General features: G+C 42.2%; 2 protein-coding genes across 4 annotated transcripts; one reads left to right on the forward strand and one right to left on the reverse strand.

Annotated features, from left to right (window-relative positions):
* Positions 1–873: 873 nt before the first annotated feature.
* Positions 874–1,782, forward strand: TSSK6 (testis specific serine kinase 6; the record flags this gene model as incomplete). The annotated part of the gene is made up of 1 exon (XM_084209064.1): positions 874–1,782. One exon carries the CDS (start codon positions 874–876, stop codon positions 1,780–1,782), a length of 909 nt encoding a protein of 302 aa, XP_084065190.1.
* Positions 1,783–17,095: 15,313 nt separating this feature from the next.
* MYO1B (myosin IB) lies at positions 17,096–118,984 on the reverse strand. Of its 3 annotated transcripts, XM_084208911.1 has the most exons (31): positions 118,885–118,984; positions 104,396–104,536; positions 91,200–91,315; positions 73,427–73,521; positions 70,372–70,476; positions 67,394–67,440; positions 65,517–65,580; positions 59,147–59,245; positions 58,651–58,754; positions 57,612–57,759; positions 56,830–56,948; positions 56,087–56,173; positions 55,703–55,768; positions 45,976–46,080; positions 44,442–44,504; positions 43,491–43,691; positions 41,013–41,239; positions 40,278–40,478; positions 39,150–39,243; positions 38,579–38,728; positions 36,441–36,509; positions 34,772–34,858; positions 34,377–34,463; positions 31,645–31,731; positions 28,430–28,504; positions 27,898–28,032; positions 26,945–27,051; positions 24,298–24,430; positions 22,665–22,817; positions 21,654–21,781; positions 17,096–19,164 (listed from the first exon to the last, which is right to left on the reverse strand). In XM_084208911.1, exons 2-31 carry the CDS (start codon positions 104,528–104,530, stop codon positions 19,041–19,043), a joined length of 3,411 nt encoding a protein of 1,136 aa, XP_084065037.1. In that variant the 5' UTR covers positions 104,531–104,536; positions 118,885–118,984; the 3' UTR covers positions 17,096–19,040. The 3 variants fall into 3 exon arrangements, with proteins under 3 accessions (XP_084065037.1, XP_084065038.1, XP_084065039.1); XM_084208912.1 differs by lacking the exon at positions 34,377–34,463; XM_084208913.1 differs by lacking the exons at positions 31,645–31,731; positions 34,377–34,463.
* Positions 118,985–144,179: the final 25,195 nt, after the last annotated feature.

Here is a 144,179-nt window from a genome sequence, read left to right on the forward strand (position 1 = left end):
GACAGGATACTCAAGCAGCTTAAAAAACCCAGCACAAACCAGAAACAACTGCTTGTGAAAGCCAAGGATGCAGCACCTGGAAGAAGGAGCTGACACTGGCCTGAGAGACAGAGTGTGATGGGAGGGATGCCTTGTGCTGGAGTGGGTGTTCTGGCCCAGCCCAGCTGCCCTCTGCTCAATTTGACGGCCACATTATGGCAACTTAAACTGATTAAAACCTTTTAAAATCCAAGTTAGAGAAGGTCCGAGGTCTCCCTTCTCTGTAAGTCTCCAAAATATCATTTTGATAAAAACAGATAAAGAGCAATTCCAAGCTCAAGAAACCAAGAAGCTGGGTTTTCTGATTTCAGATGCATTTAAAGTTCCCCCTCCACCCCACAAAAGGTCAGAAAGCCTCCCTAATAATGTAAGAGCTCTGTGCATCATCACCAAAGTCAATATTTATAGCCAGCCAAGGTAGTTCACAGTTAGTGCCAGTAGAAGTCACTCCTTTGTACCAATCGGTGTAGTTTGGATTTTAATGCAAGTAATACCCTGTACAAAACTGGTGCAGGTCCCCAAATGGGTCCCTGACCCCAGAAAGCTGACATTTGAGCTTTCATCCACACAGCCCTGTGCTCAGAACTCAAATGAAGAGGCTGAAAGGGTGAAAGCTCTAAAGTATCCAGCCCCAGCGGAGTTGTCCCTTGTGTCCTCCATGCAGACATGCCAGGGGCAACCATGAGCAGAGGGGACCCACCAGATGCCCACGTCACCTCCCAAAGCTCCTGTGACGTACAGCGTTCCACCCATCACAATAGCCGGGTGGGGCATGGAAGCGAGCGTTGTCATACCCGTTGTTGCAAAGGTGAGCAGCAACGGTGAGCAGCGGCCATGCAGCAGACAATACAGCCTCCCGATGCTGGGGAAGAACAGCAGCCCCAAGAAAGCCCACCGGCACCAGAGACCACGTCAAAGTCTGATGGAGGAGAGAGGATACTCAATGAGCTAGGTTACAAGCTGGGTCAGACAATAGGGGAGGGCAGCTTCTCCAAGGTGAAGGCGGCCACCTCCAGCAAACACAAGGGGCCCCTGGCCGTCAAGGTGGTGGACCGGCAGCGAGCATCCCGAGCTGTCGTGTTCAAGTTTCTGCCCCGGGAGCTCTCCATCGTGCGTAGGATCCAGCACCCCAACATCGTGCGTGTCTACGAGCTCATCGAGGTCTGTAACAGGAAGCTCTACATCGTGATGGAGGCCATGGACACTACCCTGCTGCAGATGTTGGAGAATCTGGGAAAGCTGCCCTGCTCCCCCAACGCCCGCGACATCTTTGTGCAGGTGGTGAGGGCCGTGCGCTACCTGCATGACCGCAACCTGGTGCACCGGGACCTCAAGTGCGAGAACGTGCTGCTCTCCGCCGACGGCCGCCGCGCCAAGATCAGCGACTTCGGCTTCAGCAAGGAGCTCAAAGGGTACCCGGACCTGAGCACCACCTTCTGCGGGACGGCGGCCTTCGCCTCCCCAGAGGTGCTCATGGGCATCCCCTACGACGCCAAGAAATACGACATATGGAGCCTGGGAGTGATGCTCTACATGATGGTGGTCGGCAACGTTCCCTTTGATGATACCAACGTCCAGAGCATGCCCCAGCTGCAGAAGAAGGGGGTGATGTACCCAGAGGGGGTGCCCCCGCTGCCAGAGCCCTGCCAAGCCCTCATCACCCAGCTGCTGCAGTACACCCCATCGTCCCGGCCCGGCGCGGGGCAGATAGCCAAGAACCGCTGGCTCAACGGGGACATCTGAAGGAGACAGCCCTTCCTGAAGATTCTGGAAGAGCACTTTGGTGCAATAAATGAAAGAGCATTTCTGTGGTTTGTCGACTGTTTTGAGGCCCAGGGGTGCCTGTGCATGGAGCTGATGGAACTTCAGGTAGCAGCAAGGCCGTGTGCTCTCAGGAGGTAGTCAGATCCCAAAATAGCAGTGGCAGCCTGCTGCAGGCTGGGTTTTGAGACACAGCAGCCATGCAGAGCTGCCAGGGCAGGGTGGTGAGGTGCTGCAGGCACAGCCCATCATGGGGCCTGCTCCCTAGAACACCTGGCACAGCCCCCCCAGTCTGCTCTTCCCCACCCTCTGCTGCTGAATGAATAGGGACTATGGGAGAAGAGCTGCTCTCACAGGGGTCTTGGCTTCTTCTCAGCCTTGTTCACCACCAAACTGCATTAGAGCAGGTAGGAGGGGAGAATCAGTGGTCCCACAAATCACTGCTGCAGAGAAAATGTCGCATTTTTATGTGCCACTATTTCAAGCCCACAGTGACACTCACAGCCCAAATTCACACTAGGATTTTTGCAGGCAGCTGGACAGCATTACCCAGCCAAAAGTTTTGGTGTGGCTTTGAGATTCACACCTTACATGGAACATCTTTCAAGATATTTATTCCCAGCAATATTTGAAATGCCTGCCAAAAGATAATTGATGAGAAATGCCACTGGCCATGGAGAAGTTGAAAGGGAAAACTGATAAAAGTATGAAGGAGAACCACTTGTTAACTCCTGCTGTCCAACTTCAGTGTGATAAATTACCAATTACTCTTAATGCAACCCCTGAAATCTATGGATCCTTATGGGCAAGTCCCATTTTCAAGGGTTAATTAAAGGTAGAAGCTGGCATTTGAATGAGACATTTCAACCCACTCTAAACAATCTCCAGCTTCCACTGGACTGAAGTCTGAGAGGAAATGTCGAGTTGGCTGATTTGATAGTGATGGTGCCTCGTGAGCTGACCCAGCACAGGCCTGGCAGCACGGCCTGCGGCCAGGCCATGTCTGACATGAGCAAACCAGTGCACATGGCTCTGCTGGAGGAGGTGGAAACACCTTTCCCAAAGCAAACATTTTGGGTCTATTAAAAGCAGCAGTTTAAGTAGAACAAGATGTGGCAGCAGAGCCAGCCCAAGGCTTTTCAGCATGCAGGCTACAGGGAATTTCGCCACCCCCGGAATGAAGATTTATTTTGTTGCTCTTGCAACTGCAAAATAGAACTTGCAGTAGCCAAGTCTAAAGGAGACAGAGTAATGGGATACAAAGGGTGTCTTGTGGCCATCCAGGGCTGTGGAAGCAGGCTTGGGAAGGATCAGGAAGGGGGTAGAAAAGAAGGGGAGGTGTCAAAAGGACGTGGGAAACAAGGAGGTGGACTTCAGGGTAGTGAAATTTTCAGCAAGGCTCAATTCTTCTTTTTCTACTCTCCTTCCCTGTCAGTCTCATCCCAATCCATGCCCCAGGACCTCCAAATACCCATCCACATCCATCTACTGCCTCCCTCCAGCCTTGCTTGCATGCAGGTACCTCCCCACAACCTGGGAAGCACAAACCTGGCACTGCTGCATTGCCTCTCCTTTTGCTCCATCTCAATCTTCTTTCCTTAAAGACAAAGCTAACACAGTGGGAGTCACTCTAAAATCCAGACCCTATTAATCTCCCCCAGCACCACATTCTCCTAAACGGTTGCATCTGTTGAGGACACCAGCTGGGACAGATGACTAATGTTTTGTGAGGCTGCACCCCCTTGGGTGGCTTGGGAAAGCAGCTGGGGTTCAAGTGGGGAGAGGTTTGAACGAGCCACAGGAGGCTCCCGGCTGCCCGCAGCCCTCGCCCTCTGCAGACAGATGGTGATCTCCCAGGGCCAGCACTAACGACCTGAGAGCAGTCCCCAGGCTGCAAAAATAGTCCATTACACGTCTAATTATGCAAATTAAAAATAAAAATCACAATTAAAGACCCTGAGTCAATTCTTATCTAATTTGCACCAATGGGATATCAGTTGTGAAGGGAGGCAGGAGCAGAAGCTTTGAGCAGCATGAGGCAGAGGTGCACAGCTCTGCCAGCACCCCTCCCCTCCAGAGGCCTCTGCATGTACTCAGCCTGATGCTTCCCTAAGCTTATATCCTCCTCAGGAGGGTAGAAATTTTTAACCTTTACCATACTTAACCTTCCAGGGAGGTGCACAGTTGATGGAAGTGCCCCTTCCTGACTGCTGGCAGATGAGCCCTGCTATCCTGGCCATGAAGCACAGAGCCCTCTGTTTCTGGGACAGCCCTTGGACTCACAACAAGCAATGGAGGACCTGACCACCAAGCAATCTAACACAAATAACTGTGTGCTATTTAATCCTTCTCCAAGGTTAAGGAGGTAAATGTTCAGGGCCTGTATGAGGCAGCTGTGTGCTGTGCCAGCACCTGGCTCCTTACATGGTGTGAGCATTACCCCATCCACAGCCCTCCTGCTGGCTGTCATGGTGCCCTGTGCCACTGACAAGCTCACTGGAAGATCTTTCAGACTTTTAGACATGTGTCTTGAAATCAATTAGAGGGACTCTTAAAAGGACATTCAGTAGAATAGAGTGTTTAGTGTTTTCTTGAGATCACCTTGAAGCAATTTTAACCCATTTAATCTTAAAAGAGCATTATAAATTTCAAAGACATGTTCCAGACCTTTAGTATAACTCTCCTCCCACTGCTCTTTTGTCTATATTCTGCATCACTTTGCCTGAAATACAGCCTTTATTTCAGGCAAATGAAAGGAAGGGAGGTAATTCCCTGCACACTGACATTAAAGCTCTCTTTTCAGCTAAGCAAAATTTGCTTTCAAGATTTTAGGCCATGGCTGATGTGTCTGATAAGCTTCAGGACTCAGCTACTTGAAAGTCTACACATTACCCAACTCTGGAGATAAGTACATTCATGAATTGTGGGAAAACACTGCCGGGTAATCAAACACCTCACGTACTCCTGCCCCAGCTCAGGGCTGGCTCTCCCAGGGCTCTCCATCTGTGCCTGCAGCCAAGCCAGGCTCCCAGTGACCTGCTCCAATTACCCCAGCCCAGGCAGCAGTGGCAGGTCAGGCAGGAGCTGTACCTGCATGGCCCAGCCTCCCTGCAGGGGCAAAGCTTCCAACAGGCAATTGAGCCAGCTCAGCCCAGCTTGAATACATTAACCTTTCCATAATTGCAGCCCTCAGTGCCAGCAGCCTTTTCTCCAGTGACCTGGAATCCTCCTGGCCCTGTTCTAGACCCTGCTGCACCAAGTTATGGGTCTCCATGACTTTGTGTCAACCTTTCTTCAGCTGAAAATCTCCTCATCCTCTTTTTTCATCTCTGCAGGTCTCTACACTTAGTTGTCTGCCAGAAGAGATATGGAGGGAGAATTTCCTGTCTTGAGCCTTTTGGTTATATCAAGCATAATTAAAAAAAGCTAACAAGAGGTTCTCACCGAAGAACAGGATCCAGGGTGCGTTTGCACACATAACTTTCCTTGCAAACAAGAAACTTTCTATTAATAATAATTTCATTTTCACAGCACCTAGCAAACATTAATCCTTGCTGTTGCACCAAGTGGTAAATATTATTCTCCTTGTGTTACAGTGCACAGGCTAAGGGGCTTACCTCAGGCCAAAGGGATTTCATTTCACATTACAGTTCAAAACTTCCCTCTGGCCAGATCATGACTCTGTCTTCAAGCAGTAATAAATTCAACAATACTTGATGGTCTGGAAAGACACATGATTTTCCTCTCCAAAACTGCTTCCAGATCAACTTCATTTTATATTGTAAATGAATGAAAGGAAATAAGACTACAAACACAGATGGGTGGAGCTTCTTTTCCATGTTCTGAATAAGGGATCCAAATTTCCTGCTGCATTTAACAGCCCTTTTGAAGAGACAAGGAGGCACTCACACCACAGGATGTAACACAGGCACGGGTGGCCCTCAGCTGGGGCATCTCAGTCCTTGGAGGTTTCCAAGGGCCAACTGGGCAAAGTTCCTGTCTGGTCTCAGAGTTGGCCCTGCCTTGAGCAGCAGTTGGGCTGGAGATCTCCAGCCTGCCCTCCTGCAGGAATTACCCTGTGAGCCCACAAACACACAATTTTTTGTGCTGCAAGGTAACAACTATATTTTGTTTCAGAGAGACACAGACCTCTCCATGAGTTTGACTGCAAGGGTGATAAATAACTGTGTTTTCTAGACCCATTAAAAAGTGGGACAGCAAGCAGTGCCTCCATGTGCTCATTACATTTTGGATGTTACTGCTCTTACAGGGGGCAACATGACATAGGGACCTGAGTGTGGCTGTTAGGTGGTTTTCTGTGAAGTTAAAGAGCCATGCAAGGGTGGGTGGGGTGTCTGTGCTCCTTCATTCCTTCTCACATTATTATCAGACACAGCAGCAACCAGCAGATTCCCTGAAAGACATTTGTGGTGTTATTTTTTCCTCTCAGCTGGCAGATGTTCATTATATTCAGGTAGCACCTAAATACCACAGGAGCCCTATGGTGTTGGGTATCATTGGGACAGATCCTGCATACAGCTGTCATATTTTTATTGATCATGTCCTCCTCAGAAGATGTCACGTCATAAATGAGAGGCACCTTGGTCACAGGAGAGAACCTTCTCTTGGACTGTGCAATCTGTAGGTGTTCTCACAGGGAGCAGAGAGTGAGATACCACAGGAATCTTTGCCTCATGCATTACCGAGAATCTCAGAAGCATTTCTGAGCAGCACAGCTCAGTGTGCTTTACAATACAAGTGATTCTTGAGGGGAAAATGGAAAAAAAAAAAGGAAATTAATTAAATGCCTCTTAGCAGACCCATTTAACACCAACAATGTGACAAGGTCAATGGCCACAGTGTCAGCAGAGTCACCTGGCCAGCGACAGGGTCACAGAACACCTTGTACCCTCACTGGAGTATATTTACAGAGAAGCTGGATCTCACCAAATGCTGAGAGCTCCCAAGTCCCTCTAAACTATTTTAAAGTAGATAGAAGCTGAGGGAACTGAGCCCCTCCAGACAAGCCCTTCAGAAATCCCTGACCATTCCTCCTCCATGTGGTCATTTTGCTTATTCTCCATGTACTGCTGGAATTCTAACTGGCAGCATAGTTTCATTAGAATACTCTGCACAGCACTGTCCTGTCATTACATTCTCTGGAGAAACATGGCATTTCCATTAACACCTTCATTAAAAATACTTATGGATCCTTCACTGCAGCTGGCTTGGCTTTGGTGCTACCTCAGACCTCGGCATGCCAGCCTGAAGGCTGGTAAAATGTTGGAGTTCCTCCACAAGTACATGGCAGGATTTGGTGGGTGGAGGCAAACTGGAGTTTGCCAAGAGGAGAGGCAGGATTTGTGCAGCACATTGGCTGCTATCTCCTCCTGGCTGAGCAGCAACCAGCCATGGGGACACCAGCAGACCAGACAACACTCTCATTAATTACAATAAAAAAAAACCCAAAATACACATTATTGTCTCAAAAATAATGATAATCCTTGGCTTCTCGTTTGCATGTTCATTAGCATGTTAATAGGATATCTGTTATGGAAGAGCTAAACCATGCAGTCATGCACATATGCACCCAGTCATTTATTACAAAAAACAGCTTCCCTTCTATTCGACATATTTCTCCCTGTCCAGAAAATGGTTCAAGCTGCACCATCTGGGGCAAGCTGTAATTGATTAATACATCTTGAGGAAAGCAGTTTTGCTTTCTGTGCATTACACAGCCAATTATCTTTTCCAATATCAAGAGCTCTATTTACTTACTGTTGATGGAGCCAGGGAATTGCTGGAAGAAGGACCCATGGGAGGGTTGCACCTACTAGCAAGCTTCACATAAAAACACACCAGTCTTCAAATAAACACACAAGTTCAGATAAACAGGGGGAGAACTGTCAAAAGTGAGTTCCCAACAAACAACAGATCCAAACCACTATGTCCATGTGGAAGAAAACTACTGCTGGTGAAGGAAGCACCCAGGGTGGCCCAGAGCCAGGCAGGGACAGAGCTCCTAAGCCCAAGAAGGGAGGATGGGGGATGATGGGCAGCCTGTGGGACAGCAGTGGTGGCACAGGGCTCAGCCAGCCTGGGGGAGCAGCACAGTCACTTAGGTACTTCATGAGATGATCACACAGCAATTTCTGACTCAGCAGCATGGCTAACTATGAAGATGTGAGTGCAAGACTTTACTCATGGCAGGTAACTCTCCAGGAGAAAACTACAATGGAGACTGTAGCCTTTCCTGCAGCCATCATCTTCTGCATTTCATCTTCGTGGCAGAAAAAGCACAGCCAGTTTTCTGTCTTTTGTTAGACTATTTCAGGCAGTGCCTGGTAGGAGACAGTCATGGAGAGAACTGTGCTGGTGGTTTTGGGACAGAGCACCAGTCTGTCAGCAGATTAAATCTTTTGCAAATGCTATTCTCAACACATCATGCAGGAAATACACTTCAGACCAACAGCTCAGCACAAACTTAATTTCATTGCGAAACTGGAGCCTTTCATATTTTGGCTATAACACTCCTAAAACATTTGTGTTTTTCATTGCACCCTGCTCCATTTCTTTGGTTTTACTCTACCCCTGAATTTTCTGCACGCCTCAGATTTTTATGTGGGGGAGGAATAGTTGCACTGCAGATGCTTCACTTACTAAGCTCCACAGCCCCACAGCACTCAGGGAGGACACAAAAATGGGCTTCAGCTGGTGACCTGCCTGACAGCAGGGGAGCAGCAGAGGTCTGGGTGAGCAGGCTGGTGGGTGAGTGGAATATTCCATTGAACAAAAATCATCAGAGAAGACTTTGGCACATAGGGTCAGGACTTTAACTGAGTCCACGTGTTAAAATGCTTATGAGCTCTGCTGGAAGTCCAAACATTGCCAGTCTGCAGAATGAATGGTCAGATAAAACAAATTACTATGTTGAGCTACGGTCAAAATCATCACCCACAAAAAGATCATCACAATGCCTAACTTGGGTGAGCCCATATTTGCAAGACCTTCCCCTAAATCTATTGGCATGAAAATTTTAACTATATGTCTCTGCAGATTTACAATTCATGCCAGAACAGGACAGGATCTATAGCTAATTCCAGTATCAGAGGAATAGATAAATCAGCACACAGAAGGGTAGTTTTGGTGACATTTTTCCAGTAGTAGACAGACTCGAGTCACTTGTATGTATTTATTATCCATCAAATGATAAGGACTGTTGTTGGCTAGCAGAGCACACACAGTCTCACTCTGGGCACTCCATATATTTCCACATCTTGTCACTACCCATGGCTTTTATCACCTCTGCCACCAGAAGTGGAATTCACTACTGCAGCATAAGCAGCCTGTAGCAAATCTCCTCTCACCACCAAAAACCCCACTTCCACTAGTTAAACTACAAAGTTCTCAAGAGGGACCTGCCCTCACCAAGCACTCCTGGGGCACTCACTGGCCTCAAGCCTCCTGCTTCAGGGAGAATACACAGAGCACCAAACCCTGGCATGGTGGCTGTCCCTGGTTGTCCATACACTGAGGATGGGAGGTCAGGATTGTGCCTTGAGGTGCCACAAGTGGACTAATGGGAAAGGAATCAACAATGGCATAGGCCAGGAGAGTACTGCTGCTGGCCAGGATGGGCTGTTGTGGTGAAGATTTCAGCAATAGGTGTCCTGTGAGCCAGCTTTCCCAGCAGTTTAAGAAAAATGTCCTACAAAGACAAACCTGCCACAACCCACGACACCGGGGAGCAAACGATTCATGGAGGTTCATGGAGTGCAGGAGGCTGCTCTTCAGGGTGGAGGCTGGTGATCAGTTCAGCTGCTCCTGGGGAGGCTGGAAGCGTGGCTGCCTGGAGCTCAAAAGAAGAGGAAGGGTCATAAGGAAAAAGCCCAAAGACCCATGGAAAGTTGAAGAACATACACACACAGAAAAAGAGCACATTGTGTCCAAAGAAAGTTCAACAACTTTCCCAGCTTATTGGATTGTGGGAACTTTGCTTTTCCAGGGAATAACTATGCTATTTTCAGCATTTTTATTATTCAATTTGTCACAGGCTGTCTCAGGAGACTATCAACAATCAGTTTCAAGCAGCATCTGACCACAAACACTTCTCCACATGTGATTTAGAACATCTGGAACGAAGGAGACAGCTTTCAAAGAGTGCCAGCACTCTGCTGCCTCCCCACATTTCTTCTCCTTCCTTCCATCTTCACACCATTGTCAGCCTGTGCATAGAAAGCTGGCTGGAGAAGCCAAGTGTGGAGCCTGACAGTGCAGCACTGCTCGCATTTGCCACGAGCACATGGGGAGAGCGGGCACCGCCTGCTTTGAAGAAGGGCACAGTCAGGGACTGCTGGTGGCACATTCCCCGCATCGCTGAGCTGCTTTGATTTAAACTTCACGTTCCCTGGGGACAGGAGATGTGATCCTTGGCCTGGAGGCGGGCCAGCCTGAGGGCTCGTGCCAGAGTTTGCACACTGGATATTGCATGCACAGAGCCGAAAAGGAGGCGCGTGCTTTGCTCCGTGCCAGCCGTACGCACCAGCTCTCTGCTTAGCACAGTAATTTCCTCCGAAAGCCAGAGCAACCTTTCCACCAGAGCTATCTGGCAGGTAAATTGTAAATTAGCAAAGCAGCTCTTCAGCAAGCCTGAGGAGGGAATGGGAACATATGAAAAAGGAATCCAGGCAAATAGCAGAGGAAATGACATTATGATCCCAGCTGGAAGCTCTGCAATGAGCTGCTCGGTGTCCGCTCAGCAAACCTACATGAGAACGGGGAGAGGTTCTGGCCCCCACAAAGCTGATGAGAATTTTGCCATCATCTGGGAGGGGGAAGGTTTCATACAGCCATTAATTCTGAGTTCATCCCTAACTTCCCTGAGTGACCCACGCGGATGTGGTGCAATGACACAGTGGGCTGCATTCACACCGCCTGCTGCCTTGCACGTCTGGCCTCCCTGCGTGGCTGCCAAGTGCTGGGCTCATTAGCACATGTACCCTGCTGCTGGCAGCACTCCCCAGCCAGTGCTGTACAAACCCGGGTCTGGTTTGCAACAAAGTCAGCACCAGGGCACAGAGAGACTTTGAACCATGCTTTGAGATGGTGACACTGCAGCAGGATCTGTATCTACCTCTTCCTCTCCTTTCTATGTTTTCAAAGAATGGCTGGAAGAATTCTAGGATTGTGTGTCTGTCTTAAGTCAGAAAATCTGGGATTTTGACACACAGTATCTTCTAAGAGAGTTTATGAAGTCCCTGGCATCTGCCATGGCTGCAGAAAGCACAACTGCTATCCCAGTGCGTGGCTCTGCATCACGCCCAGCCAGAGTCACAGATCCCACATCCTCTCCCCTGTCCCCCCCTATGGGGCTGCACAGGGACCTGTGTTCCCAGGGAGCTCCTGTCACAGGGTCACTCCTCAACCCTTGCAGCCCGCAGTCCTGGCTCACTGAAGAGTCCAGGAAGGGCCAAACCATGGTGCTGTAGTGGCAGGGAATGTGGTGGTTCAGCTCTTGCTGAAATATGAAATCACAGCCTCAGTCTTACTTTTCCAGCCATTTCTAGGCAAGAAATAGCTATAAATACAAGTCTTACTTCTTGTTGCTAGGATCCTTTTTTTTTCATTTTTTTCCCAAGACTGAGAATGGTTTTCATTAGTAGCCAGTTCACTCAAAAAAGAAACAAAAATGCGTAAACTTACCTTTTCTTCACAAGAAAAAAGATGCATCCTTAAAGCCACAGTGACCTTTATGCCATGTTGCAAACACAACAATCCAAGACATGAAGAACGAAGACTTGAACTATGGTTTCCACAAGAGCACAATCTTCAAGGAACAACATGACAACATCCCTTAGATGGTGAGTAGTGGCATCCAGTGGATGTGCCAGGTGGAAGATGTCTGCCCCCCCATTTTCATTTCTTTGAAGCATGTATGTTCACACACACCAGCTAAGGACACCAAAAGCAGTTTCCCAGGAACTGCAGGGACAGCGTTTCCTCAGTGCTGCGCTGCCACCAAACAGATTTCCCACTGATTCAGCTTGCTGTTGGCATTGAACTGAGCAGTGACACACTCCAAAAGATCCTGCCTGACCTCACGAGCTCCCTGTGAAGCACCAGTCCTGATATGTGGGTTTTGGAGCCCAGCTCTTCAAGACTGAAGAGCCAAAGCAGCTAAACCCTGGTGGCTGCAGTTCAGCAGTCACTAAAAGCTCCTGATGCCTGGCACTCATGCACCTTTTCCAAGTGCCTCTTACCCCATATACCCTGGCTTTGGATTTGCTTTTCTTTCTGAGAGAATTTCATGCCCCTCCTTACATCAAATTCTAGGAAATTCCATGCAAGTACAACCAAGACCCTGGAGAAACAGGCAGACCTCTTGAGCAGGTCACACTGGGGCAATGTGAGGGAAGGGAATATCTGGGGGTGCAAAACATGAGGAGAAAGCCACAAGGCAAGGGGGGCCTCCAAATAACAGCATGGATCAGGACTAGCACAGTAACCAAAAATAGATCAAATCAGTTTTGCTCCACCCTGGCTGGATGTAGCACTCCAGGGTCTGACAGTTGGAAAAGATGCTCTCCTCTCTTTGAAAAGGTTTTCCTCACCCTCTTTGAACAGAAAAACCTGAAGATGGACAGGGCTCTGAGCAATTTAATGTAGTTCAAGTCCTGCTCATCAAAGCAGGGATTGGACTAGAGATCTTTAATGGTCCTTCCAACTCAGACTGTTCCATGATTCTGCAGGACTGAAACTTGAAGCATGGAATGGCTCACAGTCCCCATTTTCCTTTTCTAGTTTGTTCTCTTGTTGTTTTGTTTGTTTTACCCTGAGAAATCCTGCCTCCTCACCAGTAGAAGAAAACCACACAGGTAGGATCAAACCCCACATCCCTGGAGCCAATCACTTGCTGGACAACAGGTCATATCAACACAACATTTCTAAATAGTGTTCAAATGAAGGGTCAAGGAGAATCATCTCTGTGCCAGTAATGGGCTGACTACAAGCTGGAAACATTCCTACACTTGTGTTGATGTAGGTTTGCTCTTTGTTTAGAACAAATGTCCTTTTTCTTTGTCAGAAATATTTTTTTTTAATCATCCCCAGAGCAGTTCATGAAAATTCAGGAACCTCCCATCACAAGGCCACAATCCCCATATGATATTAAGAAGTTTGTGATATAATGAAAATTTAGGATATTCTGCTGCAAGCTCGGCCACAACTTTTGGACTTTTAAAAAATTTTTAATAATGATCAATAGCTTATAGGGAAATCAATCAGACAGAATTGCTTTGAACACCTCCAATTTGAGTCTCCATGTTTAAACTTCTGCCAAGATCCCTTCCCATAGCTATACAGCATACTAGCAACTAAAGAGATACCTGAGTGTATTCACAGCTATTTAACGCTCCTTTGCATCAGTTAAAAATGAGTTCCCTCCTTTTGGCATCACAGTTTGAAACTGCCTGTTTGATATTCTGATGGATTCATTTTTTCCAGCTAGGAGAAGCACACACAGCAACCTCGAAGGCTTCATGCAGTGAATTAAACCAGCAGAGACTCATCACAACATCACTTGGAGGAAATCTCTAACAGGAAGAGACAGAGCACATAGCAACAGCAGCTTTTCATGTTTCAGGCTTCAGGTTTGCTTTTTGTCAGTTTTGGGAAATACTGGTGATACCATACAGCTAACAAGGTAACTTGAGAGGGAACAAAGCATCTCTCATTAAAAACAGCTTTTGGAAGGGAAATAAAACATTTCCTGTATGCTCAGCTGCAACCAAGGTGCCAAGATGCAGTGGTAGATAATGGAATAACCTAAAAGAATACATTGTTGCTGTATCCTGGAGATATTTGCCTCCCTTTATCACTGCAGGGAATGTCAAAGGCAGGAGGAAATCAGAATGTGATGTGAACCAGAGCAGGAAACATCATCCAGCATCTTGAAGACCACCTAGTATCAAGATGCTGGTGGGGAAAGAATTCATAATGTGCAGAAGGGACATTGCCAGGCCAGTAAAAATCCCCATTCCTTGTGGCAAAACCCACCCTGTCCCACTTTCAGAGAACAGCTTAAAGGCATTCAGTGTTTCAGAGGGTGAAGGTGAAAGTGGGCAGTGAAGTCCCAGGCTCCTCCAGAAGGATTCCCTGCAGATCCCAAGCACTTTGCCATGTTTCCAGGGAAGAACGTTTCATGGCTACAAGAATATTTAGTTGTTTGGGTGGGTTTTTTTTGTTTTTATGGTTTTTTTTTTGTTTTGTATTTTAATTTTTTGGTTTTTGCTTTCTTAATAATTGGATACCCTAAACAATAAAATGTGACACAGCAAAGATATCATTACCTTGGGCTGGGTGCAGGGAGCAGCCTTGGAAATCAGCTTTCACATATAAAGCCTTTTGTGCCTCATACTTCATAATTTTGCCTAATCACACCACAGCCAGATGTCAGTGGTTTAAAGGTTTAGAATGAAGGAGAGAGCCAATCTGTCTCTTAACAGTTTTAGGACTCAGTTTCATCAATTGTTTATAAGCAAAGTTAACTCCATGGTCTCGGACTGTCCTCACTCTCATTTTGAGTTTAAGTCTGAGTATTCATCCATGAGTGGAAGGGAACAGGGGCAGAACTGGTTCTAGCTGATGATGAGATTAAGTTGATATCAGAATCCCAATTCTTTAAATAGCACTAGTTTACTGTAGACAAACACAGGCAAACATAAAATAGCAATGTGTTTACTTAAAACCAACAAATTCATAGGAGTACTTTTTTCCTCTTTGCATTCCAACTAATTTTTCGAGACTGCCCAAAGCAAATCTCCCCCAACCTACATGAAAACAAACTTCCACAACAATTACTGACAGCAGCTGTAAATTCACCACAATCCTCTCTTCACTCTGCTTCAGAAGCCCAGGGAAATCTGGTGCTGCAGAGGGAGTTCTGTGGGCAGAGTTACCCTGTGAGACAGAACGTGGCAGTTCGGGCCACGTCTGAACAGTCTGTGCTTAAAACAGCCACTGTTCACACCTACTGCTCAATATTTCAGCAGAAGCAAGTTCTGCTCTGCCAATTAACTTTTTTTTTCCATGCACTAAACCTCCCTTTACCTTCAAGTCCAGGAGGAAACACTCCAGCAAGTCAGAACATGGAAAGCCTCACTGTCAGTGGGACTGACATGTGAATGTTATTGTCCTTGAGGAGAATGCCACTGCCTCAATTAAGTCTCCTGAAACTCCTGAGCAGATCACACAACTGCAGACAGACAGGTCTGAAGTGCAAACCCCCAAACCCTGGGCTGGAATGGCTGCAAGATCAAGCTACATGACGCCAACCTTTAGCTACATTTCATCTGGAAGGTCGTGGGACAGTGACATACCAAAGCAGTGTCCAGAAAATCTGGATCACTTTAAGGAGTTTTACAAAAATTGGCAAACAATTGTCCCTCCCACTTACATTTGTGTTTGTGTAAGCTAAAAAACACTACAGTTAGAAGGGAAGTTAAACAGGAGTCAGAACTCATTTGTCAGTCTTGTTACAAATTCCCTCAAATTCACACTGCTCTGCATTGGTGTAAATTCTCAGCATCCCCAGAGTCCTGCCCAGTTCTGCTTTTAAAACATTTGTTGGGAAGTTCTAATGCCCAAAGCAGCACAGGTGTGTGCATCTCCCATCACCATCACACTACAGAGCAATCCTTTAAAAATAACCACAACCATTTCCTACAGAATATGGAATTCCTACAGAATATGGAAAATATGTTGTGTTCTTCAAGATTAAGGATCTGAAAGCTTAAGAATTAACAGTGACATTTACTGAGGGAAAATTTTCTCCTTTCACATAAAAATTTTGAATTCAGTCCTCCTTTTCCCCCCCAGAAATGTATAGAAAAAGGCTTTCATTTTGGCAAAGAAAAGAAACACAAATTAAAACTGAATATACTTATCCTGATTTTACATTTTAGTTTCTTCCATAATTTGTATGGTGAACAAAAATCTTAAAAAACGATCAGGATAGAATTGTTCAGCACAAAAGGAGAGGAAACAGATCACAAGACATAACACATGGAATATGATAGGTTTGGGGCACAAAGTCATTTTTAAAAATCAGGTTTAACTGGCTCAGGTTTTACTGTTCTCAGGCAACTGGTCTAAAACCTAATGTTAGAAAAGTTGAGTTGGTAGAATTTTCTTTAAAAATTATAATGAGGAAAGGACTGAAAAATGTTACTGTGAATCCCTGAGGCTGCCTCTTAAGGAATCACATACAAAATAATTTCTTCTTTTTTGAAGTCACACACCAGTGTTGTGTATAATTAATCTAAAACCCAGTGACCTGCTCTTTTCACAGTAAGAAAGATGCAGATATAGAGAAAATATAGGTCTAAGAACAGAATTTTATTTGGTTCTAGAAAGCATCATGCATCAAATTTTTTTCTTAATGATCCTTGCCCAGCTTTGAGATGAAAGAATAGCATTTACAAAGTAGAGGATGCAAAAGTAAGGTTAGCACCATAGGAGGAATACTCTTCTCTTTACAACTCCATCTGACAGACAGTGAAAAAAGAAAACAGAAGAAAGGGACAAAGAAAAAAAAAAAGCTAGGTAGTTAGGTGACCTTGCATTTTTATTTCCAACATCCAAGATACTTAATCTAAACATCAAGATACCATGGGTCTCTGAGCAATATCTAATTCATGTTCAGCAAAACTTGCTCTGTACATTGAGAAGTATTCAAGAGTCAAAAGATAATTGTCACAAAGTACCAGCTAATGTGCAAGATAGAAATTGTTGGAGTCCAGAAAAAGAAAGGAAACAAGAGAAACCAAGGTGAGGAGTTTGTCTCTCTTCCAGTCTTTTGTAGGCATGGCTATTATGACTTGCTGCAAAGGTCAAAAAAATAGAAGGGATGTGTACTGGGGCTGGCTGGGATGGGACAAATATCCTAATATTATCCTGTAATACCCTAGTTTCATGGGCCAAATATCCAGATGTTCTTAATCCACTCTCCCATTTCTTACCTGCAAGTAACTACAGAATTACCTCAGATTTCAAATGGTTTTTTCCCTTATTTTTTTATTAATTTTTATAATTTTCTTCATGCGGTTCTTACTGCAAGGTTTCCAAGAGAGTGAACAGTTTTACCAAATCTCCAATCTTCCCCAAGTAGAAATTCTAATACAGGATTTAGGAGTTTTAAATGCCACATTGTCATCATTATGTGCTGTCTTCTTAAGGCAATGGACTAATTCCTTTCAAGTACCATAATTTTGCATCACAAATCAATTCTAAAATCTCCTTCGCAAGCATCTGTAATTGCAATACATGTAAAATTATTTAAATTTTATTAAACTATTAATCTGACTCATTTATTAGAAGAAGGGTTTGAACTACAATTATGAGGAAGAGGCAGCTTTTTGCCAGTTTGGGAAATACATCTTTTGATTATTTCCACCTTTAAGGTCACATGTATCGACTTTTAGCAGCAACATTGAAGCATCCTGTTAAAACAACTGCTTTATATCCAAATCATAGGAAAACCATTTAATCCCAAAGCAGAGGGTGGTGTAACCCAAACCAGTTGTATTTTTCAGACTAATAACCATTAGCACTTGAACACCCATTGCAGTAAACACTGTTTTAACCTTGAACTACCCAGAGGAGCCTTCATCACATCACCACCGTGAGTGCTACATCACGTCCCCACCGGGAGAGGAAGGACACTCTGAACTTTTCTTTCTCTTTCTTTTATTTATGCTTGGACTTCCAGCACTGCACATCAGATAGCCAGGGTCTTGCTCTGTCCTATATCAGCCTGCAAAAATATAAGGCGCTTTCTCCACGAATCACAGAGTCACATCCCACAAACCCTTCACGTGAGCAGTTCCTTCCCTCTGGAAAAGCATCTCTCCTCTCAAGGATTTCAGCTAATGCTTCTGGCTTATAAAAGATTAAGTGCAATCAGTTACACTGAAGGTTTATAATGCGGCCCTTGATTGTATTTTCTGTGCACGCATTTACATCAGGCACACGAGTTATATAAAATAGTTTGGAGTACAAAAATATGGTTATAACATAGGAGTACCAAACAGCACAGAATTAGAACAGTTTTATTACCATAATACCAATTTATATACAGACCCCCAAATTAAGGATTTTTTTTTCTTTTTTTAATTCTAAGTATTCTTCCCAAATTGACAACTGTAGTGTACACTCTATAAACTGCAAATTAACAACACAGATCTATTTTAACCCCTACATTGTCTATGCAGTCTGCACCAATCCGCTCTCTTCCACACAAAAGTGTATTATAAATAATCTCACAAAATGTCACGTATGTTTTATTGCACATTGTACATGCCAATATTTAAAAGAAAGGCTCAAACCTTTCACTTGATAACTAACTGTTTAAATAACTAGCATTTACTTGTGTTATGAATACTATTGCGTTTTTCAGGCTCTAATCTTAACTCATAATTTAAAAGAAGAATAGCAGAACAGAAAATATGCTTTGAACTTTATAGCTTTTGTGAAAAAAAGAAAAAGCTTCTTTAATTCTGCTGATCTCTACTTTACAAAGTCATTAAAAACATCTGACCTAATTAAAAATGCTGTTTTGAAATTTCTGCATGTTTTACTATAAAATTATGCATGTAGCTTCTTGTGCAATCATCTATTCCTTCTATTTTGCAGAATTAGATGTCTCTGTGCTGCACTGACCAGGAGGTTGAGTTACACAGGTCCTAGTGTGAGCTACAGGAGTTGTTTCATCAGCCTCTGCTCAGCTGCTCTGCACAGGGGCAGGACATGAGGAGCCTGACAGACACCTGGACAGCTTGGGATAAAAGGACACCAGGCACAAATGGCCACCCAGCATCAAGGCCATGTATAATTCCTGTTAAGCAGATCTCTAGACTAAGGAATACAAGTAAGTTACCATTAATATGTGGGTTTATGATATGCACTAAAATATGGCTGCTAAACAAAGAGAATGATTGGTTGTATGACAGATATGTGCCAGCTGGTAAAAATGCCTCACTGGATAAAAATCTGCATTTTGAGGGTTAAAACTCTGGCATGAACAAAAAGATTTCAAAGTCGATCGATCAAATGTTTTGCCAAGGGTTTCTAAAGCTATTAGCCATCAACAGCTCCAGAAAAGGATAAAAATAGCAAAACCAAACCACTAAAATTGCACTATTACAAAGAAACAAGTCCATGAAAGGGAGAGTCACCAGCTGCAGTTAAGGGACAGCCACTTCGAGAAGCCGATTGTTTTTTCTCTTGCAAGTTGGGATGTTGCCATTTTTCTGGCTGCCTTGTATGAACTTCACACACACTTTGTCTTGTTTGAACTGGACCAGGAACCTAAGAGAGGGAATGGTAAAAACTTTAGTTAAGTGTGGAGAGAAAAAAAAAAGACACACAAGGAATAGAAGCCTTTTCCTGCTGTTTCTAAGCATCACTCCAAAAGATGTCATTTTCAGTTCTGTATTAATAATAAAGAGTTAGGGAATAAATAAAGCAGCCATAGGTTATGGTAGGGCTAGAATCTCCTTCAGGTTGTACCTTTTAATGATTGCTTTTTGCCTATAACTGTGGACATATTACAAGTCAGTTTGCTATTCCTTTAGAAAAAAAGCAGTTTGAAACAGAATTTCTCATGTACCAGAAATGCAGCAAAGACTATTTCCAACTGTTGGCCAAGGGGACTTCTCTGTTTTCATGGAAGCTCAACACTTCTGTAGCAACATCGGGAGTTCTCTTCTACTGATTTATGCTTAATTTATTACATCTGGTATTTCAGCAGCTCTCATATGTCTAATCTTTAGTCAGCTTTTATAGCCCCCTGCTCGGCAACTGGGAAAATTCACTTCCTGCCCAGCAATTTCCAAATTTAGACATTTTCTACAGTTCAGGGTAAATTAATCTGGATTTGACTCTTCACTTTTTACTGGAAGGGAAATTTCACTGAATGGGGAGAACTGCTTTAAAAAAAAAACACCACAGAAAACCAACGTGCTCCTGTGGAGCTTCAAACCTCTCACAGATCTGGATTGATTAAAAGCAATAAGCAAGGCGGTGCTGCCTCTTGGCTCACATGCAGGGCTTGCTGACCTAAAAAGTCCTTTGTAATACAGCCGATTTTCCCTTCTAGCATCCTTAAAAAGTCCTCCAGCAGAGGCCAAAAACTTCAAAGAATTTGCTCTGCAGCCGGAAACCACAAATCAAGCTGACGGCAGAGCTCAGGGGAGGAAGTGGCCTCTGCTGAGCCGAGCTGCCCTTGGGTCCTGCTTTCCTGCTGCACAGCCCAGGCACTCAGAGCTTGCTCAGCACTGCATTTCTGGGGTGCAGCACTAAGAGCTGCACCCCAAAAATGTGTGCAGCTCCTACAGCCATTGTCTCGTCACCAACGCTGCATTTTCCTACAGCCACTGCTCCGATAGTATGCATGGGAATGGTGTGTCTCCTCCTAAACATAGCCCTGCATCAACAGCACTTTTACATCAGCTCTCTTCCCAAAAAGCAGAGTAGTCAAAATAAGGCCACATTTTTTCCTCAGTCCCTAGCTTGTGTCTAAACTCTAGCAGGGAGAAGACTCCTGCTTCAGCATCAACACAGATGGGACTGCGAACAGCTTAAAATGATTTAGTCTGGATAAACTTAATAGCAGTACACACATGAGTGTTTTTAATCTGCAAGAGAAGAAACAAAAACCACATCCCAAAAAGCAAGACTCCCTGAAAGCAGGCTGTTTTCCAGACCTAAGGCAAGTAGGCTGTCCAGTCTAGTGCAATGCATGCTTAAACTTAGCTTTAGTAGTTTATGCCTTTGTAGCCCCCCTTAAACTAGAAGGGTATAGCCACACTCTTTTAGAGACTAAAAACCACATACTCTTGAGGAAATTAAATGACATCTGGTAACAGAACAAAGGAAAATGGCAGATTTTCTTTTCAAGGAAAGAGCAAAATTAGTCTTTAATAAATCCTCAAATCTGAACAGATACAAACTGTATCCACTACCATGACTCTAGAACACACCTAGTATGCTGCAGCCAGATAAAATGGTTCAGGTTTTTGCCTTACTTCACCACTGTTAAAGGGTTCCAATTTTTCTTCTTTATTCAAAGTGAATAAATCCACCTAATCAACATTACTGAAAAGAGAACTTCACAGAACAAAAGTGGCACATGGCAATGGTGGCTTAAGTGGGAGACTCTTCCTCAGCAAACTTCAGGAGTTCACACACAAACACCTTTATTCCATAGCTAAAAACACCACAAGGGCAGTCTTTATTTAACACCAAAATATGAAACTGTACCAATCGGAAATAAATATTATTTTGAGATGCAGACTTTTCATCAAACAAAGTTTTTTAATGACCGAAAACCAATAGGTTGTTACAGCTTCACAAGAGAGATAGAGCTTCATAAACCTACATTGGATTGGGGACAGGCTTTCTATTCTTTTGGGGTTGTTTTCAGAAGAACCTGGCACCTAGTGCCCACTCTATAAATATCTGATAGTAACCTGTGAACTTTTCAGTCACATGCAAAATTGTTCTCTCAAATGTAGTAATTCTTGATTATTTCTACAGCAGCAATTCTGATTCACAGCCCTATTTGAAACTACCTTAACAAAAGCCCATTTTCTGTAATGACTTTCAGGGACGTAAAAGCCAAAATGAATACTATAAATGAGCACACGCTGAAAACTGGATCCTTCTTTACAAGTATTCTGTCCAGAGAAAAGAAGTATTAGCTACACAACAGTGTTTTGTTATTCTGACACCAGATCCTTGACTTTTTAGCATGCAGCACTGAAGCAAATGTACTCTTAAGCAAACAAGAAACATACTCATCGGATATCTCAATGTTGAGCTTCTGTTTGGTTTGGCTGAGGGTGGTGCGGTAAAGTTTAGTGGCCATTTCAATAAGGTGATCGCTGCTGAGCAGGAAATCTCCTTTACTGGCAGCTTCTGAACCCTGAAACAGGAAGGAAAACAGTTAGGACTACCAAAACCTTGAGTATGATTAAATGGCAGCCAAGCAGGAGGGTTTACAAGGAGTCTTCTCTTCCCAGTTTAAGGAAACAACAATCTTTTGTCTTGTAAATTGAATAGGGATTGCAGTGCAGTGTACAGGATCAAAATAGCATTTGCACCCAAATAATCTACAAATCAGGTGAGAAAGGTGAAAAAAAAAAAAATCTCTTCTGGCCCTAAAGGAGGGTCATCTTCATTTTCCTACAAAAAGTGTTTCTGTATCCCTTGTCTGGATACACCACAGCAAGCTTCCAATACTTGTGGAAAGGAACAAAAGCAAATTACCAATACCAGGATTAGGATGATGGCAGTGAGTATGAAAAGACACTGTATATAGGTCTTCAAATTCATTTAGGCTAGAATACAGATGCCAGCTTAATGATTTTAGCAGAGCAATGGTTACAGTGCAATGAGTCAAATATAGCACTAAGTTCCTTAGAACTGAGTAACAAATTAACTGTGCCTCAACGTCGACTTCTTGGCATCCCATAAAGAAAAGAGAAATATTCTACCAATATATGTAAGGAAAGCACTGGCACAAGGCACCTGAACCATATTACAAGTGGAAAACTCTGATCCTGAAGAGACTGCAGTGAAACAAGTCTGATTTTCACAGTTAAATGATCGCTCATAATGTAATAAACTGTTCTCATTTGGCTTCAGTAGCTTTAAATCAAAGGGTTTTTTTCAGCTATGGCAAAGTTCAATAAATTTCTAAGCCTACAAGCTAAACCTCTATGATTTAATGCTACAAGATAATTAAGAAATAGGTTTCACATCACTGCACACAAAACATATTATTTTGTGATGGGGTGATAACCAACCTCCTTGAGGTGCACTGCAAAGAATCCATCATTTTGGGAGCTCATGGACACTTTGGTAACATCTCCCAGTGGAACCTCTGACTTGATAGTCCCAGATTTTTGATCCGCGAGAAGAACGTTGTTTTTGGTTAACAAGAAAATCCTGGATGCAGCCTGCGAAAATGCAAAAATGCAGGTCATTGTCCACATGAGGAGAGAGCTGGTTTTCATCAAGCACCTACTACGATTCCAAGGAGTTCACAGAGTTAAAAAGCTTGGCCCACATTAGCAAATGGGAACATTTGATGTTCGGTAAAAGCTGCAGATCAGTTAAAATCAGGTCAAATTTATTTATGTGTCTAATTATAGACTGAGAAGCTTAGCTCATTTTGGCACATATGCTTAGGTATAAACTGTTCCTTTAATTACTGGCTTACAGCTGTAAAATTCAGAAAGTCAAACTCTGAAACTATGCAAATCAGGATAACCTCATTTCTCATGCTCTTTAAATCTCCAGGAAAATCATCACACACTAAGTCTCTATATTGAGCAGTATTCACCAAAACTGTGATGCAGAGCAACACAAATCACGTAAGTACTTTTCAGAGTTATGTTCTCCTCCCTTTATCTCTTGGAATTACCCTTTAGGAGGATAAGCATTCACATTTTCAAAAGACAAATATTTTTAAAGCATGAAATGTGTGTTCTTAAATTTGTCTTAGAAAATAGTAAGAAAGAGAAATGAGAACTTAATCCACATACACATTTTTCTCCTGTAAACTTTTAAAGAATAAAATCTTTATTAAAATTAAGAAGTAGCTGCCTTAAGCACATAGAATCATAGTTCATTAATTTTTTTTTTTTATCTTGAGAGCTGTAGCCTCTGAAAATACAGGAAAGATATTGTCTTCATTTAATTAGTTTCTTCTAAACCAGAAAATTAACTTGGCATCAACAATGGGCAACCTAATTTCACTCCTACAAATGCATAAATGACATCTACATCTGAGAAGTTGAGATCTACTACTTCTAATACTTAGACAGATACGGTGAAAGCAATTAAGTTTACTAAGGCAGAATAATACTTCCTGTTTTAATAAGTATAATTTAAATGCAAAATGTGTTCTATGCTGGCAGAATAAAAAGGTAACCACCATATTTAACAACTTCATTCAAACAATACAAGAAACTTGGCTCTTCCTTCCAAAGAGCTTTGGAAGGCAGGTAAAGCTAGCAGAGTATGCCACTCATCATTTAAAAAGATAATAAAATGTGATAATCAGAAGCTTGACTGACAGCACGGACTTGGAAAAGTTAAGTTTTCTAAATACTTGAGTAAGATATTCTTTAAATGTTTATTTTCTTTAATTGGCGAATAGAATATCTTAGCTGAGTACAGAGACTACATTTAGTTGTGACACGATATAGTCTGTTACCAGTTGATGAGATACCTTTTCTGTTTGGAAAAGTTGCTGGAAACCACAAAGCAAGATTTTAGTAATCTTTATGTAAATTTACAAGAGGTGTTTAAAATCACCAAGTTAAATAAAAGCAACATTATTTTAAAAATCCTCAGATTACTATGAGTCTCACTTTCAATGTATTTATAACAAATATGATTACCCTTCTGGATAAATCAAATCCATGTGATTACCTTCCCGTTGGCTCGGTTGATCTTATTGACAACTTCTGCAATAATGATCTTCTCATCCACGGCATCTTTGAGCTTTTTGTACTTGGGGTTCTCGCTGATCTCCAGGTAAGCCCCTTGGAAGGGCTGCCCAACGCTGCAAAGGAAACACGAGGTAAACATGAAGCCCAGGCAAGGAGCAAACCTGACACCAGCACAGGCTCCATGAGGAGATGCACCCAACACCATTTTCAATGATGGTGAATGAAGAGAAAGCTATCACCAAAGACAGAATAGGATGGGGGTTTTCCTTGCATTTTCCAATTAAACGGGCCCAGTTGCTTTGGATATCAGGCACATGAACATCCTTGCATAAGCAGTCAACTGCAATCTGAAATCACCCAGTGAGAGTCTCTGTGAAAGCAGAAAATAAACCCCCAGTAGGACTGACACCCTATTGATGCTGACAGGCAGGACTTCAGTGACAGACAAGAACTTGCCTTCCAGACCTGCTGTTGTTTGTGAAACATGCAGCAGCTCCTTGTCAACATCTGCTGCTCCTGCAAACTCCCCCATCTTTACACACCTCAGGGTGTTAAAACAAGGGCTTCACTACAGACCAAGAATTGATGAATTGTCACTGCTTGCTTTGTTTGGAAGTCACTTGAAAAATGGTGATTTAACTTCAGTCAAAGCACTAATGCAAAGCTTTGCCAAGATTGGAGCCCAGGAGGAGCCAATGCATGATGTGGAACAGCAGTGCCTTGGCCATTGCATCTCTGGCACACAGAGAAATGGGAAAGAAGAGGAAGGATACTGGAATTTTAGTACCCACAAGCCCCTCTTTCTCCTTAAATAATTATACTACAGACAGAAAATTAGCCACATCCTATGAACCATTATCATACTAATTCATCAGAAACTTTATACAGTAATTTTCTCTACCCTTAGGCCGATTAAAAAAACCCAAAACAACAAAACAACAGTAGGAGCTAATCAGCTCTGAATACCAGACAAAAAGAGATGGAAATGTTTCTAAATGAATGCAGGGCAGGGAAATCATTCCAACTTTCCACCATGTTGGAGCTTTGGGGTTTTTTGGTTTTTATTAATTAGCGGTATGAAATCATAGTCAGCAAAAGAGCAGATTCCCTGTGGACTTCCTCCCTGATCAAATGATGACAAGTCACAGCTAAAACTGAAATGAATCAACAGTTCCTCTATCACATATACCACTTAAGAATGTCTTGGATAAAAATGACTCTCATATATATACATACATACATACATACATATATATATAATTTTTTTTTTAAAGATATATGTGTGTGCGTATATTTTGCTATAGGTTATTGCATTGTTCAGCCTTGGTGTAAAAAGTACCAAACCAGGGATACAAATAGAATTCCTTCCTTTCCAAGGAGCTCTATGCTGAGGAGATGCATGCTGACTAAAAACTAAAAAAACCTGCTTGCTCATAGGAAAATCCAAAAGCGCCATCTTTCTCTTTTCCCAGCATAAAAAGACATCCCAAAGCAAATAAGGAACAAACCACAAGCTAGCATATATTGATATTAAGTAAGTGATCTACTGAAGGGGAAAAAAAGAGAAATGTACATGGAGCCCATTACAGGAAAACAGGAAATGTTTCAATAAAAAAATTGCACAAAACCAAGGAAACACACAAACAACAAGCAGAGCTTGTCCATGCATGGACCTGTTCCCACAAACTCTTGCAGATTCCTGTTCCTCCCTCTGCTGAACCTTGCTTCTCATTCTATTTGCTCCTGCTCTGCTCAAACTGCAGCTTCTAAGAGAAAACTCTCTGGAGATGGACAAGATGGTTGTTTTCAAGACAAAACACAATTTATAAGCTCATATTTACTCAAAAAGTGTAAGCCAGCTTATATCAAGGACATCATATCTCTCTTTTGTCAGCTTTACTGCATACCAAAAGAAGTGTATTCCTTAAATAAAATTAGGTACTACTGCACTTTCTTGAATAATGCTGGCTCTGTAGATAGCAATGACAAGAATCTGTCAGTTTTAAAGAACTCAATAATCTGAGAAACCAAAAGACACATTTGCAGAGATTTCACATTATTAAAAGGAAAAAAAAAAAAGAAAAATAAAAAATTTCTAGAATGGAAATAGAAATTTCTTATAAGTATCTTTGCGAAAAGATCTGCACCAGTGTAGCTAACTCTTAAATTACCCAGTGTTCACCTCAAGATTGAACACAGGAGAGCTCCCCAGCACAGCTCACCTGGAGTGAGTGACACTGTCACTTAGAAACTTCCAGCTCACTCTACCTTTATTATTGCAGGAAACAGCCTGAAGGGAATGAGAGGAAAGGATGAAAGTTGTTCCCACCTGCAAGTTCCCCAAACTTGTGAGGCATAAGTGGGTCAAGGAGGGTTAGAACAACAAGCCACCATGGATTTTGGACAGAAGTTCTTGCTATCATAGGAATGGTGGCTGTAACAACAAAGTTTGCTTCTAACTGAGGTCAGTTTTCAGGGTGGTAAAGGCAAATGGGGGAGGGATGTTGTCAAACAAGGAAAATGCACTTTCCTGCTTAAGATGAAAAGCAAAATCTTGCTTAGTTTCCCAAATCTATGTAAGGATATTGAATTTATGGTACACTAAAAGCAGCAGAATCAGTCATTACCTGGCTGGATATAAAGCCTTCTTGTCCTTGAAAAGTTCACTTGCTTCCAGTTTTTCTTCATATATAAGCTTTTGCTGATCTGTGAACTGATCTCTGTACTTTTTACACTACAAAACAGGATATATTAAACAAACCATAAAATTATCTTTCCCAATCTCACAGCACCACAGACTAATGTTTGCTCATTGCTCAAGATGCACATTCTTTGTGTGCTTCTGAAGTGATTCAGCTCCATCCTACGTGCCACTGATAACAAACAGGGGAGGTGTTTTTCTCCTCACCCATTCTAGATACTTTTGAATTACACCAGAAACAGTATATAAAACATCTCCTGTAAGTATGAACATGAGCTTAATCTATGAGACACCGTTCATTGGAAGAGTGTGCTAAAAAAGTTCACAAAAATATGAATGCAGAATATGAATGCAGTTCCACAATTTTTGAAGTTTACGTAGGCAGAGAGAAAGAAAAAGGCACAGCTGACAGGGTGAGTTTTTCAGGCTCAGAAAGAAAAACTGTTCCTTGACAATTCACAGAAAACACAGCCCACAAGATCAGTAAAACATCCCATCAGCACTTGTACAGATTCTCGCCGTTCTCTCCGTCCAAAGATCCAAAACAAATTTCAGCTAACCACAGCTCATAAGTAAAAAATTCCACCCAGCACTTCCAGCATTGGAAGGTCTAAGTCCTGGCCATGGACACAAGTATTACAAGCTATTAATTAACAGGCTGATGGCAGGATGCAAACCTCTCTCCCTAGCCCCAGAAAGGAGTGGCCAGGATAGTTATATCCCTTGCAGGCCAAAGGCAATGATCAAAAAACCTACTCCTTCCAAAGAAATAAAATTATCCTGGCTGGAATCAAAGGAAACACATCCTAAAAATAGACCCTTTGTGAACAATACTGTTTAAAACCAGTTCTGCACAGACTGGACCAGAATGTGTCCTACCCTCCACAAATGGAAAATCCTCTTTAGCTCCTTGTGAGTTGAATCCAAGAAAAGGTAAGGCCTCGCTGGCCAGTTTTTATCTATTGGTGATAAAGAAGGCATCTTATTCTTCATTTCCAAGAAGTATTTCTGCATCTGTGATAAAATTGAAGCAAGATGTTTTATTAATGTTCGAATATCAGAGTTATTGAAGTCCGCAAGGAAAAGCAGATGCTCTGTGATTAAAAAGCACAGTTACCAAACTGCAACTCTCAGCTCTCATAAAATAGAATATGGATTTTTAAAGCCAGGTATATTGAGAAATGCAGATTTAGGTATCACAGAAGTGTGGCAAACGCTTAGTGCAATTCTTATATCTCCAAACATTATCGCTATCCTTTCTTTACAATATCAGAATATTAATTTGTCCCTTTTCCATGTGCTTAAACATTTCCTTACAAAGACCATCATAACACAACAGCTACATTTGATAGAAAATAAAAAACTTAGAACACAGGAAGTGTACATGTACTTTGTGCAGATATATACATACAATTCTCTGAAGGATAAATTCATAAATTTTTCTTCCAGCATTGGCTCTGAAGAATTTCCTGTATTCTCTACGGACCTGGAAAGTTAAACAAACCCTCAAAATGAATATAAAGAATGCATTTGTTTGCACAGGTACTTTTTTAACGAGCTCTAAGGTAGAAAACATTAAAACAAGCATACATACATGCAAAGGGTTCCCTGAAATAGGAACATCACCTGGTCACACTTGAATTATGTGAAGCAGACCCTGGACCACGTTGTCTGAAAGATACCTCAGCTGACCTGAGTGCAATTATTTGCAAACTTGTCAAGGAATTTGAAATGTGTCCCTCCAAAAAGGCAAATTATTCAAATCTTGTCGAATTCACAGCATGAATCTATATTCAATAGGCTTTTGCATAAAGCTGGACTGAAAAAGTGAGGCCTCACCAGTGATGATACAATTTTCTTGTGTCTGAAGTGGCATTTATTTGATGTTAATTACAGAGTTAACTGGTGAATTTTCCAGATTTTTCTCCTTTAAAATTCTTAATACACAGAGTTTGCTATAATAAAAAGGTGTTGGGTTTTTTTTTTTTTTTTGCCTCTGCAGAATTTTCTGCATGAGAAAATTCTTTTCACACAAGCAGTCTTCATTTCAAAAGAAAAATAGGATTTTGGTGCTTGGTAAGAACAGAGAATCAACACAAAGGTTGCTTAATGTCAGCAAGCTTGATATTTGCTCCCAAAATTTATTTGAAAACCAATAAAATTTAAAAGAAAATCATAAAAGTAATCACCATAACAATTTTTGCAGGTGATATTAATTTTTAATACATACTCGGAAGTCCAAGTTTTAGAGTACTTGTTTTGCCTTTTATATTTCTATCAGTGCTAATTAGGATAGACCAAAATCCAGAAAATGCAATTAGGGAGAGTCCAACCGGTTTGCAGTTTTATGTGACACCCAGGCTCACCTCAAGTCAGCTGAAACATCCTTCAAATTTCTTTGCAAACTCTGGCACAGCCTGCAACACACCTGTTAGGGGTTTTGGGCAAAACCCAGGGAAAACATCGTGGCTTTGCATAATTTACCCCAGAGCAAAATTTAGTGGTTTTAGCTAACTCACTAAGTGTTGCTGGCTTCTCTGTAACCAGAATAGAAAGGGAAATCCATAGCATAAAACACAGAAAAAAAATGTATCCCTTTCTGCCTCACAGTAATTCATGCATTTCAAGATAAACCAGCATTTGGAAAGCAAGAATCTGTCACCCTTCGTGGACAAATACACCCCACAGGTAAACAGATTTTGCTTAATTACACATTAAGATGCACCAACAAAACTGGCAGCATTCAGCCATCATCATTCCATGCAAATTCAGTGCATATTTTTTTCCTCATTCACCTTATGAGAAAAAAAATTATCAGAGTCCTTATTCACTCATTTACTGCAAGGCTTAGTGCTCTATAATTAGAGTACATACTTTATTAATTATTCAGGGAAGGTAATTAACACACTCAAAGCCACTCCAACCACAATCATCCCAAATCTCACCATAGATTCTCCTTAATGATCTTGCTTTATATTATTCTTTGCGAGCTGCAAGGTGTGCAAATTAATTTGGAAGAAAGGGACTAAGAGACACCCACGCATCCTATTGGTGCTGCAGGGAAGCTGCAAAGCAAGCACTGAGAAATGCAAGCTGCTCCAGAAAAGCCTAAATCTGGAAAGTATCACAAATGCTACTGAAATCTACTTGGCATACAATTAAAAAAAAAAAAAAAAAAAAAAAACAAAAACAAAAACTAAACAAAATCCTCACAATGTATTGGTTTAATCTTCATTGTTTTTATCAACTTTAATTCTTCAGCCTCGCATGTCATGGGTGAAAACACTCTGCCTTCAAACTACCTGTGGTAACAGTGATAGATTGGAATGACAGACTACAGTCTTATTCAGAAAAATCTGTGTATTTCAGGTGAGATGGAAATTGGAAATGTAGCTTACACTATTTACCAAACTCACTGAAAACCACAGACTGCAGAAATGTATTCCTGCTGTAATGTGCCTTAAAGGTTTTGGAGTCATCAGCTTGCATTTAAATGCTGCTGTTTGATATAAAACGGCCTCTGAGTTCTCAGGAGGGACATATCCTCGTTTTAAAATCATAAAAACAGACCTACTTTGGCAGTAGTACCTAAAGTGTGATTCTGATCTGCAGAATGACTTCTTAAAATGGCTCCTTTGTATTTTCCAGCTCTGTTTTCCATGTACGTATTGCAATGGACTTTTTTTTTTAACATACAAATGAACATGCATTATATATAATTATATGTTTTCTAACTATTTTTCCCATTTCATCACTGTCAGGCTAAGTACAAGAATATGAGACCTGAACTTTGCTCTGCATTGTCAAGTGAATTGCTCCTTTCCTACCCCCGTAGTCTACAATATCCCTATTAGCAGAAGTCACTGCCAGCCAAACCAAACAGATCCAGATTTCTGCAGTTCTTCAGGACTGCATCTGTAAAACTGTGTTGTGTAAATCATTTGGGCACAGACCTGAAACATCTGAAGATGCCATTTTCATAGTCTATTTACAGAGCAGAACTACATTTTTCCAGATTACAGATGTGTTTTCTTTTGCCAACCAGTCCTTGAAAGCAAGGGATGGAAAACAAAACACTTTTGTGCATCTCAATTTTTTAGGAATTCATGGCTATCACGAGCCACAGGTAGTGCAATGCCAGGCCCTAAAAAGGCTGCTGGATGCAACAGGACATGACCACTGGCTTTACACCCTGCCCTCCTCAGCACTGGGATCAGGGCTCTACTGTGAGCAGCACTGAGAGTCAGACACTTCCACCCTACTTCCCATTCTAACAAGCAGAGGTCACAACAAGAAAATACATCCTTGTAATCTTTCCAGATAGGACCTGTGCCAAGGTAGGTCAGTTTTTAAAGTCAACAACTGTAATAGAGTCCCTTTTATCTGACTTTTGTCTTCCTGTGCTTGCTGATATGACAAAAACCCCCCAATGCCTCAATGTTGCCGTAAGTGAGGCGATTTCATTTATGACTTCTTCAGCCAAGTCCCTGACCAAGTTAAACAATGTGTAACAAAAAAACCACCCCTCCTAGTGAGCCCACACGACTGCTTGTTTATTAAGTGTTAGTAAGGTGTGCCACGCTCCACCGAGTTCCCGTTGACAGGTGGGAGTGCCGGAGAAAGTACCTTCAGTCCAAGCCAGTAAGCCCAAATGACTGCCACAGCATGCTTACGCCTAGCCTCCTCCTTCAAGCGTTTCAACTCCCTCCGAGCCTAAAAGGTTCAGAGAGTGAACAAGAGAGACAGCCCGCAGCAGACAGCGCCCACGCCGCTCCCACACCCAGGAGGGAAGGGATGCAGGAGCAGCGCTCGGCCCCCGGCGCCCAACGCGCGCGGAGGAGCTCCAGAAAGCCTCCGCTGCCGCTGAGGTGGCATGCACAGGTGGGAATCGTGCTATTCAGCCCTGTTATCCACTGCCAGCCCTTCCTCCTGCTCTTCTGTGCGTGCCTCCCATGAGCTGGTTCTGATGGGAGGGCTTCGCCTGTGGTGTCACGACCAAAGTGATGCACGTGAGAACACTTACTAAGATCTCACTGTCTAGTCACTTCTTCCACTGGCAAGTGCCTGGGCAGGACAGAATCAGCTCTGGAGCTATGTGTCATGGTGACTTTCCAGCATTGTAATGAGGACTTTTATCCTGCAGGGTTTTTTTAATTTTGATCATTATGTATTTAAAAAAAACCCCAAAACCTCCAGCCATGTTAAAATCTCCATGTTAAAATGAAGTCTGTCTGTGGAATTAAGGGTAAAGCCATCAAACCTGGCGCATTCCTCGTGTACAAAGAGATAGGCACCTTCCTACCTTTCATCAATCATTCCATTTTAGGAAAGCAATTTGAGGCATGTGTGGGCAACTTAACAGAATGTCGCATTTTAGGAGATACCAGCAACATTTTTTGTTCAGTTATCTGATGAAAACACTCAAGGAAGAGTTCCAGTACTACAGGCTCAGTCAGAGCAGCTCTAGCCCTGTATCTGCACTTGTCAAGCTGTAAGTTATCAGACCTGTGCAGCAGCAGTTCCAGCCTGTGCCAGTAATGCTCTTCTGGTGCAGCTGGAAAGGTTAATGTGCAGTAGATGTAGACTCCAAGATTATGTTTTCACTCATCTGCTTGGCAGAAAAGCTCCTACTGCACAGCAATGTAAAAGCAACAGCTATGCAAAGCTAAGTTTTTGTCTACCTCGTGAAAAAGGAAGGAAACTGAGTACTTGAGGCTCACTCTTGTTTCATTTTTGTTTGTTTGTGGGTTTTTTTGGTAAAGAAAGAGACTCCTGATGATGACTTTTAAAAATTTCTGTTCCAAATATTCCCCCAGGAAAAGATAAAAGATCACATCAATAAAAAGACGTCTCTCTTATCAGAGGCTGTAATTATTTTTCTAATCTTAATTCAATTTAGATTATTATCTTTATATTCATATATATTATTATATTTAGATTATTTATAGTTAAGGAATAAGGAGACAATTTTTCACTGAATTCCTGTGAGCCAGTTAATAAAAATAGCTATTAAACCATGCTAAAAATTATCCAGATCTACTAAACATTTAAATGAGGAACTTTAACATGGTTAACAGTATTGCATCCACTGGATGTATCTTTTAATTCAAAGGACTATCTTAAAACTATGAAAACAAATATCTCTTCTGCAGTACTGAGCAATATTTTGATGAAAGGAACTCTGGTCAAAACCAAAATAAATTCTCAATGTATTCTGCTTAATCAAATGTAGAGGAAATTCTGTTTCTGTCAAATTATACCATTACCTAAATATCAAGCTAGAGCTGAAAAGTTCCAAAGACTCCCTAGTATTAAGGAAGTTCTGTACATGTTTGTTTGGATTCCCAGGGCTGCCATTTTGCTGGAAATCAAATAGATTCATTTTACCAAAATAGCAAAGGTCAAACACAGCATTATACTCCAGATGTAATTGGAGCATATTTCTCCATCCAGTTGGCAAGGTGTTCTAACAACACACCCACAACCATAAATAACAACTGAAAAATGCTTTAAATCTAATGCATTTAAGGTTTTCAATTAAATTAGGAATTTATTAATTGAAACCAATATATTTTTGACCTCTAGTGAACAGCATTTCAAATGTTCACATAACCCACAGCTACAGGCTGGGGATTAGCAAGAATCTTTCAGTGGGACTTTGCTTCTGAAAACAAACAGCTGATGCTGAAATTCCTGGGATTTTTCTAGAGCTGTAAGTTTAGAATTGCAAACTAACATCATTTTCTGCTAAAAGATCAGCTCATAAAATTTTGCTTTACTTGTGGTCACTAAATTTTTTTTTTTTACTGGTTCAAATCACAGCCAGAGAATCAATTAAACCAATCATAACTAGAATTTAATGAAACTTAATAACGTTGGTTTGAACTTGTAGATGAAGACTGTCCAGGGTACAGATTATAACAAGTGGAGAGAATCTCAATTGGATCACTAACACAGTGTGACTGAAAGCACTTGTTGGGCATGGGGAGGAACACACCAAAAACCCCCAACCTTCTCTCCCCCCACAAACCACCCTTTGCATATTCACATGTAGTTCAATGCATCTCCTAATTTGAGATTATTGCAGTCCACTCATTTTTAATCTAGTCTAATGGCTTGTTAGTGCAAATCTGTACTTGGTTGCCATGCAAAGTATTACCTACTCTACAAAACACTGGCATACACAATGCTATCGGATTTATTAGGTGTGGCATGAATGGAGATGGAAGGAATCGATGGTCATGCTCTATTATTTACGAGTGAATTGTATTAGTCATTAATTCTCACCGTGAAATAATGATTAAATGCTGATGTTGTTGAGCAATGAAGGGGGTACATGTGATATGTGCATGAGGTACCTTATATCCAAGCCAGAAAGCCCAAATAACAGCAATAGCATGTTTATTTCTAGCCTCGTCTTTCAGTCGTCTCAGTTCCCTTCGTGCCTGTGATGCATTTGAAAAGGGGATATAGAAAAGCTTAGGAAAGAAAAGGTTACTGCAAGTTCCCATTGGTGCAAGAAAGAAAGCAAGTAACCAGTCACTACAAACAGCAAAATTTAAAGCGTGTCCCAGCTTCCCAGACTGCATCAGCTACGACATGTTAGCAGCAAAGAGAAACCAAAACAAAACCAGTTTAAGCAGTCAAAGCAGTTTAAGGCACTGACAGAATTCCCAGATAACTACCCTGAGGGATATCCTCCTTCTTTCCATTTGGTGACACACAGCTGCACAGTTTGTAGCCATTCTCTTACCTGGGTACCATGCCAATAAGCAGCAATTACTGTGGCAGCCTCATTACAACGCTTCATATGCTTCAGCTCCCGAAGAAGTTTCCGAGCCTGCAAGCAATTTAAAATGTTCTTTTTGACCAACCAACTAACTTTTCATATTTTTGAAGTAGGGCAACTTGTAAATCTAGGCAAAACCAAAAAAAAACACTGCCTCCAAATCCCCAAAAATACATTCACAAATGCTGCCCAGACTAAAATTTGCTGCTCCAGGGAGGATTCTGTGCTGCAAGGCTGGGACTGGCAGGCTAGGGGATCTTAGTTCAATGCTCAGTTTTCTCCCAGATTTGCTGCATTAACTGAGATATCTATATATGTCTGTTTGCACAATGGCAACAATATTTTTTCTCCATACAGTAAATGTCTAATCCATTTAGAGTGCAATAAAGAATAAATCCCAAGTAAATTGCCCAGCTTTAGGTCACACTAAAGGCTGCTGTCACAGGAGGGTTTCATGCACAATGCTACTGCAGAAGAGCTTGTTCTCCAATGGCAAACAGAAAACCATAACTTGAGATGATGCTTTTAACCCAGTTTTCTTCAAATAATGCTCATGGGAAAAGACAGCACATCAGTAGCTAGACTGAAAGGATATTTTTAACTCATTTAAACAAAATCATAAAGACAAAGTAAAAATCCAGAGAAACAGCAAAATCAAATCACGTTACCTTATTGCTGGAAAATTTAAAAGCCTTCTGGGCAGGAGAGACTATTTACACCAATAGCTACTAACTGCAGCCCCTTCCTTCCCTGTCTGACAGAAAGGAAACTGACTCCAGAACTGAAGGCAGTTCTCTCTTTCTAACTAGAGGGGAAAGCCACCTTTAGCAGGGCGAAGAAAGGTTAATAAGAAAAGAGAGGAGCCCAGGGTTGCTTTTTCTGAAGATGGACAGCAGTAGTTGTTTTGAGCATCATGGCTGCTTTCATGTGAGCTGTTAATCTCATTTTTACCTCCTATTAAAGCATCATCCCTTAAATATCTACTAGGATGCATGATTACCCCTTCACAAAGTACAAACCTCTCAGAGAAGAAGTGAAGCTGCGGCAAAATGAGGCAGAGAACAAGCCCACAGCAAGAAACTACTTTCAATAAACACAAGTACGCTTTCACTCCTCCACTTAGCAGACAGAGGAGAATTGAAGATTTAACCCAAGTAACAAATAGCCCAGGCAACCCAAACTCTTTATTTTCATCCTGCTTTCAATTTGATTCATTCTTTGAGAATCCTATTAAGCACAAAATAACTGCCAGGCACAATTTTGTTTCTTCCAAATCAGTCCAGCGCTATAGTTCTCCTAAGGTTAGTGCCAGAGCCCCAGAGCATCCTCCTCTGGAGCTGCTGGCCTTCTCAATTCCTTGGCAGAAGATGCCTCAAGCATAACCCAGTGGTTTAGTGTGGTCCCAGCATCCCTCTTGCACTGTTTTTAGGGATTTATAGCCCAGGCAGCACATGCAGGTATCCTGAACCCACCTCCTCTACAGCAAACACAAGTGTTTAACAACAGCCGCGCACAGCCACAGCTCCAAGGAGAGAAGGTGTGACAGGCAGGAGGCTCAGTGCACTTGGAAAGTGTTTTCTGACCTGCTCCTTACCTCTCCAAGGAGAGACAGCTGCAGTAACAGGAAACTCACCTTCCACCCTCTGATGTACGACTGTACTGTGATGGTCGAACTCTTTATCTTCTGGTATTTTTTTTGTTGCTGTGTTGGAAATAAGTATGTGATGTTTAGAACAGAATATTATGTCTGTTAAACACTGCATAATAAACCTTTCATTACTAACATCTGACAATATGCTTGAGGAGACAAGCACTAAATGTAAAAAGTGAACAATTTCTGACTGAGCAGATCAGAGTGTAGATTCTGTGTTCAACTCGAGGGGAAACAAAGCACATCAACAATGCTGCATGGACAATGTCACTCTGTTTACAGAAACACTAAGTTCATGGTCAGCAGCACAATTGCACATTAAATGCTAACAGTAAGAGCTTTATTTGTCTTTCCCACCATCAGAGTAGCACACAAACTGTCACACACACTCAGGTTTGTAGGCTAAGCTTTTTACCACCTTTTCATAAGACATGTGCTGTTCCTATTACACACAGCACCTTCATGGCTGATGATAACTTTGGAAGAGGGAAAAAACCAAAAGCAAGGATTCCTGAATGAGATGCTGGAGTACTATTTAAGTATGCCAGGTTGAGCAATAAATTTCCTGGACAGCTGAGCATTTTCCTTCTAAAAAGCTCAGTTCTCCAGTAGTACAGTGTTTAGTATAATACTAAATTGACAGACTTTGCAACAGGGCTTTTAGACTTGACATTCAGCCCACTCAGTGACAGTGAAAATCTCTGTGAGCAAGCTGGAGAGGGTCCCCTCTGGGCCACCCTCATGCCACAGCTGCTGTCTGTCCTGCCCTGCGAGGCATGTGCCTGCAGATCCTCGAGTCAAGCCTCCAGCACAAGAGCTACTCAAAAAAGCTTTATTCATTCCAGGGATTTCCCATGAAACCTTCAAAGCACAGTGCCTACCATTCATGTTGGGTTAGGAGAACAGTGCCTTCCATCCATGTGAAGAGGCTGAGGAAACATCTCTATCATCACCAATAAAACAACTGCTGCCATGTTTCATCAGTGACCCAATAAAGGCTTACAGTTAAGAAATCAGCAGTTCTTGGTCGTGTATTTGTTTTCATTTCTTTATATTTAAAGCTGTGCCAGTCTAGCTGCAGTAAGTCCATGTAAATTCATTAAGATTGTGTGAGATCGTGATGAAGCCACATGGGCACAATGCAACTCTGATGTTGCTGTTTGTAGGAATGGGGCTTTCAGTCACACAAAGTCATGGGGTTTTTAAAATCAAGAAGCATGCTTCAGTCATAGTTTTTCCAAATGGTCTATACTTCCCTCTAATTATCCAAGAGAAGTGAACCAAACACTGATGGCTTTCGAGAGGACAAACAGAAGTGCTTGTCAAGTGAAAAACAGGGATTTGTCAACTCTGCCACTTGCAGTTTAAGAAGACTTTCTGTGTTTCATCAAGGTTTCTGATATGCTTGTGCTGTTCTCTAGCAACAACAAAACGCAGCTGAGAAGTTCAAGAGCGGCTTAAAAAACAAATAAATCTTTTTTATCAGTCAGTAAGTCAGTGTTATTTACTAACTGCCAAGAAAACACGAGTCATGTATTAATGCTGTTCAGTTGGTGGCACAGAACACCCAGTCCACACACAGAACCGAAACTGCTTTGGGATGAACTGTATCAATAATGATACCAAATTACGAGTCTTAGGAGTTACAATTAAAATAAACCCCTGCAGGCAGCATTTTTGAGTCTAAGGCAAGCGTTCCAAATAAGGCAAAGCCACAGAAAGGCTTAGGAATGACTGAATTCCACAGAACTGCACATGTATATTACTGAACATTTTTTACACATTAACCATATGTTTTGAGAGCACTGTAAGTGCTGGGAAGCACAGCATTTTAGCTGAATGAAAAAGACTCTTCCCAGCTGAGCCAGAGAATCCTGCTCCCCCAGAGTGAAAGGACTCTGGCGAGCTTTTTAATTTTTTAAAAGCAAGCACAGTGCAAGCACTTAACAGTAGTCTATAGAAACTAAATTTTCTTTATTCCCGCTATTGGTACGTAAGTATTAACACAAAATTGAATTCTTTCAACAGCTCTCTGTGCACATTGAAGAAAAATACCCCATGAAGGTTATATGCATTAAACAATGAGGAGAGCCCCCCATATAGTAAGGATGGTATCTTACTGAGTATCTCCTGTACCAGGAAGCAATCACCACCTGGCATTTTTTCATTAGCAAGAAGTGAGTACGGCACTTCCAGCCTCTGTAAATCTTCCCAATCAGAGTGGCCAGGTCCTCCAGGCGCTGCTTTCTCAGGTCTTCTAGCTTGAAGAGCTGGGTGTGGGGATTTTCAGGGTTTTGTTTGACATCGGAAGAAAAACAGCAGGAGAGAAGAGACAAGGAAAAAACCCGTAAGCACAGCTCTTGTAAGAGAAATCTCCTCTTTAATGAAGTCCCCCCTCAGTCACACGTTGTTTTATTCATCCCCAGAGCTACAGGCAGGTTGACCAACAAGATTTGTGGCAGATACAATGTCACAAGTCGCTGCTTGAAAATTATATTAAATTAAGGCTGACAGCTATTGCAGAATCTTGATTCACATTGATTTTAACATTAAAAATCACTTTTTTTTTATGCTACAGTCATAGCAATACATCAAAGCAGTGCATGGAGAAAAATCTGTAGGAACCAGGTAGTGAATGATGCTGTCCTCATGAGAGAGGGCTTGATTTTGCAGAAGGCATTTTTCACTTACTGTTCTTGGGTTGCGGATGAATATCTTTGATCTACCGAATGAAAACTCCTCTTCAGGGATTCTCAATTCATTAAACAGCACCTCTACTCCAGCCCTAAGAAGGAGTAAATGAGCTTAACAAACATGACCCCCAGCTCTAAAATGCCTTAGTTTACATATTCACAGCTTAATTTATGGAAAGTATATGAAAGCATATTTTAAACTTTTAAATAGTGCTTGACATAAGAAGATTGAAAGCCTAACTCATTTACTCAGTAGTTTATCCCGCTAAAGGCAAGAATAATCACTGTAAAGATTCAGAATAATTTGATGAAAAAAAGAGCAAATTTTATTTTACAGCATCAGCAACAGCCTATTTTTTCCTCTTACATCTATAATTATTTTACTTAAAACCAGAAGAAAGGAAAAAGGAAGGCCTCACACTAATGTCAGACCGTGAAACAAAGACTGACAAGTTTGACAAATGCCAGCGTTCCATTCTCATCAAATGCATTTTATGAACACCAACAGAAAAAAGGGAAGTGGAGCTGTGCAGACCTTTGTGATGATTATTGAATGCTATTGTTACCAATACTGCACTGCCACCGTTCTCTTGATAACATAAAGACTCATATTGTAGCTAAAAGATGTTAATCAATTATGAAAGATATTTAAATCTTGCTTTTGGTGGCCACATGTAAAAAGAAATAATAGAAGCTTATTTGCCCATCCCAGGTATTATTTGCAAAAAGCAAAATGTGGGTAAAATGTGAATGCTATGCAATTTAAAAGTATCTATTTAATATAATTGATTTTCAAGAGGCATTATCTTGTAATCATTCCCCAATCATTATGTGAAGTTACTCTTGAAAGGACAGAGGAAGATTGTATGGCTGTCTTCAACAAAACGAGTATCCTTACACACTGAAAGTTGGTCATTAAAGATAAGTGCCCTCCTGACCACTGCAGCCCTCCCAATTATTTTGCATCCACTGCAGTATCTCTCTCTTACACCCTTTCTTCCAGACCCAAACCAGTAAGGCCGGCACTGCATTCCTTTCACCACGTACGCACAACGATCAAAAGCTCAGGACATGGGGAAGATGGGAATTTCACCTGGGACAGGTGGGAATAGTGCTGTTTGCCTACCTGGCTGGCCCTCTCCAGTGGGGCCAGGTCTGCTTGCAGAGCATTTTGTACCTCTCCAGGCAGGCTTCGTAGGGCTGCCGGAAGGCGTAGCCCGCCCTCCGCACCCGCACGTTCTCCAGGAGCCCCAGGTAGCGGATCTGGTGGCACACCAGGGCTTCGTTGAAAATGTGGGCAGCCTTTTTGTCATTGGGCTTGATGCACCTGCACAGGAAAACCAAAAGGGACGTCTCTTTGCACGTGCCAGCAGCTATTATGGTGAGCTTGAACCATACGTTTTCATTTTCTGAAAAATCCTCTTTACCCAGGATTCTTCTCCTGGGTAGCTGAGAGGCCTCAGAGAAAAAGGAAAACAATATTATCTCATTTGCCTCTCCTGAGTTTTGCTGCTTTGGAAGGTGGTTTGGAGATTGTTTATCCAACAGGTGGTTGTTTGATTGGTTTCATGCAAATTGTTTTAACTTAATGACCAATCACGGTCAGGTTGTGTTGGACTCTGGAGAGAGAGTCACGAGATTCATTATCATTCCTTGCAGCCTTCTGTAAGTATCCTTTCTCTATTCTTTAGTATAATTTTAGTATAGCATCCTTTAATATAATATAAGTACACAAAACAATAAATTAGCCTTCTAAGAACGTGGAGCCAGATTCTCAATTCCTCCTTCGTCCTGGGGACCCCATAAATACCAGAAACCTCATCAAACAAATTCACCAAGTCTTTGGCACTGGGGAATTTACCTGATGTAGTTTGGATTTTTTGTCTGGAGATTTTTCATCAGGGTAGCAACTGAAGCCTTGAACTGTGAACCTGCTGTTGGTGGTCTCTTCAGATTGATCTTAGCAGGGTTTCCTTCTGGGAACAGTGCTTTGATAAGGGAGTGGTTGGCCTTCCACATGGCCTGGGAGAGGTCACGGTACAGGAGATCATTGTTTTTGTCAACAAATCCTTCCACCTGGTACATCACCTGAACAACAGACAAGAGTCTCATCAGCACAGGTTTTCAGCTACAACACAGACCAGTTCAAAACTGACCCAAGAAATTGATTTCTCCTTCTTACACACTGTCCAAAAGAACCGAAGGATATTTTGGCTTTCATTTTAAATCTGACATTTGGATGGTTTTTTGTTGGATAAAATGTCCGTGAACGTGCTACCTGGGAAAGATGCATTTCCTCATGCTGTCAACAGTTCCCTGTGTCAATCAATTCTGGATTCTGAAGTGGAAGAAACCCTTTTCCAGTGATAACTCTGACACACCTGACAAGACTCCAAAACAATCTTTTTTTCTGTCTGACGAGCTTTTTCTCCCTCTCTTTTGACCCAAAACAACAAAAATACCCCTTCCTTTCAAAGTACTAATGCTTGCATTATTTGCCTAACTAAAACAAGATATGGAATATCACCTCTTGCTATCAGAGTGCAAGCAGCAAGCTGTGCAGCCCCCAGGGGACTGTTATTTTAAAGGACTTTTACCAGGAAAGCAGTCCAATAACAACAAGCACGAGTACAAAGCTCTGACCTGCAGCTGGCTACCCAGGAGGCAGCCAGAGGAACTTCATGCAGACTTCAGATTGCTACTGGCTTCTTTAATTTTTGAGGGTAGGAAACATATTTGATTAATTGTGACAAGTCATCTGGCTGGCAATACAGGTGCTTCTTCAGATCCATGATTTCTCAGCTCTGCCTGGGTATGTGCTAAGCACACAGAATAGTGAATGAAAATAGTACTGACACGTATTTTACACAGCAGCAAGTACTGGGAACTCAGTAGGCAGCACTTCACTTTGGAGAACATGTTTCTGGTTCTGACAGGTGCAGTAAATGCCACTACTAAAAACAAAACAAAACAAACCCCAAAACAACTGTTCACATGAAATTACTTATATTTCTTAAAATGAGGGTCAAACTTTTGTTGACCAGTGACAAGATCAAAATGTTCTCAGCTGAGGATGGAAAAACAACATTCCTCCCAAAATAGGAGGAATTCACTCTGCTGGGTAAGGGAATGCCTGTAACAATCAAAGACCCTCACTGCCTGCTAGGACACAATCTGTGCACAGCCCTTCTCACGGTACTGGGCTGTTTTCAATTCACTTAGATTTCTGACAACCAAAGAAACACCTAGGTATTAACCCCTGATAGATTGTATGCAGTCACAAACTCTTCTTGGCAACTAATGTGAATGAAAGCCTGAAAGGCTGAAGGGCTGATATTTCCAGGACAATTTTGAATGAAAAAACCTATTGAGCCATTCAAAATTGTAAGACTGAGAAGATTTCAAAAAGCATTAAGCGGTCCTAGGGAAATGAAACACTTTCCAAATATTCTTTACTGTGTGACATTATCACTTCAGCAGATTCAGACAAGAGGAACAATTTCAACCCTAGATTTACTTTCAATTTTTAAAAAAGTAGATTGCCTTCAGTCTACAAATTTAATTATTTTGATTTTCATTAATAAAAATTCATAGTGGATTACACACTGAAAGTTGACAGACTTGTATTTATTCATACTGCTTATGTTGAAAAATGCAAATATAAACATTTGTAAAATGCAAATGTTTGCAAGCCCTTGTATAACTTTCTCTTCCATCTGTTTAAACACAGAGTATCAAACTCAGTTCCTTCAAATGTACAAAAACTGCATTTTCTCAACAAAGTGACTAAGAACTAGAGCTAGTTCAGTGACAAAGAGCGTGTCTTCCAAAATACATCGCCAACAAGCGCGCGTGAATTTTTGTCCCTGCGAGCAACGATGTATTTGCAGAGACCTAACGCAGCACCAAAGCACATGGGGCACCTTCCTCCTCTGGTGAAAGGAGAGCTGCTTTGATTTCAGCCAGAGCAGCAGGACTCATGCAGGGGCAGGACAAGGGGTGGCTGGGGGCTTCAGACGGGCAGAGGGCAGGTTTGGGTTCAACAGCAGGAGGAAATCTTTCCCTGTGAGGGTGCTGGCCCTGGCACAGGCTGCCCCATCCCTGGAAGTGTCCAAGAGCAGGCTGGATGGGGCTCTAGTGAAAGGTGACCCTGCCCATAGCAGGTTTGGAACTAGGTGACATTTAAGGTCATTTCTACCCAAACCATTCCAAGATCTCTCGAAGCCTTCCAACCCAAACCACAGATTCTAGGCTTGAGGCAGAGAAGATCAAGAGAGGTGTGGATTCCTCAGCCAGCTACCCCAGCCCCCAGAGCCCACGTGCTCCCTTCAGCAGGTACCTTGCCAGCATAGTGCTGAATCCTGAAGCAGCTGTGGGGCAGGGAGGTGTCATTGAGGAACCGGGAGCACTTGCTCATCCTGCTCTCGAAGTGCTGGTGAGTGGCACAGACCTGGTTCAGCTTCTCCAGAAAGGTGTCATCAGTCACTGTTCCTGGCCTCAGGCACTCTTCATCCAGCATGGCCAGGATTCCAGTCTGGTTCTGAGGTTCCAAAGCAAGAGCTTTAGTACTTGTTTCCACCGCAGCACAAAAAGGAGATCATTCACTTTTTTGACTACTTCTACCCAGGAAAACATTCTTTGAGCCACCTCAAAGTTTGGCTCTTTCTACCTCATGACCATTTCCAATTGATTTTCAGCACTTGCATTTTTGAAAGACTTTCTATGAGATCTGAATCCCCAAATTGAAACTTCATGTCATTTACTCAGACTGTAGCAACTCCAACTCAAATGAAACTATCCAGTTAATGGTAAAATCACCACGTATTTTACAGTAATGGCTAAAAACTGCTCTTTTCTGATTCTTAAGGAATTTTATCTTTCTTGCATTGGAAGTCTTCTCAGTATATACAAGTACTTTGAATACCTCACACACTCAGAAACATGTAATTGAGTTTTCTAGTTTCCATATGAAAATAAATGTTAATTACAATGCAGCATGTGATATCTGCTATTGAAAACATTATCTGCTATGTAAACATTTAAGAGCTATTTGATTTGTTGGGGTTTTTTTTTTAGTGTAGGTACTACTGAATGTTTCTACAAAAGTAATATAGCTTATTAAAAAAAAAACCTTTTTAATAAAATAAACTTCTACTACAGAAAGTAAGATGAATAATACAACAAATGGCACGTTCACAAAATTTAGTGCATAAGGATGCATACAGACATCCCAGCTAAATTAAATCCATGCATTAAAAATAATCCAGAGAGGTTCCTGAATAAAACTTACATTTTCTATTAGGTCACAAATGATAGCATTGTTGAAATATTCAATATGAGTCCATTCAATCCCCTAGAAGAAAATATAAATAAATGTATGAACAGGAAAACAATGGAGGGAGCTTTTCCTCTAAGCAATTAAAATGATATTCCACTTAACCATGGTACTGCATTGAAATTTAATTCCTCATGCTTACCAACAATTCATTTATTAAGGGGAAAAAAAAAATGCAATCATCTACTACTAACATTATCTGCACAAAATGAGTGTCCTTGAGTGGCTGCCAAAGTCACTCTCCATTCCTTTCCCCCACCCATGTCAGCTTCCCATGCACTCCCTGGCTCCAGGCCAGGCTCCTCCCGTGCTGCCCACGCTCCCACTGGCCAGAAGGGAATCAGCCCATGTCCCTGCAGCTCCTGAGATCAACATTTCCAACTTCTTCCTCGTTGGGATTTTTTTTTTTTTTTTTAAATGGGAGGAAGAAAGAGACGCTAAATTTAGAAAAGACAATTTGAAAAATCCAGGGTATGACAGTTGTTCAGATGTTATTGTATCTCAATTCTTCTCAAACATCAGGGATAAAATTTCCAGGATGAGATGCCAGTGCATCATGAGGTAGCACTGGTAGGGCAAAGGACTGAAAGAAGGAAAATACTCATTTCATTCTCAATTTGCACTCTGTGGTACTTCTTACAGTTTACTTTTCTCACAGCATTTGAAATACCACTCAAGAACCAAACTGCAGTAACGATGGTTCATCACTGAATGCAAAATTAAAAAGAGATGCCAAAATTTCATGTTATCCTCAGGATCGTAAGGCAGGAACTTTATGTAATTTTTAGAAATGTTTATATAGCAAAGTGGTATCATCCAGTTTGAGTACAGGCAGTGTGTGCCAGTTTTTACAGCTGGGAGCTGGTATTTTGTCTGAGCTCTGTGTACCACGTGGAGCACTGCTAAAACCTATTAAAACTTTAGCTTGATGTTCACTCACAGAATAACATCAACCACCAGAGGCTGGGCTCCACAGGACATCTCAAATTTATCCACAAAGCTCACACTGCTCCCTTCAATACCTACCTGAAAGAACACTAGAGCCAAACTCCAATTGCAGTTCCTTTCATGCTGTGTGCTGTTATTTTAGCCACCCAACTGAAGGGCTGGCTGTGGCTGGCTTTGGGGGCACCCCAAACATTGCTGTAGAACCCAAAACACAGGCTGCAGGGTAATGGCACCAATACCAGAAAGTGATATTAGTGTTCTAATAAATCCATTAGCCCTTGCTCACAACTGCCAGCCGTGGCTGCCAAGGGATGAATCAGAGCTGGGTCTGCCTTTTACCTGCAGAACTCATAATGGGAAACAAATGCCAGACCAACATTTTTTGCTTAATGTGACTACCACACAGCCCCACACACTCATGCTCCATGTCAGCCCTGTGGTCAGAAAGTGCCTCTGCTGCCTGAAAAATGGTCCCAGCCTGCCTGCCTGTGTGTTTTTAGAGGGAGAAGGGGAGGAGGGTGACGATCCATTCCAGTGTTACCTCTCGGATGTATTCCTCCTGCTCTTCTTTGAGGGTGAGTTCAATGAAGATCTGCTGCAGCTTCTCATTACAGTAGTTGATAATGAATTGCTCAAAGCTGTTGTCCTGTCAGATGAAACATGTTTGAGTTTGCTTTGTGTAAACAGCCCGGAACCCAGCTGGAGAGAGTTACTGCAGCAGCTGCAGGTCAACAAGCCACTCCATTAACTACTCCCTCCAGTTCTGTGAGGTGATGGCTGGAGTAATATTTGATTGAGATCATGATTAGTTCAGGAATTTTAGACCAAATCCTTCCCTGAGGCTTTGTCTGTTGGGAGGGACAAAAACCTCTGTAGGTTTTACTCCTGCTGCCTCCACACTGATTCCTCTGAACGAGTCATAAGGACACTTGTGGTGTCAGGAAATAAACAGCCAAAGTTTTGCCTGCACTCATCTGTCCCCATATGTAAAATGTAGACTCCTGCAGGGTCTGATAAATAAAATCATGACAGTAGCATCAGCTCTTTTCCACTCAGCAGCCAATAAAGCATCCCATTTCCCTACAGAACAGGGCCCAAGCTGCTATTCCAGCTGGAGCTGAGCCTGGGTTAAGAGATTATTGGCTCCAGAGGTCAACCCACCTCCTCCCTGCCAGCAAACTGCCCCTTGAAATGGTGGGAAACAAAGGAGCTTCATTGACTAAAACTCCTCTAGCAGGCTAATTCCTCTAAAACCGGGTTAGGGAGCAAGCAGATGTGTGACCCTTTGCAGAAGGGACCAGGGAGTGGAGCAGACCCCAGCAGGAGGGGTGGGCAGGGGAAGGAGGCAGTGCCACAGCCTGTGGTGTGACTCTCTGCCTTTTTCAACTCCCAAATGATCTGTTGTACAACACCTGGGAAGCTTAAATTATGCTGATAGAATTTTTATCACTGAAGGCAAGTGCAGTCATTTGAGTGTTTGAATTAAGGATCTGATCGCTAAATGAGATTAAGAACACACAAGCAGATTAGAAAATATGGAGGTAGCACAGATTACTTTTATCATTTTAGTTTTAAATGAAGCAAAATCATAGCTGATCACCAAAAATTCCTCAGCCACAAATGCTGCCCCTCTCACCAACTGCAATTATCACTCAGAGATTGCAAAACTTGCATAGCTCTAGATGAGAGAGTTAAGAGTTGGCATGCAGCAAAAACAGCACTGCAAACAAGCCATACTTACAGCATTCTGTTGAAAAAGAAATTACATAAACTGCAGTCAGTACTTCTTCTACTTCCATAACAAGACAGAATATATCTATTAGCATTTATTTAGCATACCAAGTAGATCAATCTTTGTATCACTGAAAATGCAAAGCACTACATAAATGTTGTGTATTACATCTCTGTAGGTGAGTCTATCTTTAGGCACTGTCTAAAATATTACCAAATAAACCAAGAGGTTGAGACACATCAGAGCCTAACACAGATCAGCATTCTTGCATTGTCCTGTCTCTAAATCCCCAGGGAATGTTTGCCTCTAAAAGCCATATTTATAACCTTGGGCAGGCAAACCCGTGCAACAGAAGAGGAGCATGTGGAAGGAAATAGAGAATGCTGGAGGAAGAATGAGTGTAAGTTTACTTGACACATTCAGATGAGGCCATCACTTCAGATATGTTGAGCCTGAAGTAAAAGGAGCTACATCACCCAGACAAAGAGAAAAGGTAAAACACAGTCTGCATCCCCCTGCCAGGCACATGCCCCCCAACTCAGAGAGACTGCTGCTCCAGAAGACCAGGTTATTCTGATTAAAAGGGCTGCAGGACTATTCACCCACAAATTATACAGGCTTGGTCATCAACACAGGATGGAAACTGAACAGAAAATCCAGCTAAACCATCTAACTGAAAGGTCATTAACAACACATTAAAGTAATTGCTAGATGTTCTCCTGATTTGCCGTGTATCTGTGATATTTATGGCAACCAAAATCCACAGAGTTCTCCACAAATCGCTCACTTTGAGCTATGAAATTCTATCTGACATTGCCAAGCCACTGAAAATTGCTATTCCAGGAAAAAAGTTATTGAAGAGCAGCAGCAATGTTGTTCTTTATGAATAATACAGAGCAAAAGGCTAAACCAGTTAATTATGGCAAAGAAAATGGGGGACAGTGTTTGAAATTGCTGAAACTCTCAAAACACTTAACTCTGAGCAGACCAAGAGACATTTGGTAAATGAAATACACTTCAGAAAAGGTTTTAAAAAAACCATGCCCAAAAAAACCCACTTAGTGTTCATCTCTGAGCAATTCTAAGGAAGGAAACAGGGGTTGTGCATTTATTCTCCCTTAATGAATATCTGATTTAATTCATGTGAGGGTTCCACAAAGCACATACAAAAACATTCACAAAGTAGTTGTCCCTGCCAATATTCAATGAAGGTCTTATAGAAATTAACACAACAGAATTAGAAGGGATTTAAAGGACTTCTGATATATTTTTTAGAAGGCAGTAGAGAATAACCCACACCAGTGATAGCACATCACTAAACCCACTCAGGAGATGGGCTGGAGGGACACAGCCATCAGAGACTACTTGCTCCTTATGCTGCTTTGACCAACACAGAAGCAGTGCAGTCAGACCCAAAATTTGAGGAAGAGCTATCAAATATTCTTAGGAAATTTTAAAGGGAAAAAAAAAACCCCAAAATTAAGACCCTATCTTCTCAAGGTGTCAGCTTCTCTTCCAGGCTGTATTTCTGATATTTTTTATATCGAGGTCATCACTTCAATCCCTGCATTTTAAGAGCAGCTTCCTAACTATGCCTTTGAAAGCACTGTGGAATACAAAATAAAACCTTCAGGGAATGTAAAACCACAGAGTCTCTCAAATTAAATAAAGGTGCTGGCAAAACAGAATGTCACCTGAGATAGGCTTAAAGTCATGTTGAATTTATAGATACAGCTCAACCAACCACCCTCAGCTTATCCTCTGAATCTTTTATCAGATGCAACACTAAATTTAGGGGACTAGAAAAATTCTCTGACAAAAATCAAAGCCTACTTCACCATGGTTCTCACTTCATAAATAATGGTGTCATGCAGCTTCATTCTTTAACAACCTTCATGGTTGGTATTTCATGAATAGCAAGTTTTGAACTCTAAAAAAATTCTTCTCCATGCAAAAATAAAGCTATTATATAAACTAGCTCTAAAGTTCTATCTGTGAGCCAGAGCCATTACATACAGGTGATTCAAAGTCCTACAGAAATTATTCTTTTCTCCTTAATATTTCACCTAACAGCTTTTTTGAAAGATTCCACATGTGCATGAAAAAAACATATATGGTTTGTTGCTGACTTTATACATTTTTATACCAGTAAAATAACCATCTGAAACAGACAAAAATACTTCTGGCCAAAAAATAAAATAAAAAAGAAGCTAAAACTCTTACAGGTAATTAGGCAGAGAGATCTCCATTAGATTTATGAACAGAAAATATCTAAACCAGGGCATTTTCCTGTCAACATTAGATACTTTCTAACCTTCTCTGCCCACATAGAATTCAAATTCACTTTTGAGCACCCAGTTTCCAACAATTTCCAAAGATAAGGCAACTGTGATACCTGCTTAAAACTGAAAACTGGGTACCTTTCCATTAGGCAGGAATCAATTCTAAACTTCCACCTGCCTAATTAAGTCTAACTTTAAGGGTTGTGGGTTTTGTCTCCCCCAAATTAAGCAGGTGATGTGGATCCAAACCTGCAGACTCGGGTACATCCCAGCTCAGTGTCACACCTGTAGGTGCTTCTCAAGGTCTCCTCTCCCTCCCTAATCTTCCATCCCACCATTCTTGTTCAGAGGCAACTCAAAAACCACTCAGTCTGCAACCACCAACTGACAAAAAGGTGCCCAGCAGGATTTTTTCAAATGCATTATGTGAGCTCCAATAATACACAAGATGTATTTAAAGGAAAAGCATCTTTTAAAAGAAAACCCTGAACATTTCAAGCCATGAGACTGTTGAAATCAACAGGACTGATGTCATTAAAATGAACTTTCACATCAATGTGAGGAGGGAAAAAGACATACAGAGACTGATGCTTCTGCTCTGCCAAAAATAGCCCCAGAAAGTAAGGCTTTTTTAAAATATCATCACAGCTCCAGGCATCAGAAGTCTCTGACTGCCTCCTAACATAAACAGGTGACCCCAAGTAGTTCCATCAGGCCCCCAGAGAAAAAGCCAGATGGCAAAAGTAATGATGATAAAAGACCAACAGAGTCACTTCACTGAGATGAATGGTGGAATGAAGAGTGAAACCAACCAGCAAATTCAATTTATATGCTGCTGGGGTGTCTGGGGATAGGGGGTTTTATGTATGACCACACAAGCATACGAGTTTATGAGATGAAACTAAGGAATATAAATGCCAGGAAGTTCAAATGAGCAAAATGGGAAAATAGCATTTAAAGAAAATGAAAAAAGATACTATTTTAATCTCAGAAAGCAATGACCCAGTTACAACGTGACTCAGTTGTAACAATTTTCCAAATTTTTTTGCAAATTTAGCAAAGGCCTGTTATCAGTATTTATCCCTTTCTTTTCTGTTTACATGTACCAACATTTGAGCAATAATCAAGCTAATTTCTTGTAAACTAGACTGCACTGGACTTTTGTGTAAATACCTGTGTATGCAAAGAACCAGAGAGGTACATATCTCAACTCCAAATATTCCACTATATGCAATCAGCCATGTCTCAGTGCACCTCATGGAAGCAGGAAAGATCTGTGCCAAAGCCTGGGGAATTCTCCATTTCCCATATTTGTGCAGCCCAACCAACTCCAGCCCTCTTTGTGTGCCAGGCAGGGAAGCAGGCACTCTGAAATCCACCTTGCTCCCAGCTGTGCTGTCCAGGCACACAGGTCTGAACCAAATTCAGACTTCAAAAGGTGAAACACTGCAGAGAATCCAGGGCAGGTGTGATCCATGGGGAAACCCAGGAACCACCACTTCAACAAACTCAACCTGATAATTACAGCCTGGAACAACAGGAGTTACAACCAGGCAAGAACCTCTGGTATTATCAGAACCACTCCTCTGCCAAGACAGAAATAGCTGCTGTAGGGCAGAACATTATTCTCCCAACCTGAAGCAGAACATTTGTGTAATTTTGCTCCAGCATTTCAAGCATTTCCTCTGCTGCAAACAGGGATTTACATCATAAAACTGCATGTTGCAAAATAAACCTCTCTAATACTTACATTGCAATACAATTAATTAAATGGTGGTTAACTTCCTGGGATGCACCTCTGCTTTCAGCATCCCATCACTTCAGGAAATCATTGCTTTCACAGTGTTTTTGCCTGCAGAGGTAGTTGATCAATTATAGATTAAGAATTCAGTTCTCCTCTATCCCACTAGACTGGGGGTTGCCAGAAGGAGCAGAGGGGCTGGGTGCACACATTTTGGCCCTGCTGCTTGCCAGAATATGATAAACTTCTGGGCATCAGCAAAGGGTTGAACAAGGAAATCTGTTGCAAGCCAGACAGCCTAGAAAAAGCAGCTGGAAATTGTGGTCTGGAGATTAGGGCAACTAACAAAACAGACATCCATGGATGAGTTAAAGCCAAAGTCAAGGCATGAAGAAAGGATTCTCAGATTCTTAACAAAAAAAAAAAGAAAGATAAAATAAGATCCTGATAAGTCAATAAGTCAATTTCCTCCTTAGATTTTTTTTTTTTTGGTCCAGTATGTCATCCTGCTTAGCAAATAACTAGAGCCTTCTCCCATAAAATAAACCTTTGGAGGAAAAGACCCTGACCCAGGAGCAATCTCTCAGAGCTCAGGATGCTCTGAAACTGTAACATCCTTCGTGCAATCAACAGGATAGGAAAAGGCAAAGCAACCAGGCAGCAACTGGACCAAGCTGTTGAACAAGTTTATGATGAAGGTGGAAACACCTCCCTATTTTTTCATGCCTTAAACACCTCAGAAAGACATTTTCAATTATTACTGCTCCTTATTTGGTTACCTCCCTCTAAAAACAGACAATTAACACAACTCTTAAATTGTTAAAAGGAAGAAAATGCATTCTTCACATTTCTAACACATTCCCTCAACAGAGATGCTGTCATTTTATCCAGATGACAGCTTACACAGTACATGCAGCAGGACCAAGCTTCTTTCTGTCACCTCAAGGGACTTCTATGCACAAGAAACAAGCCAATTGCCTTAAATAAAAAGAAGTGCTACCAAAATGCATCACAGACTGTGAGAAATGGACCTGGTTTTACTGCTGGGTGGTTTGTTTGGCTGGTTTGCCTCTGATACTTTTATTTACTGGTGGGTTTTTTGCCATGCCTTTGCATGTTCTTGCCTACCTGGAGCAAAAGGAGTCGTTCAGACGCTGTCCCCAAAGACAAGGCAGCCACATCACCTCTGGTCAACCAAATGGAACCAGTCCCTCTCTGCAATTCTCTCACCAGTGCATCCCAGTTTCCTGTCAGGCTAAAATACCTGGAACAAACTGCTCCACCAAGGGACTGAGCAGAGAGAACTCACACTCCCAAACTGTCTTCTCAAGGCCTGGCAAATTTCAACAGTAAGCCTTGTTTGGCAGTGTCACCTTCCATAAAACTGCACTCCAAATCACTAACTTCATCATCTGGACCAGCTGCAGAGTGGTGCCTGAATATTCAGAATAACCAAGCAGCACAGACAGACATTTCTGTCTCTGAAGGGCTGGGCAGGATGAAATACTCACCCTTGCTCCATGACATTTGTTTTCACTGCTCCTGGTCTCCACAGGGAATGTGCACAACAGGAAACCCAACTCCCAAAGCAAATGGAGAGAGCCTTGTGCTCATCTCTGCTCATCTCTGCCAGGCTCCCACCACTTCTCCATCACAAACCCCACCCCAGCATCCTGCAGAGATGCAGGAACTGCTTCCTGCCCAAGAAGCACCCAGTCAAACATGGGATAAAATGGGAACAGCCCCAAGCCCACCCCAGGAGGGCTGGGATCAGGCTGATTCTGGAGCTCCTGGTGCCTCCATCCCCAGCCCATCTCAAATCCCAGCCAGCCCAGAAATGTGGATGAACACACCTGGAGCATTGTTCCAGGCTTCAGGGCACTGCCCAAGCTCCAGCAGCACAGTTACACAGCGTGCCCAGCCCTCCAGCTGCATTTCCACACTGATCCCAGTCCCTCCATCCTTGCCCACAGACAATTCCCACAGAGCCACCCAAAATTTCAGCGTTTCGCTCCGCAGAAATTCAGCCCCAGCATTTGGCTTCCCACAAAAGGCAAGGCAGGATTCAAAAATAAACACAGCTTTGCAGCACCTATTTTGTGGGTTGCCTAGCCAAGCTTGCTGCTGACATCTGCCAAACCCACAGAGGCTGAGGATTATTGATAGATTTAAATTCCCTAAGCTGAGTTTTTAGACAGCCAAGTCCTTGCATCTACTTTCTTGGATGGCTTTTGTGTTTGTCTGAAAAGAGGGGTTTGTGTTTGATAAATATACTAGCAAAACCCAAAACCCAAAGAGAATATGCCAGCAGTATCAATACTCCAAGTATCTTTTCTCTGTTAATTTCCAAGAAACCACAAGTTACCCTTGTAAATTCAGCTTAAATTACAGAAAATTGCAGAAACCACGGTGAACAGTAAATAAATCAAGCTTTCAAAAACAGATGAAAAAAAATCTGGTTTAAAAGCTTCAATTTGCATATAATAGAACAAGACTGCTATTGTCATTAAGAAGGTGAAGTATGGTTCCATATCTTCCAGAATGGTAAATCTGGATTTCTTTATTCACTATTACACAAGGAACTCGAGGATGATCCAAAGAATCACCCTGAACAGAAAAAAGACACGAGAAATATTGTGCCCTGCCCGTTAGGAAACAAAACAAAAACCTCAAAAAAATAAAAAAAAAAATTAAATGTAAAAACCACCCTTCAGTAAACACATTCCTTGCTGCTTATTCCAATGGCACTGAGCTTCCTGTGTAAATATTTTGCAGGTATAGAAAGCACTTCTGCTGCACCTCCTGTGGGTTTTGATACCTTCTGTCTCCAGGGTACAAGGCCATGTCAGGTCCAAGACCATGCACTGATGATAAACCTACCTGATTCCTGAGTAGGAACATGATTAATGTGGCCTTGCTACCCTCAGCACACCAAACAGCTCCCACATTGAAAAGGCACACATTTAGAGGTGAAGCCTTTCAAGCTCATTTTTGCCAGCAAACATTCTTTGTGGAGCTGGCATTAGTTCTAAGTTTCAGGAACAGATGTGAAAATCAAAATGTGACTTAAGAATTAGGTTCAAGAGGCAACTGCACACTTTTAGTCTTAGGTTTTAAATGATTTATAATTAGATGGATATGTTATTGTCATTAACTGCACCTCAGCTAATATTTTAAATGTTTGGCAATAGTGTTTACAAATGTACCACACATCAAAATGCTCCAAATTCCACTGTGTTTGTTATGCTATAAATCTTAAGACATGATTAAATTTTCCTTATGTGGCTGCATATTGTCAAAATTTTATTTATTGATTGATTTAATATGTTTAAATGTAAACAATAATTCATTTATTTCTGTGATGCTGAACCAGGCTGCTTGGCTGCACTTCTCGCCACAGGTCTTAACTCATGAGAGAGAGTCACCCCTTGTGTGAACGTGACCCTCAAGTCACAAGGCAAAACCTTCCCCAGCTTTTCCAGGAAAACCAACACTTGGCATTGAAAGGAGTGAACAACTACCCACATTATTTTAAAGCTTTTGAGTTTGCAGCTTTTGAGAAAGCTAGACTGCAATTCAGCATGAGAGGTAAGTGAAAAGAGCTCTGGTGTTTTTTTCTTTTCATTTTTCTCCTGCATTCAGCCACTTACTTATGACCTTCTAAGATGCTGAATGTAGAAAAGATGAAAATTGCATGTGAGGAACAGCCTCATCCCTGGAACACCACCCCACAAACACAATCCTTCAGCTGGCTCAGGTGCTGGGGCACCCTTCTGCCTCCCACCTCCCTCTGCTTGTCCAACCTATCCACACACAGCTGGAGAAAACAAGTCTCTAGTTTAAACACACACAGGTTCCAACCAAGATCCATAAATCTTTCAACAAAAACTGTCAGAACAAGATTTATGGAAAATGCCCCGTCCCTGGTGCTCTCTAACCCAATTAAAAACTCCTCATTGATTGTTTTGTTTCAAAATACCACCAGTCTAAAAATACTATGGTCAACAAGCAGCAGTGAGCCACAGATCTTTAGCTAGGAATAGGTACAGAGTATTTACCGAAGTGAATTGAGATGAAATGCAATTTAAGTCCTTGTTTAATTCTGACAGGAAAAAATGTATCCTTTTTGTTGGGTTTTGATTTTTTTTTTCCCTCTCAGGATACACAGCTTGTTCAAAGACATCCACAAAACGCCTCAGGGCAGAAATGACAGTGCCAGAGTTTCTCCTATGCTCAGGACGTATGTCACAACAAAATACATTTGGTTTATCCATCATAAATATTTATTTATCTATGGTGTAAAAACACAAGTATGGCTGTCATCATTTTTTGTTTCAATTGCCAGACATGCTAAGACATCTCTCTCTGGTTTATGTTTCTAGTGGTGTTTTTTTGGTCAGGCATGAAACAAGTGAGTCAAATTACATATATTCTGATTATGAATTCATGAACAATTCTGTTAAGCTTTAATAACAGCTCTCTCATTAAATGGTTACCATTATAAAGGTCTTACCTCAAAAATTTCAAAGCCATAAATGTCCAGCACCCCCATTACCTTCTTTCTCACTTTTGTTTGTGCCTTAAAGAAAAATAAACACTCATCTGTACATTGCATACTTGGGACTCAAGAAAATGAATGCATCTCATAAGCAGGCTGTCAAATACTGTCAAACTAAAATGTTACATATGGTTTCCCAAAACACACTTAATGTGAATATTTTTACAAGCCTAAGAACAGAGCAGAGAGCAATTTGTCGAGCTGTGATAAGGTTATTTGTGTGGAACAGTGTACAGCCAGGAGAAATGAAACTGGCAAATACAGTTTTACTGTCCACTTTAATTTGAAGGATTTCTATTGATTTCTTTCTTTCTTTTTACAAGCACAAAGCAACAATACCTTAATGCTCTCATTGATCCTGGTAACGAGCCAGGAGAACAGGCGACTGTACAAATTCTTAGCCAGAGCATCCCGGGCATAATAAGCCTAAAGAGAAGAAAAGAAGAAAAGTGTTATAAAAGCTGGGCTGAACCAAACATCCTCCTGCTGCTGAGGTGTCCTGAAGGCGCTATGAACTGAGTGAAACCAGCACAGGGAGCGCTGCCCTCCTGGCCACGGGCTGGCTGGGACAAGCAGCAGCCACAGCCAGGGCACTCCAGCTCCCTTCCTGCTCTTCCACTGCCCCCATCCCAGTCCCAGGCAAGGGATTGGGGTGGAGAAGCCCCAGTCCTGCTGGCCTGAGCTGATGAGACACAGGTGGCAGCCACTCTGGCTGGGCAGCATTTCGGGGAGATGAATTCACACTGGCAGCAAAGGTTTCTCAGCAGCCCCGGGGCCCACAGCTCACATGGAATTACAGCAGCTGCCCTAAATGAAAACAGGCTGCCTCAACACTGCTTGTTTTTACCTTCTCTGCAGCATTTGGCTATTCCTCATCTTTTGGAGGTCATTCACACACCAAACCAAAGCATCTTCTCTTAGCATTTAGACACCACTGAGCAAAAAACACACCCCCCATGCTTGTGATTTATTCAGCACAGCCCTTCAGCTGTAGTTTTTATTGGGGTAGCTATGATTTAATCATGCAGAATAAAATTGCCATTTAAAAAGATCTTGCCTTTTAAATCAGGGCCTCTTTTTACCTGAGCCACGTTTAGTGTTGTTGAAACTTTCTCCTGCTTGGCCTCGACCGTGCGGAAGCTGAAAGCTCTCTCCAATACAGACTGGTCTATACCTGTCAGCTCACAGATCTCCTTGAGTTCTAGCAAGAAAAAGCAAAGTGTAAATACAATCAATCCTTCCATATTATTGCTTTTTCTTCCCCAAAACTACCAGCTTTTAAGAAGCGTGGTATTTTCCCAAAATGTTCTTCGAAAGAAGTGCACCCCATTCACACTCTCTCCCCACCACCCTGCCAAGCAAAATTTTTAAAAATATGCAAGGAAACAGAGCTGCTGGTTTTGACAGCACTTCCTATCCACTTTTTTTTTTTTGAGAAGAAACTTTCCCTCCATTTATAGCAGACTACTTTTCATGATGAAAAAATTTCAGATGAAAATGAACTTTCAAAATAGATCAGCTGCATTAAGTGTCACCAAATGAATCTGACACTAAAGGCAGAGATACTGCAAAAGAGCAAAAATCCTCCACTGCAGAAAAAACAAGCAGCTACATAAAGGCACAGAACCATTTAACATTTTAGAATAAAGTGCTAATAAAGTGGGGGAAAAAGGAGAAAATAATTTTTGGAATTTCAAACAGAACGACTGAAATTGCACAGAATGCAGCCCATAGCTGCCTGAGGGTGAGCTCTGGAAACAATCTAATTCATATGTAAGGATATTGTATGTCTGCAGAAACGACAAAATTAATAGTGACTTCAGACAAATGAGTGCCTTTCTTCCCATCACTAATCTCATCTTACCATTTTTATCTTTGACTTTACTTTCATCTAGGCCATTTGCACGAGATTCAGGCTTAAATTCGATATTTCCCAATTTCAGAACGGCCGCCACCACCTCAAAAACCGACTGTGTTTCGTGATCCATAAACCCAACAATTTGCATTGCATTCTGGAAAGGGGACAAATAAAATTATGAGATAAAAGCATCTCCATTTAATCAGATAATTCTTGAAAAATTCGCCATTTATCTGCAAAATTACAAATGGTTTATGAACACTTTTGTTACTAAAATTACCTGGCATAATTCCTATGCTAAGATAAGTTGTTTAATACAGAAGAGGTGTGAAAATGGAGCTGACATTCAGTCCAGTCCACTTCCAGGACTCATTCAAAATTTGGGTTTCTGAAACACTGTACTTTTTTTAGCCACTTAATTTAGTTTGTAACCCAACCCCATTTTTCCCAATTAGATGAACAGGGCCTCCTGTCTTCTCAGACCAGTCCCTTTTAGAATCCATATCTGCATGGATAACAAGGTCCTGTACTCATCTTGTCCCTGAGAACAACCAAGCAAAGACAGGACAGCAAATCATCTTGAGAATCACCCCAGTCCTCCTTTTCTTTTGACTTGCTCAGCATCACCTGGTCCCTGAGGCTCAGTCACTGCTGTGCTAAGCCACTACAAAATATCACTTTTCCCAGGATCTGAACAAGGCATCTGGGCTTTTTTTCCTCCCCATTTTGTTTTATTTTTGCTGGTTTCTTTTTGGTTTGGGGGGAGTTTTGTTTGTTTGGGTTTTTTTTTTTATTTTTTTTTTTAATTCTTCTTTGGTTTTTTCGTCCTTTTTGTATTCCCCATAGAATACTCCAGAAGCCTGATCCCATTTCCCAGCTGTATCCATGTTTCCCTGTGCAAACACGCTCTATCCCAGCATGGAGAGTGCCAGCACTCAGAAAAGGTGTCCATCCCAGCCCAGCATGGACAGACAGACGGACCGAGGGCGGTGAGAAGGAGCCCTGCGCTGGTGTGAGCGCACAGCCAGCCCCTGCTCCTCCTTACCCTGACTGTTCTGAAGTTTGCAGCATCATCCACTCCATTCACCCTGGCAGAATCAAGGCCCAGGTAGTTGTATCTGCTGAAGTCCCTCTCCAGCTTGAGCTTGCCTAATAAATCAAAGTATCATTAGTGATAGCGTTCTTGTTAGCAGCAATTCCATCCCAGAGTCAGCATGGTCAGGAATAGGCTGCTGTTACTGGATTTTCTTCGAGGATCTTTTCATTATTAGGCTTCTGAATAACAACATGCTTTCAAATTTGTATATAATACATTGCTAAGCCAGCAATTCTGACTAATTTTGACTAATTCGGTAATTCTGACTCGGGTATATGGATAATATCAAAGCATATGTGGACTTCACGTGCTACCAATGATACTACCACCAATAATTTGAAAAATGAATCAATATCACATTTCTCACAAAAGATGATGTGCATGGAATAGCACGTTAAATATAAAGAAAACTCATATTTGAACAAGGCACAAGGGCAACACTTACAGAGAAACTCTTCGGATGCACCAGACAGGATCTGATAGAAAATGTGGAAGTTTCTTTCACCCCTTGGCTGCTTAACAACACGAGACTTCTCTAGCAGATCTAAACAAACAAACCAACAAAAATCTCACAGGTCAGGGACAGACTGCTGGAGCAAAACCCTTTAAAATGAATATAACCCTCCATCATTTTCTGCTTCATTGCTTTCTATCACCATCAGCCAAGCAGAAGAGGGCCAGTATGAACCTTGGCACAGTAGATCATGTATCTCTAATATTTCCTTGAGGTAGGGGCAAGCCCAGTGCTCTGGCAAAGGCTCAGTCTGTGAGCTGCAAAGAGAAGGCAGGTCAGGGAGGCCATGTGCTCCAAAGATGTTAACTGATTTACAGTACCACCACAAAATTAGGATTTGGTGAGGATGACTCTACAGGCGAAAGTTTGAAGAGACAAAACGTTACCAGGCTAGGAGCAAGAAAGATGGGTAAATGAAAAGGAGACACCAAATAAAGAAAGCATTTAAACCAAATAATCAGGCAGCACTTCGTGATCCTCAGGTGTATCAGACTATGAAATAATTCCCAGTGGGGCTGACAGGAGCTCCATCCATCACTCAAAATGATGCTTCTCAAAGCGCTGCTTTTCCATTTCAGGGCTGTGCTGGCTGTGAAGGTTCTCCAGGCAAGTGTTGGAACAGATCGCAGCCAAATTTAATCTCAAAAAAAATAAACAGCTCCAGCTCCCACAGTGGCTGCACACACTTCAGGAAATGGCTGTATTCTCAGAGGATATTGAAGCAATGTGGTTTGGCTTATTTGGGTTTAAAAATATTCTACCCATAAATTTTCTCAAATGCTGTCATAAAAGCCCAGCTACGCATCCTGGCAAAATATTGTATGTAAGCCTTCTAATTACGTGCATGCCTTCAGCAGATTTAAAAAACAGGTTCCTGAATGTATGTAAAATTAGTTGTGTTTAGGAGGATAACTGGTTTTTTCACCAGTTTATCTTATTCATGTATTTTTAGAAGCAACAAAGTTGACCACCTCACAATCAGTTTTCAAAAGGCCTAAAATTCTATATTCTGTCAGCCTTCATAATTGAGGAAAAAAGCAGTCACTGTCAGAAAATCAGGTATTTTCCTTAACAAAGCAGCTGCTGCTGAATCTTTTTCAAATCTGTGTTCATTGGGGTTTTTTCCTTTTCTTTCTGTTCACATGCAGACTGAAATCAGACTTGTAGGACAGATCCAGACCATCTGCCCACTTCTTCAGAAAACTTCTTCCCTCTGTTTGCCCTCATTAGCATGTTAAAAAATCAACCACACATATTTTTCTTGCTCCAACCACGGCACTGCCAGTAACTTTTGTGTTAACTCCCACCCAATTGCCAGCTCTGTGGATCAACCACTCCAAAGAGAAAAGACAAAGCTGCACCTCAGACTGCTGCACGTGGCCCCTCAGTGATTCTGTTGACAGTGGAATGTGTGGACAGATGGTGCTCATCTATGTGAAAATCCACAGCAGCAAAAACCCCAAACTCTCTCTCCACATTTCATTTTGTTACATGGTCTGTGTGAATTATGTGTAGGGATGATGCAGAGTTATCAGGAGAGCACAGACAGAACTACAGATGCTGTGTTTAGGGTTAGGTGTTGTTATTTCTGCATTACCTAACAGTGCTTCTGCTTCAACAAGAATGTTTAACTTGTTGCATGCCCCAGAGCAAAAAAATAAAATAAAATAAAAAAATTAATTTGCCTTGGGAAAGCTCAACCTTGGAAACATTTCTGTCTGAATACCCATCAGCTCAGATGACTCAAAATCCAGCTACAGGCCTCAGGTTCTGAAGATTTTTTGTTATTCCTAGATATCACCGTTTAAATGCAAGAGATCTGTGTAAGCACCCTGCTAAACAAGTTGACTTAACATAAAAGAAATAAATAAAGAAAAAGGATTCTGAATACTTCTGCAAATTCTAATGCACAACTTGACAAATTTCTTTGGTTACTTGGACCCATGAACTCAAGTGATGCAGAAAAATTTAGGATATTTGTATTTCTCTAAATATCCTAGAAATCAAATCAACATTCAAAAAGCAGGAAGAAAACAGTAAAACCAAAAAATGACACTACCTTGGCACGTTCTAAATCATCCAGGAGACATTTATTTTATAGTCTCTTCAGCTGGCCATGACAAGGAGCCTTTTAGCTGCTCAACTGAAGCTACACAACACGTTCTAGTCACAGCAACTTATTTCTACAGCCACATTACATTTTCCCTTTTCCTGCCCTGACTGCCTAGCTGTCATCAGAAAAAGTCACTGATTAAAAAGTTCCTCATGAACTTTTCCCTGTTGTTCCCACCAAGCTCACAGCAATGTTCTCTTGGATAAACTGATGCATAATTGTGTCCATCCAAAACCACTAAATGGGCAGCATGTGCATGACAAGGAGTGCATCACCTGAAGTGTTGAATCCTCCTTGCTCAAGTGATGAATGCTGTGTAAAAATGAGCCAATCAAAATTTTTAATATAGTTTGTAGCTTGTTTTCTCAAACTCTTCCTAATTTAGGCAAAGCCATTGCCTAAATGGTGGCAAACGTGCTAAGAGGAACACCAAGGGAGATGTTGGAACAAGTGAAGATTTAAAAACAAAAAGAAAATCTACAAGAACGGATATCTCTTCCCAAAATGTCTAATTGTCCAGTTTCTGCAATATTTCCCTAAGTAAAGGAGCTTTCCAACAGGAATCACATAACAGCTCAAGCTCTAGATTGCTCAGCAAGTGGGTAATTACTTCTGACTTTTAAAATTAACAAACAAGTAAAAAAAAGTTGCAAAGTTATCACTTTGCTAACTTCAAAAAAAAAAAAAAGTTGTTGCCTTAAATAATCATAGATTTATTTCATGCTGTTGTTGGAAAAGATGGCAAAACAGATTTCTTAATCTCTTGTTATTTGGACTCTAAAGACATTTTGCTGGTTAAAAATGGCATTTCCAGATCAGACAGTGCATATCCTTTACTTCCCAACCTGCACCAATGTCGTCTCCTAGTTAATCATTATATCACTGAAGGGCTTAGGCAGATTAGGAAAGATCCCTGAATGCTAAAATTCAGCAGGAAATTCCAGGTGAAACACAAAAATGTAAGACTTACAGAAAGCCTGGGAAAGATATTGTAAGATCCATGCTTTTCAAAAGGTCTAAACTATTGTAAAAGTGAAAGATTTTGAGATGTACTGTGCAAAACCCCTTCAGCCATCAAATTTAGTGTACACAAAACCAGTCACAAAACTAATGAACCAAGTGTGCACACAAACACTGCCCTAAGCACAAAACAGATGCAGCATCTGTGGACAGTCATTCTTCAGAGCTGAAAAAAGCTACTGCAATTAGCACCTATTGCTTCAAAACCAAACATACCTGTTTTTATATGAGATATGTCTTATTGTGTAATTACAGGTGGAAAAGAAACTACGATTCTCCTCTCTCTCATCCTCACTAACAAAGTAGTTATAATAAATGAAAATTAAGAATAATAATGATCTTTTCTGCAATTTATTTCCCCAATATTACACCCAGCTGAAAGCAACACTCCCAACACTGCCTTTACTCATAAGGGCTCTGGAAAAAAAGCCCTCTGAGTGCATAAGTGCTGCCAAGACTGTCCACAGCAACAGCAGAGACTGTAAGCACCCTGCAGGAGGGCAGAAAGAGCAGATAGATACACCTCAGAGAGAGAAAATGTAAAAGCCATTTCCCTGTTTGCAGGTGCCAGTTAAAGGAGCAGCACAGCTTCAAGCAGGGACTGATGCTTGCTGCTGAGCAGTGATGGGATGGATGCCTACAGTCCCAGCAAGGGTTCTGTGCTTAGCAATGCCCACAGCAGCAGTCTGGATTTCCTAACCCCATCCACGTGGATGGGCTGGCTGGCAGCTGGCAGCAGGAGTGAGCACCTTCCATGGGCTCCAGCATCTCCCAGCCATCGGGAAAACGAGCTGGGATCTTCACAGAAAGCCAACAAAAAGGCAGGACTAACAGTTCATGCTTACACCTCAGTCAGCCTTCTGCACCCTCCCACTCACCCACTGGTGATGGACCAAACAAATGCAACACTTGCTGACTTGTAGTCCAAGGGGGGAGCAATTCCTGACTGAAGTAAAATACTTAAAGCTTGCATAAATTACATTAATTTCAAATTTTCCATTCCCAATTTCTCTCTTGTCATGACTGCTCACAATGATGTAACAGCATATCGATTTCCTTGGAAACCAGCACAGCTGGAAGATCTGAGCTGCCATACATGAAACGAGACTGCACAGATTTGACACTGTTCAAACACAACATTGCAATTACATGTAATATAGAATTATATTTTCATAATCATACTTTCCCTTTTAAGGATAGGAAAGTTCAGCGCTACTTGACTTCGTTCCTGATGAATTATGAAGACAAATCCTGATTTTGACTAAAACCAGAGTAAATTCTGAGGGGTGTAAAAGAATTTAGGCCCCAAATATCTTCAGAATGATGAGGCCTCACAGAAAAAGAAATGTTTAGTTACAGTGCAGTGCTGCAGATGTGAGGAAAAGATCTAAGGCAGCACAACCAACTTGCTTTGAAAAATGCAGAGAATTTAAAATCTCTTCTAAAGAGAGATGGATGGACTGGCAAATTTTGCAAACACTTAGTCAAAGATGAGATGCATTAACATGCTGCTACAGGAACTCAGTGTTTGCCTGTGACATACCCTGCCAAGGACGAGGCATTTCACAGTTCAACAAGTAACATCTTTTCCTCAACAGGGCTTGCCTACACATCAGGTCTTTATTCTTAAATTGAAATTAATCTCCTTGTTATTAGATTTTTATTACATGTGACAAGGCAGAAAGAATGCCTAAAACAGGCATATTTTAGATGGATCCAAAAATATGTCTGCCCTTTGATACATATGTCATCACATCATTGCAATTACATGTAATATTATAATTACACCAGGCAGAGATTTATGGGGCAGATAAACTAGAGAGCAACTATTTGGATTGCCTTTTGATATGACACAATATTTTAATTGCATGACTCAGTGCAGTACTTTCAAAGACAGACTGTTAAATGTCCACTCTTACAAAGGAGGGCTCATGTTTATGTATATATTTTGAATGTGAAATAAAAAGAAACAAATAACATCCTTTTGGAACCTTCTTGTTCACATTTAATTATTATGAATATACAACGTTTGGCCTCTAATTTTGTTAGCTGCCAAATGTCAAGGCTAATAGAGAGCCATAAACACTCATAGAGTGACTAATTTGAGTTTCAAGATCCACTCTGTCACAAAAATTAGGCTCTTCAGGCACAGTTCCAAAAGGTGATCTGGTCGAGAAAAAATGTCTGCCCTCTGAAAAAAGCCAAAACCTACATTTATGTGCAAGATTCCTCACGGTGTTTTTAAAATGTTTATGTTATATATGGAGAGTACAGTTCACCTTGGGTGAGTCTCACTATTTCACAACCAGTAAAATGCCAGCGGTGTCAAAAGTCACATCTTTAGAAGCAGCAGTGAATTTGGCTGAGTGGAATGAGAGGTCAAGGCTGGGTCAGTGACACCTAGTATAGTCACTCACTGCCCTCTTCCTCCCCTTTTAAAAATAAGAAAACCAAACAAATATGGCTTTATATAGCACTGAGGAGGAATTTATTTTAAAAGCTGTACTTAAACCCTCAAAAGAAAAGCAAGTCTGGGCTGCCATTCAGTTCCCAGCCTTTTTCTTCCCAACAGAGAGCTGGTCAGAACTTCTGAACTGCTACAGGTGTCATAAAACAAGCTCCAAGGCCACCTTTCCCTCCCTAAACTCAACAGCTGTTCATCCTCTCTCATTGCAAACCTTTTCCTACACTTTGAAGTGTGTAAATTTGTAGAGACAGCTTTGGTTCCAAGTAAACACACTCATCTCATGGTGATCTCCAGCACACTCTCTATCACCCTTGCAAATTACAGGACATACATGGCCCATCAAACCTAGTAGCACATCTGATTCCAGGGATTCAAGAATACAAAAAGACCCTCAGATACCCATATGCATCTGCCACCAGCTTCAGGGACTATATACAGACTCACACACCTCACCCAGCACCTTTGGAACAACACAGTAAATTCAATATTCATGCTTACCTCTTCGAGTCTGTTTTCACTTCCTCTAAGGTACATTATTCAGCAGCACAACAGCAATAAAATCAAAAAAGCAGAATTTATCACATGATGGAGAGAGATTCTATTAGACCAACACAGGTGATCTTTTCAATAATTTAACCATCTTCCTTTCCACAGAAAACATTTTAATCTGTGAATATGCTGATACCAAAAGTAATACTCACAGTTGCTTATAACTCCCCCAAGTGGGTCACCCTTGAAATCAAACTCAATATCCATGTATTTTCCCTGTGAAAGCAACAGATTTTATGATTACAATTCCTGTTCAAGAAAAACTGCTCAAGACATTTAGTTAGTCGGTTGAAAGAGTGATCTGACAATCTCCTGTCAGATTTTTGCATAAGGGAAAAATCATTCAAATCCTCTAAGACGTTATCACAGCCCAGGATTTTTATGGAAAGAGCTTTAGTCGGGTCTGTAAAGCAACCCAGCAACTTGCTCAGGCTTTAAGGTCCTACGAAGAAAACGCACATCGTGCAAGCTTCCAGCGGAGCGCCGCGAACGCCAAACAATCCCTGCAGCCTCTTGGGGACAGCCACAATTATTTACTGAGGGATGCAGGAAGAAATTATCCTGCAGGAAGAAAGGATCTCCTCCTCTCCCTGGGAGCTGTGGGAGCGTGCAGCAAGGCAGCTGAAGGAGAGCCGCCAGCCTGGCAGCGAGCGGGGTGCCCATCCCCGAGCGCGCGCGTGCCTGCCTTGCACAAGTGATGGATCCCTCCCGCAATTCCTTGACTTCTGCTTGGCTTTTCCACATGGCAGAGGATCGCTCCTCCGGCCTTTGGATGGCTTTAATTTATCTGACAAGTGCTTCATGTAGTAACAGCTACATCTGACAGCGACAGAACGGACAGACTGTGCAGAAAAGGCGACGGCAGCGCCGCTCGCGTCGGCAAGGCGGTGTAGAAAGATAGAAGGTGCTGGCAGTAATTCAGCCAAATTCCACCCTCTGGCACACACTCAGCAGAGGACACTGCTCACTGTGAAAGGGGTGAGGCACTGAAACGGGCTGCCCAGAGAAGCAGGCCAGGTTGGACAGGGCTCTGAGCAGCCTGGTCCCTGCCCGTGGGATGAGATGGTCTCTAAGGTCCCTTCCAAGCCAAACCTAAGATTCTAGGACAAAAACAATCCATTGAAAAGCCTCGTGTTTATATTTCCTTATTCACTGCATTCATTGGGTTTTGTTTGTTTTTCTATTTTACTTTTTATTACAGAACATAAAAAACCAAGCACTTCACACTGACTCACTCCAAGAAACTTACTAATTTACTGAGTATTTCGTCAAGACTGACCTGACTCTACTTAAACTCTATTTTCTTTCCTATACTGTGTTGTTCAAGGTTAACACTGAGCTGAATTCAAATTTCAGAGGGAAAATAAGTAAATCAGATAATTAAATTTTCATTTCCCAAGGACTGGGACAGCTGGGTGCTTCCATAAGTATTTTTAGCTCAGTGTTTATAAGCGAGGACTTGAAAGGCAAAATAGTTTGTTAGTTCCACTTTGTCCTGGAAAAACTCCTGGGCTGTCTGCTCATCATTTCTGCAGTGTCATGTCCGAGAATTGCAGTGTTTCTATTAAAAAAAAAAAAAAAAATCTCTACAGGTGCCCCACTAAAGCCACCAGTGCCAGAAAATTAAAGAATCCAGTTGCACTGTAATTATGTCTTCATCCGGTCACAGGCGGCCACATCCTAATTTTGCTTTTATTTTTTAGCCTCTGCTTTGATATCCAATTGAACTCTGTGCTCATATCAGAAACCAACAAGATTTCTGGCAAGGAGGTGAAACATTTTGAAGGTGTGTCACTAACTGTGCCCTACTAACACACCAGAGAAGGAGAACGTGCTCCTGTGTACAAAATTAAATACTGATTGTTGCTGTAGGTGTCCACCTTCTTCAAACACTCCTCAGACAGCCACAAGAAAGCTCCCCAAATTATTCCTTCCCTCTTTATGGATGCCTTGATGGTTGATTCGTGGCAAAACAGAAATAGCAAGCAGCAAAGCACACTCCTTGAAAAGGACTGAGGAAAATACTTACAAATCTTGAGGAGTTGTCATTCCGCACAGTTTTGGCATTTCCAAAAGCTGGAGAAAAAGAAAAGCAAATACAACAAGCAAATCTATCAGTAAAAACAAATATTTCAATGCTAAAATCTCTTGGTCTGCTTGTGTATTTAAAGGAATTACAGACTTCAGAGAAACAATGCCCTGCTCATTGCATGGGCATCACTCCTGGGGACAGAGTGTGACAGATATGGTCCCAAATCCCAAAAACCTGCAGAAGTCCAAAGAAGTTTTGTCTCAACACTTTCCTTGTTTAAAAAATATACAAGTGGAAATGGTTCCAAAACAAAACTGTACCCCTATTAAGCACATATCTTTGTGGTTTGAATAATTTTAAAAAATCATTATTTTATTACCCAAATAACTTTAAATTCAGGAAATACTTCTTCATTTCAGAGAAAGAAATGAATCTTAGTTCCCAGAACACATCAAAAGCTGGAGGCCAGAAGTGAGGAAATTACAGAATGACACTTAAAAATTGTTTGCATAGGACAGTTTAATCAATGCTTTGAAATGGATTTATTTACACCATTTCAACTCATTAATCCTACCTCAAGCTGAATATTATTCAGCTGAAATCAGTCCATTTACAATGAAAGTTTGTCTTCAGCTTGACCTAAACTAGCATTCTGAATAGTTTGGTTTAAATTTCTTTAGCTCAAGTGTTATGACAAAGAAAATTCTCTGAGAAAGGACTTCCCAGGGTGACATTCAGATGGACAGCCACCACCTTAGAGCATGGGCAGGACAAGAACTCAGGCAGGAGGACAACTCAAGCTCTCAAACTCCCACGTTGTCCAAGCAGATGGAGTGGAACAGGAGTGTCCCCTCCATCTTTAGGCACAGCACTCCTACTTCCAACAAGAGACTTTATTTATCCCAGTGTTTATTTACATAGCATATATGGACTCGAAGATCAAGTCAAGTCAACGTTTTTTGGACTGAAATAAATACATGCCTTAAGGCTTCCACACACTTGCATGAGTAGACTTATTCTTGACCAAAAAACTAGAGCCAAAATGGAAAGTTTGTTGATCCTAAAGGCCAGGATAAGTGAAAGAATTGTTTTTAAATCTTTATGCCCTGCAATAAATCATCTTTTCAACAACCAAATCTCTGAGCTGCATTTTCTTAAACACTGTGCTGAACAGTCAAGTCATTTATAACTGCATGGAGCCAAGCACAAATGTTTCATTATAAAGCATGAGGCACATTCCTTGGTTTTCCCTAAAGTTCATTGTTTCTAAAAGTTAATTTACAGTAGCGACTGTAGTTTAATAAAAATAATCCCATACGATAAATTATGCATATGTAACATTTATGTCATTTTCTTGCACTGCAGCTTGACTGAAACAGAACTGCATAACCAAAGAAAAATAAATCTCACCACAAATGCTTAATTTCTTTCTAAAACCTACATAAGCAGCCAGGCTTGCTCAGTTATTATTCCTTTCAGAACAACCCAGCGTCCAACCTTCCAAAAAAGCTCAACAGGCATTACCAGCACATCAAGTAAAACAAAGAGTACCTTGAAATGATAAGGCAATCATCATTTATCATCATAAAATGCTAAGGCAATCTTCAGCAAGCTTAGCTGATTCCTCTTGCATTAACACAAAGCTTCACAAACCAACAAGAAATCAAACTCATTTGGCAGTCCCTGAGGAACAATCTAGCTCTGGCAAGAAAAGCCTCAGTACCCACCATGCCATTTCTGTCTGGATCTGAAATCTGCTTCCAGAACAGCGATGAAACAACACAGCTCTTCTCTGTGAGCCCAAAACAATGGAGGGCTGCAATCCCCCCATTCAGCTTTAAGGGGAGCACAGCTGATCGTCAAAGAAAGGCTTATCCAGCACTTCCATTATTCTTAAATGTCAACATTTCATCCCTTCTTTACAAGTCTTGGCTTACAATTTCTGGTTTGTGTGCAAAGACCGTGTTTTAACCATCCACTTCCCCACTGCTCTCTGCCCAATTTCTTGCATTCCCTTTCCTTCATTTTTTTTCCCCTACTTTTCCCTCTGTTTTCCTGTGCAGAGTCCTTGCCCCCTACAGGTTCCAATTCATCACCTATAAGCAAGGCAATAAACAGAATGTTGGCACTCCACAATCTTTACAAACACCACATATGATCTGGCCAAAATACAAAATTGTCTTTTGACAACTGACTTTGTCTCAGCACCACAACAGCTTTGAAAATTCTGGGTAAGACTGAGCCAGGAATCAACACAATAGATCTAAATAAGTCAGTGCCAACCAAGGAACTTCTGAAGGCAATTATTAGACAATGGGACAAAACTGCAAGCTTTGAGGATCATATATCCTATCTCTAGGACTATAAAAAAAAATCCTGTTTCTGGCAGCCAACATCTTTAAATTAAAATCACTATTAAAAAAATCCAAGTCTTTCATGGGAGAGCAGGAATGGCAGCTGTCAGGAAGAGCCAACAATCACCAGACCCAAGAAACAATAAGTCTCAGGGAACAACAGACATGCATATGGATTGGCTTAGCTTTTTCTAAGATCCATTCCTTCACCCTATTTTTTTCCTAAAAGAGAAATAATGCCTGACAGAGCTTGTTTGTTTACTGGAGACTATAATAATGTGATCTGGAAGGAAATGAATCAGAGGGACTGAAGTGAAGTCTTTTGATACAGACAAGCCTCATCAAGGCAGGGTTGAGAAAGGGCAAGCCCCTCTGAGAGCTGCAGGAGGAGGCTGGGAAGCGTGACCCAACTTCCTCAGCTCTTCCTTCATGAGGAAAACCATCTTCTTCTCAAGAAAGCCTGCACACAGCTGAAGAAAGTCCTGCAGATGTATTCACATAAAGCATCTCCCATGGCTTTGGGCACCAAACATCCTCAGACACAGTTTTCCAGACCAGCTCAGCTGGAACACCAATGCACACACAGATGAGATGCTGGCACATACTCTGTGAGATTCTTACCTTCAAGGACTGGATTTGACTGCAAAAGTTGTTCTTTTACTTGGTTCACCTCTGCCCCTTTTCCACACACAGCAGCTACATATGACATGACGAGTTTGCTTGCCTCTGTGGGAAAGAGCCAAATGAAAGAGTGATGAGCATTGGCAAAAAGGCTGGGATGTGATTTTACAGACTAAATCTCCATCACATTTCCTCAGTGCCAGACAGGAGCTGTGAGCACGTTCATTTCAGTTTTCCCCTGCACTGTTGTACCATCTGGAAATGCAGAAGGAGCACACCCTGCTCTGAGACCCATGCCATTACATCAGCAATTCTCTTGATTTAAACACCTAGAGCCTCTACCCAAGCTAAAAAAGAGCCACCACTGGATACAGCACATTACCTGCTCCTTTTTCATTTAGCCTCAGTAAGAGGCATTCTTCAAGGGAAGAGCATTATCCCCTGCTGACACATTGGAAATGTTTTAATCTAGCCTGAAAATAAACAGGCCCAGACAGTTTCAAGACACAAAATACAGTTTATATCAGCAGATACACAACAACACTGCAAAATACAACACTTATACACATGTAATTACAGCTCTGATCTACAAGTAACTGAGCAGCTGCAGCATCACCTAAGCTGCTGCAGTCTGTCTGAAAGCAAAACCAACAGAGAAAGTGAAGCATGCATTTAAACAATAAAGCTAGCTTGGAGTTGCTTTTAAGAAAGTTTGGAGCAATTTTTGGAATCTCAAAGCTGGGTTCAAATCGGTGTCGATCACCCACGACAGAAATAAAGATTAGATAATCCATCCAACCCTTCTGTCATTGCTGGTCAGGAAAAAGCAGCTGGAAGATGATTTGGTTTATAGAGAGAGTCTGTGATGGTCACTAGGATGCAAGACAGTGAAACTTCAGGCAATATAGGCTGATACATAATGTAATTACTAACAGCTGGAAACCCTATCAATTCCAGACTGTGGTCATAAAAAAAAAAAATATCATTGCATTTGGAACAGATCTTCAGAGATCTGTTACAAATTTAAGTGTCTCATTTCAGGAAAGAACTGACAGATGAGACGTTATCCCTTGGATTTTGATTTTTCCTATTTAAACAAATTTGTTTGTTAGCATTGTATTACTATCCCATGTGTAGAGGAAAATGAGCAAACCTGCCACACAGGAAGCAATCAGGGAGCAAAAATTTTAGGTGTGCTCAGAAGGTTCCCATCTCCTTTATTTGAGCCTCAAACCCACTTTTGACTCTGTTCCCTTCAGAGCTTGGAATTATCCAATTATTGAATTTGAAATATTTCCTAAAACAGTCAACATCTTTAAACACAGGGACTCAATGAGAGAAACATGCACTGAAGCAGCAAAAAAAAAAGCTATTACAACAGTTCACACACAATGACTTCAATACTTTGACTTCAGGCTTTGAATATCAGCAAAAGAAATCAAAAAAAGAGAACAAACATTAGGAACTCTGTTTGGCCCAAGAAAGACATCAGGAAAGGAGTTATCACCCTAACATTTCAAAACATTTAATAAATCCCTTATTCTGGTGATGCACCATGTTTTCTTGCCCAGTGTAACTATCAGCTAACATTAAAAACATGCAGAGAAACAAGGACGAAACTGGAAGCAAATAAAAAGATTCAACTGATGACAGTTTCAGTTCTTCCAGGGCAAAGATGTCAAATATTCTGGCTACCAAAAATTTAAAACACAGTCATAGAGTGTATCTGTACAAAGTTTGTTTCTTTTACTCTAGTAACTTCCTACTCTCTCCGCCCCCTATTTTGTACTTACCTTTACAAAAAAGGAAAAATTCACATTATTTCCCATATGGCTATAAAAATTACAGAAACCTCAAAATCTCTATACAATCTAAACCTGCTATTTACATATAGAGAAGTTCAACAACTCAACCCCTGATTCACCTTTCAAATGAACAAATCAATAATATGTGTACCTCAGTTGTATGGGCGCTTGATAATTCACAATTTGTGAGGAAACCAAGACATTAAACACCACCTGCCCAGGAAGTCTGAGCTTCTACACAGAACCTCAAAGAGCCATATTAATAAAACTTGGGGTTTTTAAACAACACTTCCACTGAACACGTTTTCCTGTCATTGAACTGTAAATAAGGATTATATTACAAGACTTCTTAATTGGGTGCCACTAATCTAAGAGCACTAAAGATGATGACTGCACTTTATACACTTTTATATATTTCCAAAGTCTAGGAAAGCGACTTCTTGTTACCTGCTTTGAGTCTTGCTCAGAATAAGCACACCAAGCCCCACATATTCTCAGATGCAAAGGAAAAATCTCTCAAATTACTTGGAAACAGATGCATGCCTTCCTACCCGCTGTCTCACCTCTGTTTTAAATTCCTATCTTTGAAAATAACCGGCTTCTTTCTTTTTTAAGGTCTACCTAAAATGTACTGCAGTTATGCAATCCTCTCTTGGTTTCCAACCTTGCAGTTTAAAACCAGCAGTCATTTTCAAGGAAATGTCAAGCTTTGCCTAAGAAACTCAGTGTTCTGGAACACAAACCAATCTTAGCCCTGCAGCTGAGCACAGTGTGCAAAGGGCTGATAAAATTTCCAAGGTAATCAGCTACAGTAATTTCTTTTCCTTAGATAAATAGCATAATCCAGTTTTTAAAGGCATGTGTTTATTGAGAGACAAGTGGAAGTATCAAGCCTAGAAAACTCCGAGCGTTCAGTGTTCCACGTCTTCAGGCTTCTCACCAGGACAGTCTAAACACCTTCTGGCCCTTGCAATACTCTGTGACAAGTCAGCATGACTTTGGCACACCTCTGGGTACTGATGAGGACACTGTGCTAACATGACATGGGACTTCAAAGTGGTGACAGTGTGAAAAAACACTATTCTAGGTCAGTTCACAGCTGCAGCAACAAGTGTGGCAGCACTCACATTCTGCAATGGCCAGACACAAAGAATTACTGACAGCTCTCAGCTCTGAGTGACTCCAGCTTCCCTCTGCCAGGCTCTGAGCAGCCCTGAATGGTTTTTAATCAGATCCTAACTGCTCCTCACCTGTTTTCCCAGCTCCACTCTCTCCTGTGATAAGGATGCATTGGTCTTTGTCCTGGTCCCTTAAAGACCTGTAGGCTTCATCAGACAGAGCAAAGCTGCAAAGAAAGAAAGAGCCAAGTGAGAATTAGGAAAAAAAAAAAACCCAAACTACCAAATACTGATAATAATTACAAGCTGTCCTTTGCACAGCCAGGAAGGCAAAACAAAACCAACAAAAAACCAAAACTCTCCAAGTGCTAATGTTCCATAAGGGGTGAAGCATTTCCTTTTCAGAATATAAAGACCCACAGAAGCAAAATGGATACTTTTTCTCAGAGGCTTACTTAGACCTCCTTCAGGAACAAGCAAAGATAATCTGGAAGTTTTCCTAGAGATAGCAAAGTCAAAACAAAATAACAGAATTTTAGGGATGTGTAGCTATCTTTCTTCATTGAACAAAATGTCATATTCTCCACTGAAAAAATGTCAATGCAACTTCAGGGCATGGTTTGTCTGAAGATGACTCTAAGATAAAGGAAAGAGGAGAACCCTGAGCAATAATTACACCATAAGCCACAATTTCTACTCAGTAGGAAGAAATCTCACAACCTTATAAAACACTGAGCCTTTTAAGCCTTTGGGTATAGCTGGACTCGTGTATGAATATGCAGAATTATTTCCCACTAACTCTGTTCTTATCCCAGTAAGTGTGATGTCATGTAGGGAACCTAAAGAATATAACAAGAACCAACAGACTTCCTGTGCCAAAAATGTCTTTTCCTGGAGGCCCAGAATATCATGACCCTGAAACTCCTGGGCTGCAATTTGAATCCAGATGTTGCCCTGCTGCCATGCAGCAACATATACTTTGGAGAAGGGCAGATGGTTTACTTATATTTAGTTCTCTTTAGCAGTAATTTTGAGACAGAACAAAGATTTTCTTTCAACTGCATGTTTCAATTAATGGAATGAAGTGCTCTGGAAGCTAAGTATTTTCCCCTTGGAAAAACTTAAACAAATAGTATCTGAAAAAAGACATAAAAGCAAAATCCAAATAAGAAGGTACAAATGCATAACCCAATTAAAAAAAAAATGATATCCAAACACAGCATATTTTTACATGAAATAAACAGCTGTTCAACAGACCAAGACCTTTGTTAGATTACTGCATTGAGTAAAATATTTAGTGTTTATATATCTCCAAAAGTGGATAATATTATTATTTACAGCAAACAAACCACGTATGAAAAACAGAAATGAACTCTCATGTCAACATAAGAATCATTGCAGGTTCAATGCACTTTTTAGCAGCTTGATTCTTTATCCTACAACAGTTCAGGAGTTTCACATTCAGCTGATAACAGCAAACAGATCAAGTGTTTGTTTTGGACAGCACAGCTACATGGTGCTTTTTCCACAGGCTCCTTTACAGAAGAGCAAGCTCTTTGTCATGACACCAGTGATGAGAGGAGGAACAACACAATGCAGGCAGTGAGAGCCACTCAGGGCCTTGTCTAGAGCTTCAAATATTCAACCTACCTCTACTAAAACTAATCCATATTTATTGCTACCACAGCCCCTTAGCTTCAGGCTCCCCTCCCCAAAAGGTTTATGAAGAGCATGACATGTTGTCTCCAGTTTAGCATCAGGTGCCTGTGCAACACTGTTTTTTCTACTTTCCCATCCCTCACCTGCATTAGACCCCTCTCACATCTGCTTATTTGGGTTTTGGTTTTGTTTGGCTTTATGGCCACATCACGGTACCAGCCCAGCCACCCTCCGCAAGAGACCCAGGCAACCAAGTGAGGGCATTCTGAAAGATTTGGGGAGCTGAAACACCTCACAGCTGCCCTGCTCCTAAGCACCAACACCCTCCCTGCCTCTCCAGGGCCTCCAAGGATGCTCAGGCCATCATCCCCCTCCCTGTGTCCCTCCCATCTCCTCTCCTGCAGCACATCTGCCTGCTTCTCCCCAGCCTGTTCTGTCCCAGGCACTAAATTGCAATTCTCCTCTCTGCACAGATGGCTGGAGCATCCACTTAGTGATCAAAGGTCATCGACTCCTTTTGCTGCACATGCCATCCAGCCCCAGCAGGGCTGATCTCTGTGCTCAGACCTTAGAGCAGGGCTGATCTCTGTGCTCAGACCTTAGAGCAGGGCTGATCTCTGTGCTCAGACCTTAATGCTGCTCTGCCTATTGTAGCAGCATTTGAACTCAGCAGTTCAGCTGGAGGTGAAAATGTGTTTACAAGGGAGTAGCAGGCTGTAATGTTTTTAGCAGTACAACAAAGTCACATTGTGATGTGGCCAACAGGCTGGAGAACGAGCAAGAAAGACATAAAATATTCTGCTGCTGCTGCTGCTGCTGAGAGACCATGACACAATTTCTGGCACCCATTTTACTGTTTGGAATCCAAGCTACAGTAGCAGTAACACTTTATCAGACTCTGTTACAGGACATATTTAGGAAATTAATAATGTTTGTTGAATGTTGCTGCAGATATACTCGCAATTTGAAAAGCACAACAGCGCCCATAAAAGCTTATTCCAGCACAGATTACCTTCCTCTTGGCAAAAAAAAAAAAAAAAATTAAAAGCAACAGGATGAAGATGAAAGAAATAAACTTCCCTGAGCATTCTTGGGCCACATGAGACAAACTTTAACAATAATGCTGTGATTTCCACAGGTCTGACTGAGGGAAACTGTCTTTCAGCAAGAAGATAAGACTCTGAGACACTTTTCAAATTTACAGACTGCATGGCTCATTCTGTGCCTCTTGTCCTTCAAACAATCTTGGCCATCAACTAGTTTTCCACTTTTGAAACTATTTTCTTGGCAGTAGTTTCACACTGGAAAATGAAATCAGCATCAAGCACAGAGGAAGTATTCTCTGCTGATATACTGAGTTACGAGTTAATCAGCTTAGTACCCATTCATCTTTTCTAATACACTGAATTTAAGTTTCTCAACAGCCCCTGTCAAAATGTATTTTACTGCTTGATGTGTTTATTAACTCTGCCTGCACTGCATAGCTAAAGACACCAAATCATGCTTTTGCTCCTTCCTTCACAGAAAAACTGAGAGCCTAACACTGCAATGAGGTTTCTGAAGTTGGGGGAGAGAGGGGGATTTCATCCAGCTCTGGTTTAATCCAATCTGGTCAGAGATTTCCTGCCATTTTCTCAAATCTGCACAACCCACAAAGCCTAATACTCCCCTACCAGGGTATCAAATATAATCTACTGCAGACAAAAGAAAAAATAAGTCAACTCATTTCAATACAAGTTTTGCAGAAGTACTTATCAAAAGTGACCCAGTGGAAGTGTTGTAAAATCTATCACTGATGTTTCAACCGCTGTTCCAACAATCCAATTGGAAGAGGAATAACCAAGAGCCTTTCTAAATAACTAAGACTTGTCTTTCTGGCACTGCAAAAGAGCAATAGCACATTTCTGTCAGCCTGAACAAAGATCTGCATCTCAAAGAAAAAAATACATCTATCCAGAAGTCATGTTGACTTTCATGACACAACATTACACCTCACAGTCCTTCCTATTATCAATATCCATAATAATATTTATGGTAACAGAAAACCAAAACAAAAAATAACTTTGAGTCTTTTAGTTCAAACTCTATCTGATTAAAAAAAAATAGAATTCCATGCTATTTCCTATTTGTTTAAAAAATAATTTCATTTAAGGTCATTTAAGTTTAAGGCATATTAATGGTTTAGAGACCACAAAGAATCCTAGCCTTTTCCTTTTAGCAACATGAAGAGGCATGGCTCTGTGAAGCCACATTTGCAACCATGGATTTAAACCACACACCACTCTTTGAGCCACCTCCCAATTACAGAGCCCAAGTAAAATTTCAGAATAGTTTAAAAAGCAGTTATAAACCATGTGTTTCCAATTAGCTGATGAGTGCGTCAGCACTGTCAGTTACCGTACCTTATAATAAGCTCTCCTTTGATTTTTAGGTTTTCCTGGAGGAAGATGACATCCTCTCACCACAACAAACACAGAAATCCTTACTGGAGCTCTCTTTTAGCTAAGACTTAAGTATAGAAGCAATTTGAAACTGAAAGGCAGCCCACACCTAGCTCAGTCAGAAGGCTCTGCTTCTTTCTAGCACGGCCTCTTCAGCCACAAGCTCCAGACAGCCAGATCTGTCACAAAGCCCTAACCCAAAATCTTAACCAAGGGAAACAGCACAGCCCTCCAAGGGAGGCTTCCAAAGGGCTCTGGCACTTTTCAGCACCTCAACAGTGTTAAACACCTCTGTGTCTCTGGGGTCAGGAAGAGACAGGAGCCAGGGTCCCACCAGCTCACCCTGAAACAAGCAGCCAGTGCAGCATTTGAGCAGCCCAGATTGCACCCACCATTACAACAGCCATAAAAATCTCCTTCTTCTAAGTCAGAAATTCACTTCACAGCTTTTCTACCACCTTTTTCCTTCAAGCCAAACTCGCCAGGATCAGTATTTGCCAGATACTGGCACTTATTTGTGGTATCAATTTCATGCTTCCTTTCACTTTCCTTTGCAGTCTCAATTAAAAGTAACTCGTTAACACTATTTTAAATTCTCTCCAATTGCTCTTCTCCTGCCCTAACAGAGTCAATTCACTTATTCACCAGCTGTTGCTTTGATTCAGAGATCCTGGGTCCCCATTTCAGAACATCTTAATCTTGGCTATTGGCTGACAACTTGTTTGCTACTTTCAAAGGAAATGAGGAAAACCTCTCTCCCTGACTGTTCCAATTCCTCACCAAGCAGAGTCCTGGTACCAGGGTTCATTTCTGCCCAAACCTATCTAAAGACACTGGCAGGATGCTAAAGGCCAGTGCTGATCAAAAACAATATACCATGCTGGACTAAAAAGAATAGCAGTAATATGTTGAGACACGGTTCTTTCAGGAATACATACATTGTGCACGCACTTTTAATATAAATTTTACATAAAATGTAGTTTAATTGCTTCAAGTTTACTTAAGAGCATCATTTCAGTCCCTTCCTTCTCTTTTTGAATGCATAGAAGTGCTCAATAGCAGGGTAACAGCAAACAAATTATTTCTTTCTCTCATGACATGCAGTGGGAAAACATCAGAATGGCATTTTGCTTCAGTGTGAAAATCCTAACAACCTGAGCTAGGAAGAGTCAAAGCAGATTCTATAAAGTGCTTTGAGGCTTTATGTTGTAAATCATCACTATTTGCTATATATATTCCTCCACCCATTGAAGCTCAGTGGAAAATTCACCATTCAGGAAAAACAACTGCAAGAGATTATTTATAGCATTAGCTCATAGTGCAGAATCATTTAATTGCCCTAAGGATGAAGTGTGTCCTCCCATTTTCCATAATTACAAACTGTCTCATGTTGAGCACTTTGACACACTTGAAAAGAAAAGGTTGATTAGCCTGCCACTGGAGTGAATAAAGCAACAGCTGAATTGATGGAGCATCAGCTAGCATGGACCTTCACAGGCAAGCAGCTGCTCTTTCAAACATGCCAGTCAGGGAAAGAAAATAAAACAAATTCAAACACCAGGATAAAGAGGTGTGCTAAGACAGATGGAAAGCCTTTGCTCCTATTCATATCCTCCATTTTTATTTTCCTGGTGAGCACAGAAACCTGTTTTATCAGCAATACACTCAGCAGAAGGGCACCTCCTGCACAACCCTCCCCACTTTGTTATTCATGGAGCCACTGGGACATTATTAGGTGCAGAATAAAGCCCAAAGCTGTAAAAATCAGCCCACTGGATTTGTAAGAAGCAGCCATCATTGACAGGAGGGAAGGGACAGAGAAAAAGGGAGGGGGAACAGGACAAAGCCTCTCAATTTTCATGAGTAGGACACTTCAGTACACAGGCTGAGAGATTCATTTTCTGATAGACTGGGAATATAATATAAGCTCTGATGCTCATACATGCACTGCAGGTTTAGCAGAAGACTTGTCTCAGACCAATAAGCTGAGATCTGGACAAAAAAACAAAGGTTCTTGCTGAAAATCTTGTCTTTCTCAGACTGAGGCAGATCTAAGGTGTGTTCAAAGAACTTCAGCTCCAAAACCTCCCTACAGAGAGGTTCAGACAATGCCTCTTCCAAAATACTGTGCCTGCACAGCCTCCCAACTCACCAAAACCTGGTCCTTTTCCCCCTCACAGTATGGTACACATTTCCACTCTAAGGGAGGCTTTATCAATTTGATCACTTCCTTTTACTGTAAGTAAAAATAAATTAAAAAAATTTAAACCAACAGTGATCTTTCCCCAGCACTGTAGAGAAAAGCCAAAAATGCAGCAATTGATTTTCTGCCTATTTCAACAACATCCAAGACACCTTGTCAGAGCTCACATTAACACGATGGACAACAAGGAGTGCCTTTCACCAGGAGCCTGTGACCCAGCTGTTTCCTTATTCTCCTTCAACCAGGGCAAAACAGGATCTCTGCAGCTGAGGATGACCATGCCACTTGCCAGCCCAGACTACAAAATAAAGTCTCCCTGTGAGCTTCACCAAGCCTGACAAGCAGGGCCACATCCCATCCCAGAGCTGGGTGCTGTCAGCTGGCAGGGCAATACTCCCAGCAGAGATGGAGGAGGGTGGCCTGGGCAGAAATGCTGATGGCAAGCTCCTCATTTTTCTCCATGGACCTTCTGAAGCTTCCCAGTCCCCGAGGCTGGGCTTGTAAAATTTGGGATTTATTCCACTTCCCTGGTTCAAATGGAGCAGCAAGGGGTCAGACAGCTGAACAGAAAGGGAAGGCAGGAGCAAACTGATTTACCACGCTTGGCTTCTGCAAGAGTTTAACTAGAGGGCACAAAATTATTTAAAATCCCAGTTGACTGTTTCATCTGTGCAGAAGCAGAGTTGAATTGCACCTCTGAGCCTTTGCATATGTGGGGAAACGAAGGGCTGCTAGGACAGGGAGGAAAAAGGGAGCAGGAGAAAACAGTGATTCCCTTTCTGCACTGAAATACAGAGACTCTCAATATTTTCACAGAAAAATGAATTCGTTTCTGTACCTAATACAGAATGTGTGTGAAACTCAGGGAAGTTCACTTGCCAAACACACAAGTTCAGTTCAGCTTTGATCAAATTTTACATAAATGAAATCTTTTCCAGCAGAGTGAGAAATGCCTTTATTATGCTGCTACACCATGAGAATAACATGCTATCTGTAAACACCCCCCAAAAACCTGTAGCTCATCTTGTCTTAGCTGGCTACAAAGAAGACATTTTCCATCAAAATAAAACAATGCAAACCAACTATTCCTCATTTTTAAAACACAGATAGTGGTTAAAAAGGGGTCCTTAAAATTATTCATAGCTATTTCAGAAATAACAAGCCCAGATCACAGATTAATTTGGATACTTAGAAAACTCTATAATCCTATTAGAGGAACAATGATCATCACAACTTGTTTAGCCCTATACAGACAGGAATATAGAATGAATTGCTTTTCATCTTTCTTTTTCATTTATAAATAGGATGTATCTTTGGGCCTTACAGTGTGTGCTGTCCCCAGGCAGTGGCAGAGCACTGATTTGCTCTGTTCAAAAACTCCAGTGACGACTTCATCTCGCAAATGAAACCACAACAGGGCTGTGCTGGTTGTGGGGTTTTCCTGGAGCACTGAAGGGCAGAGTGCTGCTCTTATGATTCCACATGAAAAAATGTTCAGCAAATAGTGTTCCGTGTCTCTGCCTCAAAAACACATTCTCCTGCTTAGCAAATAGAAAATCCTGCTTTTTTTTCCTGTAGCCCTAGGAAGCATCCTGAAGTCAGAAGGCAGAAATAAATAATTTCCTCCTGATGCAGTGACAGCAGAGATACAGCAAGTCATGTTTTTGGAACCATGCAAGGTTTATTGATACCATGTGTTCATGCAGGGACTTCCCTCACTGCAAATAATTTTATTGCAGAACTATCAGTGCTTTCCAAACAAATTTGTTCTACTTTGCTAACTCGAGAGAGAAAAATAAACTTACTCCTTTATTCTAAAGTAAAGAAACACGTTCCAGTACTCAGGGAGAGAAAAACAGCGAAGTGAGGTGCACAGCTTCACATACTCACTGCACAGAAAGGGACATGTTTTAAAGAAATAATCCAGCACAAAAGTGAGAGCTACAACATCCCAAAAATTACATTGTGAGTTACTTCATCGCTCTGCCTGGTGAGACAGGTAAACAGATGTCAACACACTCCAGTGGGCTGCAACAGTTTGCCAGCAGAAAAAAATGCCAAGCATTCCACCAAATTCATACCATGGTACTGGAGAAATACAAGCAGAGAATCACAGGACTGGACTGGAAAGGACCCTAAGGATCATCTTGTTCCAACCCCTCTGCCATGGGCAGGGAGCAGGTTGCTCCAAACCCCATCCCAGCCTGGTCCTGAACATTTCCAGGGATGGGGCGGCCACAGCTTCTCTGGGCAACTGTTCCAGTCTCTCAACACCCTCTCAGTAAAGAATCTCTCCCTGATATCCAACCCAAACCTACTCTCAGCCTGAAGCCAGCCACCTCATGCTCTTGTCCAAAATTCCTCTGCCCACCTTTGTGTGGGCTGCAATTCTGTCACCCCAAAGCCTTCTCTTCTGCAGGCTGAACAACCCCAAATCTTGGCTCCCAGGAGAGGTGCTCCATCCCTCTGATCCTCTGGAGCCCTTCCATCAGGTCCCTCCCTGTGCTGGGAGCCCCGAGCTGGATGCAGCCCTGCAGGGATGCTCTCACCAGAGCAGGGCAGAGGGGCACTAGGAGAACTCTCACATCCTCAGACTGACTTGTAACCTAAACTAAGCTGCCAGTCACCAGATTTGCAATCCAGGCTCTGTAACAAAGGCTAGAATGCAGCTGCCCACAAGTTTATGGGAGACAACAGTGACAGAACTGCAAATAAAAGTAATTTGCTTATCTGGAAAACGTCTGAAAGGCAATGTCAACACTATGTAATTACATAGCTATGCTGCTACTCTGCTCAGAGGTGTTACTGAACCCTTTCTGATTTTGCAAGTAACTCTTAAGTTCTCTTAACAATCCAAGCAGTTTGTAAGAAGGCTTACACAACTTAATTTCTGCCTCCCAGCTCTCTTTTCCAAATAAAGTCCCTGCCATGAACCCCTGGGCAAAGCAGGCACTGAAGCTTATCTGAGCTGCTGAGAGCTTGTTAGCTCAGGTACAACACTGAGCTAACATGTCCATCTAGTCTATTAAATGCCATTTGCTCAAGTTTGTGAATGAGATTTGTGGACATATGTCCAAAATTATATTTCTATGAATGGTCAAAGCAAGAAATGAAAAGCCTCCTTCACACTGCTCAAACATGAGGCTCCAGTTCAGCCCACGTGGACTATTTCCAGTAACAATTTACTGCTTCCACGTCCTTGGTTGGAATGCTGATGCTCAAGGAGGATGGCAACTGCACATATTTGTTCTCATCCTCGCTACATCCTCGCTAAAAACCATCTTGGAGTAATTAAGACCAGTTGCAGCTTGAACTCCACAAGGTTTAGCAGCTAAAAATCATTTCTGCAGTATGTAATATGGAAACTGTACGGAAGAAAAAAGCAGATTTAAACTAATTTACTGAAATGACCACAATTAAACTGTCTTTGTAGTTCAGACCTTTGTTTGTAAACCCGAGTCCTAGCTCTCTTATCTATTCAAAACATAAGTACAAGATTATTCAGCGTGCTAGACTGTAAATATTAAGACTGTATTTCCTGATTCCTAACATGAAAAAGTTGATCCTTAATAACCCAAACTACATTAACCATGCTGCACCCAGAGCTGAATAAAACAGTGTCTTTTGCATAATGGTGTTGATAAAAAGAGATTGAATGGGAAATGATCTGCTGTTAATCTGAAATTTTACTAGTGTTTCTTCAAGGCTTTAAACATCAGCCTTGTTGATGCTGTATCGAAAATCACAACAAAGGCTCCTAGCAGAGCAGATGGGCATTTTCTAGTGGGCTCTAAATTGCTTAAAGGAAAGGAAAAAAAAAAAAGAAAAGAAGGAAAAAAAGACAACCATTAAACACAATGAGACACTTCCAGTGAAAGAACAACAGCTGTTCTCACTTGCAATTTGAAATCCCAGATCTTAAAGAGAGTACCAGGCTGCCAGTGCAGGACAGGCATAATGGAAATTCTGGTCCATGTATACACAGTGCATAAAATGGGATTTGTCTCCTTTTTGACAGGGCCTCTACCTGTCCTCACTTTTCAGACTGCATTTAAGAAAGGAAACACAGTAGTTTCTCCTTTTTAAGTATAACTCATTATTTTCAGTGTGCAAAAAGTCTCAAAATTCTAATGAAAGGAAAAATGAAGGTATTGAATGTTCTACTTCATGTGACAATATGAATTAGTTTTTAAAAAATCTCGGTATTTTATGTCCTAAAAATATCAATGGCATAATATAAATTCTAGACAGAAAAATCCAGTTCCAGGAAAATGAGAGAAATGGGATCTGGCAAAAAAGTCACCATTAGTTTAGACTGCTGAAGCATGTACACACTTCCCCAGCATTTATTCAAGCACTTTTTCTTTTTGCTTTTTTTTCTTAATTATCTTTGGTCTTAATTATCTTAACCCCTAATTATCTTAATAATCTAGCTGAGTTACAAACTTTTCTGTGCTTACAAACTACAACAAATACACTCACATGCAAGGGAAAAAAAAAAAAAGGGGGAGAGATTGCCAGAGACAACCAAAACCATTTGACTCTCCATCCCCAAGATGACTGAAGTCAAATGTGAAGTATGTTGTGTACAGGGGTACAAGTAAATATTTGAAAACAGTTCTGAAAACAAAGTTATTTTGTTGAGGCTCTAAGCCAGCAGTTAATTCATGAGGGATGCTCCAAGATTATTTTACTTGGTACACCATGACAACAATTATAGAGTTACAGAAGCATCTGGAACGGATCTCAAGTGTTTCCCTTAGAAACTCACCCTGTTTCAAAGGTACCCAAATTTTGCATCCCTCTCCCTCCAGAAGCCCAGTGGGCACCTGAGGGCTGGCCAGGAGCACACCCAGCTCTCCAAAGGAGACAGGGATGGATCAGCAGGCTCTCCTGCAGCCAGGGGGGTGCTGCCCCTCCGGAGCTGTGACTGCCAGCACTGCCAGCTGCCGTGGCTGGGGACACCCAAAGGGTTTGTGAGCCAGCAGAGCTGCTGCTTCTGGATGCTTCTGTGGTGGCAGAACGCACTGCTGCAGCTTCTGAGAGATGAGAGAGGGCGGGACCAGAGCAGCCAGCACTCTCCATCTTCTGGGGTATTTTGGGAGGCAGTTTTGCCTTGATGCTGTTTATAACCCCTGAGGTCTTTATATACACTGCTTCCTAGGCTGGGAAGTGTTTAAATGCCACAGGAGCACAGAAGTGCAGCCTGGCTCCAGGCAGGCTGTGTGCAAGCAGCCCTGCCAGCCCCAGCCCACCTGCACAAAGCTCTGCTGCTACACAGCACAGCCTGTTCCCAGCCTGGGCATCCCTTGTCCTGGACACCAACAGCAGAATGACAGCACCAGGGCCAAGCAAAAAAGGAATTTAAAGGGTCTTTTCATTTCTTAATTTAGACTGAGCTACTTAGAGGGCCAACAGAAAGGCTCGTTCCACCAAACTTTGGAATCCAGTCTAAATGTCACTCCAGCATATTCTGAAAATTGAACTTGAGCACAGCATTCATATACACACTGCTTTTTCAGGCTGTTTATACTTGTTGGGTGCATTTCTGGAGCTTCCTTACAACTGCACATCTTGCTATCAATCAGTTCCTGTATTATTCTGCATTATTAGAAAATTCCATGCAATCTAAAGCCAGCAGCAAACAAACAAATACTGTTCTTGTCAATAAGACTGTATGCAGCTCTGGAGCACTGGGGTGGGATGGCTGCAAGATGTGCTATCCCAACCCACTGAAACAGCCCTGCTCAAATTTCAGGAAGAGCTAAATTAGTTGCTGTATGTGGAAGAAACCCTGCTTTACACACCAAGCCTTCAAACTGGCCAAACGCCTCTTCAGAGCTCATTCCCTTCAGTATGGCCACATCCCTGCCTTCCTTAAAACTCTTGTTTCCTCAGAAGGACTTCTGAGGTCTCCAACCAAGTGCAAAACGTAGCAAACTCTGCATGCCATGATGGGTGTGGGAGAGCACTGCAGTAGAAGAGGCTCCTCTCAGGCACGAATTCCACCTGGCTCCTGAAGCAAGGGTGATGTCTCAGCCCCTTTCCCCCTCTGTGCCTGAGGGACTTGCATTCATGGGCACACCACCCCCAGCTCTGCCTCTCTACAGAGGTTAAGAGAATAATAAGTCTCACCCCTACCAAAGAAAGACTCCAAGGCTCTCTGCAGGGCTCCAGCCCCCTCTTCTCCTTTCATTCACTCCAAGCATGGGTTTAACAATCAGGTGCTCACAGAGCTCTCTACCTGCTACTTGTGATTTCCACCTGTCACAGATGCTCCCTCCCTGCCCAGTGGTCACCTGTGCCAACCAACCTCTGAAGGGAGCCTCTTCTCTCAGCCATAAATCTCTTCTGAAAGCAGAACTCTGCTGAGCCACATGGACAAGTCCAAAGACCGAGTCTCTGGAGGAGTCAGGAATTATCAGGGATGAGAACAAAATGTCTGTAAAATGGGATACTGCAAGGTGAAGACAACCACAGTGGGGTGGTTAAAAAGGAGGAAAAAAAGAAAAAGAAAGAAAATGAAGATTAGGAGAGTACAAACTGAAATGGAAATGTTAAAATAAACACACTGGGGTAATGAAGGACACTTAACTATGTCACAGCCTCTCATCCCACCATCAACTTCTTCAAGACAGCTACTGTGCATCTTACCACTCTGTTACCTATGGGTAAAAGCTTACTTTTACATACAGGTAAAACCTATCCTTCACATCCTTCACAGCTGGAGTTTTATCACACCCACCAGACAAAAATGTTTGCTTCACATCACAGAGGAAAAGGTTACTAAAACCTTGATGTTCCTGAAGACATCTGATCCTTTAACACCAGCAAAAAAAAAAAAAGAGCCAGAAGCAAAAATCTAACTTCTATATTCAGCATTTACATTGGCTCAAAAATGGAAAAGGAAACAGCCAATAGTATCCATTGTCAGAGTAACTGCAGATATCCACAGAATAATAATTGATCCCAAATAATTATCTACATGACAATAATTGAAGCGAGGAACATTAATAAATTCCTCATTATTGCATTTTTACAGGTATCACATTGGTATGTTTGTGCCCCCATATAAAGGCAAGCAGGTTTTCTAGAGTTGCCTGCAGAGATTTAAGTCTAAATTTTAAAGCTTTATATGCAAAACTATTTAGAAAATTTCAGAAATGTCGATTTAAATGAATCAATAATAAGCAAATAAAACATACTGCAAATTGCCAAAGTGAAATTAAGTAAGTGTGCAATAAAAGCCACCTCCATATTTCTAATGTCACCCTAAACACTTCAGTGCATAGCCAAAAAAAATGCACAGGGACTGAACTCTTATTTGAACGCAGCTGGACATTAGCAATACAGCTGCCACCTTCATGCTGTCCCTCAATTTAAAATAATCTGTAATTCTTTCAGAGCAAGCAGGTAGGGCTTCTCAGACTGTAAAAGGGAGCAAAAAGCCACGTGCCACCTTCCCTCCCAGGGACAGAGAGCTGCTAGTAGCCAGGAGACAAGGTTAAAACAGAAAATTCAAGAGAGCACCTACTCTCCAACCCCTAAATGCAAACCTGTCACTGGCAGGGAAGTGACAGAGCATGAGGGTTACAAGTATGTGGGATGATAATCTATTTGATTTCCCATTGCATTCACTTCAAAGATGCCAGCAGCTGCCTTTGTCACCAGGGAAAAACCAATGTAAAAGAGCAAGATAGACAGCTTGGTGTGCTCTCATGCCTAGCTCAGCCACAAGGTAAGCAAAGCAGCAATTACATCAACTGAAAGAGTAATTACATCAACTGAGAGAGCAGAACAGAAGTGTAAGAACTGCACAAATCAAGCAGCAAAACTGTTTGAACATTGAAATGTCATACTCTGCCCCGCCGAGTCAGAGACAAGTTTGATCCTGCCTTGCAGATAAAGACAAAACCAGCAAGATGAACAACATTAAAACAAAAACAACAAGCCAGCAATTAAAAAGCTTGGTAAACTTCCTATTACACCTATGCAAATAGCCACAGAACATGAAAACAAGCATTCCAGGAGAGGTAGAAAAATAACACTTCTATTACACGGTGCCACAGCAACAGCAGTGCACTCAGGGAGGAATGAACTATTAAAATAAAACCCTCTCTGATCAAATTTTATCAGCTGTTATGCTATCCCAAAATCACCTGACCAGAAGCTTTCTCTCAGCAATTCAGTTTGGCTGCCCATTTAAAGTGTGACCCTGGCCCTACCTCTAGTTTCCAGAGGTCATTTAAAAAAAAATAGAACAGAAAAACAAACCCAGTCCAAGCCCTGCAATTAAGTGTTAACTGGCGTCACTGAAAGCATCAGTCACTCTCACAGAGGCTCTTGAGGAAACACAGAGCAGAGGACGAGGTGTTCCCTCCCTCCTCTTTCAGATTAGGGCTAAGAAAACACCTGAACAGATCTTTCACCCCCCTACAGCCTGTTTCCTCCCTATGGATTTCCTTCCTGCCATCATAAACTCCTGTCTCTTTTCCCTTCTCCTTCCCTGTGCTGGCCAAGGCTGCTCTTTACCTGGGACAGCTGACATGCCCAAGCACACCCTCCTTACCCATCACACTGAGGAGCTCCAGCCTAGACAGAAGCTCACACAAAACTCATGGAAAAGCAATAAAACACGACTTTGGTTCTCCAGGAGCTTCCAGACAGAGCTGTCCCTGCAGAACATCCCATGGGAGATTGCTCTAGAGATGCTGACACTTAAATCTGGGCTTCCCAAACCTCCAAAACTGCAGATGTTGGAGAATTTGAGCTGTTATACCAACAGGAGATGAAAGACTTTTGGTGCCATATTGACCTGGTTTCTAAAGCAACCTCTAACCAAAACACTGCTAGAAATTTTGTTTTAATTAATTGCTTGCATTTTTCTAGCTAGCACTAGTACCAAAGTTACATGATTTTTACAACATAGATGCTGAAATAAGGAACACAGTATATTTAATTTTATTTCTAGACACACTTTCTAGGTTGGGTGCATCAGTTTCCTTCCAAACAGTCAAGAATTTTACTTTGCCCAGGATCACACAACAGAAGCCAAAAGTCTTTCCCAGTGGTCTTACCCCAAATCAATTCTTCTGAAGAGTCCATGGCTCAACAGAGATTTGCACATCAAAGAAAACTAAGTATGTACATTTCCACAAATCAACGGGGGCTTTTTACCCCCGTGGCAGAACAAACACCACAAATTGCAGTTTGTCTCACAGCATCTCCTCATTAAAGCTCCTGAGCAGCTAAAAAAGAGCCACCTTGAAGATTGCAAGGTCTCTGTGGAAGTGCAGCACCCTCCCTAGACACCCTGAACCCTGCTTTTAGCAGTGACCTACTGCTGCCAGAGCAGTCAACCCTGGAATTAGCCGCAAGCTCCAAGGATGGGATGATGCCAGCTCCATCCCTAGGTCTGTCAGCCCTCAGTCTGTCCTGACCAGCAGGGCAGGCAAGCATAGTGAACAGCACCAGTCTGGCTCCAAGCCACCCTGCCAGCTGCACTCATGATCCATTACCCAGCACCCAAGGACCGTGTTTGCAGAGTGGACAACTGGACTGGCACAAATCCTTAGGCACAGCACTCCACACTCCACACTCCAGGGGATGGGAGGTGGTTTAGCCTTGCCAGAGATGTCATAAGGCAGCCCACACAGCACTTATTTCATACACCTACCATGCTGCCCAAATATCTCTTGAAGATGGTGAGAATTTTACCAATTTTAGCAGAGCCAAAAGAGACTCTCTGGATTCTGCAGCTCCCATAAGCATCTAGAGACAGGTGGGAAGGGATGCAAGGTCACCATAAGGTAAGATCATTTTGTATTTCTACAGTTTGCAAATGATGTATCAGTAATAGAAACAAAGATTATTTCCTTATCCCATATCTTTAAAGATATTTTGTCCACTACTGACACTTAGGCATCAGAAGACAAAAGTCTCACACAGAAACAACACAAAATAAAGAAAATCTGTGAAGAGATCATATCTGTCCAAAACAAATTAGGCTTACACTTTTCTTGACTAGAGACTATCAAAATTTGCAAGGAAAACATATTACTATCAAGCAATTGAGATCTCATGACAGAAATTAAAGCCAATATTTTCTCACTTCAGTCTCTTGCTCTCAAAGTAGATTTCTAGTGCTTGGGCTCCAGAAGTCCTTGCTGTCAGGTGGGAGCCTGACCACACAATTATTGTCATTAGTGGTGAATGATGTTTATGAAATACTTTTCTACCAAGTTCAGACTCTCATAATACACACAAGAGTGACTCTTGACCATTTCTGTTCTGAACAACCATCTCTCAAGAGAGACAGAAAAACGTGGAGATCAATATATTACTATGTACTTGATTTAAGGTGCAACCAAGCACATACACTGACTTTCAGAATGTCAGACAAACTTCAACTCACGGGTTTTATTTTTAAAATACTCCATCATTTGACAGCAAATTTTATGCAGCTGAACAAAATTAGCAGAGCAGAAAGTTCTTTTAGCAAGGAGCTGTGTCAATTTAGCAAGCGATTGGGCTTGCTAAACAACAGCGAAGAAAGAAAACCTGAATTTAGCCAGAGCTCAGAACCAAGAGGTCCAAGAACTACCAGAAGGTTATTTGATCTGATTATTGGGCTGCTTGCATTTCAGACTATGCTTCTGGGAGAGTGACAGATGAAGTGTTAGGGCAAAAAAAATTAATCAGTTAACTAAATAACTTCCAGAACACTTTGCACACATAATTTTCATTTAACCTAAAAGTTAACCCCGAGGGAAGATGTATAAATGTATGGCCCTGTTAGGCACTTATCTGGCCACTGACTGACCACCAAGTCAGTCTGCTGAACCTGTGGCTGAAGGGTCAGGTGCAATCACTCCTTCCCAGCTCACACTGAGGGGAGGAACAGCTGGCTCCAGCCCCACCTGTGAAACTGGCAAGGTAAAATGATCACTGCAACATGCAGACCTTGAAGACCATGTAGCTTACCCTCAGCCACACCACCTTGTCCTATTATTCATCCTATTTTAGTCTTAAAGTTGGCATTCTACATTCAGAGTGCTCTGCTGTCCTTTATGAATGAGCTCATCTCCAGCCAACACAGAGAAGACCAAGCTTTAATTTTCCTACAGTTACCATTCAGACACATCCAACACGTTTCTGCATTCATCATGAGAGGGTTTGGGGGTTTTTTTTGTCTGCATTGCACAGAGATAAATTGAGAGTTTCAGATATCAAAAGTAACACGATATGATTCAAACATTTTGAACACCTCGAGGCTCCCAGGAGGCATCTGGACTTTGAGAGAAGCAGATTTCCTTGCAAACAGACTGCTGACTTCACAGTGCTGTAATACTGGCTACTGCTAACAGTTAGGGAGGAGGGTTCTGAAATGCACATACCAGGGCCTAAGTGCATGAAAGAAAAAGAGTAACTCATTTTAACTTCACTTTAAAATATGGCTGAGCTAATAAAAATGCATTTTGGGGGAGTGGTGGTGGTGTGATTTTCATTTTGGTTGCTTTAATCAACAGATCTGAGGAGAGAGACAGCTGGTACCATCTGTTCCCAGACAGAATGAAAACTAAAGTTTTTTTGCTGTACTTACATGTGAGGACTGAGTTCATAAAAGTTTCGGTTTCTGTACTCTTCCACTTTCTCTGGAGTATAAATGGGTAGAGATCTGTAGGGGTTTATTGATATCACCACACTGCCAATGTACGTCTGTTGAAGAAAAAGAGAAAATTATTGTGGGTTTTTCTTTCTGACATACTTTTGCTGCTTCTATATTATTTGCCCATTTAATAAGTTTGTGGAAACAAACAAACAAAGAAAAAAAAAAGGCCTAATTGTAGCAATGAATAAATATGTCCACACTTTCCAAAACACCTTTTGGATACCCTCTCTGTTGGGTCCCAAGTAGCTATTTCTGCATAACTGAAAGCCTCTTATGAACATTTTCTAAAAGAAAGCCCATACCATATTTCTGTGACTAATTCAGTGGGGGAGGGAAAGGCAGAAGAACACAGATGTTCATGAAGAACTGACTCCATCTGCATGGCAAATGTCACACGAGCTCTGCTGCAGCCCTTGGCCACTCACACCAGACCCCAAAAGGCAAGGCTGGCACTGGACCGTGCCCCTCTTCCCAAGGAGGAACTTGATGTCACCCTGTCAAAGCCTCAGGCACAGCAGAAGCCTGAAGGGAACAGCCTTGGACAGGTCTCTGCCAAAGGAGGGATTAGCTGTCGGGGTTCAAGCCAGACAAAAGTGACGTGCCATTTTTATTTCCAGGTTCTAAACACACTCACCACCGCCCTTGGGAAGGAAAGGCAGAAATGGGTGGGTTCACTGCTGGCCCCAAGGAAGACCAGTTCTGCACACCATGACTCCCATGTCTGCTCATGTCACCATGAACTGGAATCCTTGAGCCTACTGTCAAATATCCCACAGCTTTCTGTGCCTCCTCCAGCTCCAGGGGCTGCAGGCAAATTCACTGAGCAGCAAAAAACACCCAAACCCCATTCCATCCTGCCTGCAGCTGCTGACCAAAGATTAATAAAAACCCCAAGTGTTTGGTATCTCTTTCCACAACTGTGAAACAAATAAATAACACCTGATGAAACATGGTTTTTGCAGTAACCAGTGCTCCCTGGGAGGTGTATATGCTCTACACAAAGCCACAGGTTCCCATTACTTGGATTACATTTGCAGTAACTACAAAAGAAAAATAAAACCAGTATTTTTTTTAAATGTGCTATGATTCTAAAGAGCTTCTGTGCAGCGATATCTCAGCACCTGACAATCAGTATTTGGATTTCTCCCCACAAGGTTTCTTAGGGAAAATACTGTAATTTGCACTTGAAATGGGAGGAGAGGCATGAGGAGCCCAAGCTACTGACCAAGCATGTCCAGTACATCACAGCCAGGGCTGAAATCAAAAATGAAAAATATTAATTGTTGACACCCTTGCAGATCTAACTTACATGCCTAAAGCAATTTCCTGCTAAATGCTGCTAAATCTGGTCCTAAGCAGAAAGCCAGGAGAGGAATATTTCCCATTTTCCATTGCACACATATGCACAGGCAAGCTGTGAACTCACATGGCATCTTCTGTCCCAAACTGAGTGGAATAAACCAGACTGCAGTGATAAAACAAGAGGCATGAGGCCTCCAGAGACTCTCACAGCTCATCTTTGCAGTGTTTCCTACTCCTGGGATGGATCAGAAGCAGCCAAAAAAATTAAGAGTTTTGCTCCTTTCAAGCACACATCGCAGTGTGTGCTTATATAAATGTTCTTCAAATAAAGAAAAAATTGTTCTAGTTTTGTGGTCATCCTCCCTCTATGGAGGAAATAATTTTCCAGCTATGCCTAATCTCTTTGGCTGAACAAGATGGAAATGCTAAAATTGCCTTTCTACAGAGTTTACTTTGCTCTCTCTCAACACATGTGGCCTTGGCAATTTGGAAGTCTACAGATTCCTGGCAAGGCTAACAGATGCCCAAGAGTAAGAAGCTTTCTAGACTTCCCAAGTGCACAGACAGCCCAGTTAGGACTCTTCTCTGATAAAACAATAATAAATTGTTTCCTCCTAAATCTTAGGAATTTGTGAGCTCAGCCTGTTGTGAAACCAGTGTTGTAAAGTATCAGCAGAAAAGAGATGAAGGCCAAATCTCAAACGTTATACTTTGAAACATGAATTCTTTGGAACACAAAGATTGTCCCTATTCTGCTATCATAATAGCATACAATTTAATTGCTAAGTTCCTTGAAGTACCCTGGGACTTCAAGATAAAGAAAGATTACTGAAAGTGAAAACCTTGATTTTCAATTTTGAACACAGGCATTTAAATGAGATTTATTTAGAACCATGTCTTCATAGCTAAGTGCTGCTTGGACAATGTATTTTGGGAATTCAAGTCAGCTGCCAGATATGAACAAATACAGGCCATTTCCTAAAATACTAGTATTTCAAAAGGTCAAATGGCTATATTGAAACAAAGACATAGCCCAATCCATTTTGAACACCAAGCCAAAGTGTGCCAAGAAGTCATTGGGTTTGTTGCAAAGCTGCTTACAAGAACTAATACATTTCCTCTTCTGAAAATGCCAATCTCTCAAAGCTGGTGCCTAATAGCTACTTGCTGCTGGTGGTCTGTGAGATTGCACATAACAGGGATAAGCAGATCCGGAAAATAGCTTTCCCACATAACATCTGTCTTCCCACCAGAGCTCTATTATAAACAAACAAAATAAATGGCTTAAATCCTCGAGCAGTGACAAGCACAGAAACATTCCAGTGCTGAAAGCAGAACGCCCAAGAGTAGTGGGAGACCATACCACAGCACCCCAGGGACAGAAGAGATTCTTGAATTTCCCTGCTTAAGGAGAAAAATGAACAAAGAAGCGTGGCCTCATGATGATGGATGCACAGAATGCAATCAGGAGATTTGATTTCTTTCTAGGTTTGACATGGTCTCCTTGTGCAAGTTTGGATGAGATCTGCTGTCTCCTGAAGTTTTGCTAACTAGACTCCTGATAGCACTCCTTCCTCCCAGCTTCTAATTCAATGTGACTCACAGAGGTGCATTCTGTGTTTGCTCAGAAGGCAAAGCCAAAGGACCCTCACTCGTCATTTCTCAGCGCATCCCTCATGTGGCCTGGCAACACTGCTTCAGAACAGAGCATTCAAATTTCTGCCAGCTTAAATGACAACAAACTCTGCACTCTCCACCAAAACAACACACACAACTCATCCCTGTCCAGATAAGGCGTTAACACCTCAAGTGGGAAGAAAATTCCAAATTCCAATTCAACTGGAAAAGCTGTTAATGTTTGGTAGACATCCTTCTAAATACTGGTCCAGATGCAGTGACCAGGACTCTCTGATGTCCCACTTCCATTTTAGTGCTACTTCAGGTTTACAGGGACCATGCAAGGCCTTCTGAGCCTTTCTCACCCAAGCAGACTGGCTTCAACAAAAGCCTCAAACAGCAAGGTGATAACAAGGCTCTTGCTGCTTGTGAGAAACGCACAGGCAGCAGCCTCTTCCCAGTCAAGTTATTGCTGTAAACTGGACATTTCCAGCCCAGAGGCTGCAGAAACCTTTCAGTGAAAGGGCCCCAAACACCTCTGCTGCCAGGGTGCACAGCAAAGTCTGGTACCCAGGATAGAGGCAGTGCAGGCTGACTCAAGAAGGGCATCCTTTAGAAGAGCTCTAGTCCAACGAGCAGGAGAATATGTCACACCCTGGGACACAGTATATTAATAAAGCTGGTTTTCCTCCTGTCCAAGTTAGACTGGCAATGCCCCAAGGGCCAGAGGAGAGGAGATTCCATCTGCAGAAGCCAGGGAATGCTACTGACACCAGTCGAGGCAGCAGCACAGAAGTTGTCCAGCTGGGGCTGTTGTCAAAGCCCCCCCCTGTATCCTTAAAGGCTTTTCTGGATCCGTGGCAATCTCTGCAAAGCAACCTTCTGCAGAGGTTAAAATCATTAAACATCCATGTGGATTTGTGGCAAGCCTTTTGGAATTGTACCCTACATCCCTTTTGCTAGAAACAAACCCTTACAGCTCCTTACCCTCCTGCAGCCTGTGACAGCCCAGAGAAATTGCTGCTGCACACAAGTGAGTCCTGCTGTAAAGTGCCCCAACTGCAAATGCACCTGGCAAGTGCACCAATTCCCAGGGGGCAACAAGGCTTCTCTCTGCTAATTTAATTTGTTAAACTTCGGAGCACAGAAACAGGAAACAAAGAAATTTTAGTAAAATAAGATTGCTAGTTTGGATTCTTCCATTTTATGCAAGCCAATTTTAATACTCCAGACATATATAATGCACATTCCTTTAGAAATGGCTAGGCTCAAATAATCATTTGGCTCCTAGATCTTTGAAGAGTTTCAGATCATGCCACCAAAACAACTCATTGAAATGGGAGAAAAAGTAGGATCAAAGAAAAGTGCCACTAGGTTTTATTGGAATTAATCCAAAACCAAGGCTTGCCCAGCACTGTTTTCATTGTGGTGGAGGAGAGTTGTGTTTTGGTTTTCGGGTGCTTTTTTTTTAATGTGACACATGAAAATTATCTTTCTAATGTAATACTCATTTTCCTTTGTATTTGCCTGCCCTACTGCAGTTCTGCATGTTGCCAACTCATAAGCACGTGTGCCACTGCATGTTCAGAGCAGCTGAGGCCAAGAAGATGGCAGAGGAAGCCTGTACTTGCATGTTCTGACTGTTTTGAGCTGGGCAACAACTTTAAAACTACAACTTCATAATGAAATTTCCCATTTTAATAAGCATTACCAGCTAGATCAATACTGTATTAAAATATCACCTATTATTTGAACAATCATGTTGTGAGCTCAAATTTGTGGTTGGCCATAACAAAATAGCTAAATGCACCATGCCTCTGGTCCATTGGGGTTTTTTTCAGGTTGGAAGCACAAAGTTACAAGAGATGATGCTTGAAAAGAGTAAGGAAGAGAGCAACATCAAGACTAAAAGCAAAACCCCCTGAGCCCATTGCTGTTTCTGGGGCTTTGATTTACTCCACTCCTGTGTATGGCAATGGAGGTGTTTGTATTGCTTGGTGGAGAGGGATGGGCAGGGTACTTGAGAAAGACAAATAAACAAACAAACAGAGGTGGATTTCATCCTGTAACACTCCAGGGTTTGCCGGCACCGTTCCACAGCAGCACATACAAAAATAAACTCCACCTGTGAGCTTATTTTGAGCAGCTGCACTTCAGGTTGAAACAATGCTGGGCCAACACTACTTGTGCTTCAGTGAGCTGGGAGCTTGAGCAGGGAAATGTATCACTGGACTTCTGAACAAGCACAGGCTATTCTCCATGATGATGAAAACCCTCTTGCTCAAGACCACATTCCTGGAAACAGCATTTTAGTCCCAGAAATACAGTGGACAAAGTCTGTATGTTGTAATAGAAAAAAACCCCAATCCTGGTAAACTACTCTATGTGCTTAATGCAGTTATTAACCAGGAGAGGCAGCCCTGTAAATCCTGCATGGGACAGTAAAGCCTGTAACATAAACCTACCCAGAAGAGCAGTGGATGAGGTCCTGAAGGGATGAGAAGGTAAAAACCATCAAGGAAAATAAGAAAGTGAGGAGACAAAACAACAGTCCTGTACAAAGTACATTAATGGCTGAAATAGTGACTCAAGAAACAAAGCTCAAAGAGGTCACACAAAGGCAGAAGCCTACATGTGCATCCCAGAGCAAACAGTGACAATACAATGACAATACCTAAGTCACAGAGGATAACCACACCACTAAAATATCCTTCAACACGGGCTTGATCCTGCAAGCCACTGTGCCAGCAGCAGCAGCCTGGACAAGCTGTGGGCAGCCAGCACTGGCCAGGACGAAGCCCTGAACTGCACTGCAAGCTGTTTGGGATCCAAGCCCTGCAGGAAGAGCAGCTGGTTTGCCAGGAGACACCCACACTGCAAGTCGGAGCGAGCGCGCGGAGCGGACACGCGAGCGCCGGCGATCGGGTTTCGCTTCTGAGCTTCTCGAGGGCACAGAAATCTCTGCCCTGCTCAGAGAACATTGCTGCCAACCTCAGTGCCATTATGACAGACTCCAGTGGTGGTGTTAATGAAGCAGGCTGATCCCCTCTGCTGGGCTCCTCTCTGGCTACACTGGGATGATTTATACAGAGTCACTACATGGGATACAAACACAGGCAAAACCTGAAAATAAGCACCAACTCAAAGGTGGCATGAGGAATCTTCAAGACAGTGTTTAAACACCCCCAAACATCAGTGCTTGCCCACTTTTCAAAAGAGAAAGACTTGTTTTCACAAGCAGACAGTAGCTGGAGATTGGATAGGTCTGTGCCAAGAAACCGCTGGTGAAAACATTAGTGAGAGCATTCATTCCAAAATGTTCCATTATTTCTGTATGAATGAAAGGTGGGGGGAGAGAAGGAACTTTCTGCCCTCTGGCAGCCAAGGCTATCCAATGCTCTTCAGGGTGAAAGCCATGTTTTTACAGCCCTTGGACACTTTTGCTTCTATTTCTTCATTTGTCAGTCCTTCATTAATCTTCCTTTAGTGTTTTGGTTTCAGATAACATGCACTGAAACCATCAATAAATGCCCCAGACGTCATCATCGCCTTAGTGAAGAAATACACAGTATTTTGAGGCAAAGCTTACGCTGTAACTAGAGCCATTTCCTACACTTTCTCCTCTCTTTTGTCAAAGTATCACATCAGAGCCAAAAAAGAAAGATGTGTAGGGGAGGAGAGGACCCCTACACACAGCCCACCAAATGCATTCAGTTTTCTCTGATCCTTATTACTGTTTTCTTACTCCTTCATGCAAATACTGCAGGGAGCCCTACAAGCAGTGCCTCAAACACGAGGCACACAATCGTGGGAGCCCTACAAAAAGGAAAGGAAACAAAGCACTGCCTTGAGATAAATAACTCTCCTCCCACAAAGCACTTCAAGGTAAAAAGCAGCCAACCTGCTGTGAAAATCTTTACTCCTGACTCTGGGCAAGTTATGAAGTTTGTTTTGCTGGAGCAGGCTGATGTGAAGGGCCAGAGGACCCACAGGATTTTTATCTAGATAACAAAGCAAAGCAAGATTTGCAGGGAGGCAGAATACTTCTTAGGCCACAAGCTATCACAGAAGAGATGTGCCTTGGGCACAGAAGCCTTTCTTCACATCTGAAGAAGCAGCAGGCTTCAAGGTCCTAGCCTGTGGCAGCTGCAACAATATTATTACTACAGCTCAGAAACTTCCCTCAAAGGGCAGAACTGCTGAGGCACTGATGGGAAAATTGCTCAAATCGACACAGGCAATCCCCAAGGGAGGAAGAGAAGATGGGAGGAAGCTCAGGTTCCCTGGGCTCCCATCACAGGCGGATGGATGGCTGCTCTGATCCACTCTCAAACCATCTGCCTTTAAGAAGCTGGACAGCCACCACACCTGCCCCTCCTCAAACTCCCAAAGGGAGACCAGCAGCCCAGGATGGACCAGCTGGATGAACACGAGTAAATATGTGACAGTACAAGAGAGCAGGGTCAGATCTGGCAGGAGGAAGACTCTCGTGCTGTTGCTGCAGGAGCAGCAGAGCACAGTCCTGCCACCAGCCAGCACACACGCAGCTGTGACGTACCCAAAATCCACAGGGACAACAACCCTCTTTAAAACCCAGCCAAGGACCCCAGCTGGCCCCAGCAACAACATTTTAAAGGTGAACACGATCATGCTGGCATCAGGAGGCAATGAAACTGAGAATAAAATTGAATTTCAACAGTCACACAGTTACTACTACCACGGAGATCTTCCCAGCAAGCTGCATTTGTGTTCCCCAACACCACAAGACTCTCTTCTGCACAGGATCAATGGGATGGTCACACAAGGCTGATGCAAACCAGGACAATTGGTCTCATTGACATAAATGAGTTCCCTACCCTGTTCTTGCAAATGCAGCATTTGGAATACCAGGTAGGAGTGCAGCAGGAACAAAGCCACTGTGCTTGACAACAATTCAGTGAAGTCCTGAACAATCCAAGGTAGCTGAAAATGGGATGAATCAATAGTATAGACAGACACAATGGAGTGAAGGCAAGTCAAAACCAAAATGGTCAACCCCAAAATATTAAAGCAATCGAGATCAACAGGAAGCAGCTCAGTCTCTGAAACAAGCACACGACAACAGCCGTGCCAGCAGAAGGCAGCCACAAGGATGGTACCTCAAACAGATAAAACAGAGTTATTACCCTGGAATGCCAAATATTTAATGTTTCAGTGATAAAACAACAAATGTTCAGTAACATAAGACTGCTGCTGCCCAAAGCAGCCCACAAACTCCACGCACCAGAAAATACAAATTAAACGCTGACATCAGAGAAAGATGCTGTTTTGTTGTAAGGACAAAAAGCAAACAAACATTTTCTTGTAAGGAACAAAATGTTGACCTCTGCAAATTTGGGAAGACTTCAAGAAACAACATAACTGTGGGGAAAAATGTGCAGGGCAGCAGAATAAAGCCATATCTGACCTCTAAAGGCTGACTCCTGTGAGCCTACGCAGCTCCACTCCCCTCCAGACTCCTCACACCTCCCTTGACACTTCACAACAAACCCAGCATAAAAATAAGTTTCAGACCCATGCAAATACTACATTTTATCCAAAATCTCTACCATTCATGAGTCACTGCAAATGCATATACAGACAGATGTCCCCTCCCATTTGTCAGCATCCCAAACTGCAAAGGAAAAATAATTGCTGAATCGGATTGGGCGAGCATATTTCAGCCAACTTAGGAAAAAAAAAAACAAACCTTAAGAGAGGGAGTTCAACAGAACGAGTAAAAAATTCATCAGTCACACACAAACTGAATTTTATGAATGTATTTAAAGTTTTCCATGCGGTCTGCAGGTCACACATCTTAACCACACAAACTGCTCCCTGAAACCTTCAAATAATCAACATTGTGGGATTCTTTCCTACTTGCTAATGCATTGCCCATGAGCCACATTTTACTTCATAAAGTTAACCAAAGACTCCCACGGGCTTTTGTTACCAACAGTTACAGAAAAGAGCTTTTGTGGAACAGCAATGCAAATTTTATCAATGTAAAGTTTAAGAGTTGCAAAAACAATATAATAAACAATTACAGCTTTCTAATGAGATTTTTCTTGGTCAGACATACCTCAGACATTTCCAGACATGACTAAACTCTAAGATTCCCATTTCCAATTAACACATGCGTGTTACCCAACAAACCCTCCCCCTCCCAAAGCCACTCAGCGTGAGATTACTGCAGAATCTGATGGTCTTTAGTAGAATATTTGGCCCAACTCCAGCTCCACCAGCCTTCATGCTTATTTTTACAGGCACAGCCTCCAGCTTTGCGCTCTAGCGTGTAACACAACACCCAAGTCTATTAAACTTCCCACCAAATACACATAAAATTGAACAACAGGCAATCAGGCCACAGTCTGCTCCCTCACTCTTAGGAGGGAGCTCCTTGCCATGTTTGCACCATGGCATGAAACTTTGCCAATGTTCTTGAAGGGCTTACCGTGCCTGGGATGATGCAAAAGGGCCATCAGAGGGTCCAGAGCTAAATGCTTTTGCAACGGGAGCTCTGGTGGAGCAGATCCAGAGTTTCAAAGGGGCAGATGGAGCTGGCACTAGGATCTCCAACATCAAACATAAAAACTGTGAAAAGGCAAAAAATCTTCCAGTGGAATGAGCCCAACCCTCTTGTCATCTTTGGCTATGGGGAGGGGAGAGGTTTGGCATTGCTCACTGATGGCTCGACCTGATTCTCACGTTTCATAGAATCACAGAAGAGTTTGGGTTGGAAGGAATATTTAGAGGTCTGTAGTCCAATCAATCCCCTCTGCAATGAGCAGGGACATCTCCAGCTAGATCAGGTTGCTCAGAATCCATCTCCATGGTGACCTTGAAAGTTTCCAGGGATGAGGCAGCCACCACCTCTCCGGATAGCGTTTTACTATCCACACCATAAAGAAAATGTCTTGCTTATTATTTAGTCTAAATCTACCCTCTGAGTCTGAAACCAACACCCCTCATCCTCTCACAACAGGCTTTACTAAAGAGCTTGTGCCCATCTCTCTCTAAGTCCCCTTAGTGAGTTTACCTACCACGACTGGCTAACACCATCGTGCAGCACCTGGCCAACCTCACAGCATCTTCAAAGCTATCCATGTTACAGGTCTCACTCCTCACAACAAATCCTTTTGAAGGTTAATTGCAATCCCCTTTAAAAACTAACATATGTAGCAGCACAGACAGAGCCTTCAGTCTGCAGGAAACAGCTCAGAAAACCATGCTGGGTAAGCCTGGTTTGCTGCAGCTTGACTTTGTTCTTTAAACTCGAGCACAACTTCTGGCAGTGCCTGCAGTGGAATACTGACATGAGGGCTGAAATTAAGCCCACAGCTCAGCCATGAAAGGACAAATCCATTCCTACTGCCCTCTGAAAGGATCCTGAGAGGTCAATTTCTCTATGCAGTTTGTTGGAGGAGCAGAAACCTCCAGTCTTGGTGAAGCACCACCAGCAGCTCTTCAACAGTGCCATTTGGTTTCCCCAGGATGCAAACCACAGGTTTTACATGGTAAAACAAGCCCCACTTCCAGGTATGACAGAGGTTCCATTGTCCCCATCAGAGTCTAAAACCAGAAATGCAAAGTGCAGCTGCCATGAGTGGTGGCAGCAAGGAGCAGGTGGAGAAGAGTTTGTACTTGAAAATTAATGAGGTTGTTACAGCGAGCACCACTCCAACTGTTACTGTTTTACAAATTTTCTAAAATATGCAGCAGAGTCATGAAAATATGCAAGACAGCAAAACTCAGCTGATATGGAGAGGAGACAATATTCCTCAAGTGATTTGGTAAATAAAACCATGCAGCATCACAAGCCAAGTAACTTGCACACTTGGTAGCAGCATGTGGCACAGGCATGGACATCTCTTTTTTCCACCATTGTATGTAGTGAATGTTTTAATATTTGCAAAGATCTGTGACATTTGGCCTTCGTATTGTGGATTCACACACACAGCTTGTAAGACCTTGAAAAAACAGACTTTCCCCCCTGCAAGCCAAAGGATTCCACATTGCTAGGGAAAAGTGGCACCTGGTATCACCTACCAAAGAACATAATACAGATAATTAAATTGCACATGAGTGCCAGGTGCAGCAGAGTCAGAAACTGGGGGAAACACATACTTCACTGCCACCATCTCAAAGAAATGTGTGTTTGATTACACACCATCAGCTAGCTCATAACAGCAGATAATAACAAAATAAAACACCCATTTGCCATTGAAACATTCAGTTTCTTTAAAGAAAAAAACTACCCAGTCAGAATTAAGCAGAAACACAGTAATTAAATGCAATCCATAGTAGTTGGCTGGGAAAAAAAAAAAAAGCCAAGACCCCCCTTGAGAAATCCACTTGCATAAGATTTATAGCATTACTTCCTAAGAAACTGCATAGTCCAGGGTGGCCTCACAGAACACATCTGCATTTTTAATGCTTTAAAGAAAACTTTCAAATATGACCCAAAGATTGGGCTGGGTGCTCCTGCCTCCTTTAATCTGCAGGCAAACAGCTCTCTTTCCTTTTCTTTTCCTTCTTATCTTCTTGAGTTAAATGGAATGGGATGATTCAGAATCACCCACTGTTACTGCAGGCACTAGGAATAGAGTATTAACCCTAAAACTGATATGGAACATGTTAAGCATACAAGCCACTGACTGGAAAAAAAAAACCCTCTGAATCTCAGAAGAGGCAGCCACTGCACTTATTGAAAATGAAGGATTTGCCAGAAATAAGATGAAAGAGCAGAAAAGAGAAGTCTGATATCTACTTGTCTGTTTCAACATCCAAGGGTTATCCATAGGGAACAGAACCCATTTTCAAGGAACAAGGAAAATTCAAGACACAAAATTTTGCAAATGTAACTCTCAAAGGTATAACAGAAGTTTAAAAACAGAAAGGTTACTTTTTTTAACCATTGAGGAAAAAATGTTTCCACAAATATACATTGTTTTGGTTTCTTCTTCAACAAGGTTTTCATGGATACTGAGAGTCTTTTCTTAATCTAATTTTATTGTTTAATTTAAATTGTCAGTACAACCTGAAGGAGCAAATCGGTGGAGATGATACAATAGCAGTTAGGAGCAGCTGTGTATTACCAACCTAATGTGTCCAGAAAAGGGAGCAGGCCTGGTTGAACAAAAAATTGAGAAGAAAGACACGGCAGGCAATGAATAGCAGAGGTAGAAAAGCACAGACTATAACTAAGGGACAGAAGAAGCAAACAAAAATAGCACAGATCCTCCCATACCTTCTCCTTTCCAATCTCCAGTATAATGAAACCATCATGGTTCAAATGCTCAGGAAGAATGAAAAATATAATCACACCAAAAATTAAAAAGGTGGGGAAGACTAAATTATAATTAAGTACAGAACACCTATTTTATTTTAGTAAGCTGCAGACACAATTGCTTGTAGATCACAGATATACTTTGGCTTAAATACTTAGGCTCACCAGCAGCCCTGGAAAGTCTCTAGAAACCATTAAGTTCACACACCCTGAGCAATGAAACAGATACAATACCATGCACATTTTGGCAAAAGTGGAACAAAGAGATGAAGCAGGAAATGAAAGGCTTAACTGGAATCACCATTTGCCTCTTCATTCCCTGCCTGTGTTTCAACTGCCAGCTCACATCCCTCCTGTGATCATCACTCAGATTAATATGCCTGAAGACTCTGATTACTTCCACATATAGCCAAGCTCATTGTACTTAGTTTAAAACCCAACCATTGTAATAAACACAACCCTTTTGCAAATCAAAGATAGCAGGCAATATTTAAGTTGCCCTTAGCATATTCTGAGCATGCATTGTTTCTGCTTCAGCCTGCTCTAACATCCTGGAAGTGCCTTCCCTGTAAATGAATTATTTATAACTGTGATGCCCTCTGACAACAGGAGCATCAAAGTTACTGCCAGCAGCAGTTCTGCAACTGTTCTTTATGAAAATCAGAGGTCTCCCATGTCGTGTAATGGAGAAAAAAGAAAAGGAAAAATATCCCAGATGGGGAAGATCAAATGCAAAGAATGCAGTACAGGAAAGGCTACAGCACAAGTAAGGTTTAAAACATGCCTAATACAATAGATAATGTTCAGGCACTCAGCCTGTGTGCATTCTTATAAATAAACACATATCTGAAGAATGACAGCATAGCTCCCCATAGGATGTTATTTTTTAACATATACTCACATAAACTTCATTGTGATCAAAGCGCTTCTTCAGGTTGTTGATGAAGGAATCTTCATTAAGTGGCTCTAAAAGAACCATATCTCCCACCCCAATCATGTCATCTAAAAGCGATGTCTTCACCTCCATTTTGGCCATTTTGTCCTGGGAAAAGCAAAAGAAACAATAATAAAACAAACAGCAAAGGTTAGCTCAAGGTTATTCTAATTATTCACAGGCATTATCTAGTAACACGACTTCAGGAATAAAAGTTGGAAGAACACTACATGACAATTATGTTTCCAAGGAACATTCTCAAAGCCACTGCATTAGCCCAGGTAGTCCACATGATCCCAAAATGTAACTTCTAACAGCCAACAATGCCTTCTGGTCCACTTTACATTAAACATGAGACTCCCAGAAACAGGAATGGAGATTCCAGTGGGCATCAAAACCACAGTATTTACTGCAGCTCAATGTTCAAGTGCATGTGAGTCTGTGTTTCATCAAAAGCTTCATCAGGATCTCCAGATTAGGGTTTAAGTTTGTCAATAACTCTAATCTGAGTTTCTTTTTCGCCCTTACTTGCATTTCTCCAACTCCATGAATATTGAAATGGAAACCAACTCAGTGAACCCGCACAGAGACAAAAACCACGCTATGCGATCTTAGCTCATGAATCCTGGGTTCTGAAGTAGCACAGTGCTGGTATTGCCTAGCTGAAGGTACAAAATTACTTCATCCACTTGTAATTTTGTTGCTGGAGAGAACATTTTCACGGGGCAGCAACAGTCCGGCTGATAAGGGGAGACGCTGCACGAATATACCCGGGGTGGCAAAGGCCAGAAGCTGGGCTGGAGCAGGGGACCAGGATCAAACAAAACAAAGTAAGCAAGGCTGATAAAGGAAGTCATTTAGACAAAGAAGTCAAGGTCAGGCCAAAACTTGGCACTTATTTGATCCTCCCAGCCTTTCATCCCCCCAATCCAAGCGTTGGAGGTTAGTGAGCTCCAGGCACACAGTCACTGCTTTCAGCTTCCACCAGGAGACTGGAGAATGGAATCAGAGGGGAGAGAACAGCCTTGCTGACCACACACACCAGGAGCAGCCACTGCACAGCTGCAGGCACACAAAACAGCAGCTCACCTTCACCAGGCAGCTGCCACCTCCCAGCTGCAGAATGCCACCAGGCTGCCCTTGGTGCCCCTGCCACTGCTGCACATTTTAATTCCAAATATTTCTTCTTGTTGCCCAAAGTGCCATTGAGCAGCTATTACCTCCTACAACGAGTCCTACCTTGCCATAATACCTCTCCATGAGGTCACTAATTTAAAACAAGCAAAGTTTTTTATCTCTCCCTTCTCCCTGAAGCCGCTACTTCACTAAAAGCTGTGTGATGGTTTTCATCAGTGAGTGACGTTTGAGGGATTTTAGATCAAGACTTAAGTCCTGCTTGATGTTTTTCCAAATTCAATGAAGAGAAGCACATCTCCACAGGCAGCTAACAAAGCAATACAAAAAGATCCCCAAAACCTGAACCAAGCCTGGGAATTACTAGAAATTCACATGGAAATGCAAAAACAGTGCTGAACTATGGTAACCAACCAAAGCTGAGTCAACTCTGCTAAACAAACAAAAGAGCATTTATTTTAAACAGAAACACTGGACAAATATTTTTGTAGAGAAAGATACTTTTATTCTTAAAAGTTCACCTCTCTGAATCACCAAAAAAAATTTTAAGCATTCGTAGAATCTTTTCAGAGGTATCACTTCAACTTCTGCATCCCATTAAGACAAATTCTTTAACTACCAATCTTGTTTCAGTGACCTAATTACTTCCCATACATCAACTAATGCTCAAATAACTTTTGAAGGCTGAAAAAATAAAGCCCTTCTCAAGTATGGAACTTATTAAATAATGGGTTTGTGGCCAAATATATAAAAAAAGCCAACACAAAATCCTAATAAGGGCAGTTTAAACCTAAAATTTAAGTTCTAAGTACAATACCTCATTTACCATTGTAAAATTACATACAATCTACCACATTTCATGCATCACTGCTTGGGAATTTCAAGAGCAAGAGCAGCCAAACCCATCAAAAACGTCCATGTATTCCCAAATTCAGCGCCATGTTTTGCAGAAGAAGTGCAGGAAGACACTATATCTACTATTATAAGTTGGATCAAAAAGTTGCATACAGATATCGACTTATCAATATATTGGAAAAGTTCCATTTTATGGTCAAAGGTTAATTTTCAGTTTGTTTTTTTCTACAATAATTTACAGTATTGCATGATTAAAATATTTTTCATCAACTTGTGAGCTAGAAGATATTAGAAACCCAAATGATGAAAAAATTGAACGGGCTGAAACAACATATTTAACACTGATTGCTCAAAGCTGTTTCCAATAGCCTAGCCTTTGCAAAAATCCACTAAAGATTGCCTCCTACACTTATGCATGATTCAAGAGTATTCTGCCATGGCAGCATTGTTGGCCTTTGCTTTGGTGGAATCCAACCTTAATCCCTGCTCTGGTTTAGCTAACAAAGGGAAATCCAGCCTGTGGGATAATTTGGTTGTCTGAGGTAAAAAGTAGGGGGGGAAAAGAGCACTGCTACGTGAAACCAACAGTGTTTAAACATATATTAATCAATTAAATAGGACTTAATACTGAAATTAATCTACTAGAAGAATATAGTAGAAGGTCAATATATAGCGCTTTCAAAATACCAAATGCTAATTTTAGAAGCAGCTTTATAAAAAATGTCAAAAATCAGCACACTACACACACAGAAAAAAATAATCAAGCTCTTGCAACATTACATGGCTAAACTTCAGAAAAAGCTCAGAAATGCAATCCAAATCCATGTCCAAGTGTTTGCCATACACTGAAAGATGCCTTGCAGCTGTTAGTATTCCCCATCAGCGCTGCTGACAGCGGGCTCACCACAGTTTGGAAAGCAGGGGCAAACATAAAAGCAAGTGGCTTCTACTTTTGGATGTCATCACACACCTTTAAAAAGATGAATGCTGCTCAAGAACCATTTACAAGAAGCAGATCTATGAGAGGGATGGGACCAGAACCGGCTCCCAGTGCCTGAGAGATCAGGAGGATCAGATTCAACATTCTCTGGTCTCACCCATGCCCACTTACCACCTGAGGCTTCTCCCAGATTTACCCTTCTTGTCCCTAAAGGAAAGATCAGCAGCATTTCAAAACACCTTTTTCTGTAGGCAGTTGTCAAATCTGTTCTTCCTCCCCTTGGTCTCATACCAAAACCTTAAATTCAATGGAGTGAGAATATTTGCAACATGTTCCCATTCTCAAAAAAATTTTTTTTTAAGTCAATTCAGTAATCCTTCACAGTTTGATCTGTTTTATGTTGGACAACATGCTTGGGAGGAGAAGTGCTGGGCAGGCTGTGTCTTTAAAATGCTTTTATCCACACACTCCCACGCCACAGAGAGCCTTTTAAAACACACACTGTTGTATCCACTGCTTGCAGTGCCTGGGATGGGGATAAAATTTAGATTTTCAGTTGAATCTAAAACATTCTTACCCCTCTTGGCCACAAGGATGGCAAATTAAAAAAATCACAGCATCCCACAGCCACAGCAACCCTATCATTAGCCATTCTGGAAAAAGAGCTAATGGCAGCTATAAATAGAAGAGAATGCAGAGAACAGGCAAAACCCCCAAAGCCTGCTACAATTAAATGCACACATTCTCCACGGGGGAAATGAAGTAATGCCCTGTTATTGGCCTACAGCACCTGATGGAATTGTCCCAGGTTTTCCACATCACCCTCCAGCAGCAGAACAGCAACAATTGTCAGCAGCTTCCTACAGCTGAGCAGCCCTTAGCTCACACTCAGGAGTTTGCTGCACTGGAACTATCACTGGCTGCAGGGGGGGCTTGGCTGCCTTTTTTTTTTCCTTCTTTCCAGGCATTGTAGCAAGAGAACAATTTCCCTGCCATCAAAACTGACACAGAGGTACTCACACACGCTTCGAGCTCTGATTCTTTAAAAACAAAACAAAACAAAAAATTAAAACACCACAAGTTTCACTACAGCCAGATCGCTGTAGAAGACAACCCCCTTCTTCTAAGTCTTACAATGTGCAACATCAGTAATTCAGTGGTGGAGTTCAAGCTGATTTCATGTTCCAGGTCTGACCCTGAGCCCCTGTCAGGCTGCAATTATGCTTGCCCACCCTTGCCCTGTTTTCTCTGTCAGGGAGCAAGCAGCCCACCCAAGGTGGGGACACTGACAGAAAAGCAGCCAGGGACACAATGTCACTATTTGAACAAAAGGGGCTGCAACCACCATATCTCAGTGTTCACCACAACCCTAAGCACCAATTTAGCAAGAGGCAGGATTTAAATTTATCCTGTTCTGCTGCCCAGCAAACCTTGTGTCCCACCAGCCTCTGGCTGATGCCCCAAGGGTGGAAGTTCATTGGAAACACCCCGTGCTGGTTTCACCAGGCAAACTGAGGCAGCCCAACTGTTCCAACGCCCTTTTCGCTCCGAGCTGCATTTCCCGACATCAGCACACGTGCAAAAGCCTTGATATCACCCAGAGGAAACCCTGCCTTCCCTCCAGACCCTCCCATCTGCTCTGCCAGGAGCACCTGCGCCCTCCTTCCCAGCTGGGACCGCTCCCAATCGTTGCTCTGACACATCCATGTCCTGTGCAAAAGAGCAGAAAACAGCTCGATGTAGCAGCCCGCTGCTTTTCCTGCAAGGAAATGGACTTGGGGAACGTGACAGGCGAATTTCAGGAAGGAATGTTAATGGAGATCACAACGTCAGTAAAAGCACCCAGAGAACTGAAAGGCTTCCTCTGACTCTCCATCATTCCTTTTGGTTTCGCCAGGGTCTGGATAGCTCCTGAATTCCTTCATTTCTCACAGTCTTACTGCACAAATCGGCGTTTCCCAGACTGGAAAATTCTATAATTCGCAGCTTTTGAATTAGCTAATGCTTCTCACATCTTCCCCAGCAAGCAAGAGCTGTGATTTGAAGCCTTGTGCAACCTCTCTTGAATTTCCGTGGGCACGAACATTACACACGTGTAGGGGTTTCTTTCCTTGAGCGCTTCCCAGCAGCCAGCTCTGGCGAATTCCAGCAGGGCTGTATTTGTACTGGGGCCGCAGGAATGTTTGCATTCAGCATCAGCTAAACGGGAACAGCCCTTCAGCAACATCAGATTAGGGCAGTTTCGCACCAGCGACTGCAATTTAGATGACAGAAGATCTGACCAGAGAATTCCAGAGGAGGAACGAATGCTCCACTGGCCTCTGCTCCCAAACACCGCGCATTTATCTAAGGATTGGGTAATTTTCGAGAAAGAACCCGGCCACTTAAGGTACAAACAGCTGCAACCGCTGAGGCAATACCATCTTTTAATAGTTTAACAATGGAGAATTAAGTGCAGTTTAGAAAAACTGAGAGTGGGATAATTAGCCCGAATTAGGACACGTACAAAATGTTTGCTGGGACATCATCTCCTCCGGATGTAAACTGTGGATGAAACTTCATTACCAGGGCTCAGGTTCTTCAAAAATGCACAAGTGAGAGGTTTGGTTGGTGCTGAAGCTCTTTGGGGTTTGTTGGGGGGTTTTAGGGTTTTTCTTTTGGTGTGGAGTGTTTTTTATTTTTACATTTATTTACAGCTTGGTTGCAGCCCACACTAAGCAGTAATCTCCCCTAAAGTGAGAGAGATGCCTCTCTCATGCCTCTGTTCACATTATGATGAGACCATGAACAACTCTGGCATCACCAAAAAGGTGCACGGTACCTTGCAACAAAACCAAAATCACATGAGCCACGTCTGCAGAAGATAGAGCTTTGCCCTCTTTCTCTTCCTTAAAAAAACCAAACCCAACTCATTCAGCAGCCTGAGGGGGCTGTGTTTGCATTTCTCTAAGGCTACTCTCTGTTATTTTTCTCCCAGTGGTTTGAATAACATTAGCATGGATATTACCTTCTCTATGAGACCATGGGGTATATCTATTCTATTATTCCTACTTTACAGTCCCAGCAGTACATGTCTTCAAATTACTTCTGATAATTATTCTGCAACCACAACACAATAACTGCCACCAGTAATCGCACTCTGGGGCTGATCTATTTCCTAAGTCAACTTTCTGCCTTGCTTTAACTCATCTGGGTCAGTCACACCAGGTTTTGGGAAAAACATTTGGGTCTTTCAACGTTGCTAAGGCACTCTTCTTTAGCAGCTGTGAAAATAGAATCAAAATATGTCTGCTACTCCATTTTTACCCCTAAAATGTTCCTTTGCGTTTTGGATTACATTGACAGGCTTCAAAGATTACAGGTGTGAAGTGGCCTTTTTTGTAAATGGTTATTCTGGAGTCCTTTTTTTTCTTTTTCTTTAATTAGTTTAATGGGGAAAACACCTTGGGTGTTTTCAATGCATCTAGAAATAGGTCTTCACTACCAAGGCTATTTACAGTCCAAAATTCTGGTTAAATTCCCACTGAGTTCAGCAGAAACAGGATCCATGGTGGTTTCTTATATTTAGGCTGTTCTTAGTCATTGCCCAGCCACAGAGTTTTATAATCATTCCAGGTCCACATCTACAGAAAGGGATAAAGTATTCATAACAAAGGAGGTCAATTTTTTGCACATACACCTTGCTAAGGTTTCCTTGAATCTTTTTCAAAAGAGGGAACAAAACGTGACTGCAAAGCCAAAAGTTGTCAAAGGTCCTGCCTTCTCCTCCTAAAACAAAGACCAGATTTCAGACTGACAGTGTTTGGACAACACAACTTTGAAAACGTTGTCAGTAAGGGATATGGACACATAGAAAACACTCTTAATTCTTTCACAAAAGAAACCAAAAAATCTTTTACTGCTGGACAGCCAAACTCCACTAAGCACTCACTTTTAAATTGATTACCTTAATCTTTCAAGATGCCGCCTAAAGTTTTCTGCCAATTTTGGAGGATCCTGACCAATCCAAAGGTTACATTTGCAGAGCAGGGGCACAAAAAACAAGGCAGTGTTTATTTGTATTAGGGGATCGTCTTTGTTTGCTGTATGTCACACACCAGCAGCTTGCCACCTCACCAGAGCTGGGGCTCAAAAGAGCTCTCGGTAGCAGACCCCCACAAAACACATTTACAATCAATCAGCCCTCACAAAGTCACATCACTTCTTCCACCTGAGGTTCCAGTCCCTCGGGAGCAATCCAGCAATCAGCTGTAATCAAGACCTTCGACCAAAACAGGATTTTTATTCTCTATTCCACACAAGCGCATGGGCAGAAAGCAAGCCTTGCTTTCCTGCAGCCAGCACGGGAACCACACATTTTGTCCTGACACAGACAAAAGAGCAGCTCAAGGTGGAGCAAGTGGAGCAAACACGAATTTACATCATTGGCGAGGCAGGTACTAAGAGATGTGCTAATACCACGGGGTTAAAATACCAGAGTACACGCTAATCTCCAGCTCAAATGCTTTGCTGCCTGTTAAGCAGTGGGTGATAAGCCCTGAAGATATGCAGAAAACGAAATAACAGGCCAGGTAACACCGCAGCTGCGCTCAGCTGCCAACAGCAGAAGGAAAAGCAGCCACAGAAAGTCGTCACAACAGTCAGTGAACCAGGCTTAAAACCGGTCACAGAGATGAGCACAAACCTAAAATCCAGATCCCAGAAGAGGAACTGGTGCCTGTATCTACCCAGCATCAATCAGCCACAGTAACTGAGCATACAGCCTAACCCCTAGAGCAGCTGGCACTCACAGTTTCCACAGTTTCCACGCACTCATATCATCTTCCAGGCAGTAAAAGTCCAGGTAAAGCAAAAATTTCCCTGTCCTTTTCCATCTTTTCCATTTAAAACTGGAGGAAAGAAGTCACCCAAATACCACCCCAAAGGTCTTATTCCAGCCCGTTGCAATTTCCCCTCCTGAAAGCCTCACTGATGGGGTCCTTGAAAGATTTGTAAATAAGGTTTGGAATGTTTTTAGCCCAGCATTTTATGAAAACAAGACAAACCGTGCCAGCTGTTGATCTCTTGGTCTACGCATCTACCGTCTCAGACACATCTAATGTTGAATTTCATTCAAAAGGACAGAGGAAAGGACAACAGCACAGCTGATTTTGCAGGCAAAAGCAGGCAGGAGAGGAGATCTGAGCACAAGCATTCCATCAGAGACACGGGCTGCTGCGAGGAGAACAAACCCCTCATTAAGTACCACAGAGCAGAAAAATTGCTCTGCAAAATCCCCTAGCTGCAGAGAAAAAAAGCTTCAAGTGGAAATTATTACTTCTTTGCAAGTCAATCCATCACAAGAGAAAAACCTGCAGGAAGTCAGAGCCGACTAGTCCCATTTCTCCCAGGGGTAGCTGCCAAGGTAAAACAGTAGTGCAGGGTTTCACCCCACCACTTGCCATCCCTGTCTATTCTGCACATCCATTCCTGTCCAGAAAGGCACTGCTATTTTTTAATAAAGGGAGGGAATAAAAGAATTTGCATGCAAGTGTTGCAGGAAGAGGAAGCATTATTTGCCCAAAACTAAGATTTAAAAAAAAATCCAAGGGAAGGCAAGGCTTGACTAAATTACATGTACTAAGACAGGTTTGCTCGTCTCAAGCATTTGACCTATATCCACTATTTTGTCATTTTCATCCTCAACAGTAATTTTCAGATAGACACCTGGAATTAGAGGATAGAAGTCATCAGTTTCTAAATCCAGCCATCTCCAGCTCTTCCTGTGTATTGTACAGGAGGTATTTCATACAATGGGAGCAGTTCATGAAGCTGCATTTCAACACACGGGAATCACTCCTGTCCAGATGTCCCTGAAGTTAAAAGCCAGCAGACAGTGTTTTTATTAACAACTAGCACGATAAACAGAGATTTTCCAAATAAAATAGAACACTTCACAGATTTAGAGAGGGACACCTTAAAAAAACAATAGAAAGCAGCTCCCTTCCACAGACCAAAACCAGCCGGTGGCAGGCAAACTCAGCACACACTCACAGCTACGAAGTTTCCCCTCGCTGGGTTTCAGTGAGAACTATCATCACTTTTTAGGAAGCAAAAAGTTCTATTCACACGAGATACAGGCCAGCTCCCTGTGTTCCACAAGTGTTACAAGGCACAAGGAGCTCCAGCTCTGCCCTTGCCTGCCAAAAGATTTTCCAGGGTTTCTCCTGGAGTGAGCTTTGTTCCAACAGAGCCCCGCAGTCTTTGATCACTGGAGGTGATCTCCAGAGCCCTTTTGGCTCCGGCAGCCTGTGAGCTGAACAATTGAGGCTGTATCTGTCCTGTGTGCTCCAGATCACCCATCCTACAGCACACTGCCCTGCTCCAGAGTGCCATTTGTCAGCCTATGGCACCAATATTCCCTCATCACTACCAGGAGTACTCTTCATGGAGAGAGGGATTCATTTTTACCCTTTCAACAGCTCTTTCCCTTCTCCAAAGGTTCTCAGGGAATTAGCACTTCCCTAGCTTGCTCTGCACAACAAAGCTCAAGTGCTCCATCAGTCACAGACCTCCTGGCATAGGTAAAAGTTAGGAAGGGTCTCAAGCATTCAAGCAACCACGTGTTTATCTTGTAGCCTTAACTATTCCCAGAAATAATCTGCCTTTCCACCTCTGCCATCTCTCTGCTGCCCTGTCTCCAAGCCTCTCTTGATGAATAGGTAGAGCAGCTGTTATTTTTGCTGGAAGTCAGGCACCCCAGGTATCCCTTCTTCCACATCAGGCAAGCATGAGCTCTGCTGGGAGGAGCTTTCTTCTCAGCCCTCTAGCCAAACTATCAAGTGGACAGTGAACTGGTTCCCAGAGTCACAGAAAAAAATGTCATCTCTTCACCAGTTTCTCTATGCTTCCACAGAGAAACAGTGGAGAGGATTAACAGCAACTCACTCCCTTTAAGAGCTCTCCTAACAGCTGGGCTGGCTTCTCACTCCTGTGCCATCCACAGAGCCCTTGTGCAGTAAGGAATTTAAGGATACCTCTGATCTGAAAGGATACCTTAATTGTGCTTCAAACTGTTTTAACACAAAGGCATTAAAACACAGAGAGTAAGAGTAACTTCCTTTGCTTGTGCTTTCCCAAGATGCAGAATTCAACCCTTCATCACCCAGCAGTTTCCTCATTTCTGAGGTGCAAGTTCTCAAATGTTACTGGCAAGGATTTAAGCACAGTATCAGGACACTGCATATGCTCCATTGTGCATAAAAACTGGTGGATACCTTAAAGCCCAGGATTTCAGACATCTTCAAACACCAGTACACTCTTGTTGACAAAAGGAGAACAGACTGGGTAAAGAAAATGCATATAAAAGACTAGAAACTTCACTATCTGGTTTTTTTTTCCATGTAGCAAAACCTACAGTTTAATTATTCGTATTTGTAATTTTATATTTCTACTCTTATTGCAATTCAAAGTACCCCCAGTAGCACTTTGGAGCGTACAAACTATGAAAATTATAGAATATTACAGAAAAAGAAGCATCAAGCAAACAGCAAGAGAGCTCACACACAAAGTATATTTGTGAGCCCAGGAAACTTTTACCACTGCTGACCAGAGGCTGTGGTCACACGCTTTTAAAAACTGCTTTCTGCTCACAGTAGGGGAAAATGAGTCCCTCTTTGCTGCCTTCATTTAGAAAATAAAGAAATCTACAAGAAGCACTTCTGATAGTACAACACCCACCAACCCTTCTCTTACTCAGCACCTATTCCTCTTTTTCTCCTTGATATAGGCTCTCACTTTCTTTTGCTCTCATGGTCCTGCTGCCCAAGAAGCAATTCCAAGGCAGCACTTCACAGAGCCAGAGACAAGGCAATTACCACTCCCCACCCCTGAAAATGAAAGAAAATCTCAGTGGCAATTTCTTGCCCTGACTCCTTGGAACTCTGGATTGCTTTCTTGATTCTTCAGCTTGTTTGCTGAAGTGTTAAATCTGGTCACTCAGGCTGGACACCACCTCTCCATTGCCTTCCTCCCAAAAGCTGGAGCACTGGAAAAAAGATGTTGTTCTGGCCCCTGGGGTCCATCACTCCTGCTTTACTGCCTGCATAGAAGAATTCCCCAACCAGTTTGCATCTGGAAAGGGGACTTGATAATTCTTCTTCACGTCTGAAACTCTATTTTTAAGCACTAGTCTTACTGAAACTTTCTCATCACCACGGTGACTTCGCTATCGGAGTTAAAATATATATCAAGAAATGGATACAAGTTTCCTTGGTGATACCAAATGGGAAATTTCCCAGTAAAATGGAGTTGGGAGAGGCACAAAGATTAACTTTCTGTAGTTTTCTCTAAAAGCTATGCCACTATCAGGAAATAAAAAACCAAACCAAACAAAATAAACCAAATAAAAGAGACCCTGGTCTCCTCACTGTTTAGAACCAAAATCTGGAGTAATACACACCAAAAGTCCAAAGCTTTCCCAAACCACAAGCAAACTGGGGCACAACTGCAAAGCATCAATGTTTTGAGACCAAAGCTCAAACACACCAAAAAAGACCCACAAAAACACCCTATTTTGTAGTTCCAGTATCCTCTTTAACTCCACCTCACAGCATATGACAAAGAGTTGCAGAGATTTCCACTATCCCATCAGCACAAAATTAAAATGTTTAACTTTCAGGAGGGTTGTGGATTTTGGGGCTTTTTTCCATTCTGGGAACTGCAAAACAGAAGAAAATTAATGTTATTCTTTACTGTTTCTTTATGACAAAGCATGCCTTGATGTTAGCTTATACACCAGGACTCAAACTCTGGTTTCCTTCTTTTTTTGGAGGTTATGAATGGAGAGGTTACATAAGGGTGTAACAAGAGCTGTTACTTCCTTTCCCAGTTGAAGAGAAAAAGCTGTAGATCAAGTTACAGACTCCAGGGCTGGTCATTGCTACTTCAATCTTCCTAAAATTTTTGCCAGCAGTCCCACAACAAACAGAAGAGGCCACTTAGAAAGCTCTGAGAATTTATCAGACTAACTACACAGCTATAAGGGAGGGAAAAAAAACCCTTTTTTTTTTTTTGTCTTTCATCAAACTCAGGAAATTCCCCAAGCTTGATGCATACAGTCACTCAAGTCACCACTTTCCATTTCAGTTTGCTGTCCATTAGTACAGTAAAAAAAGATGAATGAAATACAGGGCAGGATTCGAAAGGACGCTCTGGTACACGAGCTGTGCTAAATAAGCTCAGCAGTCTGCAAGGGCACTGAACTTTGGTGGCTATGTCAGCATTTGTCCCAGCTCTGACCACACAAGGCAAATGAAAGGAGGGAACAGCGTCCAGCTTGGCCTCCACCAGAACTGAGCTCTTCTCCAAACCGTCCCGCTGGCGCTTTCTTCACCTTCCTCTCCAATTCCCAAGCCGCTGCTACTACTGCTGCCGAAGGAAGATGAGATCAGACTCCAGCGTCAGGAATTTCTGTTCCCACAGAGCTCAGGGAAACCAGATGATCTCAGAGAATCATGTGAAGCAAGTCCCTGACACTTCCATGAGGCAGAGTATCTCCAGTATGTTGCCAGCAGTTTCTCAAGAGCGCACAGTGGGAAAAATTAATGACTTTGCTTGTGTTTCCAATTGCTCTCTCCCACTTCCTCTCCTCATCCGCCAGACTTCTATTTTCCCTTCCCCCAGAAGCACTAGCAGGCTTGCAATGTACATTTGCCCTTCTAAAGGCAATTACACCAAGTCTTGCACAATGCCTGAAAGGGCTAACACAACAGAGCTGAACTGCCGGCCCCTGGCATCATTTCCACACAGAGCTCCTCCCCACAGGTGTGATTTAACTAGGTCTCTTAGCAAAAAAAAAAAAAAAAAAACAAAAACCAACCAAAAAAAAACCCCAAAAAAAGCAAAAAGGCAAGCTTCTGTGATTTAAGATGCTTTCAGGAGTCCTTTCACCTTCACTTTGCTGAGCACTCAATCTGCCCGTGGTGCTCATAAGGAGCCAGAAGCCTTTTAGACATCCAGCACCACAAAGGTGTTTGAGAAACATCCCAAGGATATGGAGGAACTTGTGGCTAACTAACACGCCAGTAAGTGCTACAAGCCAATGCAAGCAGCGACCACTTTATGTTGCTTTGGGAAGAATGGGAACGCTCCAACCCTCACACCTTCACACAAAATTAAGCCCGAGGCAGCACATTGCTTTAAGCACTAAATTGAAGACATTCTTAAACTCAAGCTTGGGATAACTGGAAATAAAAGCACATGAGAAGAATGTCTTTACCTTTCATGTGTTTAAAAGCAGCCAAGTACTGAACTTTACTTTAACAGATGGAGTGTTTCTGTTCTCTAACACCGCACACTTTTGGGGAAAGCCTTGTTTTTGACACGGCTTGACAAAGTGATGATTCATGCAGGGAAGGATGGGCAGCTTGTTGCCAGCCTTAATTCACAATTAACAATAGGACAGACGGATATGGAAGGCTCATGATTCCACACAAAAACCGCGAAGTCAGGAGTTTTACCTGACCTTTATGCCAGTGGCCGGCTCCAATCTGGATGCATTTTAAATAGTTTCTCCGACATACATTTTAAGAGTAGTTAGCTTTTATTTCGCTACTGTTACGTTTGTCCCTTAGAATAGTGGTCCTGACTAAATACATAGCAACTGATTTAATGACATGGTCTGAAATTTCAAAGCTTTAAATTACTGGAAAAAGCAAACAGCACGTGTAAGCATGAACGCGTGAGCACAGAGCTACCCTGAGCAAGGCAGGCGAGCCCTGGACCACTCCGTGACTGCCCCGCTCCCTGTGGCTCTGCTAGGAAGGCCATTGTTTTCCAGCGGGGAACAAAGGGATGCCCTTCCCAAAACAGCGGCAGCAGATGTCCCACACCGAATCCCAACAGCCTCCATGGGCGCAGACGGGCGGTCTTCCTCGGGAGGCTACACCGACCCGTCCCCTCAGGGAAGTTCTCTGGGACAATGACCCTGCCCTGGAAAGCCCTTCCCCAAGTCTTCTCTCAAGTGCAACCCGACAGCAGAATCCATCATCCTGCTCCAAGTTACCAGCGCTCTTCCCACGGCTCCCCCGAGCCCCCCAGCCCAGCCCATTCTTTTGCATTCAGGAAAGCCGCGCACACGGGGTAATTATTTCAGTCAAGAAGAAACAGATGCCACGCTCTCTTCCCAGAAAGAGCACGCACACACACACACGCTCTCATATTTGAGGGAGCGAGCCCCGGACCGTCCCTCCGTGTGTGCGCACCGCGTTCACGCCTCAATGAAGCTGTCCCAGCCCCGCTGCCATCCACGGAGCTCAACGCCGGCCACAGCGCACGCAGAGCGTCCCGGAGCCGCAGCTTTGCGCGGGGAAGGGGCGCCCAGGAGCCGCCGGGGCCGCCGCCCCCTCCTCACGGGAGAGCCGGCGCCGAGCCGCCGCACCACCCGCTGCAGCCGACCCCATCCCCTGCCCCATCCCCATCCCGGGCGGCTGCCGGAGCCGCGAAACAAAGGGAGCCGTGCGGGCCGGGAGTCCCGGGGGAGCTGTACCTCTGCCGCCGAAGGCGCTGCCCGCCGTCCCGCGACCGCCCGCCGCCTCCCGCCCCGAGCCGCCGGCGGACGCTGCCCTGCCGAGGAGCCGGAGCCCAGCGAGCGGGGCTCAGCCCCGGCCCCTCCCCGCCCGACAGGGGCGGAGGCGCCGCCGCCCGCCCGCCCCGGGCCCGCAGCGCCGCCCGGCGGGCACCGCTCCCCGCGCGGGGTCCGGGCTGCTCCCAACACCGGGACCCGGGAGCCGCCGCCCTCCTCACCTGGCCTCCCGCGCTGCAGACCCGCCTGCTCTGCAGTCGTCCAGTTCATTTCTTTCACCCTGACCTTAAGCCGTCAAAAGCGAAGTGGGAAGAGAAATTGGCTTGTTTTGGTGTGAAACACAAACAGCCGCCATTCGGTTTCTGCAATAATGTTTTCAGTGGTTTCTCGGCTAAGTGTAAGCAGCCGAAAGTATTTACAGCAAGCTTTGACTTAGCATAGTCGATAACAACTCATAGCTTATCTGCCCAATCCTGCCCCGATAAGCGCCGGAGCCGCCAACAATGGAGAGCGACTGCCCTATTGTGTGAAAGGAGGGACAAAGAAGAAAAAGCCCTAAAGGGCTCATTTTGTGTTTCTGGCACTGAGGCTTCTCCCCACCCCCGTGCAAACTCCCCATTCACAGATGAGATGGAGAACGTAGGTCTGTATGACACACTGACACACTTCCTGGCGAATTACCCCGTGTGAAAAGTTTCACTGCTGGTGCTTTTTTCCCAAGAAACCAAATTAGCACATTTTGTTACTGTCTCGTGTTTGCAAGCAGGCTTTTCCCAAGCTGGGTTGTTTTTAAATAGCGATAAGCTTCCATACAACCCCAAGCTAAACCTATATTTGCTAGATAACACTGAGAAGAGGGCCTGAACTGCAGATACACAACCAGAACTCTTCGGGATGTGGAAGAAATCCAGCTTACATCACGAGATTCAAGGCGATCAGACCCACACAGTGAGGATGCAAAATGAGTTCTAAACCCTTCCTCATTAGCACACTTCAATATTTCAAAGTCAAGACTACATTTTCAGATACACATCTCCTTGGTAGTCCTCCTGTTTTTAGAAAGAGAAGGTGTTCTCACACAATTTTCCAATCTGTAACTGTAGAAGTGTTGGAGACAGCTCCCAGGTGTTTCCCAGGAACGAGAGCCTTGAGACCCTGCTGATTCATAGACTCATCACTACTTTATTATTTTCAGTACAGATACTTAGCTGCTAAGATTTGTCTTATTTTTTTATATCTTTTAAATTAATTACTGCATTCATTAGAAGTGGTCAAAAATTACTTCAACAAAATATTTTTCAGTCTGAAGAACTGAGGGCTTGATCAAAACTCAGTTGTATGGAAACAGTGACAGACTGGTGCAGGTATTCTCAGGAGGATAATTCAGCTTTCAGCTTAATTTTTCTTTAGGAAAAACACACAGGCAAGAACTATTCCTGAGCAGCACCATGACCCTGTCTTTTCACCTTTTCCTTGCTTCAGGTAAGTGCTTTTCTCATGACTCAACTTACTTTCTGGGAGATAGTTAATGCATTCTTTCTCAAATAACAAAGGGAAAGAATATTAATATATATTTTTTAAAATTCATTTACTCCAAATCTAAATGCAAACAAGTCTCAGTAAGGAAAGCAACTACTGTCCAGTCAACACTAATTTTCTGCAACACACATAAAACAAAAAGCAACATCCCAAGACAGTGACTGCAAGCATTTCACTGAGAAAGTACATATTTCAATTTAACACATTAAAATCATCATAAGCCATAGTCACTGCATTAAAATACTTTTTTTTTTACCTCTGAGGTTAAGAGTCTCCATTTAATTCAAAGAGAAGGATCACAGGGGAATAAAGCAGTGCATCTTTCCCTGCATGGTCCTACCACAGTGCTTCAGAAGGGGTGACACTGGTTCCTTCTCAGGTGCTCTCTTCATGCCCATTTGATGTTTAGATTCCTGCAAACAGAACTTCCATCCGTGACCACTGTTGATATTAGGTACTATTTATAACACAGGTAATATCAATATTATTATATTATAATAATATGTCTTTGTGAAGTTGCTTTGTCCTCCACGAAACAAAAATTCCCCAGAGTTTTTCCCAGCCTTCCAGCACTTTATTCCCCACCTTGTTTCAGGTTTGTGTGAAAGAAGGTATCTCATAATCCATCCCTATTCTCAGGCAATTTTCTAATTTCAGTATAAAATGTGAATTAGCAGCCTGTCACTGTATCTTACATCCTTTGCTTTGTAGAGCAAGCAAAGGAAGGGACATTAGTCCCAAAACCTGTCTTCTTTCCCCAAAGCAAGTAAGTGCAATGAAAAGAGTACCCAATTCAATCTAGAATATTTTTCATTTTATTACATCTACTGGACTACATAATTACCACTGAATCTATCTGCAGTAAATAATAATAATTTAAAAAAATCTAAAGTAGACTAAAAGACATGCCTGGTCACAGATGATCAGTCAGACACCAAGAATTATTTTCTGTAAAATATGGCTCATTGCTAAAAGGCAAATAGTATCTCCTGGGCCATATAAGAGCTCGGGGATAATCAGTATTCAGCACACATTCAGGTCTTCCTCAGACACGAGGTATAACCTGGAGGATATTTAAGGGAATTTCCAACTACTGCATCATTAAATAGCTTTCTTTAGCACACAGATGTCACCCTGAAGGGGCATAGGCAGGGGCTTTGTTCACCAACAGCCTACAGCCATTTCAGAGAAGAGAATGGGAATGTGCCTGCCTCCCTTTTTGCAGGTCCTGCATCACCATTTACCAAAAGCTGTGACAGACACCCGTGTACATCAGACCAGTTTAAGAGCTGCTTATTCACAAATGACTTTTTTTTCCCCCTTTTCTTTTTCTGGATGTCTCCACAGGATGAATTCCAGTTTCTTGACTGCAGCCTTACAGCCTCCAGCTTCACAAGGCAAGGAGCTGGGTACAAAACCCACTGTGAAACCGAGACTGAAAGGGCCAAACTGTGGAGATTTCAGGGCATGGTTTAGCCTGACAAACCGTGAATCAAACACACAACAGCAGCCCTTGGAGTGGCCTCTGACAGCCCCTGGTAGCCAGAAGAGCACTGGGCACCTCCTAGCCAACCTTGCCAGGAAGAGAGACAAAGAAGAGCTGACCCAGCCACTCCAGAGAACAGAACTACTGTGGGCTGCAGTTTGCACAGCCTGTCAGGATTTGGAGAGGAATCTAGTTCCAGTTCATGGTGCTAGGATGAGGATAGCTCACCAGAAATACAGAGACACCTGATGGCATCAGTTGAAACTGGGTGGGAGGTTTCTCAAATGCATTGAGTTGGTTGAACGATCTATTTAAAGACCAGAATTAACAAATCAGTATGTAAGACAGGTATTATTATTTGTAACTTAAAATGTATCAACCCTTGTTTTTCTTCGTCTTTCATACTGAAGGATATTTACTGATTGCTATGTTTTTATTATTAGATATTTTTTGGAGAAAAAAATTCCCATATATGGTGAGATTAACTAGGCAAGATCAATTTTTTTCCTATTCATAAACAAAGAAAGAGTCAGCAAGAGCAACCCAACCAAAAAAACCCCACAAACACAGCATTTCCTTGATAGAGTGGAAGACAGTTTAGATGTCAATGCTTCTTAGCCACAAGAGCATGCTCAGCCATTTTTTCTACACTCAGTGAGAAAATGCTGCATGTTCATAAAATGTGGCAGCTATACCTCTGCTCTAAGTGTATCAGGAGTTGTGGGGATATGCTTTACAGAAGTTAGAATACTTTTCTGCTTCAGGAAAAAAAACAAAAACAGTATTTGTAAAACAACAGAAGATTTTTCTCTAAGAGCAAGCAGGAGATTTAACAATTAACAGTGTCTGACTTCTTTGTCATGGAAAAGTGCAGCTCATCCTTCCTTCACCCACCTGTGGCTAATTAAACTGCACACAGTTAGGCAAGCAAGCAGTGGCTCTGTACAGCCACTGGCTGGAATTGTCTTCAGGTGCTTTGGGAAACATAAATCCATCCTGTACTCAGACAGATCACCTGCCTTCCCTGAGATGGAGCTTACACAGGATTTGTATTTCCACCAGACAAAACACCATCAGATTCCTATTTTGCCATAATATCTCCTCATTTTGCCAAGGAGGGACTCTCTCCCCTTTTTGTCAGGAGGCAACAATATGCCCCCAGATAACATGGCACTTTTCTCCTTTCAGCAAAGATCAGCCTAGGACAACGTGAAGGTCTGGACCCAGAATTTAAGGGAGGAGGTCACCCCAGGTCAGACCTTACCTTGTGTGTTAGGGTTAAGTACAGGATCTGACAAGCAGTGTCCACTTAGTAATTCTGCTTTTCAGTTCAAGAGTAAGCACATTAAAACTAAGAAACACAAAACAAAACAATAAAGAATTGCAAACATGAGAGCTGCAAGAACCTTCTGAACTGCCATCTTGCTAATTCTGGAAACTTGGAACATATTTCAAGAGCCCAAGGAAGAGTCTGATCAGAGGTAAGCCTTGAAATTGCAGATTTCCTAAGTAATATTTCCCCACTCTCACAAAGGATTTTATCATTGATGTTACAGAAGAGGAGAAAGTCCCATTTTTCCTAGTAGAACAAATTAATCTTTCCTCTCTCTGCAGAAGAAGTATTTTTAAGACAAAGCTGCATGCATCCCTTCACAAGTATCCCCTCAAGCAAGTCACAGAAATTGTAATTAGGAAAGGGAAAGGCCCAGTGTCCTGTGAGATCCAAAAGCTCATATCAGACCACTCAGCACATTTAATGGCAAGAGAAAAATCTTCAGTTTGAATCCACACAGCACCAGGGAAATGTCTCCTATTGCAAACAAAATCACCCAACACAAAGGCATTGAAATTGAACTGAAGGATATACAAGCTCCCTTTCAGGATAAATCCAAGTATGTTTTATAATACTGTATCTCCCATGCCACATTCTGAGGTGTAACAAGTTGTTTGGGAATGACCATCCCTGTGTGGTATTGTGAAAAGATGTGAAACTCTAAAGAGAAGTTATGTTTTGTTATTATTTTTCACACTATTTAAAACTGGTCTGCAATTTCCACTAGACATTTTTAAATGCAGACCCACTCCTTACACAAGTAATTGACAGAAGGTGGTGTTAGAAAAGCAGTTGCACCACTCTAGCCTACAGAAATTGAAAAGAGAATGACTTTTTAAGAGGTCTCATCCTAAATACTAATACTGAACAGCGTCCAAGCAGCTCACAGACCAAAGAAATTACGATGCACGTGGTATTTCTTTGATGTATGATTCCCCTAAAGAAGGGTTTAAAAGGGAGCTGACTATGCAAGCTCTAAGCTGTGCATCCAACCCCTTTTTGAGTCCAAGTGAAAGAGCAGACAGATTCAGCCAGGCTCCTTGCTGGCTATGCACCAGTCTATAAATGGCAGCAGTGATGGAAGCAGTAGGAATGAGAAAGAATCACAGCATGGAAAAATCAATGGCTAAAGAACTTCAAAATCAGATGTTCCTGGAAGTTCCTTCTTACTAATTCTGTAAACTTGAGAGCCTTCCACTTTGCCTGCCAGCTAAAGAAAAGAGATCCACTTACCTAGGGCACATAAGAACAATTATTTCTTCCACCTTAAGTGCAAGAAATGCCCATGAAAGGTGACCCAGCTGTGAAGGATGTGACTGCACATGCCAGGCAGATGTTGCCAGCACCAGAGCTCTTCCTATGCTCCCCAAATGCTAACTCCTCACTGGGGACTATGCAAGTCTTACATGTGGGCAAAGAGCAATTTCTTTGTCCTCCAGCTTTATTACAACACAGTGAACTCTTTGGGAGTGCAGATTTTTGCCAAGAAGCAGCAAATTAGGAACATGTGTATGTGGTGTGTTTCTGCTTCCATCACAGGTGAGTGCAGACCTTGTAAGAGAAGATATTTACAGCTTTCTTCAAGCAAGGGTCTTGAACCCAGCCCAGCCAGGCTGCTGGGAACCAGCTGCAGCTCTGCTGAAAGAAGCAAGGCAACAGAGATGAAACTTCTTCCTTACCAGTGCTGCTCCTGAGCTGTTCCACTGCCTGTTTGAATCCACTTTATTAAATGCCACCAGATTAAAGAGTCTCTCTCTGTAAAAAGTGTAATTTATAGGAACATTTCCATCGATTTAGTGATCATGTATGGTTTAGCTATTCTGTGATATATATAGATTCTCATTCTCACATTTTTATCAAATTCTGTGTATTTATGGTGTTTGGCCCTGTGCATGTCCTGTCACTATTACAAGCCATTTGCTTTCATAATCACTTCAATTAATGCTTACAGCCTGTCTTTTCTTCAAAACATTCACTTTATTTCATATTCACTCATTAAGAAACACCTTTATTGTGAAAGTAATAAACCACATATACCTCCAACACTGGTTTAACTAAAAAGGTCCTTCTGCTAATTCTCAGAAGCCTGCAGCCAGTGAAGTTCCTAAACCCTGCTCACATTTAAGTGCTATTCCTAAATGCATGCTAATTTGAAGCAGAAGAATTGGCCTGAGCCAGGCTTTGAACAGAAAATACTCTCTGTAAAATCCACAATAACCACTCAGCACAGATTGCTGCTTCTTTTCCTCAAACAGATGCACAGGTTTGGGGCTGACAGTCCCACAAAATGTGCCCACTTCCAATATGGGGTAAAAAAAGGTGAAGAGAGAAGAATATCAATGAAAACCCCACGCCAAGACATTCTGGGGGCATTACCCAGCAGCTCACAACAGATCTGAAAGTCACATTTCATGGGCACATATAGAGATGTTCCTAACTGACACTTACTAAACAATCAGACTGGATACTTTCTTTAGACAGCCCTGAACAAGGATTAATTGAAACCATCTGCAGGACACGCTATCTCTGAAGTAACTAGAGATGCTCAGCTGACTTTGGACTAAATTACCCAACAGCTTCCACACAGAAAAAGCACATTCATGAAAGTGATTTACTGTTTTAATATAACACACACAACTATAAAGGGCTCAACCACAACCCTATGGTTTCTATGATTATTCTCTTTAGGAAAACACAGCTGAGAGAGAAAACAGCTAAAAGCTGCCTGTTCTTCTGCATCATTTGTCCATGAGCCCTGAAGTGCCTGCTTAAGGGATGAATTAGTTTTTTTGCCTTAAAAAAATAAAGGCAGTGGGGGTCGTGAGGGAATGTGATAAAAACCAAACCTTTCCTCCTGCACATCACCCGTCCCAGTGAGAGTCAGATGCAGTGCACTGAGAGCACAGGGATTGCTCCTGCCATACATTTTATAAAAATTGGAAAACAGATGAGGAAACAGTGCCTGCTCCTCTTACCCAGCCCATTTACTCAACACAAAAATAATAAGAGTCCAAACGGATGAAAATTCTTCCTGTACTGCTCCATATCTAGCAAGGGAAATTCTGTGATCTGGTGAAAGGGTGGCTAAAACACAATTTGTCTCATTGGAAGAATTAGGGTTGGTATCTATATCAAGATAGCACAGCAAAAAAGATAGCCAAGTCTCCAAAAGGCTGTGATCTTTACTGCAAACAAAGCTGGTAGACTTCAGTAAGGCTACGTAGGCTATAATGAATGTTTTTGACTGTAGAGAGAAAAATGCATGGCTCAAATCCAGGAACTGTCTCAGCCTACATACAGAGCTAGGTCTGTAGGAGATCCTTATTCAGCACGTTTCCTACAAAAGCCATTAATTTACATTTCCTTGTTTAAAGAACAGATAACTTCTCCTGTGAGACATTCCAGCCGACAGGGGCTCGGAGGGATGGAGGAGCGCCGCAGAGACCACTGCACATTTCATACAAACACTCACCAACTGCTGCCACTTGGAGATTTCAAAGCTCACAAAGAAAATTGCCTCTTTTTTCCCCCCCAGAGTAGAAACCAGGATATCAATCCTGATTACTCTACGTTTGCCCACCCTTAGACAGTGCAGTTTGAGAGCTAAGAGGTTTTAATCAAGCTCAGATGCAAGGAAGGATTTTTTTTAAAGGCTGTCAATGTAAATGAACAACTCAGTCTTCTTTAAACATCCACACTGTGATATGGGCAAGTGTCTCAGCTCATCGTGTCCTCAATCTTTTGAACAGCCAGCTTTTATTTGCTAGGCATTGATCAGGCCAGAAGGAATGAGCTCACCCCGAGTGGCAGTGGCTGGACTTGAATTCTGGACTTCAGATTGCAAAATGTTCAGGATTTGATGCAATTTTGCCTCAGCCAGCTATGCTGAGTTTTGTCATTGTAAATCCAGACACTAAAGGAAGGCTGTCCTGGAGTCTGATTGGAAAACAAAGGCACATCCTCACTCCAAAAGGTTTGTGTATCCAAAAGCTAAAAAGAGATGCTGAAGCTTTGTGCCAAAGGTAACAAGTCAAACACAACTGGATGTACTGATTTGCTACTTCTTGTTCATGCTAGGAGAGAGGATTCCAAACTAAAAGCCATCCTGAAAGCCAGGAACCAAATATCACATTGGTTTTAAAAACAAACCCTTTAGAAAACTAGTCCCTTCATCTCATTTATGAGGTGAATTTATACAGGGTCCTTTTATCCATTGATTAGTTATTTTATTGTCTTCTGATTATGCCAGGAGTCTACAGCTGCAATATTATTACAAAAAGCACACAGGTGTTCAATTTAAAATAAAAAGGTTTTTGTGCAATTTTTTAATAATGAAACTATTTCTACCAGCATTAGATTTTTATGAAGCCTTTTGAACTTATGCTTTTCATACCTATTGGTTTAGCTGATGCAGGGAAATATCTCCTGTGAAATTATAATAGCCCTGCACAATTCTCAGCCTACTAAAGGAAAGCTTTTCAAATGCTTACTCACTGACCTGTTCAGTGCCCACACACACACAACAGCCCCTCATGAACATATTAATCCTGGATATATCACTGTTGAAACATTCAGTATGTTCCACTGGAGCTTCCCACTCCTCCCCTCAGGGCAGAATCCTTTCTTACTGCACCAACTCACTCAGCATCTGTATTATTCCCTTTTGCAGTAATACTGCAGTTTAACCTTTGAAGCTTTTCAAAAAGGGCTGCAACAGAAAAACGTGTGTGGAAAGGGGTGTGAAACAGCAATTAATATGTTCAGCAATCTGCAGGAACACAACCCTACCCTCTGCAAGCAAGATTCAACTAATCAGGGGGCAAGCACACTCTTACTTGCTAGTGATACTCCAGCTACTTCTGCATCCTTCTTGCTTTTTCAGTCCTCACTCCAAACAAGCTTTCAGGAAATTTGGTAGAATTCCTCCTCAGAGAATAAATTGCAAATCATGCACTCACCCTGGAGCTCTGCAGGTATCAGGTGATGAAGAACATCACCTTTCAGCTTCATCCTGTGTCTGCATTAACACCTCCTCAGGAAAGCCTGGGTTTATTTCTGATGCTCTTCTTATCTGCCACCACTCCAAATGCAATGCATGATGAAGCTCAGATTCCAGGCTACTTCAAGAAAGGTATGGTGGAAACATCATTGTTACCATAATTATCCCTTGTCTGCATTACAGGGATATTTTAAAACAGACACAGGTTTCAGGGCATTCTGTTTAGAACAACTTTATCTCTGTACTTCAGAAAAAAATACATAGCAAGGCAAGCTTCCTGAAGTCCAAGCTTTGGGAAGTGCAGGGTCATGCCACAGCTTCATACAGGGTTAAATTCACCACCACCCTGTTATCCAACAAAAGAACACCCACTTATCACTGAAATAGCAAATTTTTCCTTTACACACAGTTCCTCTGTCCTCTCTAGCAGAAAACCATGCCACAGCTGAGAAAACTGCTCCCCTCAACTTGCATTTGCCCATAGTATTTGTTGCAGTAGAGACAGACAGACACAACACACTGAGTAACATATCAAAGCCTCTTCTTTTTTATTCCTGCATGTTCTCCTCTTTTATACCCTTCATCCCACATGCAGTGCACCTGTGTTCCCTTTGGTGGCTGGTCAGTGCCCCTGGGCACTCCATATATAGCTATAGTCTTGCTTTAATTTTTTTTTTTTTTAAAGCTGATGACTGATTTTAGATATCACATTTTTTTCAGTTTGGGCACTTAAAAAGTAAACCAAAAAACAGGTTTGTTTGGCTTTTTGTTTGTTTAAAAAAGAAAAATGTTGCCCATTTGCTTGTTCTTTTCATTCTGTGAAAGAGAAGTCTTGAGCAGCATTTCCTTCCCCTGCCCCTTCCCTTGTTAATCACTTAGCTATAGCTGCTTTCTAAGACAACAGTAATGTATGGTGGCTCATTTTATTGGCACAAAGGATGTGCTAAACATTGTCTTGCTCTCTTCCTTCAGTGTGCACTTCCTAAAAAATGAAGAAAGCATTACGTATTCCCACTCTGCAGGATGCCAAACACAGACGCCTCCTGAGCAAACAGAATAAGTTATTCTGTGTAATAACCATAAAGGCAAGAATGAGATTACAAGAAAACATCCTCTACAGCTGTAAACACTATCTTACTATTCACCACCATTACATTTCCATGCTGAGCCAGTTCCAACCCCTTCTCTTCTCACTCCTAAAGCAAGCACTGTTTCTTTTTTCCATTATTTTGGATCTCCTATGTACAGTTTTCGCATAAAGAAGTGTTGATAAATCAGCCTGAAAGTCAATGAAGGATGCACCTCTTCTTTTAAGGTTTAATACCCCCCCCAAAAAAATATTTTTAAAAAATCATGAGTGAATAGCCTAGGGAGTTTCTGCTTTGGCAGAACTAGAGTAAGGCAGTAGCCAAACACATTGCTGCTGGCACTCAGTCTTGGATATTTTAAGCCAGCAAAATCATGGCTTGATTCAGTATAATTAAAAGAGATGCTCAAAGGGGGCACTGTAAGGCTAAGTGGAGAAATTATACAAAATGTATTTTAACAATCAACATTACTTGGGCAATCAAAGGAGAGGGGAAAATGGTGTTTTCTACTCTTTGAAACTAAATCAGGAAAATTGAAAAAAAGACACGCATAGTGGTAATTAGATGTGAATTCTCCCCAGCTCCCTAAAACAGCCTGTTTGGAGCATTGCTATGTATTAAATCCTGCATGCTCAGGCCTGAATTTCTGCACACAGTCAGAGACTGTTCAAAGAATTGCAATCCACTAACCAAGGTCTGCTAAAAGGCAGGTGTTGCCCTTTTCTTTAGAACAATGTTGGACATGTTGATGTCATTGCAAAAGGGACAAACTTACATCCACATGGAAAGTCTTTCATGGCATTATCCACTGCAGTGTTTCACTGCAGCTGCTTTATCTTGATTATAGTGGGGGGGGGGGAAGCCATTAACCAGTTTGATGATTGGTTAAAGAAAGCTCATGTCTAAAACTTTTAGTCTCATCTCAGCTATTCTTGTCAGCTCCATATGGTCCCTATAACAAACAATTATGACTCTGTAAGAAAATGTGAATTTCTGTCCAGTTTGTCCAGTTTCTAATGGAGTTTGGACATGTTCTGCTCATTCTGCTATTTTGAAGTCACTCTTCTCATTTTTTAATGACTTTATAAACAGAGCAATGAAGAGGGCTATTGTGCTCTGCTGCAGCTGATTTATATCTGCATTAAATACTCCTTATGGCTCCCTCCAGCAGTGCACAGCACTTTCAAGGAACCACATGAAACTCAGCCTAGGGCCCAGGGACAATGCCAGAATGAATTCAAGGGGTCTCATTACCAAGGGAGAAGTTGGGGTCCCCTAGCACCTGAAGGGAGAGGGAAACTACAAGCCATACACACTGATTTTATTTTTTGCAGGCATGACAGTGATCCATATGGTGACATTTCATCAATAAATTTATTAGCAACATAAAGCAACAGCTTTCTACTCTCAGAATTGATGCCCACTGTACTCAAAATGGGCTTCAGTGGGCTTGTGGCAGGGAAGTTATAAGGATCTTTGACTTCCAAGCCTTTGGCATTGGTAATTTGGTGGCAGAATAAAGGTAATTCAGACTGCAGCATTTTTATAATCAGGCTGTGTAAAGCCATGGGGATAAGATACAGGTATGGCACACAAGACACAAGATAAAAGAAACCTACAACATGGTCCTACTCCTCAAGATCTATGGTACAGGAAGCTCTCTGCAGTTTCTCCTTAGAGAAATCTGATGGGGATCATAAATCAGGCCAATCTATTAAGGCTGTTAAAAGAATGACTAGAAATATTAACTTATTTCAAATTCAGCTTAGTGTAAATTGCTCTACTGAAGCACAGTGGCTGCAGAGGCATCACAAACTGCTCCTGGCCAAGACCATGCTCTGTCCTACCCTTCCAGCCATTTTTTACATCACCTTTCAGTGCACTGAGCAGTCTGGCTCCAGGCACCACACAGAGCAATTGTTCCACATGCTGAGAAAAAACCTACATGTTACAGACAGATGTAACTGGTCTTCTGGCCTTACCTTCAAATAAACAGATGATTATTTTACTTTGGTGTTGGTTCCTCAATGTATTTATAGGCACTTTTTATCATCAATTGGGATTGAATGTGAATCCACAGAGTACAGGTGGTGCGAAATGATGTTTTAGAGTGGCTTCACCTTTTCAGAAAAAGTATAGAAGGCACATGACTCTGTGACAAATACAGAATTATTCTTACATTTAATTAAAGTTCTTTTGATTAACGTGCATCTTACACAGTATAAAAAAATAAAGGTGAACATAAAACCACAATTCATTCATTCAGGTAATTTTTCAAATGCATCCAAAAACTCTACTCAAATATAGAGGACCACAACCCAGCCTGAAAATCTGGTAGTCAGGCTATCCATAGTGATCTCATGGTTCTGCTATGATTCAGGAACACAGAAATCCATTAAAATGCTTTCATTAATCCCTGATGCTTTTACTGTATGCAAAAGGCACGCAGCTTAAATACTGAGTTATTCAACAGGTTTTAACCTTCTGCCATGACTCCTTCCTGAATCTCACTGGCCTGGGGAGGGAAACAAATGATGAATCTGAACTGCAACAATGAAAAATTTAGAGACAAGTTAGGGCAAAAGGTTTTGCAAGACACGACTACCGTGACCAACACATTTGAGTGAATGTATGGTATTGTGAGGGCCATGGTTCGTCACCTTTCTGCATGAACAGGAAAACATTCAGCTTTACCTCGCTGGAAATAAGTTGTGCAATTCCCATACAAACTGCTGCAGACAGGAGCTGAAAAATAAAAAGAAGTTAAGGGAGAGCAAGGGCCTTTTTGACTGAAAACAAGCAATTTATCTGTATGTCACCTCAAAGTTTGTTGATGCTGATTTGCACGCATCCTTACGTGATTGCTCTTGCTGTCGCTTTGAAGACAGTGAGATGGTAAAAAATTAGGTTCTGTTCCTTGTGCTTTCACTAAGCTAACAGCCAAAAAAGCAGCATCCCAAAAGAATTTGATAATAATGATATGAACACATCTCATAAGCAGACACAAAAGGTACACCCTAACTCATCAGCTCTGTGTTCCCACTGAAAAGAGGCCAACACCGTCCTGCACAGCTCCTTCCACAGCCATTGGAACTTATCCTACTCACAGGAATCAAAAGAAAAAATAACTGTGACCTTAAATTAAGCACTTCCACGAACTCAAGAACATGGCTTTTTATCTTCCAGACCTTTCCTAATGAACTGCTCAGGGTCCCTGCCCCTGTCCCCTCAGCCCCACACAAGCCCCATCCCTGTTGGGGGGTAAACTCCTCTGCTTCTTCCAGCTGCAATATCGAGGCACCGCGTCTGGGATTTTCCAGGGAATTGGTTCCCTGCAAACACACGAGCCCAGCTCCCCATCCTGGGCAAGGAACTCCAGTTTTGTGCCGGTGCCTAGAACACACCCACCACACCCATCTTTTAAAGTTGACTGCAGCCACTTTAAATTAGTCAGATCAAGGGGAAGGAAAGAAAATGCCAGAACTGAGGAAGCAGTGTTTGCGTCATGGGACATTTGCTTGCAAGCTTCTTCCAAATCTAAATCAGGAGCCACCATCTTTTTGTCTGCCAAATTTTTTCCCAAGCTTTGCTAAAACTTTAAGCAGCACAATCACAATAGTAGGTCTTGTAGCATTCAGTGATAAGCATTTATCAGAGCAAAGGCAGCATAAACTTCTTAATTTAAAAATTAACCAAGAGTAAGATAAAAATCAAAACTGTCTTTATTTCCTTATTTTTTAAAGATAAATTTTAAATTAACTACTATGCTGGAAATACATCAGGGGAATTCATGCTTCTGCTTCAGATTTGAAGGATCAACCCTTCAATTATTAAGTTGTACCAACAGCTGATCACTTGCTGTGCAGTCTATTTTTAAAAGTACCGATCTTTTTTTGAAAGATTAGTGTAACCAGAATACCTAGAATGAGAACATTTAGCAAAACCCTGCCACGCAGAAATCCGAAATTAGTGTTTGAGAGCCAGTATATCAATTTACAGTTAATGCCAGGCTTGCTCTCAGGGGGGCTCAGGTCACTTTTTAATGGCCTTCAACAGCTGCACACACACAACCCTCCTCCCTCCCCAGACCACCACCCAACATACAAGCATTGTTTCCAACCATGGGGACAATTCAAATCCTTACTGAAAACATGTGGTGACTGCTTTACATGCAAAATTACACATTAATTCACAAAAGGAAGGACATCACAATTTTCTCTTTAAAAATAAATGGCTGGGGTGGGAGGGGGCTATTTTAAACTGGGATTGATGCATTCCTCTAGAGCTGCCAGCAGGTCCCTTTGAGGTCCTGATAAAGTCTTTATTCCAGAGGATTTGTACTTTGCAGAGCTCCAGGGCGAGAAGAGAGAGAGGAACCAGAAATTCCTCCAAAGCATCATTCTCTGCCAACTGCTACTGTTTGCAAGTCCCTCTAAGTGAGGTGTTGGTCCTGCAGGAACTGCAGGCAGGTCAGGAAACAAAAGCCCTTCATGCAGGTCCTGTCTCCTCTGTCTCCTGAATGTCTCACCCTGCCTATAAAATGCAGTGATTTCTCTGATAAGCCCCTCAGGATGCACCTCCCTGCATCTGTTTCCTTAAAAAACTCAGCATGTCTAAGCCCACCAGAGTGCATCTTTCTGTTTAAAGTGGCACCTAACTTTGCAAGAACTCACATTTGTCAGGATCTGTCCCCAGGCAGCAAGCCTAGTAAAAGTTGTCCAAATGAATGAAGGCTTTCAGCACATCCTGCTGAAAATTGCACCCCATGAAGGGTTTACTGCTGTACCATGACCTGCAAGCTCCAGGTTACAAGGACCTGGCAAATACAGATATCAAACACAAGTTACCTTTTTTAAAAACTCCCTTAACTTAAATAAAGCATTACCTCAGAACTCACTCCATAGACCTGAGTAAGCTGAGGCAAAGAGGGACATGAAATAAATCAAGTCTTAATAAATTTATGTGACCCCCTTGAGCACAAACTTTATTTCTCTGGTAACTTCTGCACTGTGCAAGCCAAAGCAGAAGAGAACTGGGGCACAGCAGCAGCCAGATGAGAGGGTGCACAATGATTGATCAGCTTTGAAACAAGAATTACAACTCCAGCAGGCATTAACAAGGTGTCAGCACAGCAAGAGTTAAGAGCCATGGCCTGTACTTTACTGGTGGGAATAGTTTGGAAAGCAGAAATAGTAGGAATAGGATCCCTTAAAATTAGTTTTTATTAACATATTTTTACAGGACATCCCAGTTAAGCCAGGCAGCATGTTTACAATAGGGTTCTGTCTAAGGGCAGCTTAAAACTATTATACAGTACATACAGAAGGACAATACAGTCCCAGTACAAGCTACCAGCAGGCAGTAAATCACTCAAAACCTCATGTTACACCTGATTAACTGCTTGGCTCCAGTGCTGCAGCCTACTCCAAGAATGCTTGCTTCAGTGTAGTTAGGAGTTGTCAGAGAATTTATGTCATCTGATGGCAAGTTACATAAAATAGTGCCCCAGTGTATCATTTAAGAAGCATTACTCGGCATGAGCTGCAGGAGTGTGTGGCTCCACACCTGCAGTATCCTCTGGTGCTATGTATTTCTTAAAAGTGGACTCCATTTAGATCCCTCATTTACTAGAAGAAACCACATCAGCTCTGTCCCAATGGGATCTAGGAGCCTGGATTACAACTCTATCTGAATTACAAACACATCCAAAATTGTATCACCCATGAGTCAGTCTACCCTCAACATGGCAATGCAATGAAATCAAACTTCCCACGAAATTTCCCCTGATTCTACACATGGCTTAAAAATAGATACCTTTGTAAATATGAAGGCCTTACATTTTTTCACTAAATGTACAAGCCTGAGTGGACTAAACAATAAAATCTTTCCACCACCTGCACATAAAGGAAAACTAGTTTCTCTGAAGTTCAAAGGCAACCCAAACCACTAGAAAGGCAAATTTTGAGAGTATCCCAAGGTCCATAGATAGGATGTTTGTCAAACATGCAAAGTACTGTGAAAACCAAGGAGCAATCCTTATGAAGCCTGTGTTTATCTGACAGTCAATCAGCGAGAGATCTGGCATTACCTGAGATGCTGTGCATCTTGATCAAGAGTTAGAATCCTGCAAATCAGCAGAGGTGTTTGATTGTACAGTCTGCTGGCCCTGACCCTGTGTGTTCCTGCACAGCTTTTTTCAGAGCTGTGCTGGAATTCAGCAGAGAGCTGGATGCCAATTTCAGCAGCAGTATCATCTACACCACACACACAACCAAATCAAATATTTCTGTGGAGTTCCTCATGCTTGGCCAGCAGGAGGCTTGCTTATATTCTTTTGTAAGATTAAGTAATCATCACATATTTTTTAAGTGCAGTCTTATTATCTCTTTCCTCAGGCAAGGCAGTGATACACCAGCTTTACCCTGGATAAACTGTTGAGGTGGTCTGTACTTCAAGTGTCTGCAGGAAATGTAAACCCAGTAAAGAGGACAATTTCTTGCACTTAGCACATTGCAATACACACGGTAGGCTGAGCCCCTGAATTCCTCCTCTTACTTATTGACTGAGGCAATTTTGTATTATAACAATTAGATCACAGCAAAACATTTTCTTCTAAAATTAAACAAGGAATTTAATTAAAATCAGGACAAGTTTTCTAGAATAACAGCAGAACAACAGAGCACAGATGTCTGGACTGCAGACATATTTACCTATGTTTTCTGCTCAGTCATAATGGCACTTCCACAACTATCACAAGAGCAGCTTTAACAAATGAAAAGCCTGATGTTAAATCACCTTTCCCTGGTAGGAGATAAAAAAAAATTCTTCTGGTTTTAGTAAGGGGTAAGACCCAAGCTAAATGCTGAGGCCATGATGAAACAGATATGAAAAATCCATTAGAAAACCTGATATGGAAATGCAGATCAATGCAGCTGCAGTGACATTAAAGGGAGAGGAGAGCACCTGAATAGGGCCACCATGGTGGCCTTTAGACACAAGCACCTGAGTAATTGAGAGGAAAGAAAGAAACCAGCACCTGTTCCCTAGCAAGGTGTGACATGAGACATAAGCTCCAAGCACCAGGGAGCCGCAATCTGAAATGGAAATGCACACAACAGCAACAGGCTTTTGGCTAAGCAGTTAATTCTGGGAGAAGTGTTTGAGGATGGGTAAGAGGAGAGCAGCTGTTCAGAGGACTTCTCTCTCCGAACCCAGAACAGCACAGGACTCCTCCTTGCAGATGGCAAAGCTTCAAGGGATAGTAGCTCTGCCAGGAACACCTCTGATGATGCCACATTTCTGGATTCAGAGCTCGTAGCTGGGAAAGGAGGAAACGTAGGTGTGAGGGAAGCATCTCAGCACTTGTGAGAGTCAGCAAGGCAGAACACAAGTGCTCCCAGGATTTAGGGAATCACTCTCTGAGCCTGTGGGTGAGATGTGGCCAAGGAGCTGTGCTGCTGAGACACAAGCCACAAGGCACAGTTCAGGATCTCTGTAGCTTTGCAGTCACACAGAGTCCAGGAGTGTGCTCACCAGTTGCCACTGCCATTGAGCTGCCATTTACAGAGCTCAGCACACTGTGCAGCCTTGACCTTTGCAGATTTGAGATGATCACTTCAGCTGGCTCTGGTGTGGAAAATACAAAATTAGTAAATCAGCTTTTACCCAGCTCTCTAAACTCTGGGAGCTTTTATTTAATGGCAAGAAAAATCAGAGATTCGGTCTCAGCTAAAGTTGCAGCGAATTTAACAGCTGGAAATGTGACAAAGGCTGGCTGTGCTCGTTGCCTTGCTCAATCACCTGCAGATGCACAAAGTGGAAGCAGTGGTATCTGCCCATACAGACTCAGTGACTAAGTGCAGGTATTACTTGGACGTGATTTTCTTTTCCCGGTATTGCAATTCTTCACCTGGAGCATCAAATACCAGAGCCATGATGTGTTAACACCACCTTTCCTGTGGGGCTGTGCTCTACCACTTCACAGAAGGCTTCCAAGAAGCTGTGTGCCTCTGGTAATTCAGACTGCTAGAGACACCCATAAGGCAAAACCGAACGGGAACTGCTGTATTCCTTCCAAATGGATCCGTGCAATTTTAAAATCTGCTTTCAAAAATGCACCAAACATACCCAGGGGAAATAAGCTAACAATGTGGATTGCTGCCTGAAATAATTATACAGATAGCTCAGGGCGTTCAGAGTAGTGATGAAAGAAAAGAAACAAGAAAAAGCCATTACCAGGCTTCACAGCAATAACATGATTTAGCAAATCCCACACTTTCTGTTCCACAACAGGAACTTTGACATTGCCTAGATTTATAAATACCATACTGTATGTGTTGATTTTCCCAGTTTAGGAGTCCCTGCTGAGAAGCTCAATATTACACTGCAAACACTCCTATAGCAGAGGGCTATCCACTGCTCTCACTTTGACATACCTGCAGATTTGTCACTCCACCATTATTTCACTACATGGCTTTGTAAGAAGTGGTTCTACTGCAAATAAGACCACCTGCTCATAAAAAGGCCTGCACATTCAAGTGCAGTACTGACAGACATAGCTGTGCTTTGCCAGGGTGCCAGGATAGATCACTTCTTGCTGAGGAGCAGCACAAAGATAGGTAATGGACTTCAGGATGCCTCCAAGCCAGAGTTGTGAGCTGAGCTGTCTAAATACATAGCAAGCCCTCAAAATCCTGACAAGATTTCTCTTATTTAGCTTCAAGAGAATTTAAAGGGAACTCATGCACAATTTCTGGGTGAGCATAGTTCGATAAAGCTCTTAAAAATAAGCCTTTGGGGTTTTTTAATATTTCCTTTAAATTAAATATTCATCTGATAGTAGTTAAACAATATAGTGGCAAGTTTTAACACGTGCAATGAAATGGTATTTCACTACCTTCAAATAACCAGCAGGATGAGATATCAGAGGCATTAGCCCTGACTGTATTATTCCTCCACTGAAACTACACCTACAGTATTTCAGCATTACAACAATTTGCACTTGCATCATCTTTTCCCTTATTAAAAAAAAACCCAGCACAACCTGACCAGTGTTTCTACAAGCAGCTCTTGCTCAATTAAACTACTACATCTGAACAGATTTATGCTGCACCCTGTTTTGTCATGAAAGGAGTAAATTCCAGGTGATGAGCATATGTGGGTGTCTGCTCCTGACTCCTAATCCTGTTTTATACATGTATTTCCAAGATACTTTCCATATAGGCAAGGTCAATGGGGAGGAAGCGGGAAAAAATGAATTTTTTTAATTGCACAGAAGGATTAAGAAAACTCTGCACAAGGAGTTTGTTTCGATGCTAATTTTAGCAGGATTCAAATCTGTCACTTATTTTTGAATGTCTTAGTTTATTAAGGCTTGAAATCTTGGAATCCATGAGAGACAATCACCAAGTAGAAACTACAGTGTGAGCACAATAATAAATAACCTAGTCTGGAAGATGCCTGTAAACATTTCTAGTACTAAACCTGCCAAATTACACCTATAGCCACGTGTTGGTCTCATCTCACCAGTATTCCCTTGGTTTGTTACATATCATACCCCAGAATGTCAATTTCAATAAAAACCTGGGCTGTTTGGGATCCATGTGTCAGGGCCACAGCACACCTCCCCAAAAAACCAGAGTAACAGGGATGCAAATAAAATAAAGAATGAAAGAACATAAGTTAACAGATCAAGACAGAGGTGACCTTTAAAATTACTTATGCTGTACCCAAACATTCTTATTTATTTATATTATGATGATTTTAATAACACAGTCTCCTCAAAAAAAAAAAAATTGGCAAGACAGTTCTAATCATATTATAAGCTCCTATTAACAAAAATAATACCAGTGCCATCACAACAGCATTCTGATGGAAAACCAAGAGCTTTGCCAGGAAACACTTTCCAGATGGATATAGCTACATGCAATTTACAGATAGGGAAATAGATCCACTGAAAGCCAGAACCTCCACCCTCAGGGGCTTTGCCTCAAATTTGAGTTAGAGATTCAGCTGAGCAGCTTGACTACTGCTTCAAATGCTGATCATTGCTCTGTTTCCACTTTCTGCTCCCCTTTCTGCATTTCTAGTGTTCATTCAACTGCACACCCTCTGAACAGTGCAGCCTGGGGTTGAGACATGCATACAGTGTTTAGCAAAGTACAGCCAGGGCCTCTAAGGATCATCACCACACACACATTATCAGAGTGGCCTTAGTCCTAAGGCTGGCTATAGGATGGGTGGGAAAGAATGACTGCAAGAGGGAAATTTTACTGAAATAAAGCTCTAATACTTCTATTTCACAAAACTTACGCACAACCTCACCACTCTGGAGCACCTGGGTTATGAACATGCTTTTTTTCCTCTAGGTCAAATAAGAGTATCTACTAAAAAAAGGCACAAAAGGAACCATAATTAGAAAAATCCCTTTTCAGACAATACCAGAACAGTAAAGTGAGTAGTAGGACGATTTAAATATTTTATTACAGTGGAGGAATGCTTACTGCTGTGATCTGGCAGGTACTGTGACACAGACAAACCTGAATGCTGATGAAAGAAATGGCCCTCTACAATTTGAATCTTGCCTTTGCTCCTGGACTGCTTGCAGCACCTTGTCCCAGCAGCATTCTCTTTGACCAATTTTCCATATTCAGGAAGACTATTTGCAACTGATGGAAGGAACACTGATCTCATGCTTTCATGGACAGCAGCTCCTTGGGCAGCCTCAGGGCGAGACCCAACTTGCTTTACAAACTGCTGGAATTAAACACACCCCATAACACCCGTTACTTTGGCTCCCTTTCAAGAGCTCCTCCATGTCCTACCCAGCTGGCAGAGCATGAAGCCAAGCCAATGTTTAGGCAAGTAGAGTAGCTATGGAAGGAAAATCTGGTTTGGAACAAAGCTATGTCAGACAGGTCCAGAGGAGTGACACGAAGATGATCGGGGGGATGGAGAATTTTCTCCATGAGGACAGGCAGAGAGAGTTAGGTTTGTTCAGCCCAGAGAAGAAAAGGCTCCAGGCAGAGCCTGCAGCAGCCTGCCAGCACTTTTGGGGGCCCACAGAACCGATGGGGAGGGACTGTTTATCAGGGAGTGTGGTGACAGCATGAGGGGTAAGAGTTTTAAACTCAAGGAGGGCAGATATAGATGAGACAGCAAAAAGAAACTCCCCACTGCGAGGGCAGTGAGATGCTGGATCGGGCTGCCAGAGAAGCTGTGGATGCCCCATCCCTGGCAGTGTTCAAGGCTGGAGCTCTGAGTAACCTGGTCTCATGCAAGTTGTCCCTACCCATGGCAGGGTATTGGAGCTAGATGCTTTTTCATGTCCCTTCTGTGATTCAGTATCTATTTCCTTTCCATAATGTGAAGGTAGAGCCTAATTTTAGGTACTGTCTTCCTCAACAGGATCTTTTTGAACGGCAACACAGTTCTTTTAATTTTGGTAATTACATCAGGATAACTCTTTATAGCTGCCTCCTTGCTATATAATTACTTGTTACCTTGCACAACGCTTGGTTTTGGTAAAGAAAGCCACCTGGAAAACACAGTGTTTGTCTTGGTGAACTCAGCAACATAACCACACTGCTTGAAAACAAATGCACTCATGAAAATGCTGCCACCCCTGAGTTACCACACAAGTCCCACGTCAGCACACAACCTCCTGTAATTTGAGAGCCTCATTAAACTTATCAACACACATATCTTTTCAGACTGATGAAACAGGAAAAGTTTTGAGAGAGCAGCAGGCTTTGCTGTCCCCTAGCTAGAATATGCTGAATTTGGGAATTCCCTTCAGAGTTGTTTCCCCTCTTGATGCTAATGGGCACGGCACAAAGACCACAAATTCTGCATTTATCCAGAAAAATTATTCTCCCATTGAGAAAAAAACATGCAGTCCACACAGCAATGTAAGGATACTGGTTCTCAGCAGAACTGCCATACAACAAATCTTCAAATAAGCAAAAAAAAAAGTCTTATTTTTCAAAAAACCCACTTTAATTACTGTGTGGTTTGTTTAGTTTCCTTTTGAAGATGCCTAACATATGGTATGATTTACACAACACTGGCAGTGAGCTTGAGACAGAAGATTCAAATCTAGCTGCAGAAGCATGCAAAACTTAACAGCACTCACCAAGATTGGCCTTCTCATCAGCTGAGGATGGCCATTTAAGTTTGCATGAATAATTAATTCCTGTTGCTAAATATTCTTTAAATACTAAGAAATGTAATTTTTAAAATTTTTATTTGTACAGCTTGTCCTTGTAGCTGGTGGCACCAGAGCCACCAAGGGGCAGAGAACACTGGGCATCCTCAGGCAGGACGTACACTCCTGGCTTCAGCAACCTCAATTTAAATTAAAAACACTTGTACACAAAAGAAACAGCACTTGAGAAGGTGCAGCCTTCACAGGGGGCAGCACACCGACCCCAGCTGTGCCTCCCTCCCTCCAGGGTTTGGGCAGGTCCCTTTGGGGCACCCCAGGGCACAGCCCCACAGCTGGGGCAGCCACCCCTCCCAGCAATGGCCAGCAGGCTGGGCAAAACCCCTCAGCTGCCTGCTTTATTTCTAGGGCATCATTCAGCCTTCAATAATAGCTCTCCTTTTTGCCTCTCCCACTGCCCTGCACCTCCTGGATCTGTCTGCTCAAATACAGCATTAGGTATTTCCTTCTCAGTAAAAAGCACCTTAAAAAAAAACCAGCAGAGGGTTTGTAAAACAAAGTTTCAGAAAAAAAAAAATACCACAAGAGTTTAACTGAGAACCTCTTGCTCAGCTCTCAGGAGTTCAGAGAAGCCCGTGGTTTCTTTTTTGACAAAAGATAGTTCTAGTGGTGTAAGTTATCTGCACTCCTGTAGTGTTGGTGCAGCACTTCTCAGGTCACAAGTAGGTCATAAACCTTCACTCAGCAGTTTGCAAAACAACTCTACTCAGAGTAAGATGTTTTTAGAAGATATCTGTACCTTCCTTGGTATGGAAAGAACTAAACAAAATCAGCACTGGAAAAATGATAATAATTCAAAACTTCGCCTCGTTATTTTGATTGCAGATGATAACTACTGTGGCAGCACTCCACAATGCATTTGTGATTCATTTGTCCCCCAAAGAGGTTAGGCAATTCTCAGATTTTTTTCCAAGAAGATTAGAAGGCCATAAAAAACCCCCTTGATCTAGATGACCTCACTATCAAGGCTGGCTGGCTGAAAATGTCACTCGCAGATTCTCAGCAGGTTGGTGCTGGGGACCCTGAACTAGAGGAGAGGAGGAAAATTTTGTTGCAGATTTGTACTCATGTTGGCTTTAGAACCAATTATATAAATGATACAGAAAGGAATTGTTTATTCTGTGTTCAAAGCATCAAGAGTTGTAATACATGCAGTAAGTATTAGAAATTATAAAAGATTCAAAGGACATCAGGAAACAAGGGATTTATGGTTTACATTTTAACATAGTACCACCATTTTCATATTTTGGCTGTATTTACATTACTAGACACAGGGTAGAAGAGGAAAAGCCTTGATTCATTCCTGTTACCCAGTGGGACTCCAGGAGCAGACTGCTTGCTGGGATGCTCCCCTGCACATCTGACAAGGACAGATGCAGAAATACTCCAGCAGCTCCTTCCTGTGACCCATCCACCCAACAGAGAGCAGCAGCAAGGCAGGAGCTGCTTGTCTACCACAAGGCAGCACAGCAACACAAACCTCATTTTTAATTCAAGAGAAGATCCCAAATGCACTTGAAATGGAATCTGGGCAGCGTTTAGGAGGCGAGCTGAGGAGCACATCCCCGGAATTTCTGTGCACTCTTTCCCGCACCCAGAATTTGTGGGTGTCCAAGGGATGCCACTCAAGACGTGCTGCCCATACCCAGATTTGTTCAGAGCCTGCTGCCCACTTCAGCCCCAGCCCTGCTCTGATTTGGGATTCTCCAATCTGGGAGTCTCTAACCCGGAGCACGTCTCTAACAACACAACGTGCTCCAGGTCTCAGGGAGGATTTCCTGCTGCAAACATCACCCTTCCCTTCAAATTCATGCACTGCATTGCAAATAAATCATTAAGTCAGTACTTCAAGCACTCAGCAGGACTCAATTGCCCAACCAGACTGAGGAAACCCAGACATATTCTGTCTTTTCCTCTCCCAGCAGACTCCTGCAATCCTGAAACTGCAGAGGGAGGATGTACTTTCTCCCCCAGCTGAAGCTATGCCACTTCACCCAGACCAGGAATGAAAGCATCATTATGCCCAAAGACAAAGGCCCTCAGCTTGTACTAGGAAGAGAACAGGGCTTTGATTCCTTCTGCTTGTGGTCAGACGTCATAACTTCTTCCTGTTAAGCAAAAATCCTTGGATTCTGATGCTGCACTGTCTGAGTGGCCAGACAGCAGTGAATAAGCAAATGGTCTCCTTGAATCTCAAATTTTCTGTTTCTCCAGAAGAAATAGAAGAACACCCATTCCCCTCCACAGGAGCCTCATGAGCAGAGCAGTTTCAGGGGCAGTGCAAGACAAGAACTTGATAACCACAAACTGACGAAAGAAGTGAGCTTTTGTTTTACTCATGTCCTTTTGCAGCCATGAGCTGCTTTCTTATGTACTGGCATTTCACCTCATGTTAGCCAGCCCTAGAAATCACTTCTCTTTCTCCTCAGGAAGGCAAGGGAACAATATGAGTATTGCTTGCATCAATAGAACAACTTGCAACATTAACTGAGACTGCATGTAGAAATTTATTTTTTGTAATCCCAATTGTCTCCCATTTTTGTTTCTGGTATGAACTGATTAGACTGAAAAATTGCTTCACCTGAAAATTT

Source organism: Fringilla coelebs (assembly GCF_963513975.1).
Source record: "Fringilla coelebs genome assembly, chromosome: 7".
Classification (NCBI taxonomy): domain Eukaryota; kingdom Metazoa; phylum Chordata; class Aves; order Passeriformes; family Fringillidae; genus Fringilla; species Fringilla coelebs.

What these genes read in the sequence shown, in the direction of transcription:
- MYO1B (XM_084208911.1), bottom strand. Translation starts at nt 104,530, where the DNA reads ATGGCCAAAATGGAGGTGAAGACATCGCTTTTAGATGACATGATTGGG. An exon ending in TGCATCCGAAGAGTTTCTCT is followed by an intron (nt 58,755 to 59,146) that starts GTAAGTGTTGCC and finishes TTGATTTATTAG; the next exon opens with GCAAGCTCAAGCTGGAGAGG. An exon ending in TAAAGTCAAAGATAAAAATG is followed by an intron (nt 56,949 to 57,611) that starts GTAAGATGAGAT and finishes TTTTCTTGCTAG; the next exon opens with AACTCAAGGAGATCTGTGAG.